The sequence below is a fragment of the Tasmannia lanceolata genome, unplaced genomic scaffold (genome assembly GCF_043159265.1).
Source record: "Tasmannia lanceolata isolate RefF3 unplaced genomic scaffold, GAP_Taslan_0.1 ptg000044l, whole genome shotgun sequence".
Lineage (NCBI taxonomy): Eukaryota > Viridiplantae > Streptophyta > Magnoliopsida > Canellales > Winteraceae > Tasmannia > Tasmannia lanceolata.
Genome location: NW_027518721.1, coordinates 4,986,408 through 5,130,586, shown reverse-complemented (window position 1 = coordinate 5,130,586; position 144,179 = coordinate 4,986,408). Strand labels below are relative to the sequence as shown.

Here is a 144,179-nt window from a genome sequence, read left to right as displayed (position 1 = left end):
ATACACTGAATTTGAGATTTTCCAATCTTTGTTTTGCCAGGAGAGGTTGGATTACAATGCATGATGACACTAAATTACTAACACAGACACTAAATGGAATTTACACGAGCATGAATTGGTTGCATAATACAATTGAATGCCATTAAATTTTAGAAAATAAGTAATAAGTCAGAAAATTATTCAATTAGCAAGATCTTAGCACGCCAATTCATTAATAAATGCTTTGCTCCAAAAAACCAAGTATGATTAAAAGTTTGGCGTCTCACTTGTTTTTCAAAAACCTCCAAAATTTCATCACAATCCTAGCTGGCATGATAGTTAGTAATGACAGAAACGAATCCAAACAGACTAAGAAGCCAACGTCAATAAGCTGCAACAACATTATTAATGTCAGAAAAGTCGTCGAGAAGGAACAATATGCAACGGTTAAAGCCTATACATAAAAATAAAAAGTAAAATTCAACAGATTGAGAACATTTTTATGATCCATATTTCCGTAGACATCATTTATAGCCATTCCAATCATTTGGAAATTTCATATCACATATAAGTCCCTACCTAAATCACTTTTTGGGATGAATGCTTGGGTAGCCATGATTTCATTGTAATACAATGAGGCATAATACCCACTATTACATAAAAGGAAAGGAACACATTTGGTTGATCTAGTTCACCCGTATGATAGGCCCTATATAGGATTTCTAATGGCCCAAAAAATAACACCGATCGAAAATCCAAACATCCATAAAACTCCTAAACTTCCGTTTATATGTATTCTTGGTTGTTGAATAACCGTTGCCTACAGCTAGTTTTTGACTGTCCACAGTCAAGAACAAGAATGCATTTAATTAGATGTTAGGATTGTCTGACTGGTGTGATTTTGGGGCCACTAGATCTAATGAGGTAGCCCCCCCTACTACGGCATTCCTCCACTTTTTGGTTGGTAAGCTGGAAAGGAAACCATGACCTCGAGGTTATGACCACATTAACCATGAACGGGTAGAAAATACAGGCACAAGTGCACATTTTATTTTTTAAGCGATAACAGCATAATTACGTACACAAAATAAATAAACTACATGCATAATCTTGATTACTATGGAATGTGAAGATAGTTCTTAAATACTACTTTAAAATACTTGGATTGTTTTACTTGATTAAAGTAACCTCATATATGCTAATTTGTCAACTGAGTCAAACTATCTTGCTCTGTTATCACATGCCTTTGCCTAGGCACCTTGCCTTTGAAAAGCTCAATGAAGAGGTTAGATGTAATGACTGAATCCAACAACAGCAAAATTTGGTCATTGTTGTCACAATAAATGTCAGAGCAGCCTCCAGAGAGTTCATTCACTCGTGCCTTTGTTTTTTTTTTGTTTTTTTTTTTTTTTTTTGAATGATTTCACTCATGTCTTTGTTAGTTAGAAGGAGAATGTTTGTATAAAGTAGTATTTCTAGTTTTCTTTTTTCTCACTTTGTAACTTGAAATGGATATTATGCGCTCAGTAATTCTTCTGTTAGAAAATTTTGATTGCAAAGAGAAAAATTGAACTTGGATATTTATTAGATTGAAATTGAAAATGGAATTTTAGTGTCAGCAACTCACATGTCAGAAGAGTCCCAGCTCATCATAACCTAGAAAGAACAAACTAAGAACTAGTGCACTACTGGTCTTGATTACTATGGAATGCGAAGATAATTCTTTAATACTACTTTAAAATACTTGGATTGTTTTGCTTGATTAAAGTAACCTCATATACGCTAATTTGTCAACTGAGTCAAACTATCTTGCTCTGTTAGCACATGCCTAGGCAAAGGCACCTTGCCTTTGAAAAGCTCAATGAAGAGGTTAGATGTAATGACTGAATCCAACGACCGCAAAATTGGTCATTGTTGCCACAATAAACGTCAGAGCAGCCCAAAGAGAGTAGAAGAAAGATCATTCACTCCTGTCTTTGGCCTTTTTTCTTTTTTTTTTTTGAATGATTTCACTCATGTCTTTGTTAGTTAGAAGGAGAATGTTTGTATGAAGTAGTATTTCTAGTTTTCTTTTTACGCACTTTGTAACTTGAAATGGATACCGCTCAGTAATTCTTCTGTTAGAAAATTTTGATTGCAAAGAGAAAAATTGAACTTCGATAGTTATTAGATTGAAATTGAAAATGGAATTTTAGTGTCAGCAACTCACAGGTCAGAAGAGTCCCTGCTCATCATAACCTAGAAGGAACAAACTAAGAACTAGTGCAATACCAATTACCACAGGAGCTAAGCGCTCAATCAAATCCCCCCGTCAATCGTGGAGTCATATTTATTAATATTCTCAGCATCCCATCCATCGTTCTTCCATAGCCATCTTTCTTGTCACTTGCCAAGATGAACCCCGACAAGATGCCATAAATCTCTTCCTGCATCTCAGCTTATACGAAAAAGGACAGAGAGAGGCTGCCAGAAGAAGTTCCTAGTAGCCAGTTGGATGAAACCTTCTTGCAATTCAACTTTGGGGAGGCCAATGCTCCAAAGATACCTGACTTCTTAGCTCCTCTTCTCAAACTTCAAAGCCTAGGTTTGATTTTAAGGTTTATAAATAAGAAGTTCATAGATAATATAGAAAGTAAAATTTATTAGGCTTTAAAAAGTTCTTCAAAAAATCAAAGAAACAAAAAAATATTTCAGAAAACTGAAAAAGAAAATGTTTCCAAAAATAAGAAAATTCTTCCTATTTCAAGAAATGCATTTCCTTATATCAGGAAACATGTTCCTCATTTATATAGTAAAAGAGTTCCCAGCATACCTTTTTTTTAAAAGATGAATATATTACTAATGATGATTATTACAAGTAGGGGACCAGATGTCACCACCATTGAAAGAAACATAACATCAGAAGTAGAAAAACAAACAAAAACAACCCTCCGCTTTCAAATTATCGCCCTCCGAACGAGAATCGGGTATGATTGTGGCGATCGACTCCAAAAGGACCTCCTCTTTTGCCAATCGATCAGCAAGTTTATTTGCCGACCGCCTTCTATGTTGAATTTGGGGACCAATAATGCGAACCAAATCCCGAGTTTCCTCAATAGTTTTGTGAAGTTTCTATGGTCCGGGAGATTCATTCTTTGCCCATGCTACCGCATTAGTAGAGTCTCCCTCTATAATTAACGGTCCCAGATTGTTGCCAGAGTACCATCTAAGACCAAAACAAAGAGCACTCGCTTCCGCTTCATTCGCATCACAGATAGGGGTGTAAATAGATATTCAGAAATTCGATTACCGTCCGCATCCGAATCCATTTAAAGCGAATATTATCCGAATCCGTTTCAAGCGGATATTATCCGAATCCGTTTATGAGATATCCAGCTCTCAGCGGATGCGAATCTGGTAAATGGTATATCCGATCCGTTTAACATCCGAATTCGAGAAGTAAATCTTTTTATTTATTATTAATAATATCATTAATATTTATTTTTAGTAATGACACACTATCTTTTGTTTCTATAAGAAAAGTGAATATTCTTTTTAGAAAAATAAAAATAAAAACAAAAATAGCCCAAACTCATTCCATCAAAATAACCCAAATCCATTCCATCATATACAAAAAAAAGAAGGAAAAACCCAAAGACCACTACCAACACTATCATCCATCCCCATCGCCTCCCTCTCTCTCTCTGCCTTTGTTTTAAAAGGAAGAAGATGATCTCATATATTTTAGGGTTTGAGAGTTAATTTATTGAAGAGAATGTAGAGGTTAGTTTTAGGGTTTGGAAAATTCATTCGAGTAAGTAGGAGAAAAAAGATAAAGTGCTGCAATAAAATGTTCGAATTTACCGGATAAACGGATACGGATAATATTGAATTCGAACAATATCTGACGGATACGAATTCGGTAATAGATATTAAATATCCGTCGAATCCGAATCCGAATTCGGATAGTGTATACTGTTCGAATTCGGATATAGCCATATCCGCTCCGAATTCGATCCGTTTACACCCCTAATCACAGATGCCAGCTGGGCCCGAGAAAGTCATCATAACCTTACCTCTTAAGTTTCTAACAACACCGCCAATACCAGCTCTGCCGGGATTCCCTATAGAGCTTCCATCAAAATTCAGCTTCATCCAGCCTTCAGGCGGTGCTTCCCACATCGGTGTAATCTTAGGCTTTATTTTTCTTTCCCGTATTACAACACACCAGTTGCGTAATATTTCACCCATTCCATAGATCAGACCTTTTTTTTGTCTCACCCATGAGATTAATTTAATTTTCATTAATAGATTGATCTTCTCCACCGACTGAACTTTTTCTTCAAATATGCGACTGTTTCTTTACTTCCAAATATTCCACACAATTACATATGGTAGCGCATTCCATAATGCTTGCCCAGTTTCACCCAACAAGCCACCAGGCCAATTTAATAATAGCCAATTTATCTTTTCAGGGCAAACCCAAGCTACACCAAAAGATTTCATTGCATTGGTCCATACTTGATAAGAGAATGGGCAGTGTAGAAGAAAGTTATCAAGTGATTCCTCCTCCTTCAAACAAAGAATGCACCTGCTTGGCATTTGAAGTTTCCTCCTCTTCAATCGGTCTTGAGTATTGATACATTTTTGCACCACCAATCATGCAAATGCTACTATCCTTGGCAGTACAATAGATATCCATATTTTAGCTCGACGTGAAGCACTCCTATTCCCCTCGTTCATAGCTGCAAAGAAAGATTTAACTGAAAAGTCTCCTTCATATTCAAAGGTCCAAATTCTCTTATCCTCTTGAAATAGCAAACAACAGCAAGATTGTAGCACATTTAAGAGTTCGCAAAGTTGTCCGCTTCTTCATCTTTCAGATTCCTCCGTATTCGAATATCCGAAAAGCCATTCCCACCCTCATTTCCTCTCACCAAGTAATTTGAAACCTTTGCACCGGCATTTGAAACAATGCGGAACAGATCCGGGAATGAGAAACACAATTGTGTCTCACCAACCCACAAATCTTTCCAAAAGCGAACTTCGTTCCCCTTTCCAACTTTGAATCGAACAAGAGAATCAAAATCCGATCGAGTTGAGCAAATCGATCTCCACGAACCCGACCCATTTCCGCTGGTAGGTGGTTTAGCATTCCAATGCCCCCATCCGCGGCCATCTTTGCTCCCAATAACCTCATGCCAAAGAGAATTCTTTTCCGCTCCATATCTCCACAGCCATTTCCCAAGCAAAGACTTATTCCGTAATCTAATTTTTCCAATTCCTAGGCCTCCATGTTTCTTCAATTTAGTTACCTTTTTTTCCAATTGAGTAGATGCTTCAACTTTGAGCCTTTACCATCCCCATCCCAAAGAAAGTCCCTCTGCAGCTTCTCAGTTCTTTGTGCAATTTTAATCGGTACTTTATACAACGACATGAAGTACACCAGCATATTTGCGAGAGCCAGCTTGATTAGTGTAATCCTTCCACCAAAGGATATATAATTTTTCTTCCATGTTGCTAACTTCCTTTCAATTCTTTCTATCACCGGGTCCCACTGTGACTAAGACGGCATTCCAAAACCTGTTGGGAGACCAAGGTAAGACATTGGCAATTTTCTCTCATTACAACCAATGGTAACAGCATAATCTCTAATCTTGCTATGTTCCACATTTATGCCGGCCAAGACGCTCTTTGAAAAATTGACCCCTGAATATCCTTTTGATATTATCAACGTAAGCTTTCCGCTCTTCAAGGAATATCAGCGTGTCAACCGCAAATTGAAGATGGCTAATGGAGTGAGAGAATCGACCTGGAGTTAAGCATTTAATATATCCCTTTGCTTCGGCTTTAGTTATTAAGAGACTTAAAGCCTCCACCACCATAATAAACAAGTACGGCAATAGGGGATCCCCTTATCTCAACCCTCTTTCACTCTTGAAGTATCCTTCAGCTGTCCCATTAATAAGAATAGAAAAAGAGGCAGAGCTGTAGCAAGCCTTCATCCACTGTCTCCACTTCGCTCCAAAACCCATTTTTTCCTGAATAAACTCCAACACCTTCCAATCCACATGGTCATAAGCTTTCTCAATATCAATCTTTAAAATCAAACCCATGTGACCACCCCTCTTAGTGGAAACGAGAATTTCGTTCGCAATCAATACCCCATCCAGAATCTGTTTTTTGTCTACAAACGCTCCCTGGAATTGATATATTACATCCCCCATTACAGACTTCAATCTCCTAGCCAAAATCTTTGAGGTAATTTTGGATATGCTATGAATCAGACTTATTGGTCTGAAATCTTTCATCCCAATAACTCCATCCTTTTTCGGTATTAATGTAATGAAGGTAGTATTCGCCTCCTTACTCAAAATTCCCCGCTCAAGGAATTCATGAACAAAGGCGATAACATCCTTCTTGATAATATCCCAATAAGTTTGATAAAATCCCATAGAAAATCCGTCAGGTCCAGGCGCTTTGTCTTTATTCATTGAAAAAATAGCTCCTTCCACGTCTTCCTCTATGAATAATCTTTCTAATACCTCACTTTGCACTTGGGACAATGATCGGAATTGAAGATCCTCCAATTTAGGCCTCCACGGGTACTACATAATTTTGACAAGAATCCAATTAAAAGATTCTTGATCTGCTCCTTATCCTCCACCAATGCTTCCCCCTCCTTGATACAATTTATTGAATTGACTCTCCGCCTCGCACTTGCCATCCTATGTAAGAATTTAGAATTATTGTCTTCCTTAAGCCACAGTGCTCTCGATTTTTTATGCCATTGAAACTCTTCCCTTCGTAATATCTCCTCATGTTCCTCCAAGAGTGCCAATCTTTCCATTTTTTCATTCACATCCAGTTCAGGAAGGAAGAGGTATGTGCTCAGTTCCAAGCATACCTTAACAGGAGTTTTTATATGGTGTAAGCCCTTATAGTCCCTTATTTTTCAAAAAGTACCGTACGGACCACATCATAGGATGATCCAAACCGTCCATAAGATGGAACATGCCGTAAATAGGTTGTTCCCCAAAAATCATTTCCATAGGATGATCCTAGCCCTCCGATCTATAGAGGCTTCCATAATATGCAGTTCTCTATAGATCGGTGGGTTGGGGTCATCCTATGGAAATGATTTTTGGGGAACAACCTATTTACGTTGTGTTCCATCTTATTGACGGTTTGGATCATCCTATGATGTGGTCCGCACAGTACTTTTTGAAAAATAAGGGACTATAAGGGCTCACACCATATAAAATCTCCCTTAACAGTATGAAGTCCGAGGAGTACAAGATAAATGACTCAAAAAGGGCTTATTGAAATGCATGGTTGCCAACTTTAACTCTTTAACTGATAGGGGCATGATATTCAACCCTGGATTCTGTAAACTAATGCATAATATCATGAACTAGTTCCAAATTATACAATGAATGTAAATCACACACAAATAAATCAACTTATGAGTTATATGCTAAGAAATAGATATTGGGTACATAAAATCCTGCAGATGAGTTGCTTCATTTAAATACCAGATAAAGGAGATAAAAAAAAGAAAATAAAAAAAAAATAGTACCAATTCACATCTCCATGGCACGTGGAACATAGTATTGTAGACTCTTTGTCGTTTTTTCTCATTTCCAACAGAAGTAGTGATGCGCAGAGAGTTGCCAGCAGAAATCTCTTCCATAAAATATTTCAAAGGTAACTTCTCCATGGATAAGAAAGCTGCAGAGAATTCCAATGAATGTGGAAGTAAATCAGCAGTCAAGTATAGTCAGCAAAAAGAAAAAGAGGGAGCATCAAAGTCATTCACTTTTAGCTCTGCCTAATATAGAAAGCAGTACATGTACAAACTTCCAAAGGTGCAGGAAAATACTGAAAAGTTTCCTAAACACATACTAGAATTATATTGAGAAACGCATCACAATATATAGCTAGTTCAAGGCTTTTAGTGGGGTCAATACGTTCCAAAGTATATGAATACATAACATTTACTACCTAGACAGTAAGAACTTGCAAACATGTTACCATAATTTACCATAATTTGGCTGCTCTATTAGTAATTCAGGACCGACTAGGATTGGTGTGTCTTTAGGAATGATAAATAGTAGATTGTTTTTTAGCTTTTTCCAGGCCAATAAGGGTGGTTGATTAGTCTGAGGCTGATAGTAGTGCTTTGGCTGTCCTCTGTATCTTTAGACTAAATCTTGGTGGTCATTTATGCGTCAAAGCCTTGAAGGGGACTCAACTCAACTAAGCCTTTGTCTCAAACTAGTTGGGGTCGGCTCTCGAAGGGGACTCATTAAGCACAATTTGCTAGGCAATGAGAAGTGAAGGGCCGCAGAGATTTGTTCATATCCGGAATCAAAATTTTTATATTTGTATAGAGTTAGATGTCTCTTTTTTCCACGTATTGAGGGATGCGAATGATATTGTTGATTCCCACACTAAGAATGGAGTCGGTAGAGATGTAATAGTAAATGGGAAAAAGCCTGCCCTTGATGTAGTTCTTTTGACTCTTAAGAAAGTGATAGCATTTTCAGAAAGAAGTGAGCTATCCTCTCAATAATATTACTTTTAGCTAGTTCAAGTTTCAATCACCTAAAAATTTTCGCTTTTCCATCTTCAATTAAAGAATTCTTTCCACTAGCCCTGTGTAAGATCCACAACTAGGGTTATGTTGCAACTTGCAGCATTCTCCCATCCCCTTCTTTTAATGGAAGCATTGTCCAATCCTTTTAACCACTAATAATGATATTCATAAAACCCATCCCTTCGTCTTATTTTATTTTTAAAGCTTTAGAGATTGCCACATAGTCTAACCAAAATGTGGTGATAATGTAAATATGTAATGATTGTAATCTCATAGTCTAACAAAGATGCCTTTGACCAATAAAAATTCAAATCACAAAGCCAATGCATGATAATGAGATGGACCATAATTATTAAGCAAGTAAACAAAACGAAAGTGGACCATAGCCTAAGAGAGAATGTTTGACACACAAAGGCATGGAGCTATTGACACTGATTGCTTTATTATTATACGAAATTGAAGAAGTGTAAAATTAAGAATATAATTCCCAGGTGCCCCCATCAATCTATCCGAATTTCTTACATTACAAAATTAGAAAACGTTTAATAGCTTGAAGACGCAACTCAAAACAATGGAGCTAAATTTTCAACATTCGATGCTGGCGGTGTGCAATATCAACTGAATTTTTTATTACTGACTACTTTCATACAAATTTGTCATTGGGCATAAAATTTTAACAAGTTCCAGCATCGAGTAAAATTAAGAATACACCACATTATGGGTATGAAATTGATATCAATGGGAAATTCAAGAAGAGTAAAAGTAAGAATACAATGCCCTGTTGCCCCATCAATCTATCCAAATTTCTTACATTAAAAATGTAGAAAACGTTTAATAGCTTGAGGACCCAACTCAAAACAATGGAGCTAAATTTTCAACACTCGATGCTGGCGGTGTGCAATTTCAACTCAAATTTTGATTACTAACTACATTCATATACATTTGTCGTTGGGCATAAAATTTTAACAAAGTACCAGTAACACATACCATGGTTTAACTAATTACAGGCCAATGTAGCTGAAATTGGTAATTTTAAAAAAGATAATACTATCTAATAACATTACATAAAGTACTTGGTAAAGATAAACTCACAATTCAAATTTTCTTTCATTAGCCTCTTCCAATCCAATGAATTAGCAGTTTCTAACCTAGTTAGGGTCTCACTAGGTCCATCCTTCTCTTGCCCCATCAAACTCTGCGTATTCACACTAATCTCATCCTTCACATTCTCATCCTTCACATTCATCTGCCCTAACTCAACAAAAGAAATAGATCTCGGAATTGAATTACCGAAATTCGAATCCATGTGTTCGATCACTGTTATGCAATTGCTAGTTTGGATGCTGTAATTGAATCGATCCGAACTCAATGCGTTCGCGTAATAATCGTTTTCAAAGATCTTCGATTCTTTATCGTATAATTCCGAACAAACACTCTGTAAAATGACTGGATCTTCTTTATTTGAATTTGAAATCATATTTTTCTTCCTCTTTGATCGCTTTTTTCTTCGAGATGGCCGATTCGGATTAGTTTTTTCTGTGTTATTTTCGTGAATCGAATCTGAGATTGATCGGTGAGAGAGGGTTTCGTCTTCATCAGAGCCATAGGCTGCGAGGAGATCGAACGAGAGCATTCTCTCACGCGATTTAAACGCCATGGATCGATGAAATTAGTACAGAGAGGGAGAATGAAAAACCCTAGGTTTTAGATATAAGGGTTTTTTTGGCTGTTTGAGAGAGGGGGGGTGGAGTTTTGAGAAAATGGGGGGAGAAAAATAAGAGACGTAGAGAGAAAGGCAATGAAAAGGCAATGCAGATTACAGAGACGGAGCCACGTCGGTTGACGACAGCTGGGTAACCAAACGTCATAGGTGATAATGACCAACGGGACAAAAATGAGAAAGTACGGAATGTGGGTACAAGTTCCACTTGAGGAATTATGGATTTCTGGTCCTTTTAAAACTAGGATGAAACACGGGTGTCTCTTCAAAATTGAGTGCGGAAAAAACCCCAGTACCCTTCTGACATCATGGTTTAAAATTTCGACCGAAATCCGAAATTTCGGACACCGATGGGGACCGAAACCGAAAATTTCCGAAATTCCATTTTTCACCCTTTACCAAATTTCGGATTTCGGTCCAAAATTTCGGTTTAATGACATTATTTATTAAAAAAAAAAAGTTTTACAAAATTTCGGCCGAAATTTCATAATTTTGGTGGGGTCCGAAACGGTTACCGAAACCGAAATTTTAAACCTTGTCTGACATGATAAGAGTCCTCATCAGTTGCCCTTCCTGATGGATGAGATTTGAGAATGCCCAATCATTATCTTAAAGGATGAGAATGTGGGGGACTGAAAATATCATCCAAAAGTATCTCCATCCAAAAACAAGAATTATAGATGAGAACGTGGGGGAGTGAAAATATCATCCAAAAACGAGAATTATTGTTGGGCCACAACATATATAAGATGCACCCCATAAATCATCTCCATTGGATGATCCCAACCCTCAGATCTATATAGGTTTCTATAACGAACAATCCCATTGTAGATAGGACGATTAGGATCATCCAATGGAGATGATTTACCATGTGTAGTCTATTTCCGATGGGGCCCAACGAATGAACAATTTGGATCATCTATGAAGTGGGCCCGAAATACTTTTTAAAAAAATAATAGAGTACTTTAGATTTTAGGTGCACACAACATGTAAATTCTCATAATTACTTAGGTACCATATAACATCTTGTAGCTAGGGTGACATTCCCTTAGCCCCTTATCCAGATTTGTTAAGTAATGGAGAGAGAGAACTGATAATTTAGAAACTAATTTAAGAAAATTTTTGAAATTAAGGGGATGGGGCAACTTTACGTAAAAAATAAGAGAGAGATTAGGAACTAGTTTAAGAAGAAAAAAATCCAAAAATAAAGGGGGCAACTTTACGGAAAAAATAAAACTAAACAGAGAGAGAGTTTAGAGACTGATTTAAGCAAAAAAATCCCGAAAATAAATGGGCATTTAATGGAAAAAAAATCAAAGAGATACCTTTTTTATAAAAAAATCTCGAAATTAGGGGGGGGGGGCAACTTTACTAAAAAAAATCAAAATAAATCTATCGACCTAAGCCTAATAAAAAAAAACGCCGGTGGAAATAAGGTGTAAGCGGAAATATTGGGTACGCCGGCGGAAATAATGGGTGCGCCGGCAGATTCTAGAGTACGCCGCTAGATTTTTCTGGGTTCAAACATGTGTTCCAAACGTATCAGCGTTAGCGTACCCATTATTTAGGCTTATACCCTATTTCCGCCCGCATACCCATTATTTCCGCCGGCGTACACATTATTTCTGCTTACACACTATTTCCACCGGCGTACCCATTATTTTCACCGGCGTATCCATTATTTCCGCTTACACCCTATTTCCGACGGCATACCCCTTGATATTCCGGCAACGTACTCTAGAATCCGGCGGCGTATTTTGATATTTCGGCGACGCCGGCGAAAATAATGGGTACGCTTGCGGAAATAGTGTGTAAGAGGAAATAATGTGTACGCCGAAGGAAATAGGGTGTAAGCGGAAATAATGAGTACGCCGGCGGAATCTCATACAAAGAGTGTTAGTATTTTAAATACTAAAAATGAAAGAAACATTTGCTTTTGAAAAAGATTCTTTTTTGCTTTTGAATTTCTCACCCAAAATTTGAAATTTTCAAATTGATTCTATTCTCTTGTACTTTCCCACCAATATCATTTAAACTTTTGAAGGTAGCTCTCTTACCTCTTAAAAGTTTGGTCCAACATGGGAAGTTGAAAAAAATTATCCCATCCATATAAGAGGGAGTGTTGAGCAAAGGCTTGGGCCTTTCAAGGGCATTCAATTTGTTTGCCTTTGGTGTTTTACAAAGAACAAGATCAAATAAATAAAACACACACACACACACACGCGCGCCGAGCCGAGCCGTGCCGTGCCGGGTCGGGTCGGGGCGCGGGTGCGGGTGCGGGTGTGTGTCTGTGTTGGGTTTTCTAAACGGATTTTTTATTTATAAATCCAACGGTCATGTCTCTTTAGTTTTAACTTAATCCAACCGTTACAACCCTCTTAAGTAACGGCAATTTTTTAAATGACGTTTTTAAAAAAGGTGTCTCTTCTGTTTTTAAAAAAGGTGTCTCTTCTGTTTTAAAGAGGTGTCTTCAACAGACACGTTTTCTCTATAAAAAGAGATTGTTTCCAACGTCTTGAAATACAGTTCTTACATCTGTTTTAGAATCTCTCTTTAAACAGATAGACGAGCCTTTCATCTCTGCTGATTCGTTTTTCCATCTCTATTGAGTCGTTTGCAAAAACAGAACAGTTTCCTTTCTGTTATTTTTGTTTTCTTTTCTCTGTTCTGTTTTATTTGTTGGGCATTCGGAGTGTTCGCTGTTTGGTTCGGATCTATCTGATTGTGCACTTCAGATAGATAGCGACGGTGCGTCGGGCTGTTGTATCCTGGGGGTGATTGCGTTCGGATCTGTTGCACAGGAGGGTTTTCCGCAGAGGCGCAAAATCACCTTAAAGAGAGCGACCTAGTCCGTGCCTCAACTCGCCGCATCGAAAAGGTTATACTAATCATCTATTCTTTCTGTTTTTCACAGAAATCAGTAAACAGGTACGCCATATTATTTATATTAAGAGGAAAATCTCATAACAATTTTAAGGTGATTTTCGTTTCTGTTTTCCTCTTTCTAAAATATGGCATCCCATGACGAGATTATATCGGATTCCTCAAATCCGAATAAGCCTTTTCGATTTAGTGGTGCTAATTTTAAGAGATGGAAGAAGAAGTATGATACGGAAGAGGCTGGGTCTAAAAAATATGCGGTTAGCAAGTATTTTAGATATTACATGGTGGATGAGAAGACGGTGATTTCTCAAACCCACGAGTTGCAAAAACTTGTTCACGACATTCTTGCGGAAGGAATGACTATTAGTGAACAATTTCAAGTTGCAGCCGTGATTGACAAATTACCTCCTTCTTGGAAAGAATTCAGAAATTCCCTTCTTCATAAAACTAAGGAATTATCTATGGAAGGTCTTCTTGTTCGTCTTCGGATCGAAGAAGAAAACCGTAACCAAGATAAGAAAGAAGGGAATACTGAAATTGTAACTAATGTGAATGCCATTTCTGAAGTTAAGAACCAAAATCAGAAACCGCAAGTGAATCTGAAGCCCAAAAAGAAGTTGAAGAAAAAGCAACAGAACCAAAACCGAGGTACCTTCAAGCGTCCGAACCAAAACACAACTTCTGGAAAGAATGACTATTCCAAAATTGTGTGCTATATTTGTGGGCTCAAGGGTCATATTGCACGGATGTGTCGACGTAAGAAGACTGCACCAATCCCTCAAGCCAACGTGATAGAAGAGCCACTTGTGGCTATGATCACTGAAGTGAATATCGTTGGAGGATCTTAAGGGTGGTGGGTCGACACTGGTGCGTCCCGTCATGTGTGTTTTGACAGGAAGTGGTTCAAGACGTATGCTCATGCAGATAATGAGAAGAAGGTGCTTCTAGGGGACTCGCATACAATAAAGGTACTCGGTGTTGGGGACGTTGAACTTTGCTTCACTTCAGGGCGGAAAGTGATACTGAAGGATGTTCTTCATACTCCAGACATGAGGAAGAACTTAGTTTCTGGTTTTCTTCTTAACAAGGCTGGTTTTAAACAAACCATAGAGTCTGACCAGTATGTTGTAACCAAGTTTGGATCCTTTGTTGGTAAAGGATATGCATGTGATGGAATGTTCAAACTGAATGTTGAAATAATGAATGAAAGTGATTCTTCTGTTTACATGCTTTCTTCTGTTAATTCATGGCATGCTAGGTTGTGTCATATAAATAGGAAATATGTACATAACATGAGTGTATTAGGTATGATTCCTAAAGTAGTCTTAGAAGAATTTAACAAATGTGAAATATGTAGTAAGGCTAAAATTTCTAGAAAGCCTTTCAAAAGTGTTGAAAGGAATTCAGAACTTTTAGACTTAATTCATAGTGACATTTGTGAGTTAGACGGTATCTTGACCCGTAGTGGTAAAAGATACTTTATAACCTTTATAGATGATTTTTCTAAGTATACAATCATTTATTTAATTAGACATAAGAGTGAAGCCTTAAAAATGTTTAAGGAATACCTATTAGAAGTAGAGAACCAATTCAATAGGAAGATTAAGAGACTAAGAAGTGATAGAGGAGGTGAATATGAATCATTAGAATTCACTGACTTTGTTAAGTCATTAGGAATTATACATGAAACAATCGCTCCTTACTCTCCCGCTTCAAATGGGGTTGCAGAAAGGAAAAATAGAACACTAGTGGAACTTACGAATGCTTTACTCCTAAGTTAAGGAGCCCCTTCTAACTTATGGGGAGAAGCAATTCTAACTTCCTGCTATGTTCTTAATAGAATTCCTAATTACAAAACTAAAGTCTCACCTTTTGAATTTTGAAAAAATAGGAAACCCAATGTGAGTTACTTTAGAATTTGGGGATGTTTAGCTTATGTAAGACTTTCTAATATTAAGAGACCCAAAATAGGAAGTAGAGCCATAGAGTGTGCCTTTATGGGTTACTCTCTTACAAGCAAAACATATAGGTTTTTAGACCTAAATAACAGTGTAATAATAGAGTCAGTGGATGCTGAATTCTTTGAAGATAAATTTCCTTTTAAATCTAGACATAGTGGGGGTACCGTGACTATTGGAGATAGTGGGGGCACCGAGCCTAGGATTGAGGTAAACCCTGAAGTAGAAATTGAACCTAGGAGAAGTAAAAGATCCAAAATAGCCAAGGATTTTGGCTCTGATTTCTATGTCTTTAGTTTGGAGGGAGATCCTTCTTCTTTAGAGGAAGTTTTGTCCTCGTCAGATGCTGACTTTTGGAGAGAAGCTGTCAATGATGAGATGGAGTCTCTGATGTCAAACCAGACTTGGAAATTAGTAGATTTACCACCAAGATTTAAGACCATAGGATGTAAATGGATTCTTAGAAGAAAATTGAAACCAGATGGAACCATAGACAAATATAAAGCTAGGCTTGTTACTAAAGGCTTTAGGCAAAAAGAAAATATAGATTTCTTTGATACATACTCTCCGGTTACTAGGATTACATCCATTAGAGTTTTGATTGCAGTGGCTGCAATCCATAATCTGGTAATTCATCAAATGGATGTAAAGACTGCTTTCTTAAATGGTAATCTAGAAGAGGAGATATATATGGACCAACCTAGTGGTTTCATATCTCCAGGTCAAGAAAATAAAGTATGTAAGTTGGTGAAGTCACTGTATGGACTTAAACAAGCACCAAAACAGTGGCATGAAAATTTTGATAATATCATTATATCAAATGGTTTTAAAATCAATGAAAGTGATAAGTGTATATATTATAAGTATATTAATACTTATTGTATTATTATTTGCTTGTATGTTGATGATCTTTTAATTTTTGGTTCTAACTTGGAAATAGTTAAACAAACCAAAAATCTATTAAAACAAAACTTTGATATGAAAGATCTAGGAGAAGCAAATGTAATTTTAGGGATTAAAATTACAAGATCTGATAGTGGTATATCTTTAGACCAGTCCCATTATATAGAAAAGATACTTAAAAAGTATAAGTACTTTGATTGTAATCCAGTATGTACTCCTTTTGATCCTAGTATTAGATTGTATTCTAATGAAGGTGATAGTGTTAATCAAAAAGAGTATGCTAATATTATTGGTAGTTTAAGGTATGCTACAGACTGTACCAGACCTGATATAGCATATGCGGTAGGCATATTATGTAGATATACTAGTAATCCAAGTATAGAACATTGGAATGCTATATCACGAGTCATGAGATACCTCAAACGAACCATTAATAATGGGATTCACTACCATAGGTTTCCTGCTGTTCTAGAGGGTTTCAGTGATGCCGATTGGAATACTTTGTCAGAAGATTCCAAGGCTACCACTGGGTATGTATTTACTATTGGTAGTGGTGCAGTTTCTTGGAGATCCAAGAAACAGACTATTATTGCTCAGTCCACTATGGAATCTGAGTTGATTGCACTAACCTCTGCATGTGAAGAGGCTAGTTGGTTGAGAAATATTTTATCTGATATACCTATTTGGGAAAGACCTGTTCCCGCTATTTTGATTCACTGTGACAGCACAGCTGCTATTGGAAGAGTACATAATAAGTACTATAATGGAAAGTCGCGACAGATACGCCGGAAACATAGTACTGTGAGAGAATTGATTTCTAATGGATCAATCACCATTGACTTTGTGAGATCTGGTGATAATTTGGCAGATCCCTTAACTAAGGCCTTGTCAAGGGAGAAAATCTGCAATACATCGAGGGGGATGGGACTAAAGCCCATTTGTAAATAGTTACCTATGATGGACACCCAACCTAGGGACTGGAGATCCCAAGAACTAGGTTTTCAATGGGAAAAACGAGTCGTAGTGTAACTTGTGGACGATCATGCTATTTTCAAGTTTATCTCAAAGTCCATCCCTATGGTGTAACTCAAGCATGATATCCTGAAGCGTTTGGAAGGTTGAGTTATTACTCTTAATGAGATCTATAGCTCGTATGAGTGGGATGTATAGGCTACAGGAGCATCCTTGATAGACTCACCTACATGTTAGCGCGGAAGTGGGCCGCTTCCAAAAGAGACGAGAGCTTATTCTCTTATGCTTACATGGAAACTGGGATGTAGCACATGGCCGTAATGTGCGAGCTTTTTGGAACCAATTGAACACTTTAGTATCATGTGTGTGGTGCACGTCTCTCTGTACCCAAGGATTGTAGTTCAAGACATAGTCACTATCAATTCCTTACAGTTAGAATGCACTTACACTAAGTAAAGGTTCAAGACATAGTCACCTTTATTATACATGATACTCTGCTGATTGCCCAGCATTAAGTTTTACTAATATTTTTTCTATTAAAATAAGTGGGGGATTGTTAGTATTTTAAATACTAAAAATGAAAGAAACATTTGCTTTTGAAAAAGATTCTTTTTTGCTTTTGAATTTCCCACCCAAAATTTGAAATTTTCAAATTGATTCTATTCTCTTGTACTTTCCCACCAATATCATTTAAACTTTTGAAGGTAGCTCTCTTACCTCTTAAAAGTTTAGTCCAAGATGGGAAGTTGAGAAAAATTCTCCCATCCATATAAGAGGGAGTGTTGAGCAAAGGCTTGGGCCTTTCAAGGGCATTCAATTTGTTTGCCTTTGGTGTTTTACAAAGAACAAGATCAAATAAATAAAAAACACACACACACACACGTGCGCGCGCGCGCGTGCCGAGCCGAGCCGTGCCGTGCCGGGTCGGGTCGGGGCGGGGTGGGGCGCGGGTGCGGGTGCGGGTGTGTGTGTGTGTCTGTGTTGGGTTGGGTTGGGTTTTCTAAACGGATTTTTTATTTATAAATCCAACGGTCATGTCTCTTTAGTTTTAACTTAATCCAACCGTTACAACCCTCTTAAGTAACGGCAATTTTTTAAATGACGTTTTTAAAAAAGGTGTCTCTTCCGTTTTTAAAAAAGGTGTCTCTTCTGTTTTAAAGAGGTGTCTTCAACAGACACGTTTTCTCTATAAAAAGAGATTGTTTCCAACGTCTTGAAATACAGTTCTTACATCTGTTTTAGAATCTCTCTTTAAACAGATAGACGAGCCTTTCATCTCTGCTGATTCGTTTTTCCATCTCTATTGAGTCGTTTGCAAAAACAGAACAGTTTCCTTTCTGTTATTTTTGTTTTCTTTTCTCTGTTCTGTTTTATTTGTTGGGCATTCGGAGTGTTCGCTGTTTGGTTCGGATCTATCTGATTGTGCACTTCAGATAGATAGCGACGGTGCGTCGGGCTGTTGTATCCTGGGGGTGATTGCGTTCGGATCTGTTGCACGGGAGGGTTTTCCGCAGAGGCGCAAAATCACCTTAAAGAGAGCGACCTAGTCCGTGCCTCAACTCGCCGCATCGAAAAGGTTATACTAATCATCTATTCTTTCTATTTTTCACAGAAATCAGTAAACAGGTACGCCATATTATTTATATTAAGAGGAAAATCTCATAACAAAGAGGTGGTATTATTAGAAGACGTCATTGTTCCATATTGATGTCCACGTGTCGTGGATCCCTGGCTGTGTATAGAGGCGCTAGCGTTCCAAAAAGTTTTTCAACACGTGTCAAGCATCCATCAGTCTCTAGTTATTTCCGACGGCTAAGATAAAAACGAACCCAAGGTTCTGTCAATTCAAATACACATTCAGACAAACCAAAAGAAGCCTTGTGAAGTGCGCCATTTAATGGGCAGTAATGAAAAAAGGCGATTTCTGTTGATGTTAGAAGGGTATCAGGGTCTTTTTCCCACCTGATTTTCACCAGCATATGATGCTAGTTTTTAAAGGTACCCGAAATCCGTAATTCCTCACTTTTACCCACATCCCGTACTTTTCTCGTCAAAAATACATACAGCAAAGGTTGCTGATATTGGCACTACGTTTTTTTAATAATTGCGCAGAATCAGCTTGTCTTTTCTGGTTTAATTGGCTTTTGAGATTCTTTGGTAGGTGAGCTGGGATTGGAAACCTTGAACCTCAGGCCGTAGGGGTGCAACTCGGGTTGAGGCTAACCCTAACCCAACCTGAGATAGCATCCCTCAACCCTAACCCAACCCAACCCGAGCCTCAGGTTGAGGATGGTCAACCCTAACCCAACCAGACTCCAAATCGGGTCAGGTTGGGTTTGAGTTCATCTAGGGCCAAACAAAAAAAATACAAGAAATAAAAAACATAATCCTGAGAAAATCATGATAAAATTAGAGGAGGCCGGGTTCAGGTTGGGTCAGGTTTCCAAGACCTCAACCCTAACCCAACCAGATTTAAAATTGGGTTGGCTTTTCCCAACCCTAACGCAACCCAACCCGATAAAATGCCAACCCAACCAAAGCCAAAATCGGGTTGAGCCCGTCAGGTTCGGGTTGAGCCCGTCAGGTTCAGGTTGAACCCGTCGGGTTCAGGTTGAACCTGACCCAAGTTGCACCCCTACCTCAGGGTTGGGTAATTTTGCCTATACAATTTGTTACAATATGTGGGATCCAACGATTAGATTGGGTTAAGATCTCACCGTTGGATCATCTTGGAGGTAGATTGGGTAAGTTAGCTAAATGAGGCATGTGGATAAATTAGGCAAGTGGATTAGAAGAGGCAATCAAAAGAGATTAGGAAAGTAGATTTGATTAAGATTTTTTTTTTCTATAACTATCTTGATCTTCCTTCTATGTTTATCTGTAAGTGCTAATATAAGCACTCTTTGATTCTTGTAAATGAAATTCAGAAACCTTCGACAGCTGCTTAAATAAGCAAGGGAAATGATCTCCCCGCCATCGCCCACCCCACCCCCCCCCCCCCCCCCCCCCCCACACACACACACACACACCACGGTTTGAAAATGGTTTTATGCTTGAGGATAAATTCTACCCCTTTACTATTTTTCTTTGCCTTTAAAACTTAACGTTAGGAGGAAGGGGGGGGGGGGGGGGGGGGGGGAGGGGAAATATCATTCCCTATGAGTAAATATAAGATGAGTCACTGCAATTATTAAAGGGCGGTGATAAATTTGCACCCCTTGGGATAATTCGCACCACTGTAAAGGACGGTAACATCAATTTACCTTAAAAAGGTGTGAATATATCCTGCAGTTAGGGGTGTAAACGAGCCGAGCCGAGCCGAGCTTGGCCAGGCTCGGCTCGGCTCGTTAAGTTCAAAAGCTTGGCTCGGGCTCGGCTCGGCTCGGTCAGGCTCGGCTAGGCTCGCGAGCCGCTCGTGAGCTTTAACGAGCCGGTTATAAAGTTTCGCCTCTGTCACTAGCAAAAGCAAATTTCAAAAAAAAGTAATGATTAGAAATAAAAAGTAAAGTAAGCTGATTTTATAAAGTTTCGCAGAAAAAAACGTAATGATTACAGTGAAAAAGTAAACAGCTGTTTTTATAAAGTTTGAAATGGAAAATTACGAATAAAATGTACTAAGTTATGACAATTAATAAAAAATTACCAAATATCATTCCCTATGAGTAAATATAAGATGAGTCACTGCAATTATTAAAGGGCGGTGATAAATTTGCACCCCTTGGGATAATTCGCACCACTGTAAAGGACGGTAACATCAATTTACCTTAAAAAGGTGTGAATATATCCTGCAGTTAGGGGTGTAAACGAGCCGAGCTTGGCCAGGCTCGGCTCGGCTCGTTAAGTTCAAAAGCTTGGCTCGGGCTCGGCTCGGCTCGGTCAGGCTCGGCTAGGCTCGCGAGCCGCTCGTGAGCTTTAACGAGCCGGTTATAAAGTTTCGCCTCTGTCACTAGCAAAAGCAAATTTCAAAAAAAAGTAATGATTAGAAATAAAAAGTAAAGTAAGCTGATTTTATAAAGTTTCGCAGAAAAAAACGTAATGATTACAGTGAAAAAGTAAACAGCTGTTTTTATAAAGTTTGAAATGGAAAATTACGAATAAAATGTACTAAGTTATGACAATTAATAAAAAATTACCAAATATCATTCCCTATGAGTAAATATAAGATGAGTCACTGCAATTATTAAAGGGCGGTGATAAATTTGCACCCCTTGGGATAATTCGCACCACTGTAAAGGACGGTAACATCAATTTACCTTAAAAAGGTGTGAATATATCCTGCAGTTAGGGGTGTAAACGAGCCGAGCCGAGCCGAGCTTGGCCAGGCTCGGCTCGGCTCGTTAAGTTCAAAAGCTTGGCTCGGGCTCGGCTCGGCTCGGTCAGGCTCGGCTAGTCTCGCGAGCCGCTCGTGAGCTTTAACGAGCCGGTTATAAAGTTTCGCCTCTGTCACTAGCAAAAGCAAATTTCAAAATAAAAGTAATGATTAGAAATAAAAAGTAAAGTAAGCTGATTTTATAAAGTTTCGCACCTCTCACTAGCAAAACCAAATAAAAGAAAAAAACGTAATGATTACAGTGAAAAAGTAAACAGCTGGTTTTATAAAGTTTGAAATGGAAAATTACGAATAAAATATACTAAGTTATGACAATTAATAAAAAATTACCAAAAAATTTAAGTTATGACAATTACGGTTTTCGATTTTTCCAGGCGGTTCATTTTTTCGTTGACATTACATACTTACCATCGTACCATCATTACGTATTTCAGTATTTATTTGTTCACACGAGCCTTAACGAGCCGAGCCAAGCCGAGCCTGGCCTAACTCGGGCTCGGCTCGTTAAGCTTAACGAGTCGGCTCGGCTTGGCTCGTTAAGGATTCGAGCCGAGCTTTTTTCGAGCCGAGCTCGAGCGAGCTTCCAAGCCAGAGCCAAAATTGACACCCCTACCCGCAGGGGCTGCAAATTTAATATCGCCGGGTGAATTTTCCTGCGGGGGGTGCAAATTTATCATTGCCCCTATTAAAATATGGTGCAGAATCCTGTTTTGGGGAAAAAGGGGCATTTAACCTGTGAGCCACGTCCACTAAAAGATAAATGGAGACCCTTAAAAGCAATAAATTCAAAATGGAGAAACGGTCAAATCAACTGACATTTCAGTCCCGTTTCAGCCGCATGATGGTGATGTGCAGCCAATGGGAGAGCCGTTTCACCCCTTTTTTGCAAGGGCTCCCTTCGGTTTAGACTTCCTCTCATTAGTTATAGGAAAAGCGTTTTTAGATTTTGTTAAGTGACTGATATTTGCACGACTATATTTTGATAAGCTAACTTACCTTCTTTTATTACTTTGAGCTGCCCTCAAAGATGGGGTGTCGGCTGAGTGTCCTTGTAGCTCCTATTCACATTCTGTACAATTAAAATTGGGCAGTGATATTCCAACCCCCGCCCTCGGTCTCTCTTGGAGTCTACAACCTTTACAATACTGCTAAACCGGTCTCTCTCTCTCTCTCTCTCTCTGTCTCTCTCTCTCTCTCCAACAAACACTTTTAAATTGGTTTTGGGCAAATCACGTTAAAAGGGGGGCAAATGCGTACTGCAGGGGGTTGGAAATATCATCGCTCATTAGAAAAGTGTAAAGAGTGAAGTGCCATTATTGAAACAAGGGTATGGAAATATGAGACTTTATATGGTGCAAGCCCTTATAGTCCCATATTTTTCAAAAAAAGTATTGTACAGACCCGATCCAAACCGTCCATGTGATGGGACACAATGTAAACAGGTAGTGCCCAAAAATCCATTTCCATAGGATGATCACAACCCTCCAATCTATAGAGGTGCTGCATTTTATGGATATGATTTTTGGGGCACAACCTATTTACTTTGTGTTCCATATGGACGGTTTGGATCATCCTATGATGTGGTCCGTACAGTATCTTTTGAAAAATACGGGATTATAAGGGCTTACACCATATATATGGTGCAAGATAATATTACCTATGAGTTGAAAACTGGGGTCGAACGAGATATCTTTCCCCCATTTTTGCAGGCTTTAACAGGACCCATCTACCCTCTGGTAAATAAATTGACTGAAGAAACTTGAAAACAGAAAAAAATAAAATAAAAGCCTATATGGTCTCTCCAGAAGCTCACATCCCATGAAATTTAAAAAGACCAATTACCAAACTTTCCCATGAAGAAACAACCACAGTTTGAATAAACAAACCCCAAGTGCCAGTAAGCTTCGTTGACTCAACACCATACCAAACTTCAAAAACAAAGACACACCATCTCACCTTCTCACAAACCCAAAACAAAGACATGGACTCTCCTCACCCCTCTCGCTCAATCTCCAACAAACTCTTCTTCCTCATCCTCCTCCTCTCTTCCAATCTCCTCACCTTCTTTCTCTTCTCCTCAAACCCCAGCTCCTTCAGACTCACCACCCCCACTATTGATACTGCCACTCCCATTACAAACAGTAACAACAACAATCTCCCACCAGAATTTATAGCCTCCACCTTCCCAGAAACCCTCCCTTTCGGCTACAGCTCGAACTTCGATTCGGACACCATCCACCCTCCCGTAGGGCACTCGTGCACCCTCTTCCCCTCCGATCTCCACCGCTACATGTCCTACGCTGTCGGTAGGGATTCTATTTTCTTATGGGGAATGCTGGTCAAAATTTCTATTTTCATATTGGGGGACTTTATTGTAATCAAACGAATGTGGATTTTTCAATCCACAAACGTTCAGGGGTGCAACTTGGGTCGGATCGGGTTGAGCTTTTGCTGAAATATGAATTGGAATCAACCTGAACCGACCCAATTTTAAGGCCTTAAAATTGACCCGAGTTGCACCCGTACATATGTTTGAGGGGGCATGTTAGAATATGTGAGATATCGACATTGAAATTCATCTCTTTACATTTGAAGTCAATTATTTTCAGGTGGGTCGTGCCCCGACGACGAGCTCCTCACCCAAAAGCTCCTTCTCAAGGGTTGTGAGCCCCTCCCTCGCCGCCGCTGCAAAAACACTGTACCCCCTAACTATGTTGAACCGTATCCTCTACCCTCTGCCCTTTGGTCCACCCCCTCCGACTCGTCCGTGGTGTGGACCGCGTACTCCTGCAAAAACTACTCTTGCTTAATCAACCGTAAGCACCAAAAGGCTTTTGATGATTGCAAGGACTGTTTTGATCTCCATGGCCGCGAGAAGTCCCGATGGATCGGCCCTGGTGGCTCGCTCGACTTCTCCATTGACCAGGTGTCTTATTTTTTAAAATTTTTCTAAGTTTTTTGTTTTTAAATTTTCATTTCCCTTATGCTACTCATATTGGCACTAGCATGTTTTTCTAATTGCACAAACTTACCTTGTCTTTTATTTTTTAACTAGCTGTCGAAAGTTTTTGCAATTCCTAAAAAGCTCTTAAAATGCAATTAAATAAGAAAAGGTGAGTTTCTGCAACTATAAAAACATCATAGTGCCAGTATCAGTAGCCTTTCCCTTAATATTGTATTAGTTTGAGGGTTTAACATTGGGAAATGATATTCACACTCCCCTGTTTCAATAGTGACACTGCTCTTACATATTCTTCCTGTGTTGAATATCATCGTTTCCCAAAGTTTGAATATCATTTACCGGGGACTGATTTCCGCACTACCACGTTTGAAAATGGGACGAGTCACCTTATTTTACATGCTTTGACCAGCTGTAAAAGGCTATTACAAACTTACAATTCCCAAAAATTCTCAGCAGCCAATCAGAGAAGTATAAATTATAAAACAAAGTGAATTGTCTCATTATCAAAACATGGTTGTGCAGATATCAGGAGCCTTTATGAAATTTATTGAATATTATGGTTCTGAAAAATGGGATTTGTCAAGCAATTTTGTGGAAAGCCATTTTGGGGATCACTTTGTTGGAGGGAACAGCCACATCAGATGCATTAAATGAATAAGACAAACTTTGCTAAAAAGTGCCGAGTGCAAAAATGAGCAGGAAAATGATCTCCGCGAAATGGCCTAGCAATTCCCCTGGAAGATTGTTTAGGCTGTGTTCGTTTAAGATTATTACAGCCGATTGTGAGTGCCAAACCAATTATTGGACTCAAAATTAGGTTTGCTTTAGCACTCACAATCGCTTGCCATAATCTTAAGGCCCTGTTCGTTTCAGATTATGACAACTGATTAAATGTAATTTTTAGCCCAATTATAGGTTTGTGGCTCGCAAGTAGTAGTCATAATACCAAACGAACAGGGCCTTAACATTTGTTCTTTTTTTTTAAATTTTTTTAATGACAGATTGTTTAGGCCCCATTCGTTTAACATTATAACAACAGATTGTGAGTGCTAAACCGATTATTGGACTCAAATTTAAACCTAATCTTGAGTCCAATAATTGGTTTGGAACTCACAATTGGTTGTCATAATCTTTAACGAACAGGGCCTTAACATTTCTCCTCATAAAATTTAAATTATTCCCAATTTTATCAACACCAGGTTCTCGCAGTCAAGAAGCCCGGCACAATTCGTATCGGGCTCGACATTGGTGGCGGGTCGGGCACGTTTGCGGTTCGAATGAAGGAACGTAACATAACCATAGTAACAACTTCGATGAACTTCAATGGGCCATTCAACAGCTTTATTGCTTCAAGAGGGGTGGTTCCTTTGTACGTGAGCGTGTCTCAGAGACTACCATTTTTTGACAACACGTTAGATATTGTGCATTCTATGCATGTTTTGAGTAATTGGATTCCCTCCACGATGTTGCAATTTATATTGTTTGATGTGTATAGGGTGTTGAGGCCTGGTGGGTTGTTCTGGGTTGATCGTTTCTTTTGTGTGGAGGGTCAATTGGAGGTTTATGTGCCTTTGATTGAGAGTGTTGGATTTGAAAAGGTGAAGTGGGTAGTGGGGAGAAAGCTGGATAGAGGACCTGAGTTGAAGGAAATGTATATTTCGGCTTTGTTGGAGAAGCCCTTGAAGAGGAATGATTTGAATTGAAGGGATTTAGTGGGCTTTTTTTTTTTTCCTTTTATTGTTCTATCTTAATTGATATTACAACTTTTAGTGTATGTAATGTATGTGACCAAGTTCCCAGGTCTATTTTCTTAATGGTGAAGTTAGACTAAGCTCGCGAGTTTATTATCCTAGCTAGGTCCAAGACTCTAAGTAAGTTCATAGTATCCCTTTTTTTATGCCCTCATGTACTCATACATAGAGGCATGGAGCACAATATGGAGAGAGGACTGTGTTTGCATTGCAAGAAAAATATTTCTCGAGGCTCCGTTTCTTTCGACGTGAAAATGGACATAAACCAAAATTTATGCTCATTTTAAGTGTAAAAATTGTTTATATGCCCAATTTACTTTAGAAGAAATGGATCCTGAGGAGAAACTTTTCCCGGGGAAATTTTTTATTTCCACAATTTAGAGGTACTGATGAATTTTAGGGATATCATTATAAATTAAAGATCCCGGTAATAAAACTTGAACTGTGGTGGTTCAACTTGCTTTTTTTCGTCTATAATCAAACAATGAAAACTCATGAATTTTTTGAAAAAAATTGCTTTTCCAAACTTTTCAAAAAACTTCTTGCAATCCAAATGGGCCCTAGAAGAAGTTTGCCTTGACAATCAGACTTATAACCCATAATCGCGACAACCCAATTGCAAGAGCAAATTAATCACTTCGCTTCAAGGACCTAGAGGAAGTGGGAAAAAATAATGAAGCTGTAGTAGAACATCAAACCATAGTTCAAAAACTCGATAATTCGAGTTTTCCCACTTCCTAGTCGAATTTTCAAGTTTTGAAATATGACTGTGTGAATAACATGGATCGTCGTCTTTGATCCAATCTTTATAGGGCGATCCATCCAATTAAGGAATTGATCAATGGCTTATGATCATTGCTTCAAGCATGATGGAATCAAATGCAACGACCTGGACTATTGGTGCCCCACTAAATCAATGGACCCGATCACCACAAAATGTCTCATTTCAGATGAATCCAATTAATTGTGTTGCTAAAGATTTTTTCCTCTGTGTAGTCTATTCATTGAAGTGTAAAACAAGATGAACAATTTCTTGTTGCCGGATTTTTTTTGATTCTTGGGACTTTTGTGGAATTTCTGCAGGAAACCCACGTTTGATTGGTGGGCCCAAAATAATCCCAGGAACCAAAATAACCCCGCACGAAATCCCAAGAAGGAAAAAAAATACTCCCAAGAACCAAAAATAAGCTTGCAGAAGAATTTTTTTCTTCTCAACAGTTCAAGCAACCAAACAAAGCATTTTTTTTCCCACCATAGTCCGGTCAACAAAACATGGGATTTTTATTTTAGCAGGATACTTCCAGGGAGTTTTTTTCCCCTCCAATCTCCCAAGAAGTTTTTTGTTCCACAAAAATCCTAAGAACCAACAAAATTCCGGCAACCAAACAGAGCCAAATTTGTAGAAAAATTGGTTGAAATGATTTTTGGTAAGTTTCCATACTTTCTATTTGAAACGCATAGATCTGTAGAGGTGCCACTACTCTCTAGATCGGAGGGCTAAGATCATCATATGGAAATGATTTTTGGGGAACAAACATATTTAAGTTGCGTTCCATCTTCTTATGTACGGTTTGATCACAATATTCCAAATGTAGATGATTTATGGGGTATAACCTATTTACTTTTTGGCATATGTTATTCTTTCTTTTTAAAAATATATACGTGCACGTAGAGACATATATACGCGCACTAACGTAGAGACATATTTATGGGGTATAACAGAGATGCTATTTTCACTCCCTGCATTACGTGCACACTCCTCTTATAACTTGATTTGAAGTGAAAAGTGGGCAATTTTATGTCAAATCACGTTAACAGGGGGTGTGCAAGTACCGCGGAGGGGGTGAAAATATCATCACCCAATGATAAATCCTCACCAACTTAGGGTAATTACTAATTAGCACCACTTTAACCTCAATTGACGTGAATAAAAGCCTGAAAGCCTGCCACATCCTACCTTTTTACCAACTTTTTGACGCGAATTCACAGTCCAAGGGTGCGAATTATCCTAGAGAGGGTGCGGACTTATCATCTCCCTTTCCGAAATGAGCCAGCGACTTTGCCGACGAACACACACCACTCCTGAAAAATACGAATTCTCACTGGCTAAAGGGGCGGTCGTTACTAAAGTAAAACCCTACGAATTCGGAAATATTCTTTCCCCCCATTTTCTCGATTTTCCTCCCCCTTTCTCTTTCTGTGTAATTTTCTCTAAGCCATTGCCCTAGCTCCAAATCCCTTGATTTCGATTTGTTCAATAACAATCTTCAAATGTCGGTGAGTTGAAATCCTCGCCTTTAATCTGATTTTTTCTACAATGCTCGAGATCTGAGATGGTAGTTTCTTCTAATTTTAGAGAAAATGCGTTTAATAGAGTGTTTTTTTAGATCTGTTGATGTTGTTAATTTGATTTTTTTTGTTGACGATGTAAATTTAGGTTGTATAGTCGAAATTTTCGCCTTTAATCTGATTTTTTGTAATGCTCCAGATCTGAGATTTTTCTTACATTTTTTTATTGTATTTTCTTCTAATTTTAGAGGAAATGCGTTTACCAGAGCCTTTTTTTAGATCTGTTGATGTTGTTAATTGGATTTTGTTTGTTGTAAATTTGTGTTTTTTGTTGACGATGTAAATTTAGGTTGAATATTTTCGCCTTTAATCTGATTGTTTATAATGCTCCAGATCTGAGATTTTTTGGACATTTTTTCATTGTATTTTCTTCTAATTTTTGAGAAAATGTGTTTGCCAGAGCGTTTTTTAGATCTATTGATGATGTTAATTGGATTTTGTTTGATGTAAATTTGTGTTTTTTGTTGACGATGTAAATTTAGGTTGTATAGTCGAAATTTTCGCCTTTAATCTGATTGTTTGTATTGCTCCGGATCTGAGATTTTTTGGACATTTTTTTTTCATTGTATTTTCTTCTAATTCTAGAGAAAATGAGTTTACCAGAGTGTCTTTTAGATCCATTGATGTTGTTAATTGGATTTTGTTTGGTGTAAATTTGTGTTTTTTTGTTGACGATGTAAATTTTGGTTGTATTGTCGAAATTTTCATTGTAATGCTCCAGATCGTTCGGACAATTTTTCATTGTATTTTCTTCTCATTTTTGAGAAAATTCTTTTACCAGAGCCTTATTTAGATCTGTTGATGTTGTTAATTGGATTTTTTGCTGTTGTAAGGTTGTGTTTTTGTTGATGATGTGAATTTAGGTTGCAATGAATCTAGTACCTTGTTTCTGGATTCTGAATCTCGTGTGAGATCTGCGAGTTTAGTTGCCTTTGCTTTGCTGAACCGATTGTAAGATAATGCCACAAAGTCATTAGGAGTTAGCTTTCCTTTTGGATTTGTAGGCAAATTTACTGATGGCGTCTGTAAAATGATTTTCTTAATCCTTGGAAAATTATTTGTCTGCTGTTTGAATTGGGTTGCATTATTGTTTCTTTGTTATTGGGTTCAGTAATTTTAATGGAATGGGGTGGTAATTGAGAGATTCCTAGTGAGCCTTCTAATGGTTGGATTGTTGAATGTCTCTTTTTTTGGAGGAGAGTGCAGTCACTTGGATTAGATCAGATATTCCGGAGTCCAGTATGTGCGGAAAAACCTGGTCGGACAACAAATAATCCTCTGATCAAATAACAAAACCACAACAAAGGCAAACTAAAAGCAACCACAATAATCACAAGAGAACAACCCACAAAGAGAACACATATGAATTTACGTGGTCCGGCACAAGCCTACATCCATGTGAGATCACTTCTTCTACTATTAGAGAAAAGATAACAAGATTACAAAAGCGGGATTAGCACAATTACATAAATCCGTAACCCTCTTTGCTATTCCATGGACATCCTTCTCTCCCGAACCACTTTCTTTAACGAAGAAAGAAAACTGATGTAGGATGGTTCCCAGCATATTCTAGACTATTCTTGATTTCTAGCATTTTTATTTTGTTTGCCTTAGTTTCTAGCACATTCTAGGATATTCTTCTATTTTAAGGATTCTAACTTGGGTAGGAAGCAATGGTGTAGTACCTATAAATATAGGACAAGAGAGCTGTATTAGACCCAATTGAATAAAATTATTTCTATTGCTTCTTCCCTTGTGGATTCAAGAGTTTTTTTTTTTTTTTTTTTTTAATTTTTAAATCAAGAAGACGGTGTTCTTCTTCTACCGGGTTGAAGACGGTGATCTTCGCCTATCCGGCACCCTTCCGCCTACGTCAAAGTGGTATCAGAGCGAGGTCTCTCCTCGGATCGGACCTGCTTGCGTCCGCCATTAAACACTATCAACCAAGAAGTCCGGATTTATGATGCGGATTTCTCGCACAAGCAAGTTTTCCTAATCTTTACCCAAGTTCAGTTCTTCAATATCATTCTCCATCCTCTTTTCATCCATCTTTCCATCATTTTCTAACCCATTAACTTCAGCCCCCAAAACTTACAAGTCCCACCCGTAGATTTCACACCCAATCTTCTCTTGACACTCCTTTTCACTCTTGTTTTAGCAACCGTCAAAACAGCAGCCTATTCTTGCAGCCATTACACCTTCAAACAGCCCCACCCTCCTATTTACCCGAAACCCAAATCGCAAGCCACCCCTTTGCGGAACTCCACTTTCCATACAATTAGGTGGCTTCTTTTACCGGAGATTGTGCTTCACGCTTCCTTGAAACCCAACCCTAAATCCAAGCCCAATATCCCCTAAAGAATAGCAACATCTTTCCCTCAAAACCCCTTGAATTTAAACGCCTAACAGCAGCCCCTTAACCATAGGAGAAAAAACACTCGAATACTCCCTTTCTCCTCATGATTTTCAGCCCATTCGATTCATCGAAACTGTTTTGCACTTTGCCACCTTTCCATCTCCCTACAAAATATCCATGCTAAACTGATATCCCTATTAATTAGCACAACTGCACAACCCACTTTCCCAAAATCAAACGAAATCCTCCATGTCCTCTTTTGTAGCCTAAATATAGCTTTCAGATCCCTAATTTTCTGCTCCATCAATTCCCCAAATAATAGCCGCAATACATCCCCTTTAGATTTCATGGAAATTTTGAGCTCTAGCTTTCCTTTTTTTTGTTTGTTTGGAAAAGGGTTATAAATAACAGCTACCATACCTATTTAATAGCTGTCATTGCTTTATTTATCCGTAGCTTAGCATTTTGTCCCTTTCCATAAAGAATCCATTTCCTTATGTAAACAAGAGACTTGTCCTTACTCATATGTCAGTCAACACCCCTTCTCTTACCTCTTAGATGATAACACCTCTTTCCCAAGGTTACACACCTCATAAAACCATCTATAATCATTAATCCAAAACCTACATAATTGCCGATTGTATCTCAGCCGTAAATCTCTTATAAATCAGTATTTACCTCCTATTCCGCACGCTGCGCTATGCCAAAGTGGTATCAAAGCGATGTAACAAAAAATTAGGCGAAGATCACTGTCTTCAACCTGGTAGAAGAACACCGTCTTCTTGATAAAAAAACTCTTGAATCCACAAGAGGAAACCTTGAATCCACAGGGAATAATTTTATTCATTTATAGGTACTACACTATTGCTTCCTACCCAAGTTAGAATCCTTAAAATAGAAGAATATCCTAGAATTTTCTAGAATGTGCTAGAAACTAAGGCAAACAAAATAGAAAATGCTAGGAATCAAGAATAGTCTAGAATGTGCTAGAACCCGTTCTACATCATATCCCCTCCGCTTAAAGAACACTCGTCCTCGAGTTTAGACAAAAATGGAGAGAAAAAATGAAAATTTTGCCCCGTTGTGGAACAGATCTGTGCTGATGAATTGCTCTCTTCGACTTTGAATTAAAATCATTTCCATCGAATCAGGTACTTCCATCTGCCTGGTAATTCGGTATGTGTGGAGGACTTGTTTCGACAAGAAATCACGGTCTCTATAAACTCTTTGATCCTGGGTTGTTGAGGTAGAAAGTATCCTTCACTTTGCTCGGTATGAACGACGTTGTCATAGAGAAGGGGTAAATCTCCTTCTGTCATCTCTGACTCGTGCCTTGCAACTAAGAATTTCATCACGGCGTTCCGACGAATAATTCGTGCTCTCCATGCTCTCTGAATAATGTTGGCGGCGTATTTTGTGCACAAGTAATCAACTCGGGGGATCGTTTGTCGCCACCAACTCTGAATCTTTATTGCAGAATTGGCGTACTTCTTAAATTCTCTTCTAGCCTGGTACATGCGCCAAGTCTTTTGAATTAGAAGACCAAAAAGATTATTGGACTCAAAATTAAACATAATTTTGACTCCAATAATCAGTTTTGGGCTCTCAATCGGTTCTCTCAAATGAATAGGGCCGATATGTAATTTTCAGCCCAAATGTGAGCCTCAATTAGTTTTGAATTGTCTGTTGTTGGGGTGCGTACCCGGTACGCACCAAGGGAGTACCCGGGCACGCCCGCATCCAATACACACCCGATACGGGTGTGTGAGCCTCCGATAGTACCCGTGCTTCCTTGCTGAAGCCTATGGGGAGTCAGGACATTGTGAAAAATGCATGGTAACCAAGGTTTTTTCAGTTCCTAATGCCTAATTCAGATTTACATAGGTGTTTTCTTGTATTTTGGTGTCAATTCATGGTCTTTCTTGTAAGTTAGATTGCTTCACACCTGTTTTATTTATTCTTTTAGGAGTTAAGATCCTCTGAGGTTTGCTTGAGTCAGCACTGGGCACTGCCTTGTATAATACTGGCACTCTTAATGGAGGATTCTCACTCTGTGTCTTTTAGTGGTTGAATCAGAACTAAGATCTTCATACAGTCTTCTTAGGGTTTACTGAAAAGTTTCATATGTAAGTCAACCATATTCAGGCATTACGTGCATTGTTTTTGTCGGCATTGTGGTCTTGCTGCTCATAGTGCATGCATTTATAAATAGCTTTGTAGTTTAAGGTTAACTGAATTTAGAGTGTGCATGACTACTTTTTTTCTGTATGTTTGTTCGTTCATAGTGTTCCACATCGACTAGATTCATTTTTGGTCCTCAACATAAAGAGCTTTCGGTATCCAATTTAGATGTCCATAAGTCATCAAACCATTTTCCCGTCCATTAGTGGGATCTCTGTGCCATAGAATTCCTTGGAACCGTGTCAATAAAGTCGTTGTTGTTACTCATTTACTAACATTTGATTTTGGTTATTTACTACTTCCATGTTTCGTTTTTCTATGTGTAGCATTCAGTCCACATCTTTTGTTCTTTTGCTGTAACATTTGCATGGGAAATTTGGATGCCCCTCTTGGGCTGTCAAGAGGATGGAGAAGTAAAAGATATTGGGGTACGTGTGCCTCTATGGGTTGAAAGTCATTACATAAATCAGAGGCCTGGGATGGAAAAAGTTGGAAGGGCTTATTGGATTGTCTTCTGATATCCGTATGCTCTTGTCTGATGTAGGGTTTGAATCTCTTTCTTTAGTATTCCTAATTTGATGAAAATTTAGCATTTGTGTTGTTGTTGTTGTTGTTGTTACAGTTGATGTTTTTTGGTTCATGCCTTCATGGAGTTAATAAAGTGACGGAAGATGCTTGGAAACAGAACGACAGTAGTTAGGAATAGTATTCCACCATTGGATTTTTTGCTCCCTTACGGTAGAAATTTGTCGGTCTCCTCATTTGTGGACAAACCTTTATCCCCCGAATATTGTTTTTGGAGTCTGGATTCTATTACTTCTCACTAACCTTTGTTCAGTATTTTGTTCGAACTTACTTACAGTTAGTTGGACGTACAACAGTAGACTTGCTTCATATCATGCCATTTTGAAAAACTTTAGCCAGTTCATTTATCTTTGTTTCCTGTCTATGCTAATTATTTTTTGTTTTGTCCTCTATAAGAAGCACCTAATTGAGCATGTCATGTGCAGGTCCCAATGGACCACAGCGATCCGAGGATGGGAATTGATCCCCAGTTGACCGTTACACCAAATTGGACAATCAATGTTTCAGAAGTGAGAGTAACTTATTTGGAACCCCATTAATTGGTGAAAATTATAATGTCACTTTAGTCTAGCTGGAGTTTCCCAACTGAGGCAACAGAATGTGCATCTGCTGTATTTCTTGTTTCCCTTGAATGATGCTGATGCGTTTATATTCTGACTGTGTTGGTGATGAAACCAATTGGGAGGGCGTAGAAAATGAAACCACTGATTGAATTACTGGAATTTATGTCTAATATCTCATTCTATCTGTCGATTTGTCCTGTCTAGTTGCAAAGGTTTAAATTACTTTTTTCCCTTTCTCCTTATTGGCCCTCATGCAGTATTAGTTTGCATTTGGATGTTGCTATAAGCAGTTTTCACCTGTCATTTCTTTGAATTTTTGACTGAAATCTGCCTTAGATTCAATTATAGAAGGCATTTGTACCTAATATACTTTTGATGAGTTGAATTGGCATTTTCTATTTCGATCTGTTGGTAAGAAGTACAGTGTTCATCCACCCTCTATTGTTTCATGCTACAGATAAAAACAGTGAAAGTAAGCAATATTTCTCTAGGTGCATCTGATCGTGACATCAAAGAATTCTTTTCATTCTCTGGTGACATCCAATATATTGAAGTGCTAAGGTAAGTGTTATTTCATCTGTTCTGTTCTTATGTTTTCTTATAAAAGTTAATTCTGAATAATTCGGCCCTTCACTTATTGCAGTGAATCTGAAGTGTCTCAGGTCGCATATGTTACCTTCAAGGAGTCACAAGGAGCAGACACAGCAATGCTTTTGTCGGTGTGTTAATGGTCCATAATTCGTATCTATACTTTTTATGCCTAAACCTTTGGAATGGATTTTCTTATGCGTAGTCTTTTAGGATTCTTGCGTGCAAGACCCGTTTTCCAACCTGGAATTCGACTCGTGGTCCATCTCATTTATGTATATTGTTGCAGGGAGCTACTATAGTTGATCGTTCTGTCACCGTAACTCCAGTCGAAAATTATCAGCTGCCTCCTTCAGTGTTTCCACCACCTTCGGTAAATTTTAAGATTTTCTTGTTCCTAAACCTTCTTGTACATTCTCTTTATCGTAATAAAGTTCTTGTTGCTGATGAAGAAAAAGAAGGGATGAAAAGAAGGCTGCTATTGTCTTCTGATTTTCAAGAATTCTGAGGGAAATAACTGGGCATGGTCATAAGTTAAGATTAATAAAGTGGCATGTCTGTCTTTTAACTTTCAACTGTTCACTTGGCTACTTGCTAGAGAAGGAGTTGTGAGGGATAGAGTGGAGCTCTTCGACTTTCTTCCCCCTTAGCTACTTTGTTTTTCTGTATTTCTGCTGTATTTTTTTGGGTTGATAGGCCCTTTTATTTCTTGTATTTCAGGGACCTTCTCGGTCTCAGTTTCTTTTAATTAAATTCACCACGATTCAAAAAAAAAAAAAAATTTCAACTGTTCACTATTTCCTTCCTATAATCTTATGTCATATCCTGGAGAATGTCACTGGTGCAGATCATGGGTGATAAATGACATGAATAACCTATCTTTGTTCGAAAGTTACAATTCTATCCAGTGATCATAGTCACAAAATACTCCGATTTTATCACTGCATTTTGATAAAATGACAAAACCCAAAATGATCCTGAGATTTTAAAAAATATCGTGATATTTTCATTTTTATTACTTAGAATGAAAGGTATTGTGATAATGTTATGATTTTTTTTTAAAATATGTTCAATTATTTTTTTTTCAGTTTTTTACGTATATAAACCCGAAAGTTTTTCCCTATAGAAATGGTCATGCCACCAAAACATAGGCTACCTGTTTTGTACCCTGTTAGGCGGCTGTTTTTAGTGCTGCATGCACCCAAGGACAAGTGTTCAATGATTTCAAACATCATTCTTCATGTCTATGTTTCCTGCTCCTCATTCCCACCACAAATCAGTTAAGTCAGGTGGTGGGAATTATGATTGCAAAAGAAAAATAAGTAATGACAAATTTATTAAAAAAATTGGGTAGTGTATATAATGATATTACTATGGAGTATGGACTACAAACTACCGTTTCTTTTAATTCTACTAACGAATCTGATACTTTATCCGTTCAAATGTTTAAACCATGATATAGTCATAACATCATTAGATTTATTCTTTTCGCTAACTTCTGATAGTACGCCCCATATCTGATGAAATGAACAGTTCCCTTCCATTTCAGAAAATAACCAAAATTCTTCAAAGAACAATCTTGGAACATTCTATCTTTTGTCAATAAACTCTGTAATCTGACATGTCCATCTGCAGATTCATACAGTTCCTAATGCCGGTTTCTGCTATTTGGCCCATATTCAGAGTTTTTTATCTTTTCCATAATTCCGTTCTCTAGACACATAATTACTGGTCAAATTCCATAATTCCTTTCATTTTTGTTTAGAATCTCAGTACTATGTCATTACTCAAAATACTCGAAAGAATTTCTGACCAATGTCAGTTTACGCTTATGAATGTTGAAGTATAAATGATTAAATAACACCAAGTTTAACATCTTAAGCTTTTGGAGTAATTGGTTGCTTTACACTGACTACTACCCAGTTTTAAAGCTCATTGTATCTATGTATATATTTGCACATTTATGTGTGTGAATATGAAGGCAAAGCTGATATTTCATTTCTTTTCTGATCTTCGACCCCTTTGAAGGAGAGGAAGTTATCTACAGTTAAAAAGGCTGAGTATGTGGTGAGCAGCATGCTTGCAAAGGGCTTTGTCCTGGGGAAAGACGCAATACACAAGGCAAAGAACTTTGACGAGCGACTCCACTTGACATCAAATGCTTCAGCCACGGTGGTCTCCCTTGACCGAAAGATTGGCCTAAGTGAGAAGCTAAGCATAGGGACATCCGTGGTCAATGAGAAGGTAAGGGAGGTGGACGAGCTCTTCCAAGTGTCCGGAAAAACAAGGTCCGCCATTTCCATTGTAGAGCAAAAGGCGAGTAGTGCGGGTTCGGCCATAATGAGCAACCCTTATGTCTCAACAGGGGCTTCTTGGGTTTCAAGCGCCTTTAATATGGTGGCTAAGGCGGCCGGGGATGTGAGCTTGATGACCAAGGAGAAGGTGGAGAAGGCGGAGGAGGAGAAGAAGGAAATCATTTATAGGGAGAGGAAGGAGATTGTTAACAACTTTGCGCAGATTCATCTTGATGAGGGGGAGCCTCCCATAGTTGCTATTGATTCTTCTGATGATAGTAAGCTTCGCATCATTTAATTGTTGGGGTTTGAAGTTTTCTTAAAATTCATTTTATTTTTGATGTGTGATTTTGTTGGGAGGGAGATGACAGTTTAGTTGGTTAAGATAGGAAGTGTTTTTGTAGAGATGGATTGATTGTTTGTATCATTGCCACGTGGAATATTCTTAGATATGTTGTTTCTCCACTGGATTATACAGTGTTTTTTTTTTTTCTGTTAACATTTCTGCTTTTTTTTTTTTTTTTTTTTAATTTTTACATGGTGAGATTTTATTATAAATCCAAACACACGACTGAGGAAGAAGTTGACGCAAAGAAACCCACCGTTGGCTCTTCGGCATAAAGTCACGGGTATGCTCCCTGTTGACGAGTGTTCGAACCCTCCCCCGACTTACCTGATACACGTGGTGAGTGGGTCGTTGTGTGTATCCGTAGGGACTAGTCCTACTCCCGAAGGGGGTGGGGACATGCTACATCATAAAAAAAAAGTTGACGCAAAGAGTACAAGAGGTTTCTTTTTTCTTATTTGGACCTTTTGTAAATAAGGATTTCACACTCAGAGTAAAGCCCTATTTGTTTTGAATTTTGAGAACCGATTGTGAATCCAAAAATGATTATTGGACTCAAAATTAAGTAAGCCCATCAGGCCATGTCTGTTTTGGATTTTCAGAATCGATAGTGATTCCCAAACTGATTATTGGACTCAATCGATTATGTTCGGCCATAATGAGCAACCACAAGGCCTTCTTGATGACAAAAGAGGTGGAGAAGGCCTAGGAGGAGGAGAAGGTTGTTAACAACTTCGTAAATATTCTAGATATGTGTGAGTTTCTCCACTGGATTACTCTCTTCATTTTCTGAACTTTTCTCAACCTATCCTAGCTAATGCTCTCTTTAGTATTTATCCCATTGGAGGTCAGATTTTACACCCAATATCTTCCACACTTCCTATCTCTCTCTCTCTCTCAACACTTGAAAAACTACAATTCCATGGAAAAATTTTCATGGCAGCCAAACATTTCATAAACGTAAATTTGCATCCCATAATCAGTTTTGGACTCACAATCGGTTCTCAAAATTCAAAACAAGCAGGGCCTAGGGGTTTCTAACCATTAATTACCACTAAATTATGTAATTATGGTTCAGTTTGCTACAATTCTCATGTTTATAGAGGAATCATCATATCCATTTATTTGGGTAAGTGATGTTCGCCCCATTTTCTTCCCCGGGCCACCCCCTGTAGTGAAATTATGACAACTCACTTTACACTACAAAGGGGTGCCCCGGGGAAGAAAAGGGGTCGAATTTATCATTTCTCTTTATTTGGCAATCACATGGTGGGACTCTACTTGGATTCAACGTACAATTTAGTTGAGAAACCCGAAGTGTGCGATTAATTGTTTCCAAAATGGACAGGTTGCCGTCCACATTCAGATGGCTTGGATAAGTGATTAGAGAGATGTTTAGGCTTAATACATGACTGTCAATGTCAATATCATCGTAATAGCTGTCTTACGCCATGGATTGACAACACGGTCTCGGATAGGGGTGTCAATGGATCCTGACGGTCCGATGGATCGTCCGAATCCGAACGTTAATAAACGGGATCTAAACATATGAATAGGATCCACGGGCATAATTCGGATCATCAAATCTGGGATCCGAAAAATTTTGGATTGTGTATGGGCACGCCACAGATGCCCATTGGATAGTCACGATCCGAAATAGTTTACAAAAATACCCTCCAAATTTTGTTAATGCTAACCGTTCTATGAAGGGTATTTTGGTCAAAACCTCTCTTATTACTTAATGAATTGGATGGGAATGCGATTTCACTCATTTCAGACTTTCACAAAGGAAAAGATAGGGGTTTTGTTCTTTATGCATCATATTATTTGATAATAGTTATACATTATATTTGTGTATGCAATTTTGATTAGTTTTATTGTTTACAAGCATTAATATACACATAGATAAGTTTTTAATTTAGTTGAAGAAAATACATAGAGACACACTAATAGTGGACTGTCATTCTATCTCTTTTTAAAAAAATTAATTGTTTACTTAGCTTAGTGGGACATAATAGGACACTCCGATGGAAGGTCCGAATTAAAATGGATCGTTATCATGACGTGGAAAGTAGGATCCGAAGAACAATCCGATTCCGACCCGACCGATAAGGAATTTAAATGGATCGTGACTGTGACATAGGTGGATCCGACCCGAAGTGGATCCGTGACATCTCTAGTCTCGGAGGGCAATTGCCTCTTTGATTACCTCTACACATGGCTTGAAATTTCGACTGAAATTCTAGATTTCGGTCAACACCGACACCGAAATGGCCGAAATCTGAAACGTACAAAATTTCAGCCCAAAAAACGTACATTTCGAACGGCTTTACCCAATTTCGACTGAAATTTCGGTTTCGACTAGGTCCGAAATATATGCTAAAACCGAAATTTCAAACATGCCTCTAAAACATACTTGCATAAAGGGATTTGCTAATGTCCATTGCAGAAGGCATTTCGCAGATGGCCTGTTGCACGTCAGAGCAGCCACATCGTGAAAGAAGACAAAATCTGCTGCAAAGTGTGCCCATGTGGCTGCTCAGACATCCAACAGGCCATCTGCAAAATGCCTTCTGAGATTGACGCTAGCAAATCCCCTCTAAAAACAAGTGCATTTCCACCTCCTTTTGTTTGCCATGAGGTTATTATAACCGTATAAATGTAGATTTTCCTTTCACAATTAGATTTCTTATAACTAAATTTCTCTTTAGCTACTTAACACCTTATTTATGTAAAATTTGTTATAGCTATTAAATACCCTACACTTTTAAGTATTGGGTCTTTTTACCTCATAAAAAATTTAATGATAAAAGCACTTATTTTGCACAGGATCATTAATTCCTGCAAGTTGAAGGAAACCAGTTAAGGCTGCCTTGTTTGTTTCAGATTGTGACGACCGACCGATATGTCACACAATGAGTGTTATATCAATTCTAGTAGAAGGAAACCAAACAGGACCTAAGTGTTATTGACCATCCAAAAGGATGTGATTTATAGGATAATTAATCAATGCAAATTCGGACGGCATCAATTGGATATTCTGATTCATGCCACGATCCATTAATCGTGTAACAAAAGTTTAATGATTATATATATATATATATATATATATATATATATATATATATATATATATAGAGAGAGAGAGAGAGAGAGAGAGAGAGAGAGAGAGAGAAAACTGTTGGTGCGCTTAAGTTGTTATAATGCCTCCCATTTGTCTAAATGTTTGGGTCCCGTTGGATCCCGCTTAAGCGCACCAATGGGAGGCGTTATAACAACTTAAGCGCAGCTCACTAACAGTTTTCTCATATATATATATATAATATATATATATATATATATATATATATATATATATATATAGAGGAAAGTGTTGGTGAGCTTAAGCGCCCAATCACATTGGGGCATACTTTGTTAGGATGATCCAAAGCATTCATTTGAAAGGCCCTTACATAGATGGGGTGTATACCAAAAATCAGTTCCATAGGATCATCCTAACCCATCCATTTGTGGAGGTCAAAATGGACAGACATTATTTGTCCACAAATCTGCCCATTTTTGTCCTCCACAAATGGAGGGGTTAGGATGATCCTATGGAGCTGATTTTTGGTACACACCCTATCTATGATAGGGCCTTGCAAATGAATGGTTTGGATCACCACAGAAAATGTGGGACCCATGTGATTGGGGTGCTTATAAGCTCACCATAAGTTTGGTGAGCTTAAGCTCACCAACACTAAGTTTGGTGATTTTTGGATCACCAAAACAATGTGGGCCCATTGTATTTTAACCCGCCGGTGTAGCTTCACTTTCCTCTATATATATATATATATATATATATATATATATATATATATATATATATGAGGGGCATTAAAAGGGTAGGTCAAAAAAATAAAAAAATAAAAAAGGCTTAGGTCAAAAGAGTCATTTGAATCTGATGTTAGCAGATAATGACATAGCGAGACCTGAAGACGCTACTAAAGTGCTTTCTCTTTTTCTACATGTACAAGAATATTGCAAGCAGTATCTTTTCACATTTGAAGGGCTAAGGAGCACGGATTAAATTTTCTACATCTACAACACACGAATAGGCCTAAACTCTTACAATTTGCGGAAGTCCTTGAGAAAGAAGGAAAGGATTACATGATCCTTTCTTTATTGAGTGAGTTACGTACCTCTTCTATTTATTACCAGAGCTGAAATGAAATAGCTTTCTGTTTGCTACTGAATGATGCCAAAAGGTTTTTCTTAACACACATACTTCACCAACCACTCCAGACTCTGCACGTTGGAGACCTTATCATGTCAAGCAGGCTAACTAATAAGGGAGATTTTATATGGTATAAGCTCGTATAAAGTCCAGTTTTTTTTCTTAAAGTACTGTACGAACTACACCATAGGATGATGATCCAAGCCGACGTTCCCAGAAAATCATGTCTATAGGATGATCCTAGCCATCCGATGTATAGTGGAACTAGGATCATCTTATGGGCATGATTCTTTGGGCACAATCTATGTACATCGTGGCCCATGAAATGGACGGCTTGGATCATTCTATGATGTAACATGTACAGTACTTTTAGAAAAATGCTAGACAATATGGGCTTACACCATATAAAGGGCAATGCTAAATTCGCACCCCATGTAGGATAATTCGCACCCTTCTACCGTGAATTGCCGTTCAAGTCTCCCTCATACCCACCTTTACATGGGTGTGAATTATCCTCCAGGGGGTTCGAATATATCATCGCCCCACTTCTAATAAGGTGAAGAGTATGATTCGAAATGAAATATCTCTAATCTCGAATGTAATTACCAAATTACCGACTATATAGAAAGGATAGAGAAAGTGAAATCTCTACCTCAATGCATTCTGATAGATCGTCGTTTCTGGTTCTCACGTGTGTCTGCAAAACAGAGAGGAGTGACAGAGATAAAATTAAGTGGGGGTGCCATTATTGTTGAGTTGGTGATACAAAATCACTGGTTCTATTTCATTCTTGGAGCGAGTCCGACTTGACCCTTTTAAGTGGGCTCTCTATATATAGGGGTGCCATTACAAACTCAAAAAAAAAATAGAGAGAGGTCTAAAGTGGAGTTAGTAGTACCTCCATCACCCATTGGCAGGAGTCGTCGCGATTGGATGCGAGAGATGCGAGGATGACTAAGCCTGCTGCAACTGAGGAGGGCCAGAAGCAGAGTCTCTCATGGTCGAGGAGAGACAACACAGCCAGGTATTTTGCACGGTTTTCCACCTCCGCATCTGCCCTTGCAGCCTTGAGGTAGAACCTACAAGAAGAACAGGGGAAAAGATGAACAATAAGCGCGAGTTTTCGTAAGCTCCTGTGATTATCTATAAGGGCATCTTCGTCATTTTCAACGAATCACATCAACTTACATTGAACTCTTAGGATTATCCTATGAGGCCATTTTTGGAGCATGGCCTATCTATGAGAGGAACCAAAAATTGAATGATTTAGATCATCCATTCATATGGGTGATACAATACTTTTTTGGCTTTTCTAAAGAACAAAACAATACTATCCAAAGCAAAAAGATTTTTTTTAGAGAGTACCATGTTCCTTGGCCAACTGCCACATGTACATGGTGTACATTTTGTATGATCCTAGCCCCTTGATCAAGGGTATCATAAAGGATGTGTGTTTAAGATTATGATAAAGGATGTTCTTCTAAGACGACTCCAAACTATATATTGGTTATTTGGACACTTAAACCCTGTTTGTTTAAGTTTATGACACCAGATTGTGTGTGCCGAACCGATTATTGCGCTCAAATTTAAACATAATTTTGAGTCCAATAATCAGTTTGGCACTCACAATCTGTTGTCATAATCTTAAACGGACATGGCCTTTGATCACCAAATGATAGCTCATATGGATCAACAATCTGATTACTAAGGCCCTGTTCATTTAAGATTATGACAATTGATTGTGAGTTCAAAACCAATTATCGGACTCAAATTTACATTTCATTTTGAGTCCAATAATTGGTTCTTGACTCAACAATCGGTTTTCATAATCTAAAACGAACAGGCCCAATTTTGAGTCCACTAATAGGTATTGGACTGACAATAGTTGTCATAGTCTTATAAGAACAGGGCCTAAACCACATTTAAGTTGCTCACAATGGAAGTTCAGAGATAAAGAGAGGAGTATCGTACCATAAGAAGTTGTAGGTGGTGGGCATGGAACATTGATAATTGAGAACCTCCATCACTAGCCACTCCATAGCTACAACTTGACGCCTAGAGTAGATATCGTTCCCGACATTGAACGTCATTTCCCTGATACTGAAACAATCCAGAGAGCATTAGCAGCGAGTAATATGAGTTCTAATTGTACTTTTTATGTTGAAAAAATGAAAATAAAACAAATTTTAAGTCAATTTTTAATTCGAAAGAAACGAAGTAGCCTTAGAAAAAATGATTCATTTCACTCATTGTCCAACCTTGGGAAGTTGGCGAGGAGAGAATACTGATTCTAGCTATTCCTAAAGGACTTAGTTAACTATCGAAAAAGATTTATTTTTATCAAGATCTAAGAGGGAAAGTAGATAATAAGTAATCCTATCTTTGAGGGCCCTCTATGGATGATACCAAAATTGTTCCTTATTTGAGAATGGGACATTAAGGCCACTTTAGAAGCCATTAATTACATAATTTCTAAAAGTACTTTAACCATTATTTTCCAATTCATCATACTTAGCTTCAAAACCATTTTCTTATCACAAGCAAATATTTTAGAGGTATCCAAAGAGACCTTACATCATTTGATATTCAGATACATTAAGGACCTGTTCGTTTTGGATTTTGCTAGTTGATTTTGAATCCAAAACTGGTTATTGAGCTCAAAATTGTATCAATTTTTTGTCTAATAATAAGTTTTGGACTCATAATCAATTCTAAAAAACCAATACAAAACAGGAGAGGATTTGATTTTTTTTAACTACGGTTACAGAAATTCAATGTAAACATTCGTAAAGTGGTGGTGAATAAGTAAATATTACCTGTTAAGAGGCTGATTTTCCTCTATCCTTATAGCCAGCGTGCAACATGATATTCCAAGTATTTGAAGGTATCGCTGGTTTTTGAAAAATCCTCTGCTTAGAAATCTGTCGAGCAGGCTAACGCCCAAGAAGAGAGTCTTGCAATGCAGCATGTGAGCATTCGAGTGCTGATAAGAGAAAGAAAGATTGACATTCAACAAAGGGAAACGATTTAAGACAAAAAAAGAAAGGCTACTCATGTTGGCACCACCATGTTTTGATAATTGTACTAAATTCAGAATGTTTTTTTATTGAAACAGCTTTCAAAGGTTTATTTCAGCTGGACAGGAGCTCTCAAAAGCCAATTACAGACGAAAAGACAAGCTGAGTTTGTGCAATTATTAAAACATGGCAATGTCAATATCAATAGCCAAAATAAATTCACTAAACAGAGTAGTTCTGTTGGTAGTTTTGCTAACCTACGCAGATAAATGCAAATCCAATGTTTGACCACTAGCTCTGCTTAAATTACAAACAAGTCCCTCCCATTTAACTAGTTTGTACTTTGAACTTTGTACTTTGTAGCTAGTTTTTCTTGTAACAGAACAGATTGGGAAAATCCGGTTTTTCTTTTTAGTGGAATCATTTTCAATAGGCAAATTTTCGTAAAAGCATTTTGCCGCTGACTTTTGCAGGACAAAATGAATAAGACAAAATCTGCTAAAAGTGAGCCTCTGTGGCTGTCTTCTCAGGCAAAAGTCACCCGATTCTGCGAAATTGCCTTGCAAATCTCAAGCAACAAACATAAAAAAGACGGGACTCATTGAAAGGGGCATTTTGGTACTAAGCAAATCAGGAAGAAATTTTTTTTACAAGTAACAAAACGAACTGCCTTTGTCAGCTGTCCAAGGAGGATCTCACATGCATCCGTTTCAGAACAGAGCAAGTAAAACTGATTGTAGTTGTGTACTTCGCCCAACTCAAGCAAACTCATGAAAGATCGCCGATTATTTGTAATTGTACTTTGCTAAACTCAAAGTAACCGATTCATGAAAGATCACTAAAATCGGCCATTATCGATTGAGAAACAAGTTAGGAAACGTGATTCGAGAAAATCTCACCTCGATTATCCAGTTCACCATCAGCAACCTCTGCTGGACGATTAGATCGTCGAATTCTGACGTGGAGCTGTATTCCTCGTTGTAATTGACAAGAAATGAATGTTTTCTCTCTCTGCTCCTAAATTTTTTATAGGATTCTTCATGCTCTTCGTCTTCGAAACTCAAAAGCTAAAACAGAAATTTCAGAACTTAAATAAGATATCAAAAAGGTATAGAAAATGATTTAATTAAGTTTCGGATATGAGAACTTACAGTAAAATCGTCTGAATACTCTTCTTCAGTTTCTGAAGGCGGAAAAGCTTTAAGACGCGAGCTCAATCTGGAGAGCTGCTGTGAGTATTGAAGAAACATAGAAAAACAAGTAGACGGATTCGAATTTTCAGCAGATCTTTCAGAAAAATCATCGGATGATTCGTTGAAAATCGACGGAGTGTAGTCTGAAAACTCTTGCTCTGAATGTTTATGTGAAATCTCTGCCTCGAGCTCTGAAAGTGTCATTTCCGGGAAAGTCGAGTGATCTGAATCTTCTTCCGTCATCTTCTCCGAGCAAGCGAGATCTGAATAGAGATCGTTTGTTTCTTTTTCTGCTGTTGATTCTGCTACATCCGACTCTGTTTTTGTTCCCTTTACAGAGAAATTTCCCTCAGATTGACAGAGATTTCTAGCATTTGCTCCAGAAAGCGAGTCGATGCAAGAAATTTCAGAAAATCCGATTCCAGAAGTAACTTTTTGTTCAATATCCGGTGCCTGTTTGGCGACTTTCCTTGATCTGGAACTCGGATTTGAATTTTTTTCAGTAAACTCACCGATTTTGCAGAGATTGCGTTCTTTCTCAACAAAAAAAGACTCGATGCAAGAAATTTCCGAAAGCTCCACAATCGAAGCTTGATTTGCCTCTGTTTTAGCTCTTTTACTAGATCTCTCATTTAGATTTGAGTCTCCTTCAGAAAACAAATCCGATCTGCTGAAGCTTTCCTCATCCGCATTTCCTTCATCTTCCTTCGTTCTTATATAATTTTTCTGCCTGAAATAAGCTCGCGTCATAGGCCGGAAATCTTTTCCAGGCGATTTTTCCGACACATCTGTTTGAAATGAAGTTCCGGAGACTCCGATCTGCTTCTTTTCTTTCTTCTGACGAGTAGATCTCGGTCTCTTCCCCAGATTCTCAGATCTGATTTGAATCAAGCTCGAATTACTCGAAATTTCTCCCGGAAAACACGAAGAAGAACAAGAAGCCGCTGCAAAGGACGAAATCTCCGTTACTGTGTCTTCAACTAGTTCATTCGAAGATCCGTCAACGATCGGAAAGATCGGAATACGTTTCCGGCGAGGAATTTTTGACCGGAGCTTCTTAGAGTAAGATACCGGTTTGAACGCTCGTTTTTTTCTAGAGCTACTCTGCTGAAGAATAGGAACAACTTTCTTAGGCATTTTGGCTGAATCAAATTGTGCAGAGAAAAATACAATGTTTCTTTGTTTTCTCTTGGAATTTGAAGAAGAGTTTGAGATTTTGAGGAAGAAAAATGAAGAGAGGAAGAACTAACTACACGATCTGCTCTTTCAGTGCCCTTTTATAGGCTGTGGTCAGAGTTAGGAATACTAGTAACCTTCGCTGAATATATTTCTCTGTGTCAAATGGCGCTTACTCTGCACATATATTGGACCTGCGAAAGTTATTAGGATTCCATGCGCACACACACTGAGCTCAAAACTACACGTGGCAAATGTAATGGCGGAAACTAGTCGATAGAGCACATCATGGGGCCTAAAAGTGTCACGTGGTGAAGCAATCCTAACCGTCCGATCAAAGATTTTGCCCATTAAATATGAGGCGTTGCGTTTGTCACATTTTGTATGACCAAGGTTTTAAATTTCGGAACGTTTCGGCTTATATTCCTACTAATGTGATTTCCATTACAGATAGACAAATATTCTTATCTGCGGTCCTCACAGAAATTTTGGGACCGAAATTCTGTAGAAGGGCTCAAAATTTCGGTAATTTCGGCCGAAAACTGTAAAGAAATAAAAAAAGTTAATATTTTATCAAAAAATTTCACCGAAATTTCGAATCTGGTAAATTTCGGCAGTTTCGGTTTCGGTCGTGACCGAAATCCAAAACTTCGGTTTAAAACCATGGTTATGACCACACAACTGATGAGAATTTTGGATCTTAATATATCCGAAGTGGACCCCACAAGATCAATAAATCTGCTTAACAATCTAATAGATGGAGAATTTTCACCATTGGATGGTAAAGTGCAAATGTTTGAGGGTCAAGATCATTCGATCGAGGGGTCCCATATTACCTATCAAGAAAAAAAAGGATCATCCGATCTGACCAATCTTCTTGATGGGTCCCACCAGATCTCAATTGTTAGCTTGCACACGAATAGACAGTCCCATGTGTCCAAAGGATTGAACAAAAATCGCGCACAACAGCTGATCCAATCTTGTCCGTTGGATAAATATCCTAGGGTCAGAAATTTTTTTGGATGGTGACCCCACTCAAGCATAGGGGAGAATCGGGTAGATCTGAATAGAGGTACATTGATTTCTAAGGGGTATTTTTGTAACAATAATAAATCCTACTCAAAATTTCAAACAACATCTCATTTTCTCACCTTCTTTCCTCTTTACTTTCCCTAACTCCTGTCATAGGGGTGTCAATCGATCTAGAGGGTCCGATGGACCATCCGAATCCAAATTTAAACAGACAGGACATGGACACATTGCGAGGATCCATGGACAGATTTCAGGACCCATCTTAGCGCCCGAAATTATTACCGATGGGATCCGGACAACCCACAAAAACCCGCAGGACATTCCTAAATCCGATATGTATTATAATATTTAACGAAAATACCCTCTTAATTTAATGAAGACAACAACAGTCTTCATTAACGAGGTGGCTGGTCTGATGTGCGACAAACCAGCCGTGAAAAGCCTCTTGGGATGGACGCTAGCAATTCCCTAAATTTTTATATCTTTTAAGAAATATTGCGGTATTTTAGTAAAAATAAGCCATATGCATTTTTTTCAAATGATTTTTATTTTAATATTTTTTCATTCATCTCTCTCAAGTCTCAAGTCACAAGTCACCATCTTCTCATCCTTCTAAATTGAAGAAATCGAACGGCTAAGTATAAGGGGGTCAATTTTGGCTCGGGCTCGGAAGCTCGCTCGAGCTCGGCTGGAATCCTTAACGAGCCGAGCCCGATTTAGGCCAGGCTCGGCTCGGCTCATTAAGGCTCGTTAAGAATTTAATATATTTAAATATATATATTATATATTAATATATACACTAAAAGGGTTGTCTAGGGAGTAAAAGGGGGAGGCAAAATATGTCACTTCATTTTAGGAACCCCATTTGTTACTTGGACCACCCCCATAGTGTAAAAAAAGTAGTGAAATTACACTATATAGGGCTGTCCAGGAAAGATGAGTGGTGTGAAAAAAAGCTCGGTAAGGCTCGCGAGCCTGGCCGAGCCGAGCCGAGCCGAGCCTGATTCGAGCCCGAGCCGAGCTTTTGAGCTTAACGAGCCGAGCCGAGCCTGGCCAAGCTCGGCTCGGCTCGGCTCGTTTACACCCCTAGCTAAGTACTTATGAGTTACATAATCGACTAACTTGATTGGAGCAAATTGGGGTCTTTTGAGAACACATTGGCCAAGTTTTCTATGAAACATCTACAGTACGGACTTGCTAGGCAATTTCGCAAAAAGTCATTTCGCGGCTCCCTTTTTTTGGGAGAGAACAGCCACCATGTAGCGGATTTTGTCTTATTCATTAAATTCATCTTAGGTGGCTGTTTTCTACTGAAAAAGACAAAATCTGCTACGAGGTGGCTGTTCTCACTTGAAAAAGTGAGCAGCAAAATGGCTTTTTGCAAAATTGCCTAGCTAGTCCGAGTACAGTACGAACACTTATTTTTCTAAATAACATGAAGGAAGCTTAAATTCAGTTTTCACTACATGGTATTTTTCAATAATCATGATTTTTATTTTCATAAAACTTACGGGTAATACGTGAGAAATTGTTGAACTATTCATTAAATTTCCATTTAACTAGAAAAAAGCAGGTTTAATTAGGAAATTTTGCATTTAATTTGAAAATTGCGAGAAATTTTTTAACTTTCGGAATTTTTAATGTTTAAAATGTGATATTAAAGATTGGGGATTTTTTTAAATAATCTTTGAATCATTTGGATGTTACCACCATTGCTATTTTCTAACTCGACCGTGGCATTTGTATGAAAATTCGACCCTTAAAAGCCTTTTCCATCATCACTGGCAAGATGAAGTTCCTAAGATTTTGTAAATTCTTGTCACAAAATCTGTACAGTTATTCGATGTTTAGAGATTTTAGCTGCTGAATTCTCAGCTAAGCAGTTTCCTAAGATGAAGCTTTGCTGATTTCTATAGAAACCTTAGTTTGGAGCTGAAATAAAACACAGCATTTTAAATTTGAATCTGGCACCCCAATATCCAACACATTTGCAAATGCAGATAACTCTTGCGTGTACAAACGCAAGACACCTCGATAACAATACATTATAATACACAGCTTCCCTATATTAATGATACATGCCCATGAGCTTTCTCTTGGGAGTTTCCATCTGTAACCAAATACAACTTTTGACTATCACAAATCATATCTATATCCAGAATTTTACCTGCATCTTCTGTTAATATGCTAGAACACGAACAATTTAGCAGCTTTTGGGCCAATTCGATGAGCTCTTCTAAGCTGCGTGGGATCCATAACACAACTCCCTCTCTCCTCTTCTCCTTTGGATCCCATGGATGGAAAGGAAATACTGTACATTTCCGTGGTGGGTGTGTTTTATCTGTTCAACAGATGAGAAATAATGCATTGAGAATTATCAGCAAGAGGGTACAAAATGTTTCAAAAATAGAAAGCAGCATTGATAGATTTTATTTACTTAGACACAAAATGTGGTATTTTGGATCAATGTATAGAGTAATGTGGAGCCCATGCGTAATTCTTGGCTCTGTTTCTTTCGACGTAAAATTGGCGTAAAACGAAATTTACATCCATTGTTAAGTGTAAAATTGGGTGTCAAATTTGTTTTACGCCCACTTTACGTCGAAATAAATGGAGCCAATAATAAAAGTACAAGTGGGATCCAGCAATCTGGTGATTCAAACCATTCATCTGTTGCCTTACAACGAATAGGTCACAGGCCAACCAAAAATCTCCTGCATCATACAATCCTAACCCTCTTATTTGTCAATATTTCTGTAGTGTTTTTTAAAAACTTTCTCTGAGTCATTCCTTTCACACCCTATCATTATAATTGTAGTGTTTTTTTTAAACTTTCTCTGAGTCATTCCTTTCACACCCTATCATTATAATTATTAGGATCGTCCAACGGAAAAGAATTTTGGGGCACGGGCTAACAAATGAATGGTTGCAATCATTGATAATGGGGTCCCAAGCCTCGACTTTTATCAGCCTTATTTTTCCAGAATACCATATAATTTCAGAATTTTAAAAGGCTACTGATATTTGCACTACCATGTTTAATAATGACATAAGTTCATCTTGTCTTTCCAAATATCAGTAGCTTCTATTATGATGGTATATATGTATGGTATCAACCAGAGAGCAGGTACGCTCAGACGGCCGTTTTCAGTGTTGGGATCAACATTTTTTTAAAAGAACAAGACCTTATGTTCTAACATCATCAACTGCAGAAAGCACCTGGAAAGTAGATAATACCTCTGATCTCTTGAGAGATATCGGAGAACTCAGGCATCTGTATAGACTTGGCATCTTCCAGTAGTTTAATCAAGGGCTTGCTTCCGGCCCTATGTCCTTCATCGAGAGGAGTGTTTCCCCATCTGAAAACTCAAAATACAACCAAACGTTTGTCAAGCTGATTGCAGATACTGACCAACCAGTTATCACAGCCAAATGAGCCATAAGGAAAATTTTACGCGAACGAGTTCTTATCTGAATCAAAGCTAAGAAACTTTGTACACAAGTAGTCCAAGTGTCCATCAATCCACATTTCCATATTTTTGAACAATAGTGTTGCTTTATTGAATTAAAAACATCATTACAGGAATGAGCAGTCCCCATAATTAGAGTACAAGACAAGGGAATATCACTAACAACTAGCCTGTGCTAATTCTGATTCCTTACTGCGCCCAAGATTCCATGACATTGTGTCGTTAGTTCGTCTGCATTTCCTATCTTCTCATTATAGATAAAATTTGAATTGCGGACCAATAAAATGTAACGAACATGGAAAATGATACAAGCATCTACTGATGTGAAAGACTGTAAGTACTACAACCATAACAAGTTGAAGGTAATGGGAAACTATGTCACAAATATCGTTCTCGGGAATTTCTCGGCAAGGGAAAATCTCGGGATATATCAATTTTTTTCATTTTTTTCGGGTTTATAACGGAAAAAAAAAATGATAAAAATAAAAAGATTTAAAAAATATAATAAATATAATAAAAATATCGTCAAAATATCGCGATATTTTATTATAAAAATGAAAATAACGCTATACTTTTAAATTCTAAGGATTATTTAGGGATTTGGTCGTTTTATCAAAATGCCGGAATAAAAACGCAATATTTTATAAAAATGAAAATAACGCTATACTTTTAAATTCTCACTAGGGGTATATACAAATAGTTTGGCATTGTGTAATGGGGTTGAATCTGGCACCCCAAAATCCAACACATTTGCACACGCAGATAACTCTTGCCTGTACAAACGCAAGACACCTCGATAAGAATACATTATAGTAAATATGTAGAATAGCATATTATATTGGATAAATGGAAAGTCGATCATTTAAGAGACAAAGGTAAGATCATGTGGAGATTTGTTCCTACAAATTTCTGAGAATGATTGAATAAAAGGAATATATCTTTTTAGGACAAAAGCAAATCAATGAAGAAGATCAACAGGCTTCTTAAGAGATGGGATCTAGATAGAAATGAGTTTGGGGGTTCTTAGACATTGGGATTCATCAGTGATCACATTGCAAGAGGAAAAATTAGTTCTTCTTCAAAAGCAAGATTTCCCAATTCTATCAAATTCAACTTCGATGACAGCTCTAAGGTGAATCGGATTTGGCAGGGGTAGGTGGTGTATTTAGGAACAAGAAATTTTATTTTTTTTATGTTTTTCAATAACTTTGGCAAAAAAGATTCAGATGAAGCAGAACTTACTTTTGCTTATTATCTATTGAGTCGAGTGCCTATTCTTGTGTTCAACGGAGATGCAACCAATGTGATTTCCTGGGAACTTTTTGCAGCTCAGGTCTTTAGCAATCAGCCCATATGCTGGGTGAGATTTGGGACCTCTATAAGGCCAAGTTTAAAAGTTCGGACTCAAACGAGAACTCGTCAAGGTAAAAAGGATGGACTCAGGTGAGTCAATGATTTACACGGTCAATTGTTCATTGAATCAAGCGAGTCAAATGGGTTTTTCATTGAATAAAGTGAGTCAAATGGGTTTTTATTGAGTTGGTTGGACAACAAAGCCACGGAATAACCGAGTGACTCGGGCAAGTCGATGATTGACTTGACGAATTTTTAAACATAGTTAGAGGGTTTAAACTGCTTGTGTTCAACGGAGATGCAACCGATGTGATTTCCTGGGAACTTTTTGCAGCTCAGGTCTTTAGCAATCAGCCCATATGCTGGGTGAGATTTGGGACCTCTATAAGGCCAAGTTTAAAAGTTCGGACTCAAACGAGAACTCGTCAAGGTAAAAAGGATGGACTCAGGTGAGTCAATGATTTACACGGTCAATTGTTCATTGAATCAAGCGAGTCAAATGGGTTTTTCATTGAATAAAGCGAGTCAAATGGGTTTTTATTGAGTTGGTTGGACAACAAAGCCACGGAATAACCGAGTGACTCGGGCAAGTCGATGATTGACTTGACGAATTTTTAAACATAGTTAGAGGGTTTAAACTGCTTGTGTTCAACGGAGATGCAACCGATGTGATTTCCTGGGAACTTTTTGCAGCTCAGGTCTTTAGCAATCAGCCCATATGCTGGGTGAGATTTGGGACCTCTATAAGGCCAAGTTTAAAAGTTCGGACTCAAACGAGAACTCGTCAAGGTAAAAAGGATGGACTCAGGTGAGTCAATGATTTACACGGTCAATTGTTCATTGAATCAAGCGAGTCAAATGGGTTTTTCATTGAATAAAGCGAGTCAAATGGGTTTTTATTGAGTTGGATGGACAACAAAGCCACGGAATAACCGAGTGACTCGGGCAAGTCGATGATTGACTTGACGAATTTTTAAACATAGTTAGAGGGTTTAAACTGCTTGTGTTCAACGGAGATGCAACCGATGTGATTTCCTGGGAACTTTTTGCAGCTCAGGTCTTTAGCAATCAGCCCATATGCTGGGTGAGATTTGGGACCTCTATAAGGCCAAGTTTAAAAGTTCGGACTCAAACGAGAACTCGTCAAGGTAAAAAGGATGGACTCAGGTGAGTCAATGATTTACACGGTCAATTGTTCATTGAATCAAGCGAGTCAAATGGGTTTTTCATTGAATAAAGCGAGTCAAATGGGTTTTTATTGAGTTGGTTGGACAACAAAGCCACGGAATAACCGAGTGACTCGGGCAAGTCGATGATTGACTCGACGAATTTTTAAACATAGTTAGAGGGTTTAAACTGCTTGTGTTCAACGGAGATGCAACCGATGTGATTTCCTGGGAACTTTTTGCAGCTCAGGTCTTTAGCAATCAGCCCATATGCTGGGTGAGATTTGGGACCTCTATAAGGCCAAGTTTAAAAGTTCGGACTCAAACGAGAACTCGTCAAGGTAAAAAGGATGGACTCAGGTGAGTCAATGATTTACACGGTCAATTGTTCATTGAATCAAGCGAGTCAAATGGGTTTTTCATTGAATAAAGCGAGTCAAATGGGTTTTTATTGAGTTGGTTGGACAACAAAGCCACGGAATAACCGAGTGACTCGGGCAAGTCGATGATTGACTTGAAGAATTTTTAAACATAGTTAGAGGGTTTAAACAGTGTTAGAGGGTTTATATTTTTCTTCTCTTCAGTTGAGACTTGAGAGATGCCAATGAATAATGAGAGAGGGTTTAAATAGATTGACTTATGTGTGGGGACAGTCTTTGCCCCTTTTTAAAATTTTGTTTTCACTAAACTCAACTCACTCAACTAAACCTTTGTCCCAAACTAGTTGGGGTCGGCTAATGAATCCTTTAGAAAATTTTCATGAAGAAGGTGAAAGAATCTACCCGGCTCAAATTGACTTAAGTCTAATCCTGACAATGGTTGGTTTTGTCTTCATGGATTATTTTCTTCCATTCTCTCCTATCAAAGGTCATGTTCTCTGTTATGTTCCTAGCCATCAAGTCTTTCCTCACTATTTCTACCCAAGATGTTTTCGGTCTGACCCTACCTCTTTTTACTCCATCAACTTGGCACGAGTCACTTCTTCTCACTAGAGCATCCAAAGGCCAACGTTGGATATGCCCAAACCATCTTAAGCGGTGCTCTCTCATCTTCTCCTCAATTGGTGCTACCCCCACCGTTTTACGGATGTCTTCATTTTTAATTCTATCTAACCTTGTGTGGCCGCACATCCATCTAAGCATTCACATCTCCGCTACACTCATCTTATGCACATGCTACTTCTTGGTGGCCCAACATTCTGAGCCGTACATCATGGTTGGCCTCACAGCTGTCATATAAAACTTTCCCTTCAACTTGGTAGGTATTTTACGGTCGCACAGAACTCCTGAAGCATGCTTCCACTTCAACCAACCTGCTCTTATTCTGTGGTTAACATCCTCTTCAATCTCTCCTTCCTTATGTAGGAATTTGAACCAAGATAGCAAAACATATCCTTCTTAGGTACCTCCTGTCCAGTCATATTTACTACATCATCGCCCGTCTCCTTACATTACTAAAGTTGCACTCCATATACAATGTCTTAGTCTTACTCAGTCTAAAACCTTTGGATTCCAAAGTAGTTCTCCATCTCAACTCAACTCAACTCAACTAAGCCTTTGTCCCAAACTAGTTGGGGTTGGCTAATGAATCCTGTAGAAAATTTTCATGACCAAAGTAGTTCTCCATAACTAAAATTTTTTCACTATCTTTTAATAAATTTGTTTCAAAGAAATAAATTTGTATCATATATTTACTTAGGGAAATGTTATCAGCACTACTGTATTTTGATGAGGGCACTCCTCACTTTATTAAAAGTACGGTATGACCCGCACTATAGGATGATCCAAACCGTCCATTAGACGGGCCATAGCCTAAATAGGTTGTGCCTCAAAATCATTTCCATTGGTTGATCCTAACCCTCCGATCTGAATTTTAGAGGGTTGATCCTAACCCTCTGTAGATCGGAGGGTTAGGAACAACCTGTGGAAATGATTTTTGGGGCACAGCCTGTTTAGGCTGTGGCCTATCTAATGGACGGTTTGGATCATCTTATGGGGTAGGTCATACAGTACTTTTAATAAAGTGAGGAGTGCCCTCATCAAAATACAGTAGTGCTGATAACATTTCCCTCTACTTAACATGTTTTTTTTTTTTTTTGAAAGGGAAATGATAAATGCGCCCCTTTTCATCACTTGGGACACCCAGGTGCAGTGTACGATGGCAATCAGGTCCCTTCAAACCTCCCATGTGATGTACAACTGCCTCTTTGTAGTCATAGATAAAGTACACCTGGGTAGGGGTGTAAACGGATCGAATTCGAAGCGGATATGGCTATATCTGAATTCGATTACAGTATACATTATCCGAATTCGGATTCAAATTTGAATTTGACGGATATTTAATATCTATTACCGAATTCGTATCCGTCGGATATTGTTCGAATTCGGATATTATCCGTATCCGTTTATCCGGTAAATTTGAACATTTTCTTGCAGCACTTTATCTTTCTTCTCCTTCTTACTCCTCGAATGAATTTTCCAAACCCTAAGACCATACCTCTACCTTCTCTTCACAAAATTAACTCTCAAACCCTAAAATATATGAGATCCTCTTCTTCCTTTTAAACAAAGGCAGAGAGAGAGAGAGAGAGGCAGTGGGGATAGATGATGGTGTTGGCACTGTCTTTGAGTTTTTTTTTTTTTTTTTTTTGTATATGATGGAATGGGTATGGGCTATTTGGAATAGGGGACGTGGGAGTGCTGATGGTGGAAGATGAAGGGAAATGGGGATGGAGATGGGGATTGGATTAGAGATGGAGGTGACTGGCGGTGATGGAGGTGACTGGCGGTGATGGAGGTGGCTATGAGATGGTGGAGAGGGGCGGCGATGGATTTTGGTGGGGTTGGAGGCACCAAGTAATGCCGAAGATGTTGTCTCAGCCTCCTCCTTTCTTCTCTCTCTTGCTTCTCTTTGCAAACCTTAGAAGTCCCCTCTTTTAATTGCATTTTGGGTTTTTATATAACCCTAAGTTGAAAAATTGATCTGAGCCGTCCATTTACCATCAATGACCTAGATGGCCTTTTTGCTTTAGAATTCTCTAGAAGATATGCCATCTTCTTTCAATCACCATCATCCATTTGTCTCTTTCATCCTACAACCCACATTTGCTGCTTCATAAAGAAGCCATGTCAAACTCCAAGAATGCCCTTAAAATGAGAGATTGCTTCATTTCCTACCCAAAACACCTTTTGTTTTTGTTTTTTTTTTCTAAAAAGAAAATTCACTTTTCTTTTAGAAACAAAAGATAGTGTGTCATTACTAAAAATAAATATTAATGATGTTATTAATAATAAATAAAAAGGATTTACTTCTCGGATTCAGATGTTAAACGGATCGAATATCCCATTTATCAGATTCGCATCCGCTAAGAGCCGAATATCTCATAAACGGATTCGGATAATATCCGCTTGAAACGGATTCGGATAATATTCGCTTTAAATGGATTCGGATGCGGATGGTAATCGAATTTTCGAATATCCATTTACACCCTACACCTGGGTGTCCCAAGCAAGGTTTTAAATTTCGACCGAGATCCGAAATTTCAGACCGAAATTTTGGATTTCGGTCAACACCAAAACCGAAACATCCCGAAACTGAAATTTCAGAAACTTACCAAATTTCGGCCGAAAGTTTTGGAAAATTTGGTCGAAATTTCAATAATATATCATTATTTTATTCCTTTACGGAATTTCAACCGAAATTACCGCAATTTCAGGAGAAAAATCCGCAATTCGATTTTGTCTACCCAATTTTGACCGAAATTTCGGGATTTCGGCTAAAATTTCGGTCTCCGTGAATCCCGAAATTATAGCCGAAACTGAAATTTAAAACCTTGGTCCCAAGTAATGAAAAGGGGCGCATTTATCATTTCCCTTTTTGAAATGGTGTTTTCACTATCTTTTAATAAATTTTGATTATTGTTTCAAAGAAGTTCATATATTTACTAAACATTTAATGGAGTTTTGATTGTTTGATTCATACCTGAACAACTGTTGACTGCCATAAATTGTCTACATTCTTTTTATTTTTATTTTTTCATGATTTCCGTGTATCTATCTGTTACCTTATAGGAGCTTTTTATTTGGCAGATTTCGGCTACTCATACCTACTTGAGTATTAACTAAATTTGCATTTCAAGTCACACGATATGAAATTTTTTGACACAATGACAGTTCCAAAATGTCCTTTTTAGTTGATTGTCAAAAAATCCATAGAACAAATTGCAACGAGTCGTTATAAATATTATACCACCATTGCCATGGACCACTTAATATTCAGATGAAACTAGATAGGTAAGGATTGAACAGAACTGAAGGTAGGTTATAAATATTTATACATAAAAAACAGCATCATATATCCCATATGACTTCAACTAAAAGCAGAAAATGCGCGGAGCTCAAATAAAGTGCAAGATTCATATATGGGATTTGCTGGCAACCATCGTAGAAGGCATTTTGCGGATGGGCTGTTGCATGTGAGATCAGCCACCTCAGATGAATTAAATGAATCTGCTGAAGTTTTTATGTGATGTTCATGGGTTCATGAACATAATGGGGGGTTCTGCCTTTGATATTTGATCCAACGGCAGCTGACTTTTTCAGAATATCAAGGGTGGTACCTATGTCGTACCCCCATTACTCTCATGAAAAAGTGAACACCAAATAATTTCACTATATATGTATGTATATCCACACATGTATATGTATGCACACACACACAGTTATACATTCACAAATGAAAAAAAGTTTTATAGTTGAAGTTTACCTGTCCTTGGAGAGAACACTTGCGCCAGCTTCCACCAGCATTTTTGCCATCAAATATGACCCCTCTGAAGCTGTTATATGAAGTGGGGTCCGGTGATCATAATCTTTGGAGTTCGGATCAAGGCCGTAGGACAAAAGCTTTTTCAAGAAATCTGAATCCCCCCTCGCAACAGCCATACAAAGACAACTACCAGCATCATCTACATGGAGCAATGCTCCTTCTTTGAAAAGTAAAGAAGCCACTCGATCATGTCCATTCTTGAGGGCTTCTAGTAAGGGAGTGTTTCCAAACTTATCTAGTTCAACAATATTTATTAGCATAATATTAGACTTTTTACTTCAATATATCATAATATCAAATCAAAGAATATTGAAAAGCCACAAGCATAGGAATACATGAATGCAACAATTAAAGATGTTACCAAGAGTATTAGTGTCCACGCCTTGTTGAATCAGGAAATACGCAATGTCTTCAAACCCTCCTGATGCTGCAAGATGCTGTTGAAACAGAGCAACATTAAATCAGTAAATCAGTATTCCTTCACTACTGCCATAAAAATGTACAATCTAATTTCAAAATCTCCTAAAGAAAGGAATGAAGATTCCTTTGGCCAGTAAATGACATTTGCTTGACATTTTTGAGAGGTTCCAATAAGCCTTGCGGCAATTCTCTGGGAGTAGAACCTTTTCCTAGAGTCCTATAATTTGAGTGCCTGCTCTAAAAGGTGAGATTTTAATTGAAAATCAATTAGTTGATGAATAAAATTCATTAGTGACCCCTTGCAATTTTTTCGGTGATTTAGAAGAAGTAACCTGCACATATTAGTACTATGAAATTGGAGTTTATTTTTAGAGTATTTAATATCCTTGCAATGAAACTACTCTTCATTCGTTGATCAATGGAGCTGTGGAGGCTGTCTTGTGGAAAAGGTTGAAATGCTTGTGGCGCATCCTGTTTCCTTTGGTAGTATGAGGTTTTTGGAAAGAGAGGAAGTTAGAGTCTTTACGGATGCCTGTACTGATACAAAGGTTGATGTCAAAGTCATTATCCTTAAAGCCTTTGAAAGGTTCAATGGCAGGTTTCTTTTATGGTATATCATTGTGTCAAAATATTAGACTGGATTAGTGCCTGTAGGAAGACCTTTAGAAGCAAGCAAACCTATTTATTCCTTGAACTTTCTCAGACCAAAAGGAAGGGAGGAGCATTAGGTGAGCTTTGGAGTGGTTATATCAAGTAGTAAAGGAATATGGTCCTTGCTTGTCCCATCCAACAGGATTCACTCATGCTTCAAAGCATTCTAGCATTGTGGCACAACATTAGATTGCCAATGAAATGCTCCCAAGGAGGATTTCATTCAAGATCTTACGCTTCTAATTCATAGGTTGAAAGAATTATCCACAATGATTGTAGATGGCAACTCGAGAGCTGATCATTAACAAATTTTGTTTTGCAGTCGTATTGACTGAAGTCACAAATATTGTTCTCGAGAATATTTCGGCAAGGGAGGGCAACTCGATAGCTGGTCATTAGCAAATATTGTTTTGCAATGGTATAGACCTAAGTCACAAATATTGTTCTCCTCGGCAAGGGAAAATCTAGGGATATATTAAATAATTTATTTTTTTGGGTTTATATCGGGAAATAAACAATAAAAATAAAATTATTTTAAAGATATATAATTTAAAAATATATAAAATAAAAATATCGCTATATTAATGCGTTAAATGATAAAAATGAAAATATTGCTATATTTTTTAAAATCTCGGGGCTTTTTCTGAATTTTGTCGTTTTATAAAAATGTCGTGATAAAATCACAATATTTTGAAAATATCAGAGATATTTGTGACAGGTATTGACCTAGAATCACATATCAGAAAATATGGCTGATAAAAATGAAAATATGGCTATATTTTATAAAATCTCGGGGTCTTTTCGGGATTTTGTCGTTTTATAAAAATGTCGTGATAATATCACAATATTTTGAAAATGTCGGAGATATTTGTGACAGGTATTGACCTAGAATCACATGTCAGAAAATATGGCTATATTTTATAATATCTCGGGGTTTTTTCGGGATTTTGTCGTTTTATAAAAATGTCGTGATAAAATCACAATATTTTGAAAATGTCGGAGATATTAGTGACAGGTATTGACCTAGAATCACATGTCAGAAAATATGGCTATATTTTATAAAATCTCGGGTTTTTTTTCGGCATTTTGTCGTTTTATAAAAATGTCGTGATAAATCACAATATTTTGAAAATGTCGGAGATATTTGTGACAGGTATTGACCTAGAATCACATGTCAGATGTATAGTTACTTCGTTTTTCTTTCTCCCTGGGTGGGCTGCAGCTTATATATTTTGTTTCGTTTTGCTAGTTCAAAAGAAAAGGGAAAAAAGATAACTGTAAGTCAAAGTACCTCTTCAGCAATGGCAGTTTAACAACCCAATTCTACTAAACTTCCATCCTTCAAGTGGATAGACAATGTTCCCAATTACATTTCCAGGAGTTCCATGAATGCATAAATGGCTTACTAGCTACCTGAACAAGACATTCAGAATATTCATAAGTGAGTGTCGTACCAAAGGTGACCTTCCATCATAATCTGTTTTATTGGGATCTGCTCCAGCTCGAATAAAATCCTTCAGGTGATATAGATCTCCTTGATAAACGGCACTGTTTACCCTTAACGCAAGCTCGGCTTCTTGCTTCCCGATATGAAATGTGACGTCAGATTCCAGTTGCTTGATTCGTTGATTGGATTCTTTGGCCTGTCAACGAGCATGTCTGTTAGACATCTTATGTACAAATAATCATTTTCATAGGCAATTTTTCACTTGGGATAAATATTCCATAGAATTGTGTAAATGGTGAAATTTTTCCAAAGGGTAGAGTACCTCTAGAAGGTTGCTCAAGATAGTTCTCCCATCAGAAAAGCATATTTCCAAGATATTTGAAAAAGATTGTTTATCAAGTCGCAACAGTCTACATAGTTCACAAACACGAACTGTGTAAGGCTGGGGAATGTTGCAAAGAATGGCAATTTCTCCAAATGAACTATTAGGTTCTAGAAGTAAAACAGTCTCTCCTGATCCATCTTCCGCTATGCCTACCTCCTCCTGTAACCCTCCAAAATAGATGAGTTAAGAGCCATTAACAATGCAGGTATTACAAAAATCTGTGGCTATTACAAATGGAACTCATTATTGCATTTGGTAGCAAAAATATAGTAGAACTGCACAACAGTAATGGAACACTATGGAAAATGCAATACATAAAAGTTTGGGTCCTTTTTTTTCCTTTAATAGGTAAGCTGGCATCAAACTTGCAAAGCACCTCCAGGCACAAGACCCAGAAATAAAAGTTCTAAGTCAATGCATCTAATCATTAGAAATGAAGATATGTATAATTCCAGCCAATATTTAATAAAGCAATAAGATAGACCAGTTAAAACTGGTAATTTTAGTGAACCTACTTAAGGAAAGATGTGTGTCCCCAGGCTTATTGATAGCTTTTAAGTGTAAAGTTACAGTTCGAGAAAATGATGCGCTCCATCCATTACTGAAACACTATATAGTGGCTTTCCAGCAAATGAGATATCTCAGCCATTCAGTTTATAATATATCACAACGATCCTCCTCTTTATTTTGAAGGCACCATACTTTATATACGGATGTCCACAAAATATAAATTGATAAAAATAGCAGGTGATAAGATATTGATGGTTACCAGTACACCATCGCAGACAAAATAAAGTTGATCTACTGCATTGCCCTGTTCCATGATTACTTCCCCTGGGAGAAAAAATTCCTCACGTAGTCTGATTACCTGCTCGAGTAGTAAGAACATGTGAGGAAAACTTTCTCAGGTCTAACTTATTTGTGATATGCAATCATGCTAAGCCCTATAAAATACTTGTTAAGGTGAGAAAGATCAAAGAAGCATTCAAATAGATTGTCATTAGATGACACAAAAGCATATCAAGTACTAGAGTTAGCATCTTTGAAAGGAGATTGCCTAGTGAAAAATAAAGGATTGATATGAACAAAGGAATGAAATGCAAGCAACACTCTTCAGCTTGTCTAGTGAAAACCGATTGTAAGAATACAACAAAAGGGATACTCACAATTTGATTAATGAATTCCAATGAGCATCCTTTAAAAAGAGGAACATTCTCAATGTATGGCTTATACAAATTTTGTGAAATCTGCAAAAGGAAATCACTCCATTACTGTACAATTAACCAACAGAAAATAATAAATTGAATGGGCACGGTTTTCATTAAGATAAATTCGGTAGAAAAAGAAACTAAACAAGTCATTCTACTAGTAACATGGGAAAAGTGACAACAAGAGCAAAATATAAGTTTCTGCAACATAAAAAAGCAAAGCATAAATTCAAACAAGCAGAGATTTCTTTCCATCAAATATCATCAGAACTCTTTCATATGCAGCCTAAAGGGGCACCTTGAAACAATGCATTCTTTAAGCAGCCACAGGACGAAATTGAAATTGAAAGAAAAGGAAAACATCAGATAGATGCCTTTGACAAATTTTCTCAAGTTTATTTTGATCATAAGAGGATGACGAAAATCATCTTGAAACCAAAGTCAAACATCACTATAAACACAGAGGTAAGAACCAAATCAAGACAGTTTTCTTGTAATATTCTAAAGAAATTATGGATCCTTCCTGAACCCCTTCCCCATAATATTCTAAAGAAATTATGGATCCTTCCTGAACCTTTTCCCGTGATAATTCTACAGAAATTCACAAGCATAGGCAATCAAATGCTATGAACTTTGGTTATGGTACAATGATGTCATAAAAGATTGAAGATATTATACTGGACATCTTGAGAAAAAAACCTTTGCGCATTAGTGTGCATGTTTGTTTGCAAGTCCAGCCTAAGAGGCACTAAGTTGCCCGTCTCAATATTTTGCCAAACATAGAGGATACATTCGTGTGAAGAAAGCTTAGTACGACATCCCATCAATCCATGAGGCTACTCATTAGACAAATGATTTAAGATTCGTGTAAAGTTCGTAGTATACCAAAGCCACCAACACTAATAAGATAAATGTAAGGTTCTTCATTCTTATATAACATCTCATTTTCTATGCTTTACCATGAGCCAAATCCTTTCTTTTCCTTCCTAGTAATATTCTTTTGGCATGCTGCATTCTGTGTGTGTGTGTGTGTGTGTGTGTGTGTGTGTGTGTACACATATATTGAACCAGAAGGTAGCTTTCCTATTATGAGCTTGCTAGAATACACATAGCACATGTTTGGGAAAGGAATGGGTGGACCACACCAGGGAATGCTTGTGGTCTAAATATCCAGTCAGTTGGACGACACTAGCCCTCTAATCAATGACTTGCAAATGGATGGTTGAAACTTATTTGACCAATGGTTAAACATCCAATGCCGTTGATTGGAAGGCTAATGTCGTCTGACTAATATGATTTTTGAACCATGCACTTACCATGGTTTTAAATTTCACTATTTCTATTTCCATCCTTGCCGAAACGCATAATGAAACAAAAATTGTAACTGTGTATAATATATTATTTCAGTATAAGCTTCTAAAAATCCTATAAAATCACGAAAACATAAGGCTCCGTTTGGATGCCTGAAAAAACCAGGAAAAATCCTAGAAAGTAAAAATAAACTGTCGAAGTTTTCCCTCCAACAGCATTCCCAATGTGCTTGGTATACCGGGGAAGTTTTATTTCGAGAAAAGCAAATCTCTTGTCACACACCAGTCAGCCCATGTGGCAAATGCCTTGTCGCATACTCCGGTTTTTTTTATTTTAAACTCCTGTCATGTAGAGCACAGCGAAGAAGGGCGTTTAAAATTGGATTTATGATTTCAATGCTGTGATGGTGAACTCCGGTCGGAAAAAATTCTTGGTATGCAGAGAGAGAGAGAGAGAGAGAGAGAGAGAGATCGTCTTCAAGCTGTCGGTTCTGGAGGGGTTGGCTGACTGCGGTTTCTGGCGGAATTGGGTGGCTACGATTTTCTGATTTCAACATCCTTGCGTCGACACAAAGGGGTCAATTTCAGCACTATGATTTCTTGCTTGTAGGTTCTGTGGAGAAACAAACCAGAAAAGAAGGCTTCAAATGATGAACATGGGGCTGATGAACGAAGGTGGCAAAAAGATTGCAAGCTTCCCAGGTATGGGAAGGGCATGGCAACCACATGGTAAGAAGCTTGCAAGCTGCCCATGTATAGGAAGGGCATGGCAACCACAGGGCAGTTTGCCTCTGACAGAGAAATTGGATCCCAGTTCATAAACTGCTCACGCATGAGAAATAAATAGAATGGAAATAGGTGAAAACCAGCTACGAGAACCCAAATCCATTTGGCGATCAACTTACACGGGAAAACCAACGACGGAGGCGATTCCCCAACGTCCGGCATCATCCTCAATATTGTCGTGATTCACTAGTTTCCGACTTGTGTCATTCCTACGCGTCACGTAAAATCTCCACCATTTCTTCCCTTTCCTTGTGGGCCAAACAGGCCCTGAAATCGGAAAATTTTCCGATTCTAAGTATTCCCATTCATTCCCTTTCCCTGTTGGCCAGGTCACCCTTTCCCTTTCCCACTCTTCTCAGAGCATCCAAACAGACCCTAAGGAAACATATGCAAATGATGGAAATTTAAGATAAAAGGTAAGGAAATGCTAGAAAATTATTTATTTTATTCAAAAATATAGAGAACAATTAATTTATTATATTAAATGTATTAACAATTAATCAAAATAATTAAAAATTATGAAAAATCAGAATGAACAAGAACTATGTAAACAAGACATTCATATTATTACAGTGTAATATGCTACATTTTATAACCATTCAAAAAAATTGCTACATCTCATAGTAGTATAACTAATCTTTTTATTGAAAAATTTAAAAAAAAGTATTAAACTTGGGATTTGCTAGCGTCCATCGCAGAAGGAATTTCGCGGATGGTCTGTTGCATCTGACAGCAGCCACAGAGGCTCACTTTTCAGCAGATTTTGTCTTCATTCACGAGGTGGCTGCTGTCAGATGCAACAGACCATCCGCGAAATGCCTTCTGCGATGGACGCTAGCAAATCCCCATTAGAAAAACTAATAATATCAAGGCATTAGCAAATTTAATCGTGCCCTACTATACATAAAATTTATTTTGTATTTTCTCACTATTTTTTATCTTTGTTTTAATTTTTATAAAATGTTAAAAATTATTTAAAAAAAGAAATAATATCTTTCTTTGTCATTTAGTGTACTATACCCGTGATTGATATGTAATTATATTTATATCAATTGCATATGAAATATGGTGCATGTATTATGCATCAATATTTACATTAATTACATATAAAATGTGGTATGTAGTGAATTACCATATATGCACAAGTGTTCGATGTAGCTAAACCATTATGGGTGGTTTTTTGTTTATGTGATGGTCGTTTAGTTTGCATTTGTGCTTCTTCTAGCACTTCCTGATGTTTCATCTTAAATATCCATCATTTGCATATGTTTCCATACGTTTCTGTGATTTTATAGGATTTCCACCGAAATTTATATCCGAAACCGAAATGTTTATTTTCATTACTACCAAACAAGGTTTTAAATTTCGGTTTCGGTACCCATTTCGGACCCCACCGAAATCCGAAATTTCGGGCCGAAATTCGGTAATAATTAAAAAATATTATTTAATTAATTTCAAAATTCCGAAATTTCGGCTGAAATTTTGTAATCTTTTTTTTGTTTTTTTTAATATACATTTTCTCGAAATTTAGGCCGAAATTCTTGAAATTCTGAAATTTCGGCCAAAATTTGGTATTTCGCGAAATCCGGAATTTCGGCAAATTTCGGTTTCGGTCAGAAATTTAAAACCATGCTACCAAAACAGAAACCTAACGGGCTATTTGTAACATTCTCCACATTGAAGAAGGGAATCTGCCGATTACATATTTAGGGCTTCTTCTTGTCACCAGCAGGCTCAAATCAGGAGATTGCCAACCCATCATTGATAAAATCAGGAAAAAGATTTCCCATTGGACTAATCTCCATCTTTCAAGAGCAGGTAGGGTGGAATTAGTAAAATCTGTTCTCTGCACTTATCAGGTTTACTGGTCTTCAGCATTTCATATTCCCTCTTTAGTCCTCAAGTGTTTAGAGATTTCATCTGGGCTGGGCCCAATCTTGAGAAAAAATTCCACCCAATTTCGTGGGATGTTATGTGTAGACCAAAAAGAGACGGGGGCCTGGGAATCCGAAAGTTACAAGACCTCAACAACTCTGGACAGATCAAGCAGCTTTGGAATATTATTTCCGGAAACAAAAGCCCTTGGATCATCTGCTTCGAAAGGAAGTACCTCAGAGGTAGGAGCTTATGGAGTATTCCTATGCCCTCCAACCCCTCGTGGGCTGCCAGAAGCATCATCAAGGCTAGAGAATTGGCAAGGAAGAATACTTGTTATATAGGAGGACCTCAATCCCTCCTGTTGTTTTGGACAGATCCGTGGCATCCTGATGGCCCCATTGTGTCTCAAACTTCTTTGGGATCTCTCCCCAACTTCATTCCTCAGAAAGCCACAATTACTGATGTTATCAATGAATGGTGGTGGGAGACTATCCAAGAACAACCTCATCTGCAAGATCTAAAAAAAATCATTAATGCTGGGTTATACTCTATTTCTTCATCGATTCCTATATGGATGCCGCAAGCAGATGGTAGGCTGTGTTACTTGCCTAGATGGGTCCCACTTGGGAGGAATAAATTACTTTGGTATTTTAGAGAATAAAATTAGATCTTACCACATCTGATATATTTAGTAGTTAGGATATTTTAGGATGCTATATATTTAGTAGTTAGGATATATTAGGATGCTGATTTAGATTAAGATAATCTTTATTTAGTTATTTCTCTTATTATCATAAGATCTTTCAAGATCTTTCTGTGCTTATCTGTAAGTGCTTTATATAAGCACATATTACATTTAATGGAAATGAATGAAGAAATTATCTTAGAATTGTGTCTTTTTGCACAAAGGAGGACTGATCCTTCCCTCGAAGTGGATCAAGAGGCTGATCTTCCATCTAAGAAGATCAATCACATTACGAACCATTCGGGTTCGTAACATTTGGTATCAGAGCAGTTCGATCTGACCTCATGTAAAAGAAAATCGAAGAAATAATAGATCAATGGGAGGAGGATATAAGAGAGTTCAAAAGGGAACTTGCGTTTATGAATGCCAATTTCAACAAGATGGCATTATCACTTGGCGTGAAAAAAGAAGAACCTCTATGTCTACAGAAGCTAATGGAAGAGTTCAACGAGAGCGCCGTCGAGAAGGCTTGCACAGTGAAAAAGAAAAGGCGAAACAGAAAAAGAGGAGAAAAGAAGAAAAGAGAAAGAAAGCAGATAAAAGAAAAAGTGGCGAAGCTACAAGAGAAAGTCGTCGTTGATTTTCAATGTTGTTGAGTTCGACGAGTTCCCCATCAAAAAATCCGTCGTTTCTCTCAAACTGTTCAACACCATCAAGACGATCCTCATCCTCGATCTTCCATGCATCAAAATTACTAACATTTCAAGAAAACATGGCAAAAGAGCTTTGATAAACAACACGACGAAATTCATTTGAAGATGGAACTGCTACGACCCTTGGCGATGACATGCGAAATGATGACCAATTGCAAGACGAAGAGAAGAAGAAAGAGAGCGAGAAAAAAGAAGAGAAGAGACAAGATTTTTGGCAAGTCATGCTCAAAATCTCATTTTTCACCAACTGGCCAGTGCTTAATCTCCAACCTTGAGGACAAGGTTGATTTCAAGGGAGGTGGAATGTTACGTGCCTAGATGGGGTCCCACTTGGGTGGAATAAATTACTTTGGTATTTTAGAGAATAAAATTAGATCTTACCACATCTGATATATTTAGTAGTTAGGATATTTTAGGATGCTATATATTTAGTAGTTAGGATATATTAGGATGCTAATTTAGATTAAGATAATCTTTATTTAGTTATTTCTCTTTTATCATAAGATCTTTCAAGATCTTTCTATGCTTATCTGTAAGTGCTTTATATAAGCACATATTACATTTAATGGAAATGAATGAAGAAATTATCTTAGAATTGTGTCGTTTTGCACAAAGGAGGATTGATCCTTCCCTCGAAGTGGATCAAGAGGCTGATCTTCCCTCTAAGAAGATCAATCACGTTACGAACCATTCGGGTTCGTAACAGGCTGTCTTCCCAAAGTGCTTGGAATGCAATTCGTATAAAAAATCCAGCGCCCCAGTGGGTCTCATCGATTTGGTTTACTGGTCACATACCAAAACAGAGCTTCACTACCTGGTTAGCAATTCAGAATCGCCTCCCTACTAAGGACAATCTCACCTTCTTGGGGGCCATCACAAATAGATCTTGTCTTCTCTGTAATAGAGGAGTGGAAACCGTTGATCACCTTTTCTTTTCTTGTGCTTACTCAGCTTGGATATGGAGATCCATCTTAAAGCAAATCTCATTCAGGAAGAAGCAGAAAAGATCCATTGGTGCAAAGGAGGAGTGGATTCGAGAAAAATTTAAAGCCAAAGGTCAATCTGGCTGCCTTGCTAGGATTCTCTTCACGGCATCTATATTCTTCATCTGGTATGAAAGAAACTGCAGGCTCCATGACAATGTCAAGACCCACAAAAAAATCTGCTCAATAAAATTATCCGTACTGCAAGAGATCGTGCTCTCTTTCTCAAATTAGATGACGATCCAAATGCAGATAGCATCAGAATAGCTAAGTTATGGAAACTCCCGCTATTCCACCCCACTCCTGTACTGAGATTTTGCAAATGGACACCCCCTCAGAGCTCTGAATCTAAACTCAATACTGATGCTTCGTTGAACTCCGACTCAGCTGCTATTGGAGGTCTCATCAGAGACTCCTCTGGGCGAATCTTAACTCTTTTCTCATCAGATTGTGACATTCATTCCATTCAGGAGATAGAACTCGAAGCTATTATTTCTGGAGTTCGTTTGGCTAAGCAAGCTGCAATTGACAATCTTTGGATTGAGTCGGACTCCCTCCAAGCTGTGATGATAATCAAAAGAGAATGGCATTGCCCTCGGCGGAAAATACCTGCAATGGAAGCCCTCCTTTCCAAGCTCAGGTCATTCAACTCTTGGTGCATCTCCCACATTTGGAGAGAAGGAAACAGAGCAGCTGATTTTCTTTCTAAAGTTAAATGTATCTGTAAAGGGAACCCGATCCCTGATTCTCTCATCCCCCAGGAATTACTTGTAATTGCCTCGGAGGATGCTTCGGGTTTGGAATATCTTCGTTTGTAATTGGTCTTTTTTCAATATATTCTGGTGGGGGTCTGCCTAACCCCAAATTACCTACCAAAAAAAAAAAAACAGAAACCTGACACCTTGGAACTGGCATCTGTGGGGTGCTCTACTCATTGGTGGGTCATAGATGAGCAAGGATGAGTCAGGTGTATTGCTAGCAAAGGCACAATAGGAAAGCTACACACACAAACATACATATGTATATCTATACTATGCTTTGTATTTAGGAAAATGATATCCACACTCCCTTGAGTGACATTATCAAAACATGGAAGGATAGATCATAGATATCATTTCCTATATGTATATATATAGATGATATTCACACTTTATTTTGTTTTTGGAAACCCTCTCTTTATTTTTATCATTTTTGGATTGGCTGTTGATAACTTGACGGGACTTATAACTTATTGTTAACTTACCAACTTCTCCAAAAGCTTAAGCTGTTGGAGAAAGGTGTTATTTATCTTTTATACTTTAACACTCCCCCGCACATGTGGCCCACTTTGGCAAACACGTAGCACACGTGGTCCCACTTTGGGCCAACCACCACATGTGGATTTTTGCTATCCGGGAGGTTTGAACTCGAGACCATTGGCTCTGATACCATGTTAAGTTACCAACTTCACCAAAAGCTTAAGAAGTTGGGTAAGTTAACACTTATAATAACCATTGAGAGAAGTGGAAAATAAAGAGAGGGTTTCCAATATCAAAACAAGGGGGTACAGGTACCATCTGCCCACAGTGTGCCTCTCTCTCTCTCTCTCTCTCTCTCTCTCTCTATATATATATATATATATATATATATATATATATATATATATATGTAGTTACACTTTGTTAAGCAAACAAAGTGATACTAATATAACATGTTAAGGCAATCCACAAAGTTGACAAAACAGCAAGGAAATTAACTAAAGAGCAGGGAATTAGTTTATTTCAAAAAAAAAAAAAATCAGAGATTAGAGAGAACTACGAAAAAAATATAAAGATATAAATCTAGAAAAAATATAAAAGAAAAGGTTAGAATAAGTATACATATGTTAATGGATGCTAAGTTCCCAATAAAAATCACCTAACCATGTTTCTCTTCTGTAAGAAAAAAGAATACTAATTTCTAAATTTTCCTAATTTTTTTTTGAAAGATGACGAAATTTCATTAATACTCTAAAAATTACATCGGGGACCAGGAGTCCCTCCTGCCATTACATAGTAACAGATAAAGCTGGCCAGGACATACCCTGAGCCAGAAAGTCGAACAAAAACAACAGAAATCTAGACCCTTTCTTCCTACACCAAGCAATGGGCAGATCTTACACTACACTCAGACCAAAAACTCAATTCCCTTCCGAAACCCTTTGAAAGATTCTCTTCTCCTAGCAACAATCCCCTTCTGAAACCTTTAGAAGCCTCTGCAAGATCTTTATTTCTTGAGATTCCGTTCCCATCTTTGCATTTCGGGTGGAAAAGCATGGCATTCATCAAAAGAGACTTGTCATCACCATCTAGATAGTCATTCAGTTTGTACCTTTAGACGACTCACCTATGCCGAACACTTTTCCAACTCCTCCATAATATGCTGGATTTGGAAATTTAGCATATCATTGAGGAGGTCCTCCGGAACCCGATCCAAAAATCTAGGATTTTTTCTGCTAGCAATCCTTTCTTCCACCAGCCGGATACCCACTGCCTTATTAGCTTCCCAATTTTGCCTCCTCGCAGCCCTTTCTTCATTCAACAGTAGTTTGAAGAAAGAGTGTTTGTACAGCGCCGAATGTGTGTCTTTGACCGTGGCAGACCCACAGAGGCTATATAATGTGAACGGCCTGTCTTGAGACTCTAACTTGAGTAGTTTCCATTGCTTCCGAAGAAGATCTCCCGACATTTTTGTGTGGGTTGGGTCGTTGATGGAAGCCCTCTCTTCATCATAGATCATCGTTCTCATCCTCTTAAGAATATTTTCTAATACCAAGATTTCCATAAATAACCGTCTGCTTCGTCCTCCAGAGCAAGAAGAAGAATCGCATGTATTACTGTGGTTTTCCATTCCTACTTTGTTGAGCTTGAGAACAAATAATACCAGGAAAATCCAATGAGGTCTTCTTTGTGACTCTTGCGCCTCGTCGAGATGTTGAACTAGAGATACCCTTTAATACCAGTCTCAAACCCTAAAAACTTCCTCTCCTAGAAACGAGTGCTAAAAAAGAGAATTACTCAAAACACGTGTTGAATAAATAGGGATTATAGCCTACTCCCCAACAACCAAGAAACAATAAGATAATGGAGACTTCTGCAATACGCTTTAGTCACTATGGCCTCACGTCTAAAGAGAGTACTGAAAGGTGGGGCCCCCATACCCAAAAAGCCAAAATCTACAACCGACTGGGGAAAATACTAATGGCTTAACCATAACCGGAACCAACCCTGGGCGATTGGGAGTATAATTTTAGGAGATTTGAAAGCCTGCTGTTTTTCTTCCTTGACTCTAAATTTGCTTCCAAAAGATTCTCGAAAATGTTTGTAAGGAGATTTTCTTTTGATCTTGCCATCCTGGCCATGAGATTTAAACCATGATGATAGCCGCCAGAGGCTCGGTAATCGAAGGTGTTCCTTACTTTTGAATGGAAGCTATCTATCTTGCTTTTTCTTGGTGGACAGATCCAGCCAGGCAACTTTCCGCCTAAGGGCAGGAGGGTCCATTGGCTTAACTGGTTCGGGTCTCGCCTAGGACAGACAAGATTGACCTAAGCTCCTATTTTCATGTCTCACCACACCTTTCTCGAGTCCTTTCTTAGGTCCACCCTTGGGCGGCGCAACAGAGAGAATTGATTGGTTAGGTTTGAAATTTGAATTCATCAAGGGAGCCGAAGGCTCACCGGGAAGCCATCCCTAAACCTTCGGGAACCTTGCAGCTGGCGAGTAGTTTCCCAAGCCAGCAAGGCCCAAGGAGGTAGAGGACTCAAGAATGGATGAACAGTCACATTTTTTATTTTCCCGAAGATCAACCCTGATGGTATAGACCTGATCTAAAATCCTGATTCTAACACAGGAACTGGGAAAATGCCAAAGGGGGGCTAAGATTTTGGCCGAGACAAAACTCATACAATGCTGGTGATTGCCTTCCATCTTGGTTTCCACAACTTTACCGAAGAGACTCCCTATAGCCTCCACCGTTGATACGGTCCAAGCGTGCAATGGGATACCATAAAAATTAACCCAAAGAGCTTCCTCACCTCGAAGAAACTCCCTTTTCCACGGTGAGAGAGAGAGAGAGCAAGTGATTACCAAGAGCCTCAGATCCCTTAGCGAGAATCTGTGATGCCTGCATTTCTGTTTAAACATAAAAAGGATCTCGTCCTCCACCAAGATACAAGGACATTGTAAAGATGGAATATTCCAAGTCTTTTGTGCCCAAAGCCAGAGATCCTCTAGGGTCCCATTATGATCTTTCTTTTTCCTTATCAGACAGGCTTTTAGGGTATCCATTCGTACCCCCATTTCCCTACGCAAGATAGATAAAGATGGGCTCCCTGAGCCCTTATGTGGGAAAATTTTACCAGAGTCAGGCCATCGATCATCCACACCACAATCAACCTCTAACCGAGGAATTGAGCTAGCACGGGCTACCCATTTTGAAGGCTTTTTGGTCCGTTGACACCAACGGCATTTATCCTGCCACCTAAAGTTAAGGTATTTACAGGGAGAGCAAGACCAGACCCCAGATCTATTACCTTCCCCTTTGGAACCCCCTCCCCCCCAAATAGAGTAGCAGGTGAGGGGATCGTTTCACTTTAGCTTGCGTGCAACTTCTGCATCTTTTCCGCCATCTGAAATTGTGGTAGAGGCAATAGGGGCACTGTCAATCCTCTGACCATCTAGTTGAATTCTTTTCCGCCATCTCTGGCATCCAAAAATTTTAGCCACCAATCTAACGATAAATTTTCCTAATTTTAATTAGTGTAATAATTTAGTTTTAAATATACTGAACATTTTCTAGTATACTAATAGTTTAATATGCTTGTGCAGACATGACAATGTATTAGGCATCACAGAGTTGTCTTTTTCAACACCCTACAATAATGCCAACTCTGAAAAAAAAAAGGTTTGTAACAAAGATTCCAATTTAATCACATGAAACTGTTAAGATACAACAATACTTTCTTACAACTGTAGTAATGCTGCATCAGAGAATTCCAAATATGAAGCATCAATGTTTCTGTAAATAAATCAGATCGTTAAAACCATGCAAATTTCAAACCAAACACTTATTGACAAAGGATGAGATAAGCTCGTACGGGGAAGAAAGAGATGTAACAGAAGAACCAGAAAGAGTACAATTAATCGGTCAACTAATTTCAAGCGCACAACACAGAAGCAATGTTCATTTGTTCACTAAGGACAGAGATGATATGTTATGAACTATTGCCTCAAACTCACACCTTAGCACGAATAGAAACTGGAATATCCTGAAGAACAGCAGCCTCTGTGTAGCTGCTCTCGTACTGTAAGCGAAGGTGCCCTTTGATCTGGTCACGTATATCCTTTCCAAGTTTATTTCTGTTCATGTATTTGATAAGATCTGTCATTTTGTCCCTAAACCTTTCTGTCTTTGATCCTTTCACAATTAGGGCTGTCATGTTTCCAATCAGATAAGCCCCCAGAATCATGTCGAAAGAAACATAAATCATGATGAATATCATTTCTCTCCCATTGATTGCATGTATATCTCCATAACCTGGCATATGAAATGGAGGGCACAAACACGGTTGTAAGTCATAACTGAGAATCCAAATTGTGGTAATGGGCATCTTAATTGTTAGCAATACCAAAAAATAAAATTTAAATGGCACTCTAGTTCTGAAATAAAATTTAATATGCTACTATATATCTGGGCTCATGCATAAAGGAAATAGAAAATCGCATGGATTAACAAACAGCTAATGGGCGTGCTTAACATAAAGAAAGCATCATCAAAAGCAATATCAATCCCCATAAATTATGCAGACAATCATGAATATTGTCCATTTCTGTCCATCTTCTTTAACCTCTCCTCCGTTGGTGTTTTACATACTTTATAATTTCTTCAACCTTTTCATTGCCCATTGTGTCATAAGTAGGCACTGCAATCCATGCCTAAATCTAAAATGATGCAAACAGAAGTTCAAAAATATAGTGACTCAACAATGTGAGGGATGGGATTACACAATATGAACTCTGAGACAACATTACCAGCATGTTTCTTTGAACTTTTCATTCAGGCATACTTGATCCTTGCTTTAAACCTGTTTTTTTTTAATGGTAAATATGAAGATTTGTTAAGAAAAGAGTGAGAAGAGAAAATCAACCCAGATGGTCAAGGCCCAGCATACAAAGATGAAATAGAAGAGAAAAGGATTGCAGCAAAGCTCATTCCTCGAGAGGAAGATGATCATGGGAAAAAAATACTCCCCCTGGTAACCCCACTACAAGCAAATGAATCAGCATCTCCATTGGCTGACCAATATGTACGCTGAAAACTGGAAAGTAATATCGTCCATCGCATAACAAATGTCGCCATAAAGCCACACCTAACTTATTCACCGTCAAGGATCAAGTATTCAAGCTTAGCATCATCAATGTGCAGGATACCCATTCTTAGCACAAGAAGAGGGGGTGCAAACAAAGCCCATCCCATCATAATGCCATGATCTCTAAGGACACCACCCATCCCGGCAAGACCCAGGTTCCCTAGGCTAGAACCATCAAAGTTGAACTTAAGCATACCAAGGGTGGGAAAGGACAACCGAGAAGAAGGACGATCAATGGAGATTGGACTATCAAGAATCACATCCCACGGTAAACGTAGGGTGGCCTCAGAAAGCCTGCTCAGTTCTTTCATGTTTGCAGACCACGTCTGCAAGCTTAATCCACAAATTTTCAGCCTACAAGAAAATAAGATTGCAGGCTTATCTGTATCCTCTCTAAGGGATTTGGGGTGTAAGTATAGTTTTTCTTTTTCGAGACTTGATTTCGTTGGGGAAACGGGCGGGATTTTGGTGGCTTGGGACAGATCTCAGTTTGAGATGGTAGAAGTGATTGGTTCTTATTGAGTTACAGTGTTACTCAGGAAGAAGGTAAATGGATCCTATTGGGTATTCTTCGGGGTCAATGACCCAAACTCGGTGGTGGCTCGTAATCTTTTTTGGGGTTGAGTTAGATGCGATCAGAGAGAGATGGCCACACTCTTGGTCTGTGGAGGTAATTTTAACATCACAAGATTTGTTAATGAACACACTAGATGTGTGAGGATCTCTCCTAGTATGCTTGCTTTTTCTGACTTTAAAGGCAAGAATGCTTTGATAGACCTGTCCTTGTCTGGAGCACGATATACTTGGACCAGAAATCAAAGTAGGTAAAGATTGGATTGCTTCCTTGTATGCTAGGCATGGTTGGACCATCTCTTGAATGCATGTCAGATTGCTCTTCCTAAGACGATTTCAGACCATTGTCCTATTCTACTGGATCCGAGGATGAAGGGGGTTGTCCCCTTTTTGCTTTGAGATAGCGAGGCTAGAGGAACTAAAGATGTTTGTGAATATGGAAAATTGATGGAAAGAAGCTTGGCTTGTGGCCCAGTTGACATAAGAATTGGGATACATAAATAATGATAATTTGCGAAGGATCGGTACAGAAAAAGAGAAGGGGTGCTGTAAAAATAAAATAAAAAATAATGAAGTAGGGATACATTACTATTAGCAATATATGTTAACGAGACTCATCCTATACAATAATATAATAGAAAAAAAAAGAAGAATAAAAAAAGAAAAATAGTAGTATAACCCCACCCACCCACCCCCACCCAACACACACATTCACATGCACAAAAAAAAAGCCTATAACGCATTGTAGCCTTATGGCTACCCCATCCCTCGTCGCTAATTTGTAGGAGCCTTAGGCACTAGACAAAAAGTCTATCACCCACTAAAGATCCTCCCAAAACTCCATCCCATCCCAAAAATTCAGCTTCAATTTCCCCATAGGGAAGTGTCGGGGCATTGATGGTCTCCTGAGAACGGTAGATGGGGGTAAAATTTGGGCTTTCTCGGTCCAATAGGGATCCAAAACTCTATTGGGAACTGGGTCTGAGTTTCAGGTGATCCTTTATGGAGTTAAGCATCTAGAACAAGCACAGTTGGAGCAGGTGATCATTGAAGGAGATTTTGTTAACGTGGCCGCGTGGTGGAGAGAGGACATCAATCATCTGCGGAGATTTGTGGATGCTATCAAGGAAATCATGGACATTTTGGAGGATCATAATGTAATGCCACTCATGTTTGGCGGTCTGCCAATTCTGAGGCAGATGCTCTTCCCGCTCAGAGGTGAGAAAGGAGTCGATCAAGCTGTTTGATCAGGCGATATGAGTCAGGGCCTCTCCAGCCGTCGTTTTCCTACGATTATCTCTGAATTCCACCATGTTTTGACTCTCTCTTTTATCTTTATCTTTCTTTTTCTTATTTTCCTTTTCTCAGCTTAGTCTCTGTACTTGACCTCCTGGGAGATTGGGTTTCATCCTTTTCATTAATAAAACTGCATCATTAAAAAAATTTATCTGATCCCCGATTTTTTTTTTTTTTTGAATGGTTATCTCATCCCCAATCTGACTCTAAACATTCTCCCCTTACTGAAATAATCAACAACCATACAAACATGTTCAACTATCAAATCCAATAAATATTCTAAATTGCAATTAACTCACTTATTCCCCATAGCTAACAAATTAAAACTATCGGGAAGATCAAACATAATTAAATCTAAACATGTATCTATGTAGACAGTGATTTAAAAATGAATGTCTACATCTCAAATCTAGGGGAAGATTTAGCGCCGCTGACATATTAACGAATCTAGTGGGAACCCCAGCTAAGCCCAGCTTGGCTACCCAAACATCTGTAAGATACTGAGCTTCCTTTTTCAGGAACCTTCATATTCAAGGGTAGTTCAAGTAGTTCCATTATTACTACAACAAGTTTCTATCAATTTCAAATTCAAAGGTTTCATGTATCTTTGAAGTGTGAGTCCATAGTAAGTTTTCTTTGGTTACTCTTTAGGCAATATGTCTGTAATCACAAGAAAATGTTTAAGAATTTCCAGTTTCAGTACCACAAAAAATGAGGTTTCTTTTGAAAAATACTAGTGAGCAAAAGTCCAAGTGGAGTCCACCTGTTAGATGCCCCAAACCATTCATCTTCTGGGCCCACTATGGATGGGCCATTCCCAAAACTCTGTCGACCCATGCCCTCTGATTTGTGAACATTTTTCCACTGAATGTGAATCACTCCCTTGTTTTCTTAACTGTCCATTTTGTGCATAGCAGAATGGTCCATCAATATAATGGGACCCAGCAGATAAAGGGTTTGGATCATCGAACGGGCAGCCCACACCATTGCTTTTCCCACTAGTATTTCTCCAATGGAAAAATATACATGAACAACATATAAATGTAATGCTTTTGGGAAAATGACTGTAGAATAACAGGTAAAAGAGAAACTTACCGACAGTTGCCATGGTGACTATGGCAAAATATAGAGATGTCAAGTACCGCTTCCAAAGATCAATATCTCTGAAGTGCGCATAACTATAATCACCTAACTTTAAACTTCCTATCCATGTATACCCTTCTTGAGAAACAGGCAGAGTGGTAGCCAGATAATAAAAAATGCAGGCAGCTGTATGTGTGCAATAGAGCTCAACAACAATGAGTTTCACTATCCTTGTAAATAAGTAATTGATGCGGATGTTCTTCTCTAGCTTTTGGAAAAACTCCGTAATTTTGATGGCCCGAGTTAAACGAATCCATAAAAGGTACCTCACTTCTTCTTTTCTTCCACAGGCCTGATTTGAGATCATTGTCTTAGAAAGAATATAGGAAGAGTGTTGCTTGTTGATAAAACATATAGGAAAAGTTTTGAAACAGTACAAGGACTTGTCAGAACTACAAAGATTGGATGTTACACAACAAATTATATTCATAAATCAAAGGAAACTACTTCTCCTGCACCTTAAAACCTTTCTAAAGAATTGTATAGGAATGCATCACAATGATCTGGGAAAAAAGGTAGTAAATGCCCAAGTGTATGGGAGACAATGCTTTATTTAAATTTGGGTATTTAAGAAGCCAGGAAGCAAAACCAATAGTTTAGTGGAAACTCCTTTAGAAGAATGGCCATATTAATATGACAATATAACTAATCATTTCGAATTTTCGATAGTCGTAAATAAAATGTGAAATTGTTGAGTAGTCTACTTCCCCTCGAATGATGAATCCCCTTAAAGGAATACCTTGGAACTCAAAAGGGATTTACTAGTCTATGTATCATTCCATTCGATCTTTTATAGGTAATGTCGGAAAAAACATATTACTGGGTGGACATGCTTATCCATATAGGAAAGTGTTTTGTGTTCTTGAGACAAATAGACTAAACACTTTCACTAAAAGTGGCTGGGGTTGCGTTTTATTTATGATCAAAAGATGAAATCTATGAACACCCTGTGAATTAGTTCCAAGAAAGCTTCCATTCGATCTTTTATAGGTTATGTCGGAAAAAAACATGTTACTGGGTGTACATGCTTATCCATATAGGAAAGTGTTTTGTGTTCTTGAGACAAATAGACTAAACACTTTCACTAAAAGTGGCTGGGGTTGCGTTTTATTTATGATCAAAAGATGAAATCTATGAACACCCTGTGAATGAGTTCCAAGAAAGCTTCCATTCGATCTTTTATAGGTTATGTCGGAAAAAAACATGTTACTGGGTGGACATGCTTATCCATATAGGAAAGTGTTTTGTGTTCTTGAGACAAATAGACTAAACACTTTCACTAAAAGTGGCTGGGGTTGCGTTTCATTTATGATCAAAAGATGAAATATATGAACACCCAGTGAATTAGTTCCAAGAAAGCTGTCATTTAACGACAATTTTTTCTGGTCACATCAGTGTTTCAAAATGTGACCAAAGTGAATCCTAGTCTGCTCAGCACGGCGCGGCCGAATACTCAGTTGATGTGGTTTGCTACTCAGGTTGACACAGTCATAACTCGGAACAGTCAAAAGAGTTTTGATTGACTTAATAGAGAAAGCCGCATACTCGAACAAGAACTCGGCCAAGGTAAAAACTTGTGTCGACGATTGAAGCATAGCATTTTGAAACAGTGGTTCACATAAGTTATGCTACTCAGATGCCTACAACAAAGACCCAAAGTATCATGACTGACAAGACATGATAATGATACTTGTATTGGATACTTCTGTTTGTAGAATTAACTATTGTGATTCTCACGCTGCATTGGCAAATTAAATACCACGCCTCTTTCCAGTTAGTGGTACAAATTTACAATTTAAATTTTGAGTATGTGAATCTTGTAAATGTTTGAATTGCCTTTTGACTTTTAAAATTTTTTGCTGCTTCATTGAAAATCAAATTTCTGATAAACTAAATTTATCACTCAAGGGGACAGTACACTTCTCATTTCAAGATGTTCTGTTTTCTAAAGTTGACATGCATTGAAGTTTTCGAACAAAGAGGAATGATTGCTGAGAACAAGCATAAGCGCATTATGGAGACTATTCAACCACTACCCGTTTGAGTTATGTTCTGTGCAAGGTCTACGATGTTGTCTTATTTCCAAATCACAATAGTTCAACCCCCCAAGTTTTTGACCCATGCTCAACATGGTTGAAATTCGCATTTTCCGTCTTAGACCACTGTCATAGATGCTAAACCAAAACATGTTGTAGCATCGCCACTATCATATTTGCGATTAACCATGTTTCAGCAATGCATGTGTCTGTTTTAAGAGTATGTGTGTGTGTTCACGATAATTTCCATGGATTGTGAGTTCCTAAAAATTGAAAGAGTGTGATTTTGCATTTTTTTCAACGATCAGAGTGTTGATCCAACATGACATGCCATTGATTGAAGATTTAATATGCCTAGTAACAGAGCATATGAAATCTTCCCAACAAAGTACACACTTGTGTTCAAATAACAAACGACGAACAAGAAGATCAAAATATATAGTGAACTTATATACGAGGCAAGAAGCCACTAGTGAACACCAAAATATTACATGCACCGGATTGAAATACATTAATTTCTTAACAGGGGAATAGAAATACAGACATAGAAAACTGACAGGTCCAATGACAGAAAATCAAGGGCATTGCACAAATAAAAAAACAAATTTAAAGAAGGGAAAATTACAATTACAAACCCGTCAACTTTCTGACACATTCAACGATAACCCTATAGTAATTTGAAACTCATCAACTACACCCCCTGACTTTTCAATGTATATAAGGTACAACCTCTCATTTGATGGTCCGTCACTTTAACTTGACAGAATGACTCAAAGTATAAGGTAGACCCCATCCAATTCTGAAATAATTCATATGCAGCTGGGTTAAACCCGAGATCTTAATTAGCATTGATAGTTGTTAAAGTATAAAAGACAAATAATGCCTCCCGGATAGCAAAAATCCACATGCGATGGTCGGCCCAAAGTGGGACAACATGTGCCACGTGTTTGCCAAGTGGGCCACACGGGCGGCGGAGTTTTAAAGTATAAAAGATAAATAACGGCTTTCTCCAACAGCTTAAGCTTTTGGAGAAGTTGGTAAGTTAACAATAGTATTTCAACTGACGGGTTCTACCTTATACACATTGAAAAGTCAGGCGGGTGTAGTTGATGAGTTTGAAACTATAGGGTTATCGTTGAATGTGTCAGAAAGTTTTGAGGGTGTAGCTGTAATTTCCACTTAAAAGAATGCATGATTTAGGAATAAGTGTACCTTGTAGATGTAATCCCAGGGCAGACAACTGAGAATCTCTACCACGAAACCAGATTTCAGGTAACTGTTGAAAAGGAGAAAAAAGAAGATAAGAAATTCAGACAATGATCATAAAATAAAGGAAACTAACCAAAAAAGAAAAAGGGGGGGTGTGGGGAGGAATTTAAGGGGATAGTAAACTGACCGGAGGGCTATACGGTTGCGTTTGTAAATCATTCTGTAGGTCTGGGAGTCCCGGTAGGCGAGGAAGAAGCGGAGGACTATGTCCACGAGAAAGGCAAGTTGACCGGCAATGTCTAAGAGAAAGAGTCTTTCCGGTAAGCCCCGGAAGAAGCCAAATTCCAGAGGGGTGAAAAAAGAAGAGTAAATTGCTAATATCAGTATGATGTTGGTCCATATCTGATACCACCTGTGGGGAGGAAGAAATGTATGTTAGCAAAAATCAATCAGAGACCTTTAAAAGCTACAACCATGTTTTGATATCTGCCCAAACCCGGGAGAGCTTTTTGGGAAATGTAATAACCTTTGACGATGATAAATTCCCACCCGCTGTAGGTATCACCCACCTTAACCTCACCTTAACCTTTTGATGTCTCTTTAGATACTTAAAGACAAGATGGGTGAGCGAAAATATCAAAATATGGTTGTGCTCCCTGTAATAATCGGGGATTTGCTAACATGCAACAGCCCAGCCATTGAGGAGAGTATTGGACTAGGAAGTCAAAGGGAGGAGACAAGCATTTTGATTTGCCATTACTTAGGAAAATTGTGTAAGTAGTGTTTGGTTGAGTTGTGTTTGGTTGCGCAGTATATATTGGAGAGTTGGAGAATAAGTAGGGAGCGTCATTACCAATATAGGGATCCACATAACCAGACAAGTAATTATTACATGTGAGATATCCAAGAGAGTCTAATGCTATTTTGGTAACCAAACACGGAATGAGATGTCAAACCCAAGCCAAATTCCGACGACCGCCAAGCTTTTGTGCCGCCAAACACACCCTAATAATCGAGGAGAAAGGAAAACATGGTAGGGCCACAAGAGGAATAAGTAGATAAAATGGGAAAACCTAGTTTTCTTCATCTCCTTGGTATTAGGACTTCTAAATTATTAGTTCATCTATACAAACTAGCTTTTAATGACTCGTTCCTTAGCTAACTACTTGCTAACTTCCTTATCAAGTGGTTTTCTTCATCTCCTTGGTATTGGGACTTCTAAATTACTCCTCCATACAAACTAGCTTTTAATGACTCGTTCCTTAGCTAAACACTTGCTAACTTCCTTATCCCTTCTAAAAACATGTTAGTACCAAAATATTTGAAACACACCTATTTAAATGACATCCCAATACACTAAATACTTTTTTATGATTACCAACTATGATTCTCACAACTAATATGTTACCCTGTAACCCGTGGCGGAGTCAGGATTTATACATAAGGGGGCAGGTTATACACAAGGCTGGGCCCAACTGGGTTGGGCCTATTAAGGAGTTTGGCCCAACTCAACAGGGGCAGCTGCCCCCCTTATGCTACATGTAGCTCCGCCCCTGCCCGTAACCTTAACCCATTGTCTTTTCCCTCCCATGCAAGTTCATTCAAGCACTTAACATCCCTTACCACTTGAAGAACGACTTTACCCACAATGTCGAAAGAAAGGGAGCGTGAATTACATCTTTAATATTCCCCTTTTTGCACCTTGAAGAATATATCGATGTGCCTAGCGTGGTTCGCCGCTAATATTTGCAACGCCCAAGCGGAAGAAGACGCATGTCTGCGTAGAAGGATGTCCCTTGCATGATCCATTGGAAGTTTCAGCATACAGTAGTACTCGTCGACTTAGATGCATTAGTGGCGTGGGCTGGAAGGCATCACAACTTGGAAAGTTTCCAAGTCCATTGATTCAGCCATATTTCAGCTCTGTTTGGTTGCCGGGTTTTTTTTGGTTCCTGGGATTTATGTGGGAGAAAAAAAAATCCAAGGAGATTGGTGGGGAAAAAAAGTCCTAGAAGTATCCCGGTAAAATAAAAATCCCATGTTTGGTTGACCGGACTATGGTGGGGAAAAAAAAAACTTTGTTTGGTTGCTTGAACTGTTGGGAAGAAAAAAATTCTTCTCAAGCTTATTTTTGGTTCCTGGGATTATTTTGGGATGGGATGAAAAGGCAATCATTGCAAGAGTAGGATTAAAAAAATTCACCACACAAGCAATCATTACAAGAGTGGGATTAAAAAAATTCTAGTGATAAAAGGCAACCAAACATGGGATGGGACCAAAATTTTACTAAAACTTCCTAGGACAAAAATTTTACTGGCAACCAAACAGAGAGGAATCCTAGTGTAGAAAAGGCCATATTTCTTTACAAGCATATATTTCTTATTTTAATAGGAATCCTAGTGTAGTTACTATATAAGAGTTTGGGAAAGTTGCAACATGTTTCTTATTTATTATGTAGGAATTAAGGAAGGTTGAGAGAGTAGAATTTTAGGGTTTTAATTACAACCATTAGATTAGATCAAGGGCTTAGAGAGGAGTTTTATTTAGAGTATGAAATAATGCTTTTATAAATACTCAAGTGCAAGGGTTGTTTGTACAATTGACAATTATTTTTCTGAAATAAAGTATTTTGGCTTTCTTCTTAGAATAAATCTTGTTCTTTGTGGATTCGAAGAATAGCTCTTCGTGGGTTCAACGAGCGCCCTTCGTGGATTCGAAGGTTTATTCCGATCGGTGTTGACATTAATCAACCTCGACTCATTCTTCGTGCTTCCGGCTACGCCAGGTGGTATCAAAGCCTTGCTACTTTCCATGGCTTCCCACGGAGAACGAGAAAATCAAGAAACTGTGACGATGGAGATGCTTAACACTCTCCAGGCCACCGTTAATCAAATAGCGAAGCAATTGGTACGGTTAAATCCGATTGAGTGCGAGCAACCCCAAATCAACGACGGTGATCGGCGACGGCACGCTCAAGCTCTATGCCGAGTTCCACGCCCCGACCCTAGAGTTAGATATTTTCCTAATGATTATTACTTTAGCGAGGAGGAATTCGAACACATCATCCATCCGAGATTTATTCGTGATCGCGCTCCACAAACTGCGGCACGTGATCACGAATATTGTATTAAGGTGGATTTGCCCGAATTTAATGGCCAGCTACACATCAAAGATTTTCTTGACTGGCTCACGGTGGTCGAGAGATTTTTCGACTAGCTCACGGCGGTCGAGAGATTTTTTGACTACATGGAAGTTCTCGAGGAGAAAAAGACAAAACTAGTGGCCATCAAACTCAAGGAAGGCGCTTCGGCATGGTGGGAACAACTCCAACTTTCTCGTACAAGGATGGGAAAGAGACCAATTCGGACATGGGCATGGATGCGTCAAATCCTTCGTGAGAGATTTCTACCCATTGATTATGATTATATGACTTTTTACCTGAGTCAACCCGTGGTAGAGACACCGCAGACGGAGAAAGTTAATGTGACTTTAGATCTTCCTGTTGGGACAAGCAAGCAGGCCGAGGCATTTCCAACACATGGAAGAGGACGCGGAGATGTTCTTTCTACTTCAGCAACGACCAAAGCCCCATGTCATGATTCGTGTGAGTTATAGTTCGAGCAATAGGTCATGTGCTACAACTGCAACCAATTGGGTCACAAATCTGATATGTGTCCCCAAGGTGGTCGGCGTACAACACATCTAGCCGTTGGTGGCGATCTTGAAGATGACGATCTGAGTCAGTGTAATATAAAGGAGCAGAAAGAGGAGCAAAATATGGAAGAAGACCTCATTCCTACCATTTGTGCTTCCGAGCAATACTTAGTGATGCATCAAGTTTTATGTCCATCAAAAGTAGAGGAGGACCCCAAACCCTTTCAAGTGGAGTGACAATTATGTTTGGCAAGAAAAGAATCTCTTGTCAAATCAAAGAAGGAGAAGAAGAAGAAACGAATCTACAAAGGTGTCAAAAAGAAGAAAAAGAAGAAAAAGAAGCTCGATGAGTACAAATCTAAGTGCAATGATGAAAGGGCCAAGCATCAATTTTGTAAGGTCTTTGAAGTTGGAGAAGCTACGACGGCATTGCCAATGAACATGAACTCGAGGTCGGGTTCTCCTCAAGTGGGGGGAATGACGTGGGCTGCAAGGCAAGGAGTTTTGGAAACTTCCAAATCTCCCAAAAGTATCCAACTTCTCTTTCTAAAATTGGGAAAAGAAAGGAAGCAGCATATTTTTAATTCAAAGCAATTTCTATTTGAGTCTGGTTAAATTAAGGAACTTAGTTATTTATTGCTTTTTAGGACTTTAGGTGGTAATAGTTGATTTAGAAAGTAGAGTTTTACTTGGAGAAGAAGTTAGTGTTTTATAAAAACCTCTGGGCAAGAGTTGTTGCACAGTTCATGTTTGTTTTATGAAATAAAGAAATTTTCTTCTTTCTTGTAAGAGAAAGTTGTTTATCTCATTCTTCGTGGATTCGAAGAATAGCTCTTCGTGGATTCGACGAGCGCCCTTCGTGGATTCGAAGGTTTATTTGATCGGTGGTTGACGGAGATCAATCCTCGACTCGTTCTTCGCCTTTCCGGCTATGCCAGGTGGTATCAGAGCCTTGCTACATTCCATATATGGCTTCCCACGGAGAACAGAAAAATCAAGAAACTGTGACGGTGGAGATGTTTAACACTCTACAGGCTACCGTTAATCAAATAGCGAAGCAATTGGCACGGTTAAATCCTATTGAGTGCAAGCAACCCCAAATCGACGATGGTTATCGGCGACGGCACGCTCAAGCTCTACGTCAAGTTCCACGCCCCGACCCTAGAGTTACATAGTTTCCTAACGATTATTACTCTGGCGAGGAGGAATTCGAACACATCATCCGTCCGAGGTTTATTTGTGATCGCGCTCCACAATCTGCGGCTCGTGATCGCGATTATCGTATTAAGGTGGATTGGCCCGAGTTTAATGGCCAGCTCCACATCGAAGATTTTCTTGATTGGCTTGCAGCGGTCGAGAGATTTTTCGACTACATGGAAGCTCCCGAGGAGAAAAAGAGAAAACTTGTAGCCATCAAGCTTAAGGGAGGTGCTTTATTTGGTGGGAGCAACTACAACTCTCACGTATAAGGACGGGGAAGCGACCAATCCAAACATGGGCACGGATGAGTCAAGTCCTTTGTGAGAGGTTTCTACCCATTGATTATGACCGGATGACTTTTTACATGAGTCGAACCGTGGTAGAGACATCGCAGACGATGAATCCGATAGCGAAAGAGAAGGTGACTTTTGATCTTCTTGTTTGGACAAGCAAGGTGGCCCAGGCATTCCCAACACAAGGAAGAGGACACAAAGATGTTCCTTCTACTTTGTCAACGACCAAAGTCCAACGGCATGATTCGTACGAATCACAGTTCGAGCAACGGATCATGTGCTACAAGTGCAACCAATTGAGTTACAAATCCAATCAGTGTCCTCAAGGTGGTCGGCGTAATACGAATGTAGCCGTTGGTGACAAGCTTGAAGATGATGATCCGAAGCAGTGTGATATAGAGGATCATAAAGAGGAGCAAAATATGGAAAAAGATCTCATTCCTATCATTTGTGTTCCTGGGCAATCCTTGACGATGCATCAAGTTATGTGCACATTAAAAGTAGAGGAGGAATCCAAACCTTTTCAAGTGGAGGCGCAATTATGTTTGGCACCAAAAGAACCCCTTGTCAAATCAAAGAAGGAGAAGAAGAAGAGGCAGATATACAAAGGTGTCAAAAAGAAGAAAGAAAGCTCGACGAGTACAATGCTGAAAGGGCCAAGCATCAATTTAGTAAGGTCTTTAAAGTTGGAGATTCTATGATGAAAACACCAATGAACTCGAGGTCGAGTTCTCTTCAAGTGGAGGGGAATGGCGTGGGCTGGAAGGCATCACAACTTGGAAAGTTTCCAGGTCCATTGATTCAGCCATATTTCTTTAAAAGAACACATTTCTTATTTTAAAAGGCCATATTTCTTTACAAGCATATATTTCTTATTTTAATAAGAATCCTAGTGTAGTTACTATATAGGAGTTTGGGAAAGTTGCAACATGTTTCTTATTTATTATGTAGGAATTAAGGAAGGTTGAGAGAGTATAATTTTAGGGTTTTAATTACAACCATTAGATTAGATCAAGGGCTTAGAGAGGAGTTTTATTTAGAGTATGAAATAATGCTTTTATAAATACTCAAGTGCAAGGGTTGTTTGCACAATTGACAATTATTTTTCTGAAATAAAGTATTTTGGCTTTCTTCTTAGAAGAAATCTTGTTCTTCGTGGATTCGAAGAATAGCTCTTCGTGGGTTCAACGAGCGCCCTTCATGGATTCGAAGGTTTATTCCGATCGGTGTTGACATTAATCAACCTTGATTCATTCTTCGTGCTTCCGGCTACGCCAATTAGCCACATATATAGACATGGGTTTAGTATTTTGTACATCGCACCTAGTTCGCTTAGTCACCTTTGAGTCTAATACATTATGACTGCCCCTAGAATCTATCAAGATTACCACATGATGGCTTTTGATATATCTTTTAACATGCACGGTTTGATTTAATGTTGATCCATCCAGCACAAGTATCAAGGTTTGAAATTCCTCATCTGCATGGCCTTTCTCTCCTTACTGAATGCCAGAAGGTTAATCTGCTTCATCACTTTCTAATAAGAACATGTGTTGTTGCTTGCATCTATGGCCCATGGTATATCATTCATCACAATTATAACACACCCGCTTTCCCTCGTCTTAATCATCTTGGCTGGTGTTAGACAACAAATAGGAGGTAGAGACGATGGGGAAAGAGTTGTGATACTAGAGTTCACTAGCGTGGGTGCTTTGAAAGAACTCTTTGATTGCCTAGCCACAACCTCAATACTTTCCTCTTTTAGCCCTATCACTTGTATGATAATGGATGGTGCGAACATTCGAACAGCAGCTCTTATCTCCTTATTTTCAAAAAATGCCGTTTCAAACTCATTTTAATGGTTTTCTCTTTAAAACTTCTTTTACCATATAAAACTCAGTTTGTTTTTCAGGAAAATGTTTTTTTTAATGGCGAAAAGATTTCATTAACTAAAAAGGACCGAGAAGGACCCAAAATATACGACAAGAAGAAAAAGAAAAGACAAAGAACAAGAGAAGACGAAAGTTAGTGGGGAAGAAAATAAAAAAACTCTATACACTCCCTCGAAACTCCTTGTCTTGCCAATCTATCCGCTTCCCCATTGGCCGACCGTTTAACATGATAGAAAGAGACCGAGGCCGATCCCAATCTATTGAGAATCTCATCAAATAGGGCGGCAAATCTCCAGGGAGGCACACGAGAACCTCTTAACCACCTGATAACGTTGAGAGAATACCCTTCAATTACAACCTTATTCAAGTTTACATTCAGGAGCAACTTAATTCCTTGATGAATGGCACGGACTTCCGCCTCATTAGCATCTGCTACCCCAATTGGGCCACTAAATGCCCATAAAACTCCTCCTACTTCATCCCTCAACAAACCACCAATTCATGAAGACCCTGAATTGCCAATACTAGAACCATCAAAATTTAGTTTTAATACCCCATGGGCCGGGGGAGTCCAAGCTTGGGAAATTTTGGGTTCATTACTAGTAGCGCCACATATCACCACGCAACCATGCCATCAGTCAAAAGCCGATACAAATCTGAAGGTTTCTAAAGTTTTTACCCATGATATTGTTAATGCAATGACCTTATTGAAAAGGTATTGGGCTCCTTTCGCTACACCCTTGAACACTCTTGCATTCCGTTCTTTCCATAGAACCCATATCGTGGCCATGTGTAGACACCCCATTTTGACAAGGCCCTAAACCCGTGTATTCGAATGAAATCCCGAGGTCAGGCGGACAATGAGTGGAATTAATCTGAGCCTAACCCGATTGGCAGTTGAAAATCTCAACCCGAATTTCATGAATCAACCCAGGTCGCATCCCAACCCGTGTCTCGAGCTCGAGCCGGGCGTAGCTTAAAGAAATATAAAAGGGAGGGTGAATTAGCAGGGCATGGGTGTGTCAATACTAGCTTACCATAGGCAAATCAAAAAATTTTTATTTTATTCCGCCCCCTTTTCTACCCGAGCCCCCCCTGTAAGGATAAGAGTAGTTAAAATACACTGGATAGGGCTGTCTAGAGCAAAAAGGGGGGGTCAATCATATCATTCCTCAAAATAAGGGTTTGGGCAAAGAGGAAATCAACCCATCTTTAAGGGTATTCTTGGATGTTCTCATTGCTTGCTTGAGAAGCAATGAGTCTAAGCCATAGGATCAACAAGGAAAATGTGTGGGTAGGATGAGGTGAGGAAGAGATTTTCTAGGGTTTGTAAAGGCAATGGAGGAGATCAAGGGTGGAGATCACCCAAGGAGAGGAAGATGCCCCATAGAGGGTTAGGATTAGAGTTAGGGATTCAACCCTAAGTATAAAACAAAGAGGGTTCTTGCATGAAGGGAGGGGCTTAATTCAAAAAAAAATAAAAATAAAGAAAAATCAATCAACAGAGGAGAGGCAGGATTTTCTTTCAAAGAAAAAAATCAAGAACAGAGGGAGGAGAGCTCATTCTCGTTGAAGAAAACACAGAGAGAAAGAGGCAGAGAAAAAATAAAAATCCACAGCCGCCACCTTCTTCTCCGGCGAGCTTGCCGGAATCCGGCAAGCCTACCCCCCACCTTCTTCTTCTTCCCTTCTTCCATTGCCAACCACCACCACCATCCACCCACAGCCGCCACCTCCTCCTCCATCCTCTCCATTCTCTGCAACCTCCACCACCAGCAAGCTTCCCCATCCTCCACCCACCTCCACCATCGTCCACCTCCAGCCACCACCACCCAACCCTTCGAAAATCCCCTCCATCTCCATCCTCACCTCCCTCCAAACCTAAAACCGAAATCCCCTTCCTCTACACCCCAAAAAAAACGAAACCCATTTCAAATAAAAAAAAACCCAAAAAGCCACCACCGGACCATTACCTCTGCAAATCCGGCAAGCCTCCCCCTTTGCCTCCACCAACCCACCTTCTTCCACCTCCAACCCACTCCACCGAGCCACCACCTCCATCGGCCGCGACCTCCACCATTGCAGCCACCATCATCAAAAAAAAAAAAAAAAATCCGAAACCCATCCACCATTAAAACCAACCTCCACCGAACCACCGCACCAGCCGCCATCCTCAATCCCCAAGACCCAAACCCATTTTCTCCACTCCATCCACCTTCTTCCACCTCCAACCACCACCACCCTCGAACCACCTTTTTTGAGCTCCAAACCCCATCCCCATCGATTCCGGCGACTTTGCCGGAATCCAACCCACCGGCCATCCTCTCCTCCCTCATCTCCATTGACCACCGCCACCACCGGTCATCCTCTGCCATTTTTCCGAACCTATTTCAAAAACCCAAATCATTTTTTTAACCTCCCCCACAGCCGCCGGCTATCCACCCTTTTCCGGCAACCCCCATCTTCCACCACCTCCACCTTGCCCTCTCTTCCACCCAACCTCCATTAAACCACCACCACCTCTACCCCCCTTTTCCCAAAAAAAAAAGAAAAAACCATCTTGAAAACCCACATCTGCCGTTCGCCCATCAACTTCACCGACCATCTCCGGCGAGCTTGCCGGAATCCGGCAAGCCTCTCCACAACCCATCAAGCCTCTCCACTCCCACCCCATCTCTGCTCCAACCCATCTCTGTTTTTTTAAAAAAAAAAACCCATTTTCGTTTAATAAGTTCGAGCAGAGAGAGAGAGAGAGAGAGAGAGAAGAGAGAGAAAGAGAGGGAACTCGACCCTCAACTCCGTCTCCTCCAGTCGGCCTCTGCCCATCCACCAATCACACCCATTTCCACCGATCATACCATTCTGGCATCCCGCCATCAGAACTGAGTTTGTAGCGATCTTCAGGTACATCCCTTTCTCTATTTTAAGATCCTATTTCAAAGAAAATAGTGCCTTCAAGAGATAGTTGCTAATTTAAACTTTGCTAGAGTCAGCCTCAGTTTTCCTTCATATATATTTTATATTTACATTTGTTTAGTATGTCACATGCTTTAGGTAACGATAACCGATCCTCCTACATTTGGATTTTTGTTTTGGTCATTGTTTGAGCGGTATCTGATCTAAGTACATGCATGTTAATTTCCGAATAATGGGGCATCTGATGTTGTGGAAAAGGTATAGAGGGCTGGTGGTGTAAGTTCATTTAGTTATTTCAGCCCCATGTTTCGGCACAGATTCGGCCTCGTTGCTGCCCCTGTTTCAGCACTATACTAGTCCGTTGCTGCCCCCTGTTTCAGCACAGGCTCAGCCCGTGCCGTTTGTGACTCAGCCCCTGTTCATTTCTGTTTATGCTGATCTTATAATTTTAGTTCTGGGGAGCGCGGGTTCGGTCGCATTGATTTATGGTATATATTCTTTAAGAAATATATATGAATATGTTGGTCATTTTCATTAGTCTCGGGCCCAGAAATGTAGAACCTGTATTGAATCCTATCTTGCTCAAGGTCGTCCGAAGCGGATATTGTGTCAAAGTGCCCTGTGCTTGTACTTTTATCTCCCCTTTTTCTCACCAAAAAATGAGGTCAATGACATCCCCTTCCACTTCAAGAGTTGTCCCATATGCCGGATTCGTCTGCTATTGAGCGCCATTATCTTTCGCTTTCCTTCCCTTTCGAGGCTTCTCTTAGTTTTAGAATTTTTCCCTAGATCTCAGGGTTCCCATTTTGTCCATCGACTTCAGAATTTTTCTGTCGGGTCTGGGCTATGACGGAATGTATCTTGAGCCAACCCCTTCCCTTCCTGCCTTAGAGTTTTCGCAGGTTAAGGGATTTCTTCCTCTTTAGAGTCAGTCCTAGAGGGTTTAGGAGTCTGTCCTTCCGTCTTTCAGAGTCAGTCTTCAGCATAGGATTCAGTCCTTCAGTCTTTTAGGAGTCTGTCCTATCATCATAGGGGTTAGGATTCTGCCGAACCCCTCATCAAGTCATGTGATTTTATCCGCTCCTGCAAGGTATAGGATGCTGTCCAACCCTTGCGGAGCTGTAATTCTGTTCATTCCCCCCCGCAAAGCATAGGATGCTGTCCAACCTTTGCGGGATATCGGGAGTCTGTCGTACCCTTATGATGATAGGGTCCTGTCTTCTCGTGTCAAAAATTCCAAAAAAAAAAAGGCATTTCAAAAACACTCAAAAACTCAAAAACATCTAAAAATCAAAAACCTCAAAATCTCGAGTCATTAGGAGTAGTCAATTCCGAACTACGGATGGCTTGATCCCTAGCTGAGGGGTACGTAGGCAGCTCAGGCGTGCTGCTGGCATCCTGAGTTCAGTCACCATTTTGCAAATATTTCCCACAACTTCATAACTTTCACAACTTCAAAACCTTCCAAAACTACAAAAATTCTTCAAAATAACTTTACCAACAATTTTCAAAAGATCCTCCCATAGAGTTAGGAGTCAGTCCTAGGCGTTTGGGGGTGTCGTAGAGTGGGGAGTCTGTCCTGATTGTGTTGCTTTGTCATGTCCGGTCGTGTGAGTGTCCCTAGAGTTAGGAGGCCTCAGGTCGTGGTCGGTTAGACACTTAGTCGAGCCGATGGCTAGACTAGAGCGCGCTTAGATAGCCCACGGTTTTCCTTAGGACACACAGCCTAGTCACACCTAGGGTGTAGGGTTCACTGGCATTAGTTAGGGCATACAGGGAGTCCTAAAAATCACCACTCACTTGAACTTAAGTAATGTCGCAAGAAGCTTTAAAAACTAGTCGGGTCTAGTTAATCGAGTCTAGGATAGCGGTTCTAGAGGGTTAGGCATTGTAGTTTAGCATAGGTCGCCGAACTACGTTGGCTCTGATTCTTCCCGAGGCCGGGATACGTAGTGCAGCTAAGATGGATGGCAATCTTGGTCCGAGTCAATTATCGCATTAGAGTCTAGGGTTTGTCATGTTGTATGTTTTTGCTGTGTTTCTTACTTTCCTGTACAGATCCTATACCTTTAGCTGTAGCATGCATGCGTTTGCCCATCAGAACATAGACACCAATTAGGCATGGCACTCATAACCTAGCTATTCTTAGGTGTCATATCTTTCATTTCTTTTTGTGTGTGCTTCTTATTCATCTCCGAGACATGCATGATTAGCTAGACGTTATCTCGGGGATATTCGTTCCCATTTCACATGATTTTTACCCAAAACTCTTCAAAGTTAATAATAAATGGCATAAGAGACCAGGTGCTCGCACTTGGGCGAATCGGGGGCGCCTAATCCCTTCCCCATTCGTCATCAGGCACGGACCTTTTATATCTCTGGTTATCTGTTGCGACAGAGCACAGCATGGGATCCAGGGCCTACTTCCTTGGATGGCGACTCTTTCTTTGTTTAAGGTGCGTCTCGAATCCGGGCTGGTCCCCGAATCGAGAGGTATCTAACTTCACATCGCCGCTCATGCTGTGAGGGGCACTCTTTCGAGAGTTCCTCGGCGGAGCTCTCCTTCACGTGGATGATCCCGAGACTCGCGTGGGGGCACGTCCCCCCGCCCCTCTCGGATCGGGTTCCACAGATTGGCGACTCTGCTGGGGATTTTTTGAAACATTGCCTAACTCTGTAAAAATGCCATTTTAATTAATTTTGAGGAAATTTGGGTCAAAACCAAGCTAAATGGGAACTTTATCGTTAGAATCCAGGGGCACCAAGTAGGTGCGTAATTAAAACGAGGGATTCACACACTACACATCATGCATTATCATATCATTTATTGTTTATTTCTTCTTTGTTTTTCATCATTATTGGCTCCACGGGATAGATTCAGTGCGTGCCCGACTGGGATGTTGTTACACCCTGATGGTACTGTTGAATATATTTCCAAGCTATGCGCCGGTGCTGCAGCCGTAGACATTGGGCGTACTTTTGTCTACAGCAGCCGATGGGCAATGAAGCATACTATGTATAACATTGGGCGTACTTTTGTTATACATATTAAGTATGTTTCATACGCATAGTACCTGATAGATTGAGTCCGGAGCCTTACTTTGTTTTATATATTATGTATATACTTACTGACTTAGTGAAACCCAACTAGGAAGTACCTATGTTTATATAAGTATATTGCATTCATATAGGGGTCGGACATGTGTTGCTTACACATGTCAAGCCTAGAGTTTAGGAGCTCCGTCCCCTTTGTAGACTAGGGTAGTTCATTTTACATGGCTACAGCACGGTCCTAGTACACTCATCACTCTGTCTTGAGTCGAGACTTCCTTGACTCCGCTAGATTAGGATTAGGGCTGGTGCCCCTGGTTAGGATATGTGTATGTGTGTATTTGTATACTGATTATATAGGGTTCTCCTCTTAGTTAGAGTCCCTCATTCTTTTCAATCAGTTATACCCATTCATTATTCAGACCTGGATCTGATCAGTGGCCTTTTGCTTGCCATTACCTTGGCCCTGCTTTGTCCTTGATCTGTTGATTAGGGGATTTGACTCGTTGTCATGAGTTCTCACCTATGGTCAGTCCTTCATTTGCTCACCTTTCTGCGACAGCCCTATTTCGTTTTCCGATTAGGAGTTGTTTTTACCACCGCTATTCATATACCTTGGGTTGAGTTGTGGGAATCCTTTCTAGCGTCGTCATGCTGCCGGATTTTACCCAGAATGTTTCGAGCATGACCGCTACTCTTCAGAGTTAGTTAAACCATGAGTTCACCTTATCTTTCTTGTCTAGCCGTTATGCTGTTGAATTTTTCGCAGCACATTTTGAGCATGACGGCTATTCTTTAGAGTCAGTTTTCCTTCTCCTAATTCCCAGGTATAGCCTTGATTTAGCTTAGAACCCATTTTTGGTGATATATGTTCGTCTGTATACTTGTTTCACCTCGAGATCTAGCCGATAGCTTATCGCTGTCCCTATGGCCATGGTCTACCATTCTGATCCTCTTGATCGTAAAGTTATTGGTATTCAACGCCAGACTTAGATCCGGTTTATGACCTACTTCTGTCATCTTATGGCCGTGGTCTATTTTTCTGATCTATTGTTTACCTCTCATCTTGGATGAAAAAATTCATTATCTCAGACGGTATCCTTTTCATAAAACTGATTGCCGAGTTAGCCCTGTCATTTGTCTGCGCACAGTTATTCCTATTCCTTCCTGATCTTTGTCCTATTTGAATGATAGGTCAGATCATGGCGAATAATTTGTTAGATAAATGGATAGCGGAGACTGTTAAATCTTTTCCGTTAAGATGTGAAGAAAGGAGTGCGGCTGAGCATTTCATCGGTTCATTTAGTCATCTGAACAGTCGCGGTATAGATTGGAAGTTTCTTCAAGCAGCTGCTGGATGTTGGGACCCTGTCTTCCATGTCTTTCGATTTGGGTCTTTTGAACTTTGTCCTATATTCGAAGATTGGTGTGCCTTGTTAGAGCTTCCTCCTGGGGGACTTTGGATCCGACCTTCAAGCATAAGCTCCCCTCATGACCTTTTTTGCAGATTATTCGAAAATAAGATTGTGAAAACCCTGCATTGTTTAGCAGAGAAAGATGTGCAATTTCAGACCCTCATTGAGTTGTTTTCCAAAAACGTCGACCCAACTGATTCCCGTTTTCAGGAATGTCGACGTAATGCTCTAGTGTTTGCTGTCTTTGCACGCCATGTCCTTCGCAGAGACTCTAGTGCTGCCCCTTTCACTTTGTTGACAATAGTAGATCAGATAAATGAGGGGAGGAATCCTGTCCCTACAATGCTAGCCGAAAGCTTTTATGGCTTAGACCTTATTGCTAGCAAAAAGGTGCAGGATAATTTCTTCGGATGTGCTAAGCTGTTATATGTGTGGCTATGTGAGAAACTCACTATCCTTCAGCCACAAAACAGCATTGAGTACACTCTTAAGGGTTTTCATTCTTGGAAGACAAAGATTAAGCACCCCCAACTTAATGAGTGGCACCAATTGCTGCAGAATGTAGGGGTAGACCAATTTCATTGGGTGAGTCAATCTTGCCCAAAAATTATCACCAGCACCTACCCATACTCATTTGTCTATCTTATGGGTTTAGAAAAATCATCTTTCTATGCACCTTTGTGTTTCCCTTGCCAGATTAATGCGAGCTCTTGTGCTCCTAAGCTTATCACACCACCTCGCTGTGAAGACCTTACTCCTGATCTCATTACATCCATAGTAGCTGCTTGGAGAGACAAAATCATGGAGAGGAGATCTGCTTTCGTGTCTAAACTTCGGAAGGAAGGAATGTCTGGAGGGCCTGCAAGCCGAAAAGCTCGGATTGGTGAACCATGAGTATTTTCGGCATGAGATTATCATTTCTTTACTGTCTTCACCTGTTTTACTTGGACATAATCAAAGTCAAAGATTGTAATCCCGGTCTCATTATAGATGAAAATATAGAGAAAAGAGTTTTACTTGATACATGTTATAAGCAGTTGGCGATTCAAAGTTTCATCAATTTTTATGTTGCCAATCGTTGTCATTGTAACCTGTCTCGATATAATCAATGCAAAGTGTGTTTCTTTTCTTTTCTCTCTATTTGTGGAAGCTACCTGATTTCGATTATCAAATGTGCAATCTAACTTATTAACTTCCATTCAGGAGTCTTAGCGGGACATCATCGCTCCCAAGAAAGTCAATTCAAAATCGGCCTGGTCCCGTCAGTCTTCAGATTCCAGGCTGAATAGACTTTCTTTTTCCCCAGAATCCTTCACCTCTCCTGCGCCGCTTCTCCTTGGTCGTCCAGAAATTCTTTCATCCTCTCCACTTGCATCTGAATCAATGGAAGGGACCGGAAACAACAGTCCTGATACGAATGAAATGATGAAGGCTATTCTCCTTCAGTTGAGTGCCATGAAGGATGATATAGCCCTCCTGAAGAATGATCGTCTTTCTACCTCTAAAGATCAGGCCAATCAGCAGCCTTCAGTTATACCTTCTGTTCCTCTTGTTTCTCCCAGGCCAGCTGTATTGCCTGAAATCAAAGACTTTGATGAGGGCCAGTACGCAGCAGAGAACTGTCTTCCTAACCTGGGAAATCCTGATAAAGCACAGGAGCTGGCTGACCAAATTGAGAAGCTGACTCGGGATATGGAAACCATGAAGTGCCAAGGTCCCAAAAATTTGGATATGTCTGAATTCATGATAGCTCCAGGGGTCGTACTTCCGCCCAAGTTCAAAATGCCAGACTTTGACAAATACGACGGAATGGGGTGCCCTCGTAGCCATCTCAAGTCAGTCATTCCTCTGTTGCAGCAGCACAGTTTATCCCCAGAGCAGATTGCTTTAGTGTTCCCTAGGACTTTGACTGGGACAGCCAAGAAGTGGTTTTTGCATCTGAAACCAGAAGAAAGCAGGACCCTTGAAGGTGTGGCTAACAAATTTGTCCAGCAATTCTCCATGGAAGAGGGGATTGACGTGACAAAAAGGGACCTGAAATCGCTGAAGCAGGGACCCAATGAGACCTTTACTTCCTTCATTCGGCGATGGAGGAGAAAGGCAGCCCAAATGACCCACAAGTTACCGGATGACGATCTTATCAAGATTGCCGTCAAGAATCTTTCCTCCTTTTACTTTCCTCATATGTCCATCCAGTACTTCAATGACTTTGATCACTTGATCAAGACCGGGACTAGAATCGAAGACATATTGGCTAAGGGCGGCCTGAGAACTAGGGCCTCCTCAGCAGATGTCAGAGAGGGGAAAAGGCCTATGGCGCCTCCGAAGGAAGTTAACAATGTGAATACTGCTCGTCCAGTTAGGAGAGAAGGTCCCGGAGGAGTTCGTCAGGAAAGAACCGAGCCCAGACAATTCACCCCTTTACCCTATTCTCTATCTGTGGCTCTCAAAAAGCTGTTGAGGGACAAGAAGATCACTCTACTAGAACCCCGGGAAGCCCCAAATCCTCTCCCGAAATATTGGAGAAGAGATCAGTACTGTGAATTTCACCAGAGTGTTGGGCATTTGACTGACAGATGTATGGCACTAAGGCATAGGATCCAGGATAAGATCGAGGCAAAAGAAATTGCGGTGGAAGCTCTCCCTAACGTCACCAGGAATCCATTGCCCACGCATGCTATGCCTCCTCCGAATGTCTATGCCATTCTTACTGAAGAGGTTGTCCTGGACCATTCTCGTATATGTGCCGTTATTTCTGATGAGCCGTATATTTTGAGATGGGAATCCGATGATGAGGAGGTCGAATGCAAAAAGCCTTATGTCTTGTCCTCTGCACAAGAAGTTGGGGAATCCTCTGAATGTCCTTATGTCCTCAGATTCGAAGGGGAAGAAGAGAGAAGCGAAGTCCCATATGTCCTTAAGCTTGAGGATGAGGACTTGCTGCTGTTGAGCGATCCCTGTGATGAGGTTCGCCATGTTACCCGTGGTGGACGTTTGTTTAAGCCACCTGAGTTGAGAGCAGAGAATCCCGCTGAGATTGCCAGAGCTGTTGAGAATCAGAATCAGAGGTCGAGTCCGGGCGAAGAAGAAGATATCCTGTTAAAGCAGCTTAGGAAGACCCAAGCTAATGTTTCTATCTGGGGTCTATTGATGTCATCACCTAAGCATCGTCAGGTTATACTTCGCGAACTGAATACAGCACAAGTGTCTGTGAATATAACCCCTGATGAGCTGGTTGGGCTCGTATCTATGGCCAGATCAGCTATGACCGTGTCCTTTTCGGATGAAGATCTGACTCCGGAAGGTAAGAATCATACAAAATCCCTCAGAATCACCGTCGTGTGCAATAAGAAGAAGGTACCAGAGGTTTTGGTTGACAACGGGTCAGCTCTGAATGTATGTCCTTTGAGCACCGCTACTGCCTTGGGGTTTGGGCCCGATGATTATATTCCGTCAGAGCAGGGGATACTGGCTTATGATGGGACCAGGAGAGACGTCATCGGAACTTTGGTCACCGAAATTGAGATCGGAGGTGAAATGTTTGACGTAGAATTCCAAGTTCTAGATATTAAGACCTCCTTCTTTCTCCTTCTCGGCCGACCTTGGCTTCACAAAGTCGGAGTGGTTCCTTCCACTGTCCATCAGAAGCTCAAGTTCATCAAGAATAGCAGAATTATCACAGTTAGAGGGGACCCAGAACCAGAGGTTGGACAGATATCCGAAGAGCAGATTGGTTCAAGCACCATAGATGTCAGTCTGACTGGGTTTTCACTCGAAGTTTCGACCATTACTATGGAAGAAGCTATGAGCGAAGAAATTCTGTTTATGTCCAGTGCAAATGCGCAGGTAGCCCGAATAATGCGCAAATATGGGTATATTCCTGGAACTGGTCTAGGGAGAAATCTGCAGGGTTTAACTGAGTGGCCGGAGCTGAAGGTCGCGAACAATTTGTTTTGGGTTAGGGTATGAACCCACCAAGAAAGAGATCAGGGAAAGAAAGCAGTACATGCTGAAATGGGCAGAGCTGCGTCGTCGGGGCCTAGAGCTGCCTATGGGACCGTTCAGTCTGTTGATGAATGGTAGGTACAGGAAAGAAGGAGCTGATCGCCCGTTCTGTGGTTTCCCCGAGCCGTGGTTGGATGAGTCTGGGAAAGAGCTGCCAGGTTTTGAGATCTTTTTCGCTGATGAATTGCCAGATGAGTACTTCCATGGGCAGATTACAGCTGTCGAAAAACAGGAATTTGATTGGGCGGAGAACTTAGAACCGCGCCTTCTAGACTCCCTTTTCGAGGTTGAGGCACCGGTCATTGCCATGATCGGAGAAGATGCGCACATCCTGAACCCTAAGGGCCGAATTACCCCAGCTGAGGTACCCCTTGATAACTGGACCTCTCAGGTCATTCCTCAATTAGTCCTTCAGCATAGTCACGTTCCTCCAAAAGAGTCTAAAGTTTCTAAGTATGTGTCTGTTTCCGAGTCAAATATAAAGTCTGTTATTTCTAACAATTCTTTGGATGCAGGTACCTTAGGAAGCTTAGACATTCCTGGTGTGGGTGGCGAGTCCTCCGGTATAGATGCTGTCTATGAAGATGAGTTTGTTATAGAATATACCACAAAGTCCATACATAGTCCAGTTGAGTCAGGTGTCAACATTTCAGTTGACGATACAAACTTTTCTTTTGAGCATACTGTAAAGCCTGCTGTGGGCCAATTGATCAATGATGTAAATTTGGATTCTATGAATGAAATGAAAGACTCGTTTCAGTATCTTCCTGTCTCTGTTTCTGCTTCTCAAATTGATAAAACTAATAACAATGATCAAGACTCCCCCTCTTATGAGGACGCCGACGAAACTCCCCCTGAGATCAAACACATGATCACTCAGGAGGAGCAGCGTCGGGCTAAACCACTTGAAGAAGAAATTGAAACCGTCAACATTGGTGATGAAACCTCAATCCGGGAAATACGGATTGGCAAAACGTTATCCTCGGAGGAGCGTGAAGAATTAATCACTTTGCTTAAGGAATACAAAGAAGTTTTTGCTTGGTCCTATGATGACATGCCGGGATTAAGCGAAGACATTGTCCAGCATCGTCTTCCCCTAATCCCAGGTGCCAAGCCGAAAAAGCAAAAACTTCGAAAATTAAAACCAGAATGGGAATTGAAAGTCCATGATGAAGTCAAGAAGCTGTTAGATGCGGGCTTCATTCAAGTGGTTGAGTATCCGGAATGGCTGGCTAACATAGTACCGGTGCCCAAGAAGGACGGAAAGGTCAGAATGTGCGTGGATTTCAGAGATTTAAACAAGGCGAGTCCCAAGGATGACTTTCCTTTGCCGAGCATCGATCTCCTGGTGGATAATACAGCTAGTCATGCTTTGCTATCCTTTATGGATGGGTTTTTCGGATATAATCAGATCAAGATGGCCCCTGAGGACATGATAAAAACTGCGTTCACCACTCCATGGGGAACATATTGCTACAAAGTGATGCCGTTTGGGCTGAAGAATGCAGGAGCAACCTATCAGAGGGCGGCTACCACCTTATTGCATGACATGATTCACAAAGAGGTCGAGGTTTACGTCGATGACATGATCGTTAAATCCAAGACTCGACCAGAGCACGCCGTAGTCCTGAGGAAGTTTTTCGAAAGGATCCGGAAGTATAAGCTTCGCTTGAACCCGAGCAAGTGTGTATTTGGGGTCACTTCAGGGAAGTTGTTAGGGTTCATGGTTAGCGAGAGAGGGATCGAGGTAGATCCTCAAAAGATCAAAGCAATCCAAGAGATGGAGCCGCCGAGGACCGAGAGGCAGATCCGTAGTTTCCTGGGAAAGGTTCAGTACCTAAGAAGGTTCATAAATCAGTTGACAATGACATGTGAACCCATCTTTAAGCTGCTGAAGAAAAATTCTCCGAAGAAGTGGAATGATGAGTGCCAGGAAGCATTTGAAAAAGTCAAGCAGTGTCTAACTTTGCCTCCTGTCTTGTCACCAGTTATTCCGGACCAGCCACTGTTGCTGTACCTGTCTGTCACTGACACAGCTATGGGTTGCATGTTAGCCTAGCAAGACCCTGAGTCGAAGAAAGAAAAGCCTATCTACTACATCAGCAAGAAGATGCTGGAGTACGAAATCAAATATTCTATCTTGGAAAAGACTTGTCTGGCACTGGTTTGGGCAACTCAGAGGCTTAGGCATTACCTGTTATCGAACAAGGTTCTCTTACTCTCACGGATGGATCCGTTGAAGTACTTGTTCGAGAAGCCCGCCCTCACCGGGAGAACATCCAGATGGTTGCTGCTATTGTCTGAATTTGATATTGCCTATGTGACCCAGAAACCAGTTAAAGGGCGTGTGATAGCTGAGCAGCTGGCTGATGCGCCTGTAGATGAGAATGCGGTTCTGACGGCAGATTTTCCTGATGAAGAGATCATGGCTGTAGAAGAGGAGGTCCAAAGCACCAGATGGTTGATGTATTTTGATGGCGCTGTGAACAACCGAGGCCAAGGAGTTGGGGCAGTGTTGATATCTCCGAAGAAAGAGTACATCCCCGTGTCCATCAAATTGCAGTTCAAGTGTACCAACAATGAGGCCGAGTATGAGGCTTGCATTGCTGGTCTCGAAGCAGCCTTGGCTCTGCATATTCAAGAGATAGATGTTTTCGGGGACTCAATCTTGATCATTTGTCAGATCAATGGTCAATGGAAAACAAAGGAGGATAGATTGATCCCGTATCACACGCACCTGGATTCCCTGGTCAAGAGATTCAAGAATGTTACATTCACTCATCTGTCGAGGACAAGAAATCATTTCGCGGACGCTTTGGCTACGCTAGCCTCGATGTTGGATATCTCTACATCAATGGAAGTTCAGCCCCTAGCAGTGCGGTTACAATGGGCTCCAGCGCATGTGAACGCTATAGAGATAGCAGCCCGATGTCCAGATGGAAAGCCCTGGTACATTGATATAAAGAATCTCATTTTAGGCCAAGGGCACCCCCCTGAAGCGTCAGGAAAAGAGCGGAGGTCTCTCCAGAAGTTGGCGGCTAACTTCATTATCTGTGGCAATGAGCTCTTCAGGAGGTCGTTTGATGGAATCCAGCTTCTTTGTGTAGATGAAGATCGAGCAGCTAATCTCATAGAGCAGACGCATGAAGGAGTCTGTGGGCCTCACATGAACGGGAAGATGCTGTCGAGAAAGATCCTGAGACTTGGGTACTACTGGCCAACCATGGAAGCTGACTGCTTTGCCTTCGTGAAGAAGTGTCATAAATGTCAGGTTTATGCGAACCTCATTCACGTGCCGCCTTCTGAATTACATTCTCTGACTTCGCCGTGGCCGTTTTCAGTCTGGGGAATCGATATTATTGGAAAGGTGTTTCCGAAATCTTCAAGCGGGCATGAGTACATCCTGGTAGCCATCGATTACTTCACTAAGTGGATCGAAGCCGCATCCTTCGCTTCGCTGACTTCAGCCTCAGTCGCCAAATTCATTCGAACGAACATCATCTGCAGATACGGGGTGCCGCATGAGCTGATCTCAGACAATGGATCGCACTTCAAGAAAGAAGTGGTACACCTCTGTGAGGAGTTCAAGATCAAGCATCACAAGTCCTCACCATACAGGCCTCAGACAAATGGTGCCGTCGAAGCCGCAAACAAGAACATCAAAGCCATCATCAGCAAGATGACAGAGACGTATAAGGACTGGTCAAATAAGCTACCCTATGCTTTGTGGGCTTACAGAACGTCGATCAGGGCCTCTACGGGAGCTACGCCATATTCATTAGTGTACGGGATGGAAGCGGTCCTACCAGTTGAGCTGAGGATTCCTTCGTTAAGGGTAATGATGGAAGCCGATTTGCCAGAATCAGAGTGGGCAAGGGCCCGGTATCAGGAGTTACAGATGATTGATGAGAAGAGGCTCAGAGCTCTGTATCATGTCCAGGGATATCAGCGTCGAATCGAGAAAGCCTTTAACAAGAAGGTGAAGATTAGAGATCTCCAGAAGGGTGACCTCGTTTTGAAATCCTACAGGGCACCGGTCTATGATCCCCGAGGAAAGTTCAGGCCAAACTGGTCAGGTCCTTACATTGTCGATGAAGTCCTGCCTGGAAAAGCCGTCAGACTCCTTAATCAAAATGGTGAAAAACTAACAGAACCCACAAACCTTGATCAACTTAAAAAGTATTATGCCTGAGACACCGGGAGGCCGTCCTTGGTCGATCTGAGCTTCAAAGCCAAAAATCCCATTCAAAAAAAGAAGAAGAAGGGAAAAGTCAAATACCGTTTGCAAACCCTTTGAGCCAATAAGTGAAACCAAAATTTCTTTGTCACCCTCAAACCAGGGGCATCTTTTATGACTTACGTCATAAAAGATGCAAAGCCTGAACTACGCCGTGACCTGATCCCTTTCCACAGGGTACGTAGGCAACCTGACAAACTCGGGTTCGGTCAAATCTTTTAAAGCTGTTGAAAATAAAAAAGAAAAAAAGAAAAGAAAACAAATCCTTCAAATCTGTGGAGGAAAGAAAAAAGAAAAAGTCAAATCAAAACAATCTCAACCCAAAATCCCCAAAGGGCGAACTACGCGGACCTGATCCTCATTCTTTGGAGGTACGTAGGCTATCTGGAAGGGTCTAGCTTCGCTCCAGTCAATGTAAACAACCCGATCCAATTCTTTCAAACCCTAACCCACCTAGAAGTCCTCCTGGTGTGATAAGGCAAAGGTTTGTGGCAAAACAGAAAAAGAAAAGAAAAGAATATTGGAGTCTTAGACCCGCTAGACTGAAAACCCGAGAGGGCGGTCTAGGCAAAAGTTAGGGTCATTCGCCCGCTAAGTTGAAAACCCGAAAGGGCGGCTTAGGCAAAAATCAGGGTGCAGAGCCTGCTGGATGGAAAACCTGCAAGGGCAGGCAGTCCAGGCAAAAATTAAGGCAAGCGGTCCGCCAGATTGAAAACCCAAAAGCCAGTCTGGTCATGGCAGTGACTTCTCGTAAAGGACTAAATTTCAGGAGCTAGCAAGGCTTTCATACCTGTATCGGCATCACTTCAAGGTCTGAATAGTGCCGGCAAGGCTTCCTTTGATATTCCTCTAAGCTAGGGGTTAAAACCGAGCAACCCAAAGGGTATAATAACCATGACTAAATACCAGAAAGAGGCGAAATCACCTTAAAACGCGGTATTCAAAGAGTTCCGAGAGTGGTAAGCTGTACCCTCTTAAAACAGTTATCAAATTAAGAAGCAGATTCGGTCTTTCCTGAAAGTCAGTCTTGTAACTCGGTTGTGTACTCACCAAAAGTCCTTCGTCAAGCAGTTGTCAAGGTCGTTCTTGTCAAGTCAAAGTCATCTACTCAGTCGGGTCAGGTGTGTCCCAAATTGACCTGTTTGGGTCCAGTATCCTTTCAAACGCTGGGGTAACAGGTGGTCGCATCTCCAGAAGGCGAAATGACATATACATGGTCTAGAAGCGCGGCAAGCCCTCAGGCCCATTTGAAATTTCTGCAGCAGGCAGGAGGTTGAAGATATGTCAAGCAGAATCAGTCTGCTTGGAGGTTGAAAACCAGTGCAACCAGAAATTCTGACAGCTGGTAGAAAATTGAAAGTGTTTCAGGCTGAATCAGTCTCTTGTGCATTTTGAAAGCCTTTGAGGCCCGGAGCCCCTGCAATTGGCATAAGTGTGGTAGACCTTTCAGCAAGAGTCAGTCTCTTGTACCTTCAAAATCTTTGTAACCCAAGTTTCATAAAAGAAAGCTTAAATCTGTTTGAGTTTTGTTAAGACTCCTGAACTGGAAGTGAAATTATACTAGGGGCATCTTTTATGTTCTGACGAAAGTCAGACCATAAAAGATAACTAGCATGCATTGATGTTTGAGATATCAGTTTTAACGAATCAAGATTTGAGAAACTTGAACACGTCTTTCGAATCAAATTTTCAAATGGTTTCAAATGGGTTTGATCATGATGCTGTCTAATCATTCCGCCTTGTCGATCTGTCAAGATGCTGTCTTCTCAGATCTTAATTCATGTTTGATCATGATGCTGTCTAATCATTCCGCCTTGTTCATCTGTCAAGATGCTGTCTTCTCAGATCCTAAATTCAGGTTTGATCATGATGCTGTCTAATCATTCCGCCTTGTTCATCTGTCAAGATGCTGTCTTCTCAGATCCTAATTCAGGTTTGATCATGATGCTGTCTAATCATTCCACTGTGTTGATCTGTCAAGATGCTGTCTTCTCAGATCCCAATTCAGGTTTGATCATGATGCTGTCTTCCCAGATCCCAATTCAGGTTTGATCATGATGCTGTCTAATCATTCCGCTGTGTTGATCTGTCAAGATGCTGTCTTCTCAGATCCCAATTCAGGTTTGATCATGATGCTGTCTAATCATTCCGCTTTCTTCATCTGTTAAGATGCTGTCTTCTCAGATCCCAATTCAGGTTTGATCATGATGCTGTCTAATCATTCCGCCTTGTTCATCTGTCAAAATGCTGTCTTCTCAGATCCTAATACAGGTTTGATCATGATGCTGTCTAATCATTCCGCTTTGTTCATCTGTCAAGATGCTGTCTTCTCAGATCCTAATACAGGTTTGATCATGATGCTGTCTAATCATTCCGCTTTGTTCATCTGTCAAGATGCTGTCTTCTCAGATCCCAATTCAGGTTTGATCATGATGCTGTCTAATCATTCCGCTGTGTTCATCTGTCAAGATGCTGTCTTCTCAGATCCCAATTCAGGTTTGATCATGATGCTGTCCAATCATTCCGCTTTCTTCATCTGTCAAAATGCCGTCTTCTCAGATCCTAATTTCGATATGATCATGATGCTGTCTAATCATTCCGCCTTACAATCTCCAAATCCCTGAGTGGCTTTATTAGATGCTGTCTAATCATTCCATTCTGCAATTTGTGAGAGTCTGTCTCACTCCCCCCTTGAGAGTCCATCTCAGTTTTCTTTTCGAAAATCTGTCTCGTCAATTCATCTTACCATTCCCTCTCAATGAGAATCTGTCTCGTCGATCCATCTCGTCCCTTTCGTTTGAAATCTTGGGCCAGTCAAAATGTGTTGTCTGTTCGGCTTTGGCATTCGCGCGACAAGCGCCCTCTGCCAAAGAGGGGCATCTGTAGACACCCCATTTTGACAGGGCCCTAAACCCGTATATTCGAATGAAATCCCGAGGTCAGGCGGACAATGAGTGGAATTAATCTGAGCCTAACCCGATTGGCAGTTGAAAATCTCAACCCGAATTTCATGAATCAACCCAGGTCGCATCCCAACCCGTGTCTCGAGCTCGAGCCGGGCGTAGCTTAAAGAAATATAAAAGGGAGGGTGAATTAGCAGGGCATGGGTGTGTCAATACTAGCTTACCATAGGCAAATCAAAAAAATTTTATTTTATTCCGCCCCCTTTTCTACCCGAGCCCCCCTGTAAGGATAAGAGTAGTTAAAATACACTGGATAGGGCTGTCTAGAGCAAAAAGGGGGGGTCAATCATATCATTCCTCAAAATAAGGGTTTGGGCAAAGAGGAAATCAACCCATCTTTAAGGGTATTCTTGGATGTTCTCATTGCTTGCTTGAGAAGCAATGAGTCTAAGCCATAGGATCAACAAGGAAAATGTGTGGGTAGGATGAGGTGAGGAAGAGATTTTCTAGGGTTTGTAAAGGCAATGGAGGAGATCAAGGGTGGAGATCACCCAAGGAGAGGAAGATGCCCCATAGAGGGTTAGGATTAGAGTTAGGGATTCAACCCTAAGTATAAAACAAAGAGGGTTCTTGCATGAAGGGAGGGGCTTAATTCAAAAAAAAATAAAAATAAAGAAAAATCAATCAACAGAGGAGAGGCAGGATTTTCTTTCAAAGAAAAAAATCAAGAACAGAGGGAGGAGAGCTCATTCTCGTTGAAGAAAACACAGAGAGAAAGAGGCAGAGAAAAAATAAAAATCCACAGCCGCCACCTTCTTCTCCGGCGAGCTTGCCGGAATCCGGCAAGCCTACCCCCCACCTTCTTCTTCTTCCCTTCTTCCATTGCCAACCACCACCACCATCCACCCACAGCCGCCACCTCCTCCTCCATCCTCTCCATTCTCTGCAACCTCCACCACCAGCAAGCTTCCCCATCCTCCACCCACCTCCACCATCGTCCACCTCCAGCCACCACCACCCAACCCTTCGAAAATCCCCTCCATCTCCATCCTCACCTCCCTCCAAACCTAAAACCGAAATCCCCTTCCTCTACACCCCAAAAAAAACGAAACCCATTTCAAATAAAAAAAAACCCAAAAAGCCACCACCGGACCATTACCTCTGCAAATCCGGCAAGCCTCCCCCTTTGCCTCCACCAACCCACCTTCTTCCACCTCCAACCCACTCCACCGAGCCACCACCTCCATCGGCCGCGACCTCCACCATTGCAGCCACCATCATCAAAAAAAAAAAAAAAATTCCGAAACCCATCCACCATTAAAACCAACCTCCACCGAACCACCGCACCAGCCGCCATCCTCAATCCCCAAGACCCAAACCCATTTTCTCCACTCCATCCACCTTCTTCCACCTCCAACCACCACCACCCTCGAACCACCTTTTTTGAGCTCCAAACCCCATCCCCATCGATTCCGGCGACTTTGCCGGAATCCAACCCACCGGCCATCCTCTCCTCCCTCATCTCCATTGACCACCGCCACCACCGGTCACCCTCTGCCATTTTTCCGAACCTATTTCAAAAACCCAAATCATTTTTTTAACCTCCCCCACAGCCGCCGGCTATCCACCCTTTTCCGGCAACCCCCATCTTCCACCACCTCCACCTTGCCCTCTCTTCCACCCAACCTCCATTAAACCACCACCACCTCTACCCCCCTTTTCCCAAAAAAAAAAGAAAAAACCATCTTGAAAACCCACATCTGCCGTTCGCCCATCAACTTCACCGACCATCTCCGGCGAGCTTGCCGGAATCCGGCAAGCCTCTCCACAACCCATCAAGCCTCTCCACTCCCACCCCATCTCTGCTCCAACCCATATCTGTTTAAAAAAAAAAAAAAACCCATTTTCGTTTAATAAGTTCGAGCAGAGAGAGAGAGAGAGAGAGAGAGAAGAGAGAGAAAGAGAGGGAACTCGACCCTCAACTCCGTCTCCTCCAGTCGGCCTCTGCCCATCCACCAATCACACCCATTTCCACCGATCATACCATTCTGGCATCCCGCCATCAGAACTGAGTTTGTAGCGATCTTCAGGTACATCCCTTTCTCTATTTTAAGATCCTATTTCAAAGAAAATAGTGCCTTCAAGAGATAGTTGCTAATTTAAACTTTGCTAGAGTCAGCCTCAGTTTTCCTTCATATATATTTTATATTTACATTTGTTTAGTATGTCACATGCTTTAGGTAACGATAACCGATCCTCCTACATTTGGATTTTTGTTTTGGTCATTGTTTGAGCGGTATCTGATCTAAGTACATGCATGTTAATTTCCGAATAATGGGGCATCTGATGTTGTGGAAAAGGTATAGAGGGCTGGTGGTGTAAGTTCATTTAGTTATTTCAGCCCCATGTTTCGGCACAGATTCGGCCTCGTTGCTGCCCCTGTTTCAGCACTATACTAGTCCGTTGCTGCCCCCTGTTTCAGCACAGGCTCAGCCCGTGCCGTTTGTGACTCAGCCCCTGTTCATTTCTGTTTATGCTGATCTTATAATTTTAGTTCTGGGGAGCGCGGGTTCGGTTGCATTGATTTATGGTATATATTCTTTAAGAAATATATATGAATATGTTGGTCATTTTCATTAGTCTCGGGCCCAGAAATGTAGAACCTGTATTGAATCCTATCTTGCTCAAGGTCGTCCGAAGCGGATATTGTGTCAAAGTGCCCTGTGCTTGTACTTTTATCTCCCCTTTTTCTCACCAAAAAATGAGGTCAATGACATCCCCTTCCACTTCAAGAGTTGTCCCATATGCCGGATTCGTCTGCTATTGAGCGCCATTATCTTTCGCTTTCCTTCCCTTTCGAGGCTTCTCTTAGTTTTAGAATTTTTCCCTAGATCTCAGGGTTCCCATTTTGTCCATCGACTTCAGAATTTTTCTGTCGGGTCTGGGCTATGACGGAATGTATCTTGAGCCAACCCCTTCCCTTCCTGCCTTAGAGTTTTCGCAGGTTAAGGGATTTCTTCCTCTTTAGAGTCAGTCCTAGAGGGTTTAGGAGTCTGTCCTTCCGTCTTTCAGAGTCAGTCTTCAGCATAGGATTCAGTCCTTCAGTCTTTTAGGAGTCTGTCCTATCATCATAGGGGTTAGGATTCTGCCGAACCCCTCATCAAGTCATGTGATTTTATCCGCTCCTGCAAGGTATAGGATGCTGTCCAACCCTTGCAGAGCTGTAATTCTGTTCATTCCCCCCCGCAAAGCATAGGATGCTGTCCAACCTTTGCGGGATATCGGGAGTCTGTCGTACCCTTATGATGATAGGGTCCTGTCTTCTCGTGTCAAAAATTCCAAAAAAAAAAAGGCATTTCAAAAACACTCAAAAACTCAAAAACATCTAAAAATCAAAAACCTCAAAATCTCGAGTCATTAGGAGTAGTCAATTCCGAACTACGGATGGCTTGATCCCTAGCTGAGGGGTACGTAGGCAGCTCAGGCGTGCTGCTGGCATCCTGAGTTCAGTCACCATTTTGCAAATATTTCCCACAACTTCATAACTTTCACAACTTCAAAACCTTCCAAAACTACAAAAATTCTTCAAAATAACTTTACCAACAATTTTCAAAAGATCCTCCCATAGAGTTAGGAGTCAGTCCTAGGCGTTTGGGGGTGTCGTAGAGTGGGGAGTCTGTCCTGATTGTGTTGCTTTGTCATGTCCGGTCGTGTGAGTGTCCCTAGAGTTAGGAGGCCTCAGGTCGTGGTCGGTTAGACACTTAGTCGAGCCGATGGCTAGACTAGAGCGCGCTTAGATAGCCCACGGTTTTCCTTAGGACACACAGCCTAGTCACACCTAGGGTGTAGGGTTCACTGGCATTAGTTAGGGCATACAGGGAGTCCTAAAAATCACCACTCACTTGAACTTAAGTAATGTCGCAAGAAGCTTTAAAAACTAGTCGGGTCTAGTTAATCGAGTCTAGGATAGCGGTTCTAGAGGGTTAGGCATTGTAGTTTAGCATAGGTCGCCGAACTACGTTGGCTCTGATTCTTCCCGAGGCCGGGATACGTAGTGCAGCTAAGATGGATGGCAATCTTGGTCCGAGTCAATTATCGCATTAGAGTCTAGGGTTTGTCATGTTGTATGTTTTTGCTGTGTTTTCTTACTTTCCTGTACAGATCCTATACCTTTAGCTGTAGCATGCATGCGTTTGCCCATCAGAACATAGACACCAATTAGGCATGGCACTCATAACCTAGCTATTCTTAGGTGTCATATCTTTCATTTCTTTTTGTGTGTGCTTCTTATTCATCTCCGAGACATGCATGATTAGCTAGACGTTATCTCGGGGATATTCGTTCCCATTTCACATGATTTTTACCCAAAACTCTTCAAAGTTAATAATAAATGGCATAAGAGACCAGGTGCTCGCACTTGGGCGAATCGGGGGCGCCTAATCCCTTCCCCATTCGTCATCAGGCACGGACCTTTTATATCTCTGGTTATCTGTTGCGACAGAGCACAGCATGGGATCCAGGGCCTACTTCCTTGGATGGCGACTCTTTCTTTGTTTAAGGTGCGTCTCGAATCCGGGCTGGTCCCCGAATCGAGAGGTATCTAACTTCACATCGCCGCTCATGCTGTGAGGGGCACTCTTTCGAGAGTTCCTCGGCGGAGCTCTCCTTCACGTGGATGATCCCGAGACTCGCGTGGGGGCACGTCCCCCCGCCCCTCTCGGATCGGGTTCCACACCATGAAAGACACATGCCATAATGTCTTGCCTTTATTTTTCCATGGAACCATTGCCCAACTTTCCATCAACTCTTGGAACTTGCCGGGAATACCCAAACTACCCCAAATCTGTGTAGAAGTCTGCCCCGTACCTCTCTAGCCATCTTACAATGGACTAGGATATGGTCGACGGACTCCCCCGCCTCCATACATAATGCGCAATGGTCGATGATTAGCATTTTCTTTTCCTGAGGAAATCAATAGTTTGAATCCTCTCTAGACAAGCAGCCCATCCAAAGAAGCAAACCCTTGGCAGTGTTTTGATGGCCCATAATTTGGCTACTTTAGAGGAATTGAGGCAAGGTAGAAACTTATGGTAAAAAGATTTGACTGAAAATTCCCCATCTGAGAGTTCCAGACCCATATTCTTTTATCTTCCCCATCTAGCTTAATATAACATTACTCCAATGTCTGCGAAAACCTTCCTACCAATGATAGGAAGAAATGTATGTTAGGAAAAATCAATGATAGACCTTTAAATTTATAGGGGTCCAACTCGGGTCGATTTTTGGGATTTCGGGTTGAGCTTTTACCTTAAAATCGGGTCGGGTCGCTAGCGGGTCGGGTCGCTAGCAAATCATTAATAATCGAGAAGAAAGGAAGACATGGTAGCGCCTCATGAGGAATAAGAAGATGAAATGGGAAAACTTAGTTTTCTTCATCTCCTTGGTATTAGGACTTCTAAATTATTAGTTCCTCCCTACAAAAGTAGCTTCGTTTGGTTGTTAGTAAAAAAAAATCCATTAGATTTTTGTGGAAAAAGGGAAGAGACAAGGGAGGGGACAAGCATTTATTAGCATTTATTAGACAAGGGTTTCATTATGAGTAGAGAGAGAGAGGGAAGAGAGAGGAAGAGAGAGAGCACCAGTCCCTAGAAAATTACATGGAGACTTCGAGGGTAAAGCTGATGTCACCTCGATTTTTGTTTTTTACTAACCACTTGCTAACTTCCTTAGCTAACCACTTGCTAACTTCCTTATCCCTTCTAAAAACATGTTAGTGCCAAAATATTTGAAACACACCTATTTAAATGACATCCCAATACACTACATACTTTTTATGATTAACAACTAATGATTCTCATAACTAATATGTTACCCCATAACCAGTGGCGGAGCCAGGATTTATACATGGGGGGGGGGGTGGGGGGGGGGGGGTTGCAGGCTTCAAATTTTAAAGGGGGTTGGGCCCAAATTGAGTTGGGCCTATTAAGGAGTTTAGCCCAACTCAACAGGGGCAGGTGCCCCCCTTATGCTATACATGTAGCTCCGCACCTCCGCCCCTGCCCATAACCTTTAACACATCATCTTTTCCCTCCCATGCAAGTTCATTCAAGTCACTTAACATCCCTTACCACTTGAAGAACGACTTTGACCACAATGTCAGAAGGAAGGGAGCGTCAATTACAACCTTAATATTCATCTTTTTGCGCCTTGAAGGATATATTGCCGTCCATTAGATGTAAAATTCATCTTTGATTTCATGAAGTCCCAGATGATGTGCCTAGTATGGCAAACCACTGCAGCACCAATATTTGCAACCCCCAAGAGGAAGAAGACCCCATGTCTGGATAGAAGGATGTCGCTTGCATGATCCATTGGAAGTTTTAGCATGCAGTAGTACTTGTCGACTTAGGTGCATTAGCCACATATATAGACATGGGTTTAGTACTTTGTACATCATACCCCCAGTTCGCTTAGCCACCTTTGGGTCTAATACATTATGACTGCCCCTAGAATCTATCAAGATTAGTAGATTACCACATGATGGCTTTTGATATATCTTTTAACATGCATGGTTCAATTACACCGTTTAAATCTCGTTTTAATGCTTTGCCATTTAAAACTCCGTTTAAAATTCTTACCATATACACGTTTTTTTGGAGATGAGTGTAGCATGTAGGAAGCAACATGTGTATAAGATCAGTGTAGCAGAGATGCAAATGCTTAGATGGATGTGCGGCCACACAAGGTTAGATAGAATTAAAAATGAAGACATCCGTAAAAAGGTGGGGGTGGAAACAATTGAGGAGAAGATGAGAGAGCACTGCTTAAAAAGGCTTGGGCATATCCAGCGTAAGCCTTTGGATGCTCTAGTGAGAAGAAGTGACTCGTGCCAAGTTGATGGAGTAAAAAGAGGTAGGGGCAGACCGAAAACAACTTGGGTAGAAACAGTGAGGAAAGACTTGATGGCTAGGAACATAACAAAGAACATGACCTTGGATAAGAGAGAATAGAAGAAAATGATCCATGTAGACGAACCCAATCAGGATTAGACTTAGTCAATTTGAGCCGGGTAGATTCTTTCACTTTCTTCATGAAAATTTTCTAAAGGATTCATTAGCCGACCCCAACTAGTTTGGGACAAAGGCTTGGTTGAGTTGAAACACGTTTTTTGGCCAACTCTCAAACTTTACAGCTACTATATTTTTAAATTACTAAATTTTAAATGCATTTTTTTGTATTTCCATTTTTTTAAAGTATAGTTTTTTGAACCAAAACCGTATTAAACTTGAATTTTTGCCGCTCCGTTTTATTGCCGAATCACGTTTTGCTAACTATGGTCCCACCTAGTCCCATGCCTAGACAAGCCCCCACTTAAGACCGTAACATTTGACCATGCTTCTACATCTGCCACCTTCAACAGCCCACTGTGTAGCAGCTTTCACTCTGTCCTCTTTCCAAGTAATCCTCTCCATAGGTCACCCCTTCGATGAACAGGCAACGTGGTGATTGCTATAGTCTCGTCAACCATTTCACCTATCTTGATGGGCCAAGACGTGGCTCTAATACTAGATTATATATCCTTAGAGAAAGAAGATAAAATGTAGGGAAAATGACCAAATAGAAGGGGTTTCTACTGACTATGACATTTGACGAGGGATGTTTTGTAAATCACCAATCAAAAGTGCATATGACTAAAATGCCCTTGATTCTCTCTCTCTCTCTCTCTCTCTCTCTCTCTCTCTCCCCCTATCAAATCACCTTTTTGAAATGATTACATTTAGAATACAAATCCCAAAACCCACCTTTTTCTCTCTTCTTCTTCTTCCTCCCACCTACGTACGTATGAAAAACCCAAAAACCTCCATTTTTGAAACCCAAAAACCTCCATTTTTGAAACCCAAAAACCTCCATTGTTAGATGCCAAAAGCTCCATTCTATTGCTGAAAACCTAATTTTTAGATGTCAAAGCCTCCCTAACCCTTCATTGCATTGGAAATCGCCTCCATTTACAACAACTATTGCAAAAAAACATTATTAGATTCCGAAATCGTAAAAATCTTCACTAGAAACCACCATTCCATTACACAAAGCCTCCATTCAATGGAAAGGTGTGTATTTCTAGCCCTCTCCTTTTTCTTTCAATTATAAGGCATGTTTATAAACTTGAATGAAAGTTTTCCATGTTAAACTACTGTTTTCCACTTTATAATCATTGTTATTTTACTGTAAACTACTAATTTCTTAAGTTAAACTACTATTTCACTATGATAAACCACTACTGAAGTGGGTGTTTATAAGTGGTTTATATAGCTTCTTTGGTTAAGAATCCTCAGTAGTGGTTTATAATCCTAAGTAGTGATTTATTAAGGCTTACCAGTGGTTTAGAGTGTTTATAATTGGTTTATAAGGATTAACAATGGTTTAAAGTGTTTATAAGTGATTTATACAGGGTGAGCAGTAGTTTATAGTGTTTATAAGTGATTTATACAGGCTTATCAGTGGTTTAGAGTGTTTACAACTGGTTTATATAGTGTAAACAGTGGTTTACATAAGCCTATCAGTGATTTAGAGTGTTTATAAGTGATTTATATAGGCTTATCAGTGGTTTAGAGTGTTTATACATGGTTTATACAGGGTAAGAAGTAGTTTATAGTGTTTATAAGTGGTTTATATAGGCTTATCAGTGGTTTAGAGTGTTTACAACTCGTTTATATAGGGTAAACAGTGGTTTATCTAAGACTATCAGTGGTTTAGAGTGTTTATAAGTGGTTTATATTGGCTTATTAGTGGTTTAGAGTGTTTATACATGGTTTATACAGGGTAAGAAGTAGTTTATAGTGTTTATAAGTGGTTTATATAGGCTTATTAGTGGTTTAGAGTGTTTACAACTGGTTTATATAGGGTAAACAGTGGTTTATATAAGCGTATCAGTGATTTAGAGTGTTTATAAGTGGTTTATATAGGTTTATCAGTGGTTTAGAGTGTTTATACATGGTTTATACAGGGTAATAAGTAGTTTCTAGTGTTTATAAGCGGTTTATATAGGCTTATCAGTGGTTTAGAGTATTTACAACTCGTTTATATAGGGTAAACAGTGGTTTATCTAAGCCTATCAGTGGTTTAGAGTGTTTATAAGTGGTTTATATAGGCTTATCAGTGGTTTAGAGTGTTTATACATGGTTTATACAGGGTAAACAGTGGTTTACAGCGTTCATAAGTATTTTATATAATCATAGCAGTGGTTTAGAGGATTTATAAGTGTATAATTTTTGGTAAATAATGGTTTAGAGTGTTTATAAGTTGTTTATATAAGCCTAACAATGGTTTAGATTGTTTATAACTGGTTTATATAGGCTTAACAGTGGTTTAGAGTGTTTATAAGTTGTTTATACAGTATAAGCAGTGGTTTATATAGGGGTAAGTAGTAGTTTAGATTATTTACAAGTGGTTTATATAGGGTAAACAGTTGTTTAGAGTGTTTATAAGTTGTTTATACAGTGTAAGCACTGGGTTAGAGTGTTTATAAGTGGTTCATGTAAGCCTAGCAGCGGTTTAGAGTGTTTATAAGTTGTTTATATAAGCCTAACAGTGGTTTATAGTGTTTATAAGTGATTTATATAGGCTTAACAGTGGTTTAGAGTGTTTATAAGTTGTTTATACAGTGTAAGCAATGGTTTATAGTGTTTGTAAGTGGTTTATATAGGGGTAAGCAGTGGTTTAGAGTTTTTACAAGTGGTTCATATAGGGTAAACAGTGGTTTAGAGTGTTTATAAGTTGTTTATAGTGTAAGCACTGGTTTATATAGGGGTAAGCAGTGGTTTAGAGTATTTACAAGTGGTTTATATAGGGTAAACAGTTGTTTAGAGTGTTTATAAGTTGTTTATACAGTGTAAGCAGTGGTTTAGAGGATAACGGAGAGAGGTACACGAACCTGCGGGGCATTGTGGCCCTCTAATGGACGGTTGGGATCATCCCATGAGAGAAAGAGGGCATTGTGGCCCTCTAATGGACGGTTGGGATCATCCCATGAGAGAGAGAGGGGCATTGTGGCCCTCTAATAGACGGTTGGGATCATCCCATGAGAGAGAGGGGGCATTGTGGCCCTTTAATGGACGGTTGGGATCATCCCACGAGAGAGAGAGAGAGAGAGAGAGAGAGAGAGAGAGAGAGAGAGGGGCATTGTGGCCCTCTAATGGACTGTTGGGATCATCCCATGAGAGAGAAAAGAGAGGAATTGTGGCCCTCTAATTGATGGTTGGGATCATCCCATGAGAGAGAGGGGGCATTGTGGCCCATTAATGGACGGTTGGGATCATCCCATGAGAGAGAGAGGGGGGCATTGGGGCCCTCTAATGGACGGTTGGGATCATCCCACGAGAGAGAGAGAGAGAGGGGGCATTGTGGCCCTCTAATGAACTGTTGGGATCATCCCATGAGAGAGAAAGAAAGAGGAATTGTGACCCTCTAATTGATGGTTGGGATCATCCCATGAGAGAGAGAGAGAGAGAGAGAGAGAGAGAGAGAGAGAGAGAGAGAGGTGACGGTATTTTAAAAATGAGGGTATTTTTGTCCTAAACCCATGCAAACCAGTCACCATCACTGTAAATTGGTTATTTCCAAGTCTCCCCTCTTCAAATGTCATAGTCAGTAGAAAGCCCTTTCATTTGGTCATTTTCCCTAAAATGTAAGACAAAATACCTCATGTGCGGATCTTTGTTTTCTTCAACTCATTAGTATTTTTCATGACTTTTCCATTACAACTCTTTACCTTAGACACTAGTTCCTCCCTACAAACTAGCTAACAACTTATTAACTTCCCCATCCCTCGTAACAACATTTTAATGTGAACATACTTGAAACACACTCATTAAAATGACATCCTAATCCACTATAAACTCTTTTAAATACCTACTAATTATTCCAGTTCCTGGAACCCAAAAAAACTAATGATTCTCATAACTAACATGTTACCCACAACCTTATGACATCATCCTATGATCTCCCATTCAAGTTCTGCATGTTCATGCAGGCATATAATATCCCCTACCCCTTGAAGAATGACCTCGTCCTCATGTTCGAAATGAAGGAAACTTGCATTACAACTTGACAAATTTCCCTTGTGTGCCTTGAAGAATATATTGTCATCCATCAGATGTAAAATCCTTCTCTAATTGTATAAATTGCCAGACAATGAGTCCAAGTGTGGCTAACCATCGCACCCTAATAATATTTCGCAATCCCAAGCGAAAGAACGGGCATATTAGCATGGAAGGGCGTCCCTTTCATGGTCCATTGAAAAGATTTGCCATTCATCGTTTTTCATCAACTTAGTCCCATCAAGACACGGGTTTAGGGTTTAGTTGGTTTAATTGAGCAAATTAGATTCATAACATTTTTTAAACCTATCTCATACCAGGCTGGGACCCACATAGCCCCAACCTAGGCAGGTCCCCCACTTAGGTTCATAACATTCTTAGAATCTAAAAAAATTGGATTAAATGACACCATGAAAGCACCGTATTTAAAAATTATTTGTGAGTGGCATCATTAGAACCGTTCATGTGGAGAGTGTCCTATCGAAAGACATGTAACTATCCAAGTCCTTTTAAGGTTGGAGATTAAAGACTGCTCAACATTTTTTAAAAGGAAAAGCTCATTTCCGACCAAGCTGGAGAGCCAGCATTATGTCATGTAGTGTTTTTATGCCTTATTGCTAATGAAGTGTTAGGCTCAGACTAGAAAAAAACAAACCATGACGCCACCATTGTTACCTTTTCCGTGTACATTATTAGTACAGCCAAAGGGGTATCTATCATACGAGATTTGATCAGATACACGGCAAAGAAAGTTGAGTATTGCCCACCTATATATCCAAAAAACTACCACAAATGAAGGATTAGGACTCAGGAATATCCTTCATAGAGAAGTTTTTTGCGGCATGGCCAGCTGTGGGGAGCAACAAATGAATGATTTGGATCATCCAAATAGGTGGGCCCCAATGTTCTTTTTTTTTTATCTCTGTATTTTCCAAGTAATTATACGCCCGTTTATCATATATAGAAGGAAAACACTTCCAATTGGAAAATAAAATCTCCAAACTAAGTTCTATAGAGATCAATTTCCTAGTCTAATAGCATTTTCAACCCTTTAAAACGGCAGTTTTGTTTCCCAACGAGAATGATATTTCCACCCCCTTCTGTTTGTCTTCAGTTTCAGTTTCAAGGAGTTTTATGGTCATTTTTCTTTCAACTTTCTCTACTTAGAAATGAAATTTCCACCCTAATCTCAAAACTGTTGCTGGACCCAATCATCATCACATGCCACGCACGCAATGATTACAAAATGATTAAAATGTGGGCCCCATCTTAGATCTTTAACAGATGTGGGCCCCATCAAAATGAGAGCCAAAATTTCAAAGATGGGGCCCAGTGTAAGCCGGAATGGCCCAGTATATTTAAAAATTTACCTTACAGCCCACACCTATGATGATCCAAACCGTCCATTTGATGGGCCACAATGTAAATAAATTGTGCCCGAAAAATCATTTCTGTAGGATAATCATAGCCCTCCAATATATGGAGGAACTACACATTTTGGAAATCTCTATAGATCGGAGGGTTGAAATCATCATATTGAAATGATTTTTGGGGAACAACCTATCTACCTGGTGGTCCAACAAATGAGCGGTTTGGATCATCCTATGGTGCGGTTACGGCACTTTTCAAAAATAGTAAATATGTTGTGTCCAAAAAATCATATCCATAGGATGATCCTAGCCCTCCGATATATAGAGGAACTGCACATTAATTAAGAAAACCTCTATAGAACGGAGGGTTAAAATCATCATATGAAAATCTCTATAAATCAGAGGGTCGTAATCATCCTATGGAAACACAACCTATCTACGTGGTGGCCCATCAAATGGACGGTTTGCATCATCCTATTGTTTGGGCCTTACAGTACTTTTCAAAAATATCGAACTACACGGGCTAACACCGTATAAATCTCAATTTTCGAAAAATACTGGACTACTCGGGTTTACACTATGAAATGAGAAATTATATGGTGGCCGACCGTGTGGAAACAAAGGCGGAGAGAGAGAAAACTCCCCACCCTTGATTTTTTATCCAACAAAAGCTTGCTTGGATAAAAAATCAAGGGTGAGGGGTTTTCTCTCTCGGTACATGTGTAAAGGTTGGCCACCATATAAAATCTCCTATGAAATATCTCCTAAAACCTATCCATTAGATAGGCCAAAAACTAAATAGGTTGTTCCCCAAAAATTATTTTCATAGGTTGATCCTAACCATTCGATCTATAGAGGGTTAGGATCAACCCTCTAATATGCGGTCCCTCTATAGATCGGAGGGTTAGGATCAACCTATGGAAATGATTTTTAGGGCCCAACCTATTTAGTTTGTGGCCCATCTAATGGACGGTTTGGATCATCTTATAGTGTGGGCCGTACGGTACTTTTTGAAAAATAATAATAGACTATAAGGCCTTTTATCATATAAAAAGTTAAAAACTCCCCCAAAAAGAACGAAGTAGTTTCTTTCTACGGTTGTGTTTTTTTTCAATGGCTTTCTTTCTACTGTTTCAAAACGGAATAAGAGAGAGAGAGAGAGAGAGAGAGAGAGAGAGAGAGAGAGAGAGAGACCTGTTATCAGGAGGAAAGACGAATCCTGAAGAACAACCTCTGAGTCCATTAATAACGATTTCTCTAGTGAGTCGTCTCCGATTCCATTCGAGTCCGAGTTCCTTTGAAAGCAAGTCGAATCGACTCGCACGTGATGAGTTAATCCGATCTCTCAACTCCTCCACTTCAAATTCCTCCTCCTCTTCGTTATCCTTAATCCTAGAAGCTCTAGGTGTCACCATTCCAACAATCTATAACAAAATCCAAAACATTTATATCTATAAAATCAAAATAAAATCAATTTTCCTAAATGCATGCAATCAAACATCCTTCATCAAAAACCCTAATTTTAATTCCAAAATCATCTCTCCTTCAGAAAATAAAATTCATAGATCTTCATTGAAAACCTAGATCTTCGAACAAAAAAAAATCATCTCTTTTCCAAGGAGAAAAATCAAGACTGTGATCATCATCGAATGGTGAGAATTTGAGATCTTACCGAGAAATTGCTTTTTTTATGGACGAGAATCACGGGAGTTCTAACGTGGAGTGATTATAAAGGAGCTTTTGAGAGAGAGAGAGTTATAACCTGGTTTTATACGTTCACGTTTTCTGTTTATCTTATCATGAATTCATGATTCGAAATCTAAAATACTCCATAGTGCGCATTTTAAGGGAGGGTCGAAACTTAAAATGGATGCTTATATCTACACGATCATGTTTTGATAATAGGACGATCTAACCTTGTTTTCCCTTTTAAACCGCTGTCAAAAGCTATTAGAATTTGGGAAATGGTAGGCCACCACCTCCTCGGATAAAAAGAGGCGTTGTAAATACGCTACAGGAGGTGGGCTGAGGAAGAAAAGCGAATATATATCATTTCCCTCAGATTTGACACTTGACAGCTGTTTAAATAGGGTAAAACAAGGTGAGTTGGTCTCATTACCAAAACATGGAATAAACACAAAAAAGGGAATGTTATCAGCACTACGATATTTTGATGATGGCACTCCTCACTTTATTAAAAAGTAAGGTATGGTCCACACCATAGGATGATCCAAACCGTCCATTAGATGGGTCACAGCCTAAATAGGTTGTGCCCCAAAAATCATTTCCATAGGTTGATTCTAACCCTCCGACTATAGAGGGACTGAATCTTAGAGGGTTAGGATCAACCTATGGAAATGATTTTTGGGGCACATCCTATGGTGTGGGCCATACTGTACTTTTTAATAAAGTGAGGAGTGCCATCATCAAAATATGGTAGTGCTGATAACATTTTCCCATACAAAAATCGTTCTTGTTTGTTATGAAAAATTATCTATCGTACCACATGCATGAAGGAATGCCACGTTTGGGTTTATGAATATTGTCGGCCATCACAAGTCCCATCGGTCCTGGACCTTCTCATATTGGATGATTAATTCTAGACCTTTGATCGCCAATTAACAAAGCGGCACGCACCAAGATTTTAATAAGTTTTTTATTTTTTACATACCTCAATCGTAATTAGAGCTATGTTCAACATGGGACCTGAAACGATTGGTTAGCCCTCTCATGCCCATCAGATCAATGGTCCCTCTATCAACTAGTACACACAACATTCAAGTGGGCTGGAAAATACAGAGTGGTAATATTTTTTGGGTAGTGATATCCGCACCACCATCTATCTATCTATACTACGAAACATGTAACATTTCAAATGTCATTAGCCTTTTTTAGAAAAAGTTTTTCCTGGAAAGTATTTTCCCCTATACCATGTTTTAAACTTTTGATGGGATGGGCCTATATTCTATACCCAATAATAGCATGGGTAGAGTCCACTATTTTACACTTGTTCCGATGCGCCCACCAGCTCTATCCAAACCTATACATATATCATGGGACCAACTATTTTACACCTCATGCTATGATGGGGTGGGGCCCAATATTTAATGACCATGTCTAGGACGGGTGATGCCAACTGTCTCTACCCACACCAATCTAGAAGGTGGGACCCACCAATTTTCCCATAATGTTACTAATGAGGTGGGGGTCTACCGTCCCTACCCAAATCTATGCATTTGACTGGAGCCCACCATTTTACATCTCATGTTTTGATGGCGTGGGGCCCATCATTTTACAACCGTATATGCATAGCATGGGTCTGAATACTAGTATTTCAATAAGGGCGTTACTCACTTTGTTTAACACTTCGGATGTCAGATAGCATCTGAGTATTGTGACAGCTTTGGAAAACCTATTAGAGTAAAACAAAGTGAGAGTACCATTATCATTTATCAAAACATGCCAGTGCCGATATCAGCCCCTTCCTTGAGATTAAATTAAAAAATTCTATATTCGTGCTCCCTTGATACACTTTTATTTGATTTACACATTTTTAATTGACTACTACGGCCCTGGAAGGCCAGTGGTAGCTCTACTATTCCTTTACCATCTTTGAAGCTAACATCCAACCTTTGATTAAAGAAAACTATTGGATTGGGGTAAGTGTATTTGAGCCATATCCGATCTCTCAAGCACAGTTCGTGGAAGGATGATGCTGGCAATTGTCCGTCTAGTTTATATTGTTTATGTTAGTGGAGTTTTTGTTTGGCATTTTATTATTGGGGTGGCTTAGAGTGCATTCTCTCTCTCTCTCTCTCTCTCTCTCTCTCTCTCTCTCTCTCTCTCTCTCTTGTAATAGGGTACTCAGTGGAGTTTAGGTAGATGAGCTAAACCCACCAACGATAAGGAGAGTTCATTTAACAAGAAGGTGCTCTTATGATCTCTAGTGGTGCATTAATATAAGAATGTCAGCCCATTGTTACGAAGGGGATGATGGCATTCCTCTTTGTTTTACACTTTTTTAATTAGTTTTTCATGGCTATTATAATAATACTCAAGATGCAATCAGTGTCCAATTATAAAAGTGTAATAATAAAGTGCGTAGTGCCTGTGCCACTCTCTAAATATGGCAAAATGGGGATATCAGTCTCCTTTTGGAATTGTATTGTCCATAGAAACTCAAGAGAGTTGAATAACAACACTACACCTATACTTTGTTGGGTATATAATATAACGACACTACAACTATACTTTACATTTTGCATAGTGTGGGGTCCACAATTTTACACCTGATGTTTTGATGGGATGGGCCCCATTATTTTACAGTTTACATCCATGCATAGCATGGCCAGGAATGCTAGTACCTATATAGAAATGATATTCCCACACCTTGATTTAACAACACGACCTACCCGAACATGAAGTAAAATAGAGATGTTGGAAATTGGAAATCGCTTGAATTTTATATATCACCTTCATGCCTTGGCCCTATTCATTTTAGATTACGGTAACGGATCGTGAGTCCCAAACCTATTATTAGACTCAAAATTAAGGGAAATGTTGTCAGCACTACTGTATTTTGATGAGGGCACTCCTCACTTTATTAAAACTATGGTATGGCGAGCACCATAGGGTGATCCAAACCGTCCATTAGATGGGCCACAGCCTAAATAGGTTGTGCCCAAAAAATCATTTATGTAGGTTAATCCTAACCCTTCGATATGAATGTTAGAGGGTTGATCTAACCCTCGATAGATCGTAGGATTAGGGTCAACCTATGGAATTAAATTTTGGGGCACAACCTATTTAGGCTGTGGCCCATCTAATGGACGGTTCGGATCATCCTATGGTGTGGGACATACCGTACTTTTAATAAAGTTAGGAGTGCCCTCAACAAAATAGAGTAGTGCTGATAACATTTCCCAAAATTAAGCCCCTGTTCGCTTACGATTATGACAACCGATAATCAGTTTGGCATCCTGAGTCAAATAATCGGTTTGGCACTCACAATTGTCTGTCATAATCTAAAACGAACAGGGCCTAAATGTAATTTTGAGTCCAATAATAGGTTTTGGATTCACAATTGGTTGTCCGAGTCTAAAATGAACAAGGCCTTTAGGTTGCCTTGTTTTCAATTCAATTGTGATTAATATTAAGACTGAAAATAAAAAATAACAAAATCAAACTCCTGGTTAGGAGATTACTATCCAAGTCAGATTCTGATCCTTCTAGAGAAGTTTTTTATTTATTACAGGGCGTTTTGAGGCTGAGTTTTCCAATTGAAGCATTGAATAAGTCACCAATTGAAGCATTGATTAAGTCACAAGCGTAAAGTAGTAAGTTACTCAACCAGGCACACAGAGAAGGACGTGTACGTAAGGTAGCTTTATATTCTTAATTTGGGTGTTGTCTCCATTCACGAGGTGGCTGACCAGAGGTGGCTGGTCTGAATTGTGACAGACCAGCTGCGAAAAGCCAGCTTAGCAAATCCCTCTTAATTTAGGGTCTGATTGGCTGAAGGATGAACTTTATTACAGCAAAAAACATTTTTCTAAGTAAATATAAAAATCATACATAGAAAAGGTTAGTGGCCGGTCAGTCTTAGTTAGATAAAACTCCATGATTACTTACCAAAACATTAGAATTAATTTTATTCGAGGTAGAGAACCATAGAAATTTTTGGCCTCTTTGGTTACCTCTAAAAATAATTTTGCATATGATCTTTCATACAAATGGTTTTGAAGTGGAATAGGGTTAATTTTAGATAATAATTAATATAGTTTCACGTATGATATTGTTAATGCCTTCTAAGGAGGCTTTAATGTTCAGTTTGTATATATGGTTAAACTAAAACATAATGTCTGAAAAGGGAAATGATATATTCGCCCCTTCTTCTTACTTGGGCCACAGCTTGTAGTGTGAAAGGGTAGTCATAAATACACTAGAGGGTGACTTAACTCAACTTCATATTTATGATCATTAGAAGCTTAACCAAGGTTTAAAGGTCCAGATTTATCAATAATTACCAATATTTATAAAGCATTAGGAGCTTCATCTCGGCCATCGTCTGGTCCGTTCATCTCTTTGATATTGGAGATTACACTAGTTTGACAATCCGTACCATTTGATCAGTGACTAATATAGCATGGATGAGTAGGAAAAAAAAAAAAAACTCCCAATAGTTCAAGGGAAACATAGAAAAATGGGGTGACTTTCTGGTGGCGGCCATGTGTATAAGAAGGGTATACTGTTTTGCGTCCATGTGGGCCTTGCTCTTATTTTTCTTTAAAACCTAATAATATAAAATGTTATCCCTCGTGGAGCATATAAGCCTACAATACATGTGATTAGTGTGACCTTGATTACATCATAATATCACTAGCGAATAGATTACTAATATCATAATACTTCTAGCACTATCTATATACTCTATCTATAAAGGTTCAGATGATTAGCCTTTTTACTTATATCCTTCTTATAATTTCTACTTGTATTGTTCACATCTTTTCACTTTGGCCCTGTTTGGATTGCCGGAAAAAACATTTCCTATGGAAAAAATTTTCCCAGAAAATTTTTTCTTTCCAGAATTTAGAAGGAAATGATATGATGTTACAAAATAATCCTAACCATGGTTGTGGCCTTAGCAAGATCGATGGCCGAGATCATATTTGTTGGTTAGTTATTGTTATATGAAAAGACATAACCATTTAGAGAAGAGATGTAAATGTATTGAAAGGTTGTTTGAGGGATGAGCCAGCGTGATGAGGAGTTGCATCCCTTCCCTTGAACATCTATAAAGCTCTCCATGGGTCCCTACTTGCACACATCGATTATCGCAGCCCATCCTTTGCAATCCACGGCAAAAGGAAGAGGAAGCCGGTCCCCATCACCGTAGGTCGTCCGTTGGGCCGTGCCACGGCACACAATTGGTTCTCACATACAATACTCAGTCAATCTATCTTAAGGGAAAATTAGTTAGATTGGCGAGAATCACAAAAAACACAAAAATGTGACTCCGACGAAACATCAAACATGGCATTGTGGGTCGTTCGTTGGGCCGTGCCACAACACACAAACGATTTTCAATTCAGAAAATCACAATATTGTAATTCTGGCGAGACACCAGGCGTGTCACCGTGGGCCGTCCGTTGGGCCGTGCCACGGCACACAATTAGCTCTCATATGAGACCAACTAGGGCCAGATAACCCTATACTTGAGGCGCACATCACCGTTGGGCAGAAGCACAACCCCAAACCAGGTTACCCAGGCCTAGCCCTCTCACACCGCCTATTTGTGCAAAACAACAGTCATCCGTTGGGCTAAGTGCTGCTCTTGGACAAATAGTCGCAATTAAAAGTGGTTCATAGTCCATAAATGTGTCATTGTATGCGACACGGTTCTCAAAATTAACCACTTAACATTAAGCGATTTCGTTTCCCAGTCGGAATTGCAGTTATTTGTTCATTCATTTAGTGACCAATCATAACAAGATATAGTTCAATTTCAACTAAAAATAATGATCAATGTAATAAACTTGTGTATACAAAACCAACTTTCAAGTTCCATGATCAAACATAATTCAATATTTTAGGTTTTGAAAATACACACTATCAGTTTATTATAACCATAAGCTTAGGTTTTAAGCATATCTGGCATGAACTAATGTGCATTCAAGTTAAAAGTTTAGTCCCATATATAATTTCAACTAATCATGTTAACCCTTAAGTTATATGCAAAACATAAAGCATATAAACAACATATAGGGGTTCTTAAGTTAAGAATTAGAAACCAAAGGTGTTCATTGACTGAGTTTTAATCATTAAACAACATCAAAACTTTACATAATTGGGTCTCCATGGCATTTAGTTAATTCTTTAAGAGTTCGAAATAAAAATCAAACTCAAGGCCCACTTTAAAAAACCCAAAAGTTATAAAATTACACTGGAATTTCAAAATCCAGACTCCAAACAAGAAAACAAACCTTGGAAACGGGTTCAGAATGGTCTAAAACCATAGGAATGGTCTAACCCAAGTCTAAAACCCCAAAATATTTGACTTAAATCAAACTTACAAAACCAAAAGTCTTGATTTTACACTGTAGCTATAAATACAGTGCTTAAATACCAAAAATGTCCTAAAAAATAGGTCCAGAACGGCCCAAATCTCCAAAATATTTGACTTAAAATCAACTTATAAAGTCAAAAGTTTTGAAATTTACACTGTACCTATATGATACAGATCCCAAATGCCAAAACCAACCCCAAAAATGGGGTCAGAAGGGTGCAAAACCCCAAAACTACTATAGCTCGGCCAAAAATCTCACAAAAATGGGCCGAACTGAGCCAAAAACAGTTATGGGCCGGTTTGGGCCAAGTCTGGTGGCAAACAGTGTGCGGATCCTTAATGGATCCTTAACGGGCCCGCGCGCATCTGCCCGTTACTGTCCATCGTCTTTCCCAAACAGTAGAAATTTCAGAAAAATTCAGAAAATTCCAAAAAAAAAAACACCAAAATTTCAATTTATCACTGTGGGTTCATTTGATATCTGATTGAGGCGCACAATACGCCGTTGGACTCGTCTTTCGATGAACTTTGTAACCATGCTGGAAAATATCCGGTCGCCGGCGGCACACTGTTTTTTGGCGAGGTCCAAAACTTCCCCAAAAGTGATTTTTTGATCTTTAAATCGCCACCAAACGGAATCCAGACATCGGATCGACGAACCGTTTATTGCGTTGGATTCGGGAATACGAACAATGTTTCTATGCCATTTAATCATCGATCTGACTCCAGAATTGATGGAGGCACTCAAAATACAAGTTTTCACAAATCCTATTTCAATCACTTTTAATGCGATTTTCTCGCCATTTTCTCATCGGAACCGTGACTCTGATACCACATGATAGTGTTCAATACAACAGGAACACAAGCAACAGATCTTTGGCCGTCCAACTTTGAGAAAAATGCAATTAACAATATGGATTGAATTGAAATAGAAAAGCAACATACCGGGAGCTATGCATGTTTTTTTCTTATTATGTCGGAAAGAATTCCTCTTTGAGTTTCTCCTTGCTCCACAACCTACGGTGATGGGGACTGGCTTCCTCTTCCTTTTGTCGTGGATTGCAAAGGATGGGCTGCGATAATCGATGTGTGCAAGTAGGGACCCATGAAGAGTTTTATAGATGTTCAAGGGAAGGGACGCAACTCCTCATCACGCTGGCTCATCCCTCACCAACCTTTCAATACATTCACATCTCTTCTCTAAATGGTTATGTCTTTTCATATAACCATAACTAATCAACAAATATGATCTCGGTCGTCGATCTTGCTAAGGCCATAACCATGGTTAGGATTATTTCGGCCATCATCTGGTCCGTTCATATCTTTGATATTGGAGATTACACTAGTTTGACAATCCGTACCATTTGATCAGTGACTAATATAGAATGGATGATTAGGAACAAGAAAAACTCCTAATAGTTCAAGGGAAACATAGAAAAATGGGGTGACTTTCTGGTGGCGGCCGCGTGTATAAGAAGGGTATACTGTTTAGCGTCCATGTGGGCCTTGCTCTTATTTTTCTTTAAAACCAGATAATATAAAATGTTATCCCTCGTGGAGCATATAAGCCTAGAATACATGTGATTAGTGTGAACTTAATTACATCAGAATATCACTAGCGCATAGATTACTAATATCATAATACTTCTAGCACTTTCTATATACTCTATCTATAAAGGTTCAGATGATTAGCCTTTCTACTTGTATCCTTCTTATAATTTCTACTTGTATTGTTCACATCTTTTCACTTTGGTCCCGTTTGGATTGCCGGAAAAACATTTCCTATGGAAAAAAATTTCTGCCTTTCCAGAATTTAAAAGGAAATGATATGAATCATATGATTATAGTTAATTAAGTAGGACATTATTGTAATTGGATGTCCCTCTAAGGCTCCGTTCCGTTCGACGTATAAAACAAATTCTACGTCCATTTTTACGTTGAAAGGAACGGAGCCTAAATAACAATTGAAATGGTTTGGTTCAAGTTATATGTTTTCGTGTGTAAAGAAACTTGCAACAGGATAGAATAATTGGTGTCACCTCAGTGTTTCGTGAGTGTGATCTTTGTTGTATTTATAACACAAATATTACACAACATAAGAACAAATTTGAAATTTGAAAACTTTACAAAGTATAAGTGTAGACACCCCATTTTGACCGAACCCTTTAATGTTTTATTTTAAATAATTGCCCTAATAAACTAGTGTTCTAAGGTCCCAAATTGTGCCCTAGGCTAGCTTAGGGTCCCACCAGGGTCCCTGTAAAATTTCGTCAAGATCCGTGCGCGTCTGCCTAGTAAACAAGCTAAGACAGTGTCGTGGGGCAAATTCAGAAGGGTGGTGATTTAGTCAGAAAAGGGGTTGTGTTGGAATTTAGAAAACCAGTTCAAATTTGCCATTTTGGGCTGTCCAGGAGGATATGTGGGTACACAGATTAGTGTACAACACAATTAGGGGGTGTATTATCCTGAACCTGGGCAATTTCGTAATTTCTGAAGATGCTTTTCTTCCCCTCCAAGTCACCATTAGGCCCTAAGCTAGGTTAGTGAGAGCTTTAGGACTAGAATTAGCCAGAGGGGAATCCTAGGTAATTAGGCTTCCTTTGATCCCAGCCCTTAAACAAAAGCGGATTTGAAGGGCTAGGATCAATAGGAGGGAGAGATTTTCCATAAATTTTTCCCCTTCGCCATTGCCCGTGGCCTCCCCTGCTAGTATAAAAAATGGTCATAAATTCACCATACGGGGGCTGTCCAAGGGAGAAGTGGGGGGGGGGTCAAATTCATCATCTCTTTTTAATAAAAACCCATCAAACTAGGGTTTGCAGGGGAGGCCTCATTTTCGTTGAAAAAGAAAAAAAAAGAAGAGAGGAGAAACCCCTAAAAATCCAAACCCATCTTCCCCATCCCCTTGATCGACCACCATCAAACCCATTCTCCTTCTTCTTCTTCTTTTATTCTCAAAACCCACATCCCAAACCCGCACCCACCATTATCCCCCACCATCTTCTTCTCCGGCCTCATTTTCGGCCGGAATCCGGCAAGCCCTCCTCCATTTTTCCACCACCCACCTCCTCCATCATCTCCTCCAACGAGCCATCTCTCCACCTTCTCAGCCGCAACTTCGATCTCCATCTTCATCACAGCCACCACCAAACCCATTTCATTTGTCTCTCATCTTCCTTAACCTCTCCACCATTAGAATCGACCTAAAGCTCCATCATCAGACCCTAATTGCAGAGGAAGAAAAGAGAGCCGCAAGAGAGAGTGGAAGAAGGGGATTTGCAGCCGCCGTCCATCATCACCACTAGCTCCGGCCAACCCATTTCCGCCGGCCAACTCCATTAAATCCGGTCTGTCACCCTCAAACCCATCTCCACCTGCATCCTTCTCAGCCACACTCCCAAACCCATCTCCAACCTCTACCACCATCAAACCCAAAACCCATTTTCTGGAAAAACAGAAAGAAGGTGGAAAGCTCTGCCCATCTCCATCTTCCCCGGTGTCTCGCCGGAGATCCGGCCTCCCCATCTTGGCCGTCCATCATCATCTTCCCCATCCCCTTGATCCACCACCATCAAACCCATTCTCCTTCTTCTTCTTCTCTTATTCTCAAAACCCACATCCCAAACCCACACCCACCATTTTCCCCATCATCTTCTTCTCCGGCCTCATTTTCTTTCATACCCATTAAAATAGATCTGAACTATTTCAAACCCTCTTCATAAGCTCCTCCCTCAAAACCCCTGCCCATTAAAACCTTTTTAATCACCTTCACCCCGGCCATCCATCTCCACCGAGTCAACAACCTCCAGCCATCCCTGAAATTTCCACTTGATATCCATTAGCTCCGGTCACAATCTTTCTTCTCCAATCCTCTATCAAGTCTCCTATCACCTTAAGTTACAGGTATTTTCATTTTTATTTATTTATTTATTTCAGGGCTTCTAATTATTGTTAGATCTTTTCGGTGTGGCTATAGATTTATTTATTTATTTATTTTTATTTATCCTTGCAAAGGTTATTACCTATTACTTTTTATTCTTAATAAGGTTTAACCGCTTTCTGAGAATTTATCCAAAATTTCTCTGGTTGATGTGGGATTTCGGTGATCTCTGTATTTCTAATGGTTTATTTTGATCGATGCTATCACCTTTGAATATGATCCCATGTAGGTTTTGTAAGCAAAATCACTTTAGTTCAGTTGTGCCTTTATTACCATGAGTATGTTTAATTTGGTTTTAGCTATGTACATATCATCGTGTATATGTTCAGTTTGGTTTTATTTCAGTTCGGATATTTTGTATTGTTGCAGCTATCATGAATGCATTGCTGACACTTTGATTTCTTGTTCTGTTTATAATTATTAGGTCTATGATTATTGTGTATTAAGAGCATCCATTTGTCATTTGCCGTAGCTAAGGTAGTTAGTCATTGAAGGGCAGATTCATATCTTGAATTCCAGAATGTTTAAAGGCTATAGCTAATAAAATCGCATATCTGCATGCAGCTTGGCTATAATAAGGTGACATTGGTAGTTGTGTGTTTTCCCTTTCGTATTCTGTTAGGTTTCAATGGATGTCTTAAGTGAACAAGAGGTTAAAGGAGTTGGAATGCTTATGATATATTTTTTTTCTAAGATAGTTGATTGAAAATTGGATTTTTATTGGCAGAATGTCCTTACTTTTATTTAGACATTGAAATTTGGGAATAAAAAAAAAAAAAAAGAGAAGGGGGAAGAAATAGAACCAAGAATTGATTTTGATAATAAAGTACGCGCAGGGGCGATGAAGGCGTTAGCCCAAGCCCATCCTTAGGGGACCTGCTCAGTCCTTGTAGCACTCCCCTCTTTTATTTCAGTAGGCTAGCCCAGCCTTTTGGATATTTTTAGACATTAGTTTTTTTCCCCCATTGTAAGGGCGATGAAGGCGCTAGCCCAAGCCCATCCTTAGGGGACTTGCTCAGTCCAAGTAGTGTACCCCTCTTTTGTATATAGGAGACTTACTCAGTCTCATCAGAACCCTTGCTAACGTCATTTGTGTATCGGAGACAAGACTTGTCTCATATAGAGAGTTTCCCTTTTAGGAGGCTTACCTAGCCTCATGTTAGAGTGGTCTCCTCTTTTAGAGCGAGTCTTTGACTCATTTTTACCCCCATTCTTGGTAGCGTTATTAGAGAGTCACTGACTCATTTGTACCCCTCTTTAGTGTTTTTAGTTAGGAGTTTCTCCTTTAGAGTTGTTGATTACTTCGCTTTGATTAGAGACTAACTCAGTCTTATTAGAGCTTTGGCTTGCTTGGGATCTTGGATCGTTTTTCTCTCTTCTTGGGACGCTAACTTTCTTGTTGTGGATTGTCTCTTTGAGACGCTATTTGTTTGTTCGGGGTTTTCCCTTTGGATTTAGGGCTTTGCCCTAGTTTGTGGTGTTACTTGCGTGTTCCCTTTAAGATTGAAAACATTTAAATGTTCAGAGTATTGGAAAAGCTTTAAAATCCAAAAACATTAGAAATTTAAAAATATCAAAAATATTTGAAAACTTTAAAAATATCAAAAACATTTGAAAAATATTAAAACCCTTAAATCATTTGGAGTGTTAGGTTTTAGTTAGGAAAGTTCGATTTTCGAACTACGTTGGCTTGATCCTCTTCCATGAAGTACGTAGTGCAGCTTGGGATCCATATCCCAAGTCCAGCCAAACTTTTTTTTGTAAATAGCATTTTAAATCTTTTTGAATAAGCAACCTTTAAAACCTTGTTTTCAAAAGATCTTCCTCTAGAGTTGGGAGTTTGTCCTAGATAGAGAGTTTTAGAGTTAGGAGTTCGTCTTTGATTTGTTATGTGCTTGTTTGTGTTTGTGTTAGAGTTAGGAGTTTGTCCTAGCTAGGAGCGCCTCCGTTCGGTCAGTTGGCGAACCTATTGTTTTCCTTAGGGCATACAGCCTAGTTACACGTAGGTTGTAGGAACCACCTGCATTAGCTTAGGACTAACCTGCATTTAGCTAAGGCATATAGGGTGTCCTAAAATTCACAATTCAATGGAATTTAAATAATCGTACAATAAGCTTTAAGAACTAGTCCGGTCTTTTAGATTAAGTCTAAGATAGAGGTCTAGGTGTCTTAGGAATCTAGTTTAGAATAAGTGCGAAGAACTACGTTGCCTTGATTCTCATGGAAGCGGGGATACGTAGGCTTCTTTGGATGAATACCAGACCATCCGAGGACTCGGGCTAATCATTTAGAGTCTTAGGATTTGTTGTGTAATTATTGTATTTCTTTTGATGTGTTTTCTTACTTTCTTGTACTGATCCTATACCTTTAGCTATAGCTTGCATGTGTTTGCACATCAGAACTTAGACATCCTTTAGGCATGTCACTCATAACCTAGCTATGCTTAGGCAACACATCTTTCATTTTATTTTATGGGTGCTTATTATCTTTATCCTCAGGAAATGCATGCTTAGGTAGACGACTCTGAGGATTGTTCTCATTTCACATGATTTTTGTCCAAAACTCTTCGAGGTTAATAATAAATGGCATAAGAGACCAAGTGTTCGCACTCGGGCGAATTGGGGGCGCTCTTCAGACCTTCCCCATTCGTCATCAGGCACGGACCTTTTGTATCTCTGGTTATCCATTGCAAACAGAGCATTTGTTTTGGTTCCATGGCTCATCCATGGATGGCGACTCTGAGTTATTTTCAGATATATCTTGGTTTTGAGCCCTGGTTCTGGATCAGGATGTATCTCTTTCTTTTTATATCGCCACTCATGCTATGCTGTGAGGGTGACAACAGTTTCGAGAGTTCCTTGGTAGAGCTCTCCTTCACGTTGTGGATGATCCTGAGGGTGTTAGGGCCTGTTCCCTCACTCGTCCTCGGATCGGGGTCCACAGGCTGGCGACTCTGCTGGGGAATTCTTGAAACATTGCCTAACTCTATAAAAATGCCATTTTTATTAACTTTGGTGAAATTTGAGCTAAAATCGTTTTAAATGGGAATTCTATCGTTAGAATCCAGGGGCACCAGATAGGTGCGTAATTAAAACAAGGGATTCACACACTGCACAGTATGCATTGTCATATTTTTTTTTTCATTGTCTTTCATTGTTTTTCATTATTGGCTCCACGGGATAGATTCAATGCGTGCCCGACTGAGATGTCATTACACCTTGATGGTACTGTTGAATCTATTTTCAAAACTATGCGCCGGTGCTGCAGCCGTAGACATTGGGCGTACTTTTGTCTACAGCAGCCGATGAGCAATGAAGCATACTATGTATAACATTGGGCGTACTTTTGTTATACATATTAAGTATGGTTCATATACATAGTACCCGATAGATTGAGTCGGGAGCCCTACTTTGTTTTATATATTATGTATATTCTTACTGACTTAGTGAAACCCAACTAGGAAGTACCTGTGTTTATATAAGTATAGTGCATTCATATAGGGTCGAACATGTGTTGCCCACACATGTGGAGCCTAGAGTTAGGAGCCTTGTCCCCTTTGTAGACTAGGGTAGTTCATTTTATATGGTTACAACACGGTCCTAGCACACTCATCAGTCTGTTTTGAGTCAAGACTTTCTCGACTCCGTTAGATTAGATTAGGGCTGGTGCCCCTGGTTAGGATGTATATATATATATATATGTATACGTATATGTACTGATTATATATATTAGGGTTCTCCTCTTAGTTAGAGTTCCTTATTCTTTTCAATCAGTTCTATCCATTCGTTATTCAGATCTAAACCTAGTCAGTGGGTTTTGATCGCCATTACCTTGGCCATGATTTGTCCTTCGATCTGTTGGTTATAGGATTTGACCCGCTGTCATATGTTTTCACCTATGGTCAGTTCTTCATTTGCTTACCTTTCTTTGGTGACTAGATTTCGTTTACAGATCATGAGTTGATTTTACCACCGTTATTCATATACCTTGGGTTGAGTTGTGGGAATCCTTTCTAGCGTCGTTATGCTGTCGGATTTTACCCAGAATATTTCGAGCATGACCGCTATTCTTTAGAGTTAGTTAAACCATGAGTTTACCTTACCTTGACTTTCTTGCCTAGCCGTTATGCTGTCAAATTTTTTGCAGAACTTGTTAAGCATGACCGCTATTCTTTAGAGTTAGTTAAACCATGAGTTTACCTTACCTTGACTTTCTTGCTTAGCCGTTATGCTGTTGAATTTTTCGCAGCACATTTTGAGCATGACGGCTATTCTTTAGAGTCAGTTTTCCTTGTCTCGATTCCCGTGTATAGCCTTGATTAAGCTTAGAACCCTTTTTTGGTGAGAACTTCTGGTTTGATTAGTTGTATTTACATCCTTTTAGTCTCACTAGGTTAGTGGCATGAACGTGTCGCTCTTGTGGTCACAATTTATTCGTTACCCTCTGATCGTATATCTATTCTTTTGTTGTGTCATAGATTCAATTTGTATATATATTATTCATTAGGATATATGTTTGTCTGTATACCTATTTCACCTCGAGATCTAGCCGATAGCTTATCGCTGTCCCTATGGCCATGGTCTACCATTCTGATCCTCTTGATCTTAGAGTTGGTTGTATTCAACACCAGATTTAGATCCGGTTTATGGCCTACTTCTGTCATCTTATGGCCGTGGTCTATTTTTCTGATCTATTGTTTACCCCTCATCTTTGATAAAAATAAAAATTCATTGTCTCAGACGGTATCATTTTCATAAAATTGATTGTCGAGTTAGCCTTGTCATTTGTCTGTGCACAGTTATTCCTATTCCTTCCTGATCTTTGTCCTATTTGAATGATAGGTCTGATCATGGCGAATAATTTGTTAGATAAATGGATAGCGGAGACTGTTAAATCTTCTCCGTTAAGATGTGAAGAAAGGAGTGTGGCTGAGCATTTCATCGGTTCATTTACCCATCTGAATAGTCGCGGTATAGATTGGAAGTTTCTTCAAGCAGCTGCTGGATTTTGGGACCCTGTTTTTCATGTCTTTCGATTTGGGTCTTTTGAACTTTGTCCTATATTTGAAGATTGATGTGCCTTGTTAGAGCTTCCTCCTGTGGGACTTTGGATCCGACCTTCGAGCATAGACTCCCCTCATGATCTTTTTTGCAGATTATTCGAAAATAAGATTGTGAAAACTCTGCATTGCTTAACAGAGAAAAATGTGCCATTCCAGACCCTCATTGAGTTGTTTTCCAAAAACGTCGATCCTGCTGACTCCCGTTTTCAGGAATGTCGACGTAATACCTTAGTCTTTGCTGTCTTTGCACGCCATGTCCTTCGCAGAGACTCTAGTGCCGCTCCTTTTACTTTGTTGACGATAGTAGATCAGATAAATGAGGGGAGAAATCCTGTCCCTACAATGCTAGCCGAAACCTTTTATGGCTTAGACCTTATTGCTAGTAAAGAGGTGCAGGATAATTTTTTCGGATGTGCTAAGCTGTTATATGTGTGGCTATGTGAGAAACTCACCATCCTTCAGCCACAAAATAGCATTGTGTACACTCTTAAGAGTTTTCATTCTTGGAAGACAAAGGTCAAGCAACCTCAGCTTAATGAATGGCACCATTGGCTGCAGAATGTAAGGGAAGACCAATTTCGTTGGGTGAGTCAATCCTGTCCACAAATTATCACCAGCACCTACCCATACTCATTTGTTTATCTTATGGGTTTAGAAAAATCATCTTTCTATGCACCTTTGTGTTTCCCTCGTCAGATTACTGCAAACTCTTGTACTCCTAAGGTTATCACACCACCTAGCTGTGAAAACCTTACTCCTGATCTCATTGCATCCATAGTAGCTGCTTGGAGACACAAAATCACGGAGAGGAGATCTACTTTCGCGTCTAAACTTCGGAAGGGAGAAATACTGGAGGAGCCTGCAAACCGGAGAACTCGAATTGGAGAGCTTTGAATATTCCTTTTCACGAAGTTATCATTTTAATTTCTTCAAATTTCATTATAAATAGTTACTTTCATCCAATTGTTAGCAAAGATTAATGTTTTGATTGTAACTACAATTTGACTATTGATCAATGGAACAGTATTCATGATTTTCTCTTATCTTTATTGGTTCAGAATACTTTATCTCAATTATTACCGTTTTAATCTAGTATGTTAATTTTCAGCACATGATTCTAAAATTGAGCAAACATCGCTCCCTCAAGTGTCAGTCAACCTGCGTGGTCTAGACAGTCAACCACGTCTAGACTCATTCGTCAATTTGAACCGCTAACCTTACTTGAGCAATCCGCACCCTCTTTATCTGAATCATCCGAATCCCTAGAATCTGTCCAAATGGCTGAACCCAATGATGCGTTAGCTAAAATTCAAGAGATGATGGTGAATCTTACCCGGGATATGGCCTTCATGAAAGAAGAGATGGCCCAAATGAAAGCCCAGTCTAATGAAAAGGTCTCTACTTCTAGAGCACCTGCGGTTCAACCCCCTCCCGTTATACCTGCAAATCTGAGCCCTGCAAACTTGAACCGTCCTTTCATTTCACCAGTAGATGTTGTAGACACCCCATTTTGCTCCACCTTAATCAACAAAGAAGTTAGTGTTCTTGTTATCAGTCTTTTTCAGTGTTTTCCATCCCCGTGTCCGTCTCTCATGCTTTCTTGATCTTTTCAATCATTTCCGCCATGTTCGCATTTTTTTCCGCTAAGGGTTGAGAGGGGTTATTCACAAGAATCCGAGCAAGGGAGAATTTGGATCCGTTTGGTGGGCCCGCCTTGAGCATTTGTTTAGATTTGGATCAAACAGGGGGGTCCGCATTTTGTTTTGATGAAAGGCATAAACGAAACCAATATCCATGGAGGGCATAGTGTATTTCGTCTGGGATGGGCCCATTATTATGAAAAATAAAAATCTTAAGGTGGTAGCCCATCAATTGGACAAGGTGGATCTTTCTACGGAGATAATTTCAAGGGTACAACTAATCACATCGCAGCCCACTATTTGAACGGTCAAGATCATTAATTGTGGCCCATCATTCGAACGGTTTGGATTGTCCTAAGGGGCTGATTTCTAGAGCTGCAGCATATTTACATTAAGGGTTGTCACTTGTACGGTTAAGATCATCCTTCGAGGAGGATTTGAGAATTGTTCTAAATTGGGTTGGGCCCACCATGCATTCGGTCATTAGGATGGCACTCAATTTGGTGGGGTCTAATTCCTATTCTCTGTGTATGATGATAGTCAAAGGTAATAATGACGGTTGGTTGATTATTGAAGAGAGTGAGGAGTGCCATCATTATGAGAAGCAAGTGGCATTTTGGGGTGGCCCACTTTCTCACATTCGCAAGAGAAATGAATTCTTAATTCTTTTTTTTTTTTTTTTGATGGCAATGATGATATGATAAATTTTGGGGGGACAAGGGGGGGACATCAGCTCATGACTCCCCTCTTCATCATCACCATCCCCAACCTCTTAAGGAGACGATTCATTTGCAAGGAGGGGAGAGGGGAGGAGAACCAGAGAGAAAAGAAAAAAGAAAAAAAGAAAAAGAAAATCACAATCACCATCTCCTCCATCTCCTCCAACCTCCACCGCAACCCACCTTCTTCTACCTCCAACCCACTCCACCGAGCCACCAACTCCATCGGCCGCCGGCCACCCAACCGGATTCCGGCCACCACCTCAGGCAAGGCGACTCCCCAGCGGCCGTCACCACCAAACCCACTACCCACCTCCACTTCACAGCCAACTCCCACCTCCCTCCACCACACTCCAAGCTCCGGCCAAGCCGCCACCATCACATCCCCACCACCATCAAGCTCCACCATCGGCTTCCATCCAAACCATTTCCACCTCCTCCGGCCACCACCGCACCTCCACCATCCCTACCAGCCACCCTCTCTGCCGCCAGATCTCTCTCCACCGGCACCACCACTACCACCACCACACCATAAAAACCAGCAAATCAACCACCATCTCCGGCCACCACCGTACCTCCACCATCTCCCCAAACCCAAAACCCACAACTGCCACCTCCCCCTCCATCTTTCCTTTTTTCTGCAACCTCCACCGTCAGCCGCCACCTCCACCAAACTCACCACCACCGTCGGCCACCACCCCCATTTCTTCCTCCACCCCCATCGGCCACGATCCCCCATCTCCTATACCAACGAAACCCCACCAAAAATCCATCTCTACCACCGGCCAACCCCACATTCGGCCGGCCACACCCACCAATCCCCAACCACAAAAACCCATTTCTCTGTAAAACAGAGAGGGGAAGAATAACAGAGAAAAACAGAGAGAGAGGGAGAAGGGAAAGAGGGTGTTGGGCTCGTCTTCCCCGGCGGCCATCACCGGTCACCCACCATTACAGCCACCACCTTCTTCACCGATTGCCACCGCCAACCGTACCATCCAAGCCCCAAAACCCATTTCAAAAAAACCAAAAAACCAGCCACCACCTCCATCGGCCGTACCTCCACCAAGCTTCTTCCACCGAAACCCACTGAAATCCTCTTCTTCTACCTCCATCATCCACCACCTTCTTCTTCCCATTTACCATCTCTGCAATTTCCGACCTCAACCCATTCTTCTCCGATCCCATCTAAATCCGATCAACCACCACTTATTCCGGTCATCTTGACCTCTAAAATCCAAGACCAAATCCATCTCCACCACCTAGCTCCTCTGTTGCCACCATTTCCACCTTGCTTTGACCCATTTTCTTATTAAACCCTCTCTTCTCCATTTCAAAACCCACCACCATCTTCTACAGACTCCACCCAACCTAATCAAACCCAAACCGACTTGTACCTCTGGTTAGACCCTGGTTACACCCAGGTTCGCTGCTGGTTGCACCCTGGTTGTTCCCTGGTTCGTACCCTGCTTCCCCCTGGTTAGATCATGGCTAGTCTCGGACCTGCTCCTAACTTATACCCGACTCACTTGACCCTAACCATTAACCCCATCAAATCCGAGCTCCGGCTCCTGCTTCGTCATCTCAACCTGATCCTAACCCCAACTCAGCTCTTACCCAAACCCGTGTCTCAACCTGCACCCTTAACCCCAGCCCAAGCCCAATCCGCGACCCAATTCCTCCTGGTCCAATTTGGACCTTATGCAGCCCGAACTCAATCTTGCAACCTGGTTCGCCCAACTTTACCTAGCTCAGCCTGGACTCAAATCAACTCAGCCCAAATTAACACAGTTCGGCCCAAACTACCCCATGTCCAACTTTGGAGCGAACCAAGTCCAACCCGGAACCAAACCACAATCTGGTCCAACTCGGACCTAACTCGGTCCAGCCTCGGCTCAACCCGTTCCAATCCAGTCTAAGCCAAGTCATACTCCAACACAATCTGAGCCCCATGTCTGAATCCATTTGGCTAAATCCCATAAGCCCGCCCATTCTGAATTCCCAAAATTCAAACCCTTGATGATTCCTTTGTGCTCAATTCTTTGATGCAAATTCCCAATTTCAAAATCCCATTGCTAAATCAATGTTTCTGAATCTCAAGTCCAATGCTCGAATACAAACCCGATTCCTGATCCAAATTCCAATTCCGTCTTCCATAATCCAAGCAACCTCGCCAGTGGAACTACGTGTGGCTTGATCCCCATCACGGGGTACGTAGGAAATTTGGCACTCCTAAGTTCAGTCACACCTTTCTCTATCTTTCTCATTCTCTCACACAATTTCATCATCTCTTCCATCCCTTGTTTCACTAACCTCGAGAATTTAAATCGATTTGTCTTGTGTCTTTCGGAACCGTTGGATCACGGTTTCCGTCGTAAGAACCCTTAGAGCCCAATTTAGGAACACTGGTGTCGTGTCGTGTCCTAAGTTTTAGGGAGTCTTAGGTTTTAGGGAGTCCTAGAGTTATGAGTCCAGCCTCATCACGGACCTTTGCTATGTATAGCAACCGTGCCATAGGTCTAGTTACACTAGTCACCCGATCTTTCCCTAGGACAAGCCTAGTAAACTAGGATGTAGGCAAACCTGCATTAGTCTAAGGGACAACTTGCATTCAGATAAGAATCATATAGCATCTTAGATGAAATCCTAAGATAATAAAATCCTCAACTTGAATTAAATAACTTCTCTTAAAACTGTTGAAATAGTCAATCCCGTCTAGGTCGGTGTCTTAGTTGAGTTAGGCATAAGTAACTTGGCTTAGGTGCACCGAACTACGTCGACTCTGATCCCAGTGAGGCTTGGGTACGTAGGCAGCTTGGATGTCTGATGGCATACCAATCACGAGTCGGCACCACAACAAATTGTGGTGTTTCGTATATTAATTTTCTTGTAAATGCTTAATCAAATCACTTAGGACTTTCCATGAAATTAGAATTCTAGGAGAACTGTCACTTAGATTGAATCCAGACAAATTAAGGAATCAAGACACACATTTAGGATCCACAATGAAATTAGATCATAGGATGCATGTCACTTAGTTCGCACATTAACATAGAGTTGAATGAGCCATTTAAAATAAATTTAAAAGAGTTAGCTTTTGGAATCGAAGACCGATTATCGGGCAGGAATGGTGCATGTGGTGGATAACTCCCCATACCTTCCATTCTTGTAACCAGGTAGCGAGTCTAGATTTCTGGTTAATTACGGGTCCTAGATCCCACATCTAGGTGGCGACTCTGTCAGTCTCTTTCGTGTGGAATTCGGATTGCCTTAGTGATCCCAAGTTCACAGGAAAGATGAATTCAAATCAATATTAAAATGCACATGCCAATCGCATGGGTACGAGAGACCAAGAGAGAGAGCGCGGCGGCTCGCGCCCCACGCCCCTCTCGCGGGATCGGGTACCATTGATGTCGACCTGGAAGAAGAGCAGTACGCTGAAGAATATTGCATTCCAGATATGGCCCGATATAATAAAGAGAAGCAGGTAGCTGATGAATTGGAGAAGATGACAAAGGAAATGGAAAGCTTGAAGCATCAAGGCCCAAAGCAGTTCGATATATCCGAGCTGATAATGTCTCCTGGAGTCACCTTGCCCCCGAAATTCAAAACCCCCAATTATGACAAATATGATGGGACTGGATGTCCCCGGCATCATATGAGGTGGTTCATCGAGCTGTCGCATCAGTATGGGTTAGCTCCTGAACAAATGGCCAGGGTCTTTCCAATGTCTCTTACTGGGGTCGCAAAGAAGTGGTTTCTGCGTCGGAAACCCGTAGAGGTGAAGACCTTGCAAAGCATCTCCAACAAATTTGTAGAGCAGTTTTCTATGGAAGAAGGGATAGAGGTTACCAAGAGGGACCTCAAACAGTTAAAGCAAGGTCCTCTAGAGACCTTTACCTTTTTCATCCGTCGTTGGAGTCGAAAGTCTGCCCAGCTAAGCGAGAGGCTATCAGAAGAAGATCAGATCAAGCTGGTGATCAAGGGTTTGTCGCCGCAATATTTCCATTTTATGTCCCCTCAGCATTACACCGATTTTGACCATCTGATTAAGACCGGGATGAGGACTGAGGATGCAATAGCTAAGGGTCTGAGGGCCAGACTTCCATCAGACATCAGGGAAGGAAAGAGACCCGTGGTCGTCCAGAAAGAAGTTGACCACGTAAACTATGTTCGCCCAGCGGCTAAGACTGTAACAGAGGTGACAAGACCAGCGCCGGCTCCAGTAGAGCAGAAACCTCAGAGGCACTTTGATCCACTCCCATACCCTTTACCTATGATTCTAAAAAAGTTGATAAGGGATAATAAAATCAGACTACCTGATATTAGGCCAGTACCTAACCCGTTGCCCCCATATTGGAGATTAGACCAATATTGTGAATACCACAGAAATTCGGGTCATCTCACTGAAAGATGTTTGGCCTTAAAGCATGCGCTCCAGACTATGTTAGAGAAGGGAAAGCTTGAGGTGGAAAGGCCCAATGTAACTCAGAATCCCCTTCCTAATCATCGTGCAATTCCTCCTCCTTTGACGAACGCCATTTTTGTCGAGGAGCCAGTTCTTGATCCATCCATTCTCATTTGTGCAATCACTCCTGATGAACCTTATATTCTAAGGTTTGATCCTGAGGAGATCGAGGAGATGGAAAGAGCAAGGTCTTATGCCCTCTGGAGGGGCAGCACCAGTTTGGCAGAGGCGTCCTCTCCATATGTCCTTCGATATGAGGATGTTGAGACAGAAAAGGAAACTCCTTATGTTCTAAGGATGGATGAGTTCGAGGAAGAAGAGATGAATGAAACTCCGTATGTTCTAAGAATGGATGCGGATGATTCACTTCTATTGGAAGATCAGTGTGACGAGCTTCGTC

The 144,179-nt window shown here is 40.0% G+C and overlaps 6 protein-coding genes across 10 annotated transcripts in view; 3 read left to right on the top strand and 3 right to left on the bottom strand.

Annotated features, from left to right (window-relative positions):
* The window catches only part of LOC143863867 (protein POLLEN DEFECTIVE IN GUIDANCE 1-like), a 19,671-nt gene extending 9,327 nt beyond the window's left edge, over positions 1 to 10,344 (bottom strand). For both annotated transcript variants that reach the window (XM_077374649.1, XM_077374650.1), the window contains exons 1-3: positions 9,650 to 10,344; positions 7,538 to 7,689; positions 267 to 370 (exon numbers count right to left, since the gene is read on the bottom strand). In XM_077374649.1, the coding sequence (XP_077230764.1) occupies positions 267 to 370; positions 7,538 to 7,689; positions 9,650 to 10,214 (821 nt within the window). In that variant the 5' untranslated portion in view covers positions 10,215 to 10,344. The remainder of the gene's footprint in view (positions 1 to 266; positions 371 to 7,537; positions 7,690 to 9,649) is intronic.
* A 12,799-nt stretch (positions 10,345 to 23,143) lies between these two features.
* On the top strand, positions 23,144 to 26,116 carry LOC143863875 (putative methyltransferase At1g29790). Its single transcript, XM_077374657.1, has 3 exons — positions 23,144 to 23,629; positions 23,933 to 24,249; positions 25,485 to 26,116. Exons 1-3 carry the CDS (start codon positions 23,305 to 23,307, stop codon positions 25,986 to 25,988), a joined length of 1,146 nt encoding a protein of 381 aa, XP_077230772.1. The 5' UTR covers positions 23,144 to 23,304; the 3' UTR covers positions 25,989 to 26,116.
* Positions 26,117 to 28,083: 1,967 nt separating this feature from the next.
* On the top strand, positions 28,084 to 37,422 carry LOC143863712 (binding partner of ACD11 1-like). Of its 2 annotated transcripts, XM_077374469.1 has the most exons (6): positions 28,085 to 28,313; positions 33,933 to 34,016; positions 34,528 to 34,631; positions 34,714 to 34,789; positions 34,948 to 35,031; positions 36,687 to 37,422. In XM_077374469.1, the coding sequence occupies exons 1-6, from the start codon at positions 28,308 to 28,310 to the stop codon at positions 37,248 to 37,250; spliced, it is 918 nt and encodes a 305-aa protein (XP_077230584.1). In that variant the 5' UTR covers positions 28,085 to 28,307; the 3' UTR covers positions 37,251 to 37,422. The 2 variants fall into 2 exon arrangements, with proteins under 2 accessions (XP_077230585.1, XP_077230584.1); XM_077374470.1 differs by lacking the exon at positions 33,933 to 34,016 and having other exon boundaries at positions 28,084 to 28,313.
* Positions 37,423 to 41,250: 3,828 nt separating this feature from the next.
* LOC143863943 (cyclin-SDS-like) lies at positions 41,251 to 46,943 on the bottom strand. Its single transcript, XM_077374745.1, has 7 exons — positions 45,680 to 46,943; positions 45,428 to 45,595; positions 44,328 to 44,494; positions 43,483 to 43,611; positions 42,410 to 42,590; positions 42,164 to 42,208; positions 41,251 to 41,582 (listed from the first exon to the last, which is right to left on the bottom strand). The coding sequence occupies exons 1-7, from the start codon at positions 46,856 to 46,858 to the stop codon at positions 41,550 to 41,552; spliced, it is 1,902 nt and encodes a 633-aa protein (XP_077230860.1). The 5' UTR covers positions 46,859 to 46,943; the 3' UTR covers positions 41,251 to 41,549.
* Positions 46,944 to 49,862: 2,919 nt separating this feature from the next.
* Positions 49,863 to 121,714, bottom strand: LOC143863660 (potassium channel KOR1-like). 3 transcript variants are annotated; one of them, XM_077374394.1, is made up of 14 exons: positions 121,558 to 121,713; positions 121,080 to 121,309; positions 82,041 to 82,265; positions 81,857 to 81,920; positions 78,561 to 78,900; positions 74,469 to 74,764; positions 62,812 to 62,892; positions 62,415 to 62,513; positions 61,583 to 61,804; positions 61,268 to 61,456; positions 59,104 to 59,179; positions 58,683 to 58,977; positions 51,167 to 51,288; positions 49,863 to 50,270 (listed from the first exon to the last, which is right to left on the bottom strand). In XM_077374394.1, the coding sequence occupies exons 2-14, from the start codon at positions 121,298 to 121,300 to the stop codon at positions 49,993 to 49,995; spliced, it is 2,508 nt and encodes an 835-aa protein (XP_077230509.1). In that variant the 5' UTR covers positions 121,301 to 121,309; positions 121,558 to 121,713; the 3' UTR covers positions 49,863 to 49,992. The 3 variants fall into 3 exon arrangements, with proteins under 3 accessions (XP_077230509.1, XP_077230510.1, XP_077230511.1); XM_077374395.1 differs by lacking the exons at positions 121,080 to 121,309; positions 121,558 to 121,713 and adding an exon at positions 90,866 to 90,997; XM_077374396.1 differs by lacking the exons at positions 49,863 to 50,270; positions 51,167 to 51,288 and having other exon boundaries at positions 58,789 to 58,972; positions 121,558 to 121,714.
* A 21,057-nt stretch (positions 121,715 to 142,771) lies between these two features.
* The window catches only part of LOC143863308 (uncharacterized), a 1,908-nt gene continuing 500 nt past the window's right edge, over positions 142,772 to 144,179 (top strand). The window contains exon 1 of the mRNA XM_077373997.1: positions 142,772 to 144,179. This exon is cut by the window's right edge and continues 500 nt beyond it. Coding sequence (XP_077230112.1) covers positions 142,772 to 144,179 — 1,408 coding nt within the window.

Excerpts from the sequence above, each read along its gene's own strand:
- LOC143863660 (XM_077374394.1), bottom strand. The coding sequence starts at position 121,300 with ATGGTGACACCTAGAGCTTCTAGGATTAAGGATAACGAAGAGGAGGAG. Across the intron at positions 81,921-82,040 it reads CGCAACCGTATAGCCCTCCG|TTACCTGAAATCTGGTTTCG; the intron begins GTCAGTTTACTA and ends CCTTTTCAACAG. Across the intron at positions 74,765-78,560 it reads AGTCACCATGGCAACTGTCG|GTTATGGAGATATACATGCA; the intron begins GTAAGTTTCTCT and ends TTCATATGCCAG.
- LOC143863943 (XM_077374745.1), bottom strand. The coding sequence starts at position 46,858 with ATGCCTAAGAAAGTTGTTCCTATTCTTCAGCAGAGTAGCTCTAGAAAA. Across the intron at positions 44,495-45,427 it reads TGGTGAACTGGATAATCGAG|CACTCGAATGCTCACATGCT; the intron begins GTGAGATTTTCT and ends TTCTCTTATCAG. Across the intron at positions 42,591-43,482 it reads ACCACCTACAACTTCTTATG|GTTCTACCTCAAGGCTGCAA; the intron begins GTACGATACTCC and ends TTCTTCTTGTAG.
- LOC143863712 (XM_077374469.1), top strand. Across the intron at positions 34,017-34,527 it reads GGACAATCAATGTTTCAGAA|ATAAAAACAGTGAAAGTAAG; the intron begins GTGAGAGTAACT and ends TTCATGCTACAG. Across the intron at positions 34,790-34,947 it reads ACACAGCAATGCTTTTGTCG|GGAGCTACTATAGTTGATCG; the intron begins GTGTGTTAATGG and ends ATATTGTTGCAG.
- LOC143863875 (XM_077374657.1), top strand. The coding sequence starts at position 23,305 with ATGGACTCTCCTCACCCCTCTCGCTCAATCTCCAACAAACTCTTCTTC. Across the intron at positions 23,630-23,932 it reads CTACATGTCCTACGCTGTCG|GTGGGTCGTGCCCCGACGAC; the intron begins GTAGGGATTCTA and ends AATTATTTTCAG. Across the intron at positions 24,250-25,484 it reads TCGACTTCTCCATTGACCAG|GTTCTCGCAGTCAAGAAGCC; the intron begins GTGTCTTATTTT and ends TATCAACACCAG.